This window comes from Phocoena phocoena, chromosome 15 (assembly GCF_963924675.1).
Source record: "Phocoena phocoena chromosome 15, mPhoPho1.1, whole genome shotgun sequence".
Lineage (NCBI taxonomy): Eukaryota > Metazoa > Chordata > Mammalia > Artiodactyla > Phocoenidae > Phocoena > Phocoena phocoena.
Genome location: NC_089233.1, coordinates 60,482,558 through 60,626,184, shown reverse-complemented (window position 1 = coordinate 60,626,184; position 143,627 = coordinate 60,482,558). Strand labels below are relative to the sequence as shown.

General features: G+C 44.7%; 4 protein-coding genes across 7 annotated transcripts in view; 2 read left to right on the top strand and 2 right to left on the bottom strand.

Annotated features, from left to right (window-relative positions):
* Positions 1-10,414, top strand: part of TRIB3 (tribbles pseudokinase 3) — an 11,140-nt gene extending 726 nt beyond the window's left edge. The window contains exons 2-4 of the mRNA XM_065892427.1: positions 2,588-2,878; positions 5,950-6,242; positions 9,080-10,414. Of these exons, the coding sequence (XP_065748499.1) occupies positions 2,588-2,878; positions 5,950-6,242; positions 9,080-9,569 (1,074 nt within the window). The 3' untranslated portion in view covers positions 9,570-10,414. The remainder of the gene's footprint in view (positions 1-2,587; positions 2,879-5,949; positions 6,243-9,079) is intronic.
* A 7,627-nt stretch (positions 10,415-18,041) lies between these two features.
* Positions 18,042-36,343, top strand: RBCK1 (RANBP2-type and C3HC4-type zinc finger containing 1). Of its 2 annotated transcripts, XM_065892200.1 has the most exons (12): positions 18,042-18,533; positions 19,613-19,757; positions 25,948-26,041; positions 26,153-26,351; positions 27,534-27,655; positions 27,734-27,907; positions 29,111-29,271; positions 30,342-30,453; positions 33,134-33,313; positions 34,023-34,121; positions 34,467-34,610; positions 35,636-36,343. In XM_065892200.1, exons 1-12 carry the CDS (start codon positions 18,512-18,514, stop codon positions 35,714-35,716), a joined length of 1,533 nt encoding a protein of 510 aa, XP_065748272.1. In that variant the 5' UTR covers positions 18,042-18,511; the 3' UTR covers positions 35,717-36,343. The 2 variants fall into 2 exon arrangements, with proteins under 2 accessions (XP_065748272.1, XP_065748273.1); XM_065892201.1 differs by lacking the exon at positions 19,613-19,757 and having other exon boundaries at positions 18,493-18,533; positions 35,636-35,716.
* Positions 36,344-40,629: 4,286 nt separating this feature from the next.
* TBC1D20 (TBC1 domain family member 20) lies at positions 40,630-57,665 on the bottom strand. The gene is made up of 8 exons (XM_065892421.1): positions 57,432-57,665; positions 50,648-50,833; positions 48,050-48,130; positions 45,556-45,742; positions 45,274-45,375; positions 44,192-44,333; positions 43,182-43,369; positions 40,630-42,922 (listed from the first exon to the last, which is right to left on the bottom strand). The coding sequence occupies exons 1-8, from the start codon at positions 57,499-57,501 to the stop codon at positions 42,667-42,669; spliced, it is 1,212 nt and encodes a 403-aa protein (XP_065748493.1). The 5' UTR covers positions 57,502-57,665; the 3' UTR covers positions 40,630-42,666.
* A 9,340-nt stretch (positions 57,666-67,005) lies between these two features.
* CSNK2A1 (casein kinase 2 alpha 1) lies at positions 67,006-122,470 on the bottom strand. Of its 3 annotated transcripts, none has more exons than XM_065893688.1 (14): positions 122,328-122,443; positions 119,946-120,143; positions 92,023-92,232; positions 89,888-89,999; positions 85,214-85,315; positions 84,649-84,699; positions 82,558-82,617; positions 81,042-81,125; positions 76,428-76,538; positions 75,414-75,515; positions 73,808-73,908; positions 72,823-72,971; positions 71,710-71,796; positions 69,233-69,524 (listed from the first exon to the last, which is right to left on the bottom strand). In XM_065893688.1, the coding sequence occupies exons 3-14, from the start codon at positions 92,121-92,123 to the stop codon at positions 69,409-69,411; spliced, it is 1,176 nt and encodes a 391-aa protein (XP_065749760.1). In that variant the 5' UTR covers positions 92,124-92,232; positions 119,946-120,143; positions 122,328-122,443; the 3' UTR covers positions 69,233-69,408. The 3 variants fall into 3 exon arrangements, with proteins under 3 accessions (XP_065749758.1, XP_065749760.1, XP_065749759.1); XM_065893687.1 differs by having other exon boundaries at positions 119,888-120,143; positions 122,328-122,384; XM_065893686.1 differs by lacking the exon at positions 119,946-120,143 and having other exon boundaries at positions 67,006-69,524; positions 122,328-122,470.
* Between the last annotated feature and the right edge of the window lie 21,157 nt (positions 122,471-143,627).

Genomic DNA, 143,627 nt, shown 5'->3' with positions numbered 1-143,627 from the left:
GCCGCTTCCTCTCCCACGGCTTCCGATCCCGGCTGCCGAGGACGGGGCGAGGCCGCCCACTGCCTTCGCTGTGGGGGCGTGGGGGCGGGGTGGGCGGGGGGGTCAGACTGAGCGTGTGGCCTTGTTGGTATCCGTCCTGCAGTCGTGAGTATGATAGTTGGGAGAGCTCTGTGTGCGTGTGCGTGCAAGCTTGCCGGTGGAGGGCGAGGTGTGTGTCTCTTAATAATGTGGGTGCCCCTCTCTGCCTTGTATGTGTGCCTTGGCTGGCTGGCTTGGACAGAGTGTGTTTTGGGGGGGGCGTGTGTACACCCGTCTGCCCTGGGTTGTGTGAATATGTGTGTTTGGTATGACCCGCCCTTATTCCCCTGGGAGTGTCAGGGAACAAGCAAGAGGTAGAAATTAGGGGCTGCCTCCATCCTACTGCAGAGATTTTAATCTTGCCCTGTGGCATGCAAATTCCCTTGTTCACCTATAGACTCAGTTACCCCATCTGTCCAATGGAGCTCATCCCAGGCCCTACCAGGCTCTGAGCCCTGGATAGGGCAAGAGCAGCCTGGGGTGCCGATGTGGCCATGGGAGAGCCACTCCAGGGAGTCTCAGGCTTTGCAGGGCACAAAGCATCTACACAGACAGGGATCATCTTGCTTTACTCTCTGAATAGCCAGTGCAGTAAGGAGTGTCATCCTAACCTCATCCCTGAAGAAGTTTCTGAGACTCCCAAGGGTAGCACGTCAGCATCTTCAGCTGTGAGTAATAATGATAATAATAATAACAAACCAACAGCAGTGACCATTTCCTGCACCTACCCTGCAACAGGGCCATGTTAATTTATTTGTATTTTCATTTCATCATTACAAAAATCTTACGGGGTTTACATCCACTTTGCAGATGAGGGAATGGAGGCTCAGAAATTTTGAAGAACTTGCCTAGGGCTCTCCAGCCAGGAAGGGTCTGAGCCAGGATGACATCCAGGGAATATCTGATTACAGTCACCCCCTAATGCATTCTTACCAAGATGGGATTATGGTCTTTCATTCGAGATGGGGGCTCCCTCCCTCCCAAGGCAGCCCATGCATTTGGGAGCCCATGCATTTGGCAGCCCATGCATTTGGCATGATTGGAGAGATGGGCTTCAGTCAGAGAACTGACTGAGTGATGTTTCCCCCAATCCTGCCTAGGACTGTTGGGAAGGTCTTCACATGGCTGAAGTCTGTCTCCCTCTCACACCTCATACCTGGGTCTCCTTGTTCCTCATCTGGAGCCTGGATGGGTGGGCAGACGGGTCCTGGAGAGAGCCTTTCCTCCCTGCCATGCCTTTGTCCTCTCCTCCACCCACCGCACACACAGTGACACAGCTGTACCCGGGGTGTGGGTGTGGGGTGCTTCCTCTGAAGTTGAATGAGTGAATCTTGGGGCTTTGAGAGACCTCCCCTCCCTGCCTCATTCTCACCTGATGGTGAAACTGAGCTGGCTGGTGGACTAACTCTGCATGTAGACAAAGTTCACCTTTTAAAAAAGAAATACACTCCATCTGATTTGAAATACTCAAGCACTAAATGAATGTGGAATCTTTATTTTAAATTATTGAAATTGAAAATTCCCTTGCCTCCCTACCAAATCCCTTCCTCTCCTGGAGTCTCTCAGGAGGCCAGAAGCTACTGTGGCCAATTTAGTCTGGGTCCTTCCAGACCTTTTCCTGTGCATTTACACACCTATATATACAAATACGCAGATACATCATATTACATGCTGGTGGGGTTTTTTACATAAATGAGATCATCTTGGGTACATTGTTCAGCAGCTAGCTTTGTTCACTTGACAATAAGTATATTCATTCCAGAACATCCATTCATATGTAAATTCAGTATACACTGATTCATCAGCCTTCATCATCCCTACTCCCCCTCCCCCTCCTTGCATCCCTCCCTACCTTTCAGAGGTAATAGCTGCCTATACTACAGCACTCAACAGATACAGTGCAAAGTCTCTCTTCCTCCCTCTCACCAACCATCAAGTCCACCTCTCCACTGTACTTTTTTTTCACTTAACATTTCACTCTGGAGATCTTTCCAATTAGCACATAAAGAATTTCCTCAGTCTTATATGGCTACAACTGTTCCACATATAGAGAAATATAATGTATTTAACCAGTCTCCTAATGATGGGCATTTAATTGTTTCTATCGTATGGGCTGTAGGGATAACCTTGTACTTGCATCATTGCATCAGTATGTAGAGAGTTCCTGGTCTTTTTCAGAGCTGTATAGTATTCCACTGTGTGGCTGTACCGTGATGTTTTAACCAGTCTTCTACTGCAGGACATCTGGGGGAATTTCCTGCTTTTTGCTGTTAGACACAAGGCTCTGATTAGCAGCCTTTCACATATTTAATTTTTTGGTAGGCATTTAAATTGGAGGATAAATTCCCAGAAGTGGGACACCCAGTCAAGGGTATACGCATTTGTCCATTTAATGCATACCGCCGAGTCACCCTTCATAAAGGCTGTGCCAGTGTATCCTCCCACCAGCAGACGAAAAGAGGGGACACCGAGCAGCCTTATTTTAGTGCTTTTCTCCCCTTCTTTCTAGATGCAAGCCACCGCTCTGGCTATTCCTGAGGGTGCCCCCTCCAGGAAGAAGCGGTTGGAGTTGGATGATGACCTAGACACAGAGTGTCCCACCCAGAAACGTGCTCGATGTGGGCCCCAGCCCAGGCTGCCCTCCTGCCAACTGCCCCTGAGCCCACCCCCTGCTCCAGTTCACACCCCTGCTGTGACCACTGCCTCCAGGCTTGGACCCTATGTTCTCCTGGAGCCTGAGGAGGGCAGCCGGACCTACCGCACCCTGCACTGCCCCACAGGCACAGAGTACATCTGCAAGGTACATGCCCCAGGGACCACTGTCCCCAAGCATCACAGGGGGCTGGGAAAGGATTGCCAGGGCTGAGGGACCCTTATATTAATTTAGTTCTGTTTTTGTTGGGGAAGCAACCAGTGAATCCCCAGCTCTCTGTCAAGCTCCAGGCTGGGCTGAAACCGAGAGGTAAAGCAGATGGTCCCAGCCCTGGGTGAATTCACAGCTTAGGCCCCATAGTAGGATAAATGTTGCTGGGGTGGAACTTAGGGGCCATGAGAGCACAGAGAAGCCTCCAGTATATTCAAAGGCAGAGTCAGAAAAGGCTGGGTAGGAGTCAACCAGGGAAAAGTGGGAGAAGGGAGTTCCAGGCAGGGGAAACAGAGGCCTACAGGATTGAGGGCATGGCACTTCAGAGAATTAAAAGGACTTCATTATGGCCGGAGTGGAGAGGGGGTGCAGACAGGGCCAGCAGATGAGAGCTCGCTGCCACTGGTTGTGAAAGCATTAGGAAGAAGCCCCCACTAGGCTCTGGGGAGCCATTTAAAGTATTTGCACAGGGTAAGATGAGATATGGTAGACATCAGAACTCCTGGGAGCCTGGAGGTCATTGGGCCTACCAGTGGCCATTTTACAGATGGAAAGACTGAGGTCGAGAGGAGAAGGGCCATGCATGAAGCCACATGGCATCAAGCCTGGATCCTAGGGCACAGTCCAGGGTTCCTGACAGAAATCAGAGTTCTTGGCAGAATTCAGGCAACAGGCAGGGCCAAGTGACCCATACAGGACGCTGCCAGGTCTCAGCTCACAAGGACAGAGATGAGAAAGCATAATCATAGGTATTTACTGTGCACCAGGTACTATGTTGATTGTCTAGTCTGCATCACTCCTCTAATCTTCACATAGTCTATGAGGTAGTTACTATTATTGGGCCCATTCTATAGATAGAGGACAGGCTCTGAGGTTCAGAAAGCTGTGGTTACTTGCCACCTCACAAAGCCAAGAGGTGTCAGAGCTGAGATTGGGCCCAAGCAGGTTAAGCCCAGAGCCGTGGGCCTCATGCTAGGACAGGTGGTTCAGATACAAGCAGGGCAGGTTTGCTCTGGTGGGCAGGGGTAAGGAGGATAGGGAGACCCAGGTACACAGGGAGGGGTAGAAGGGGGCTGGGTCCCCTTGGGAAGGCACAGAGAGGCAGAGGGACTGAAGCCTCCATCCACCTGGGAGGAGCAGCTCCTGTTGATGGGGGTGCAGCGGGCAGGGCCAGATCTGGACATCACACTGGGCTCTGGGCTGCCCGATGCCGGTCCCCAGGGCTACCCCAGGTACTCTAAGGAACCCCTGAACTCTGGGTCCCCTTCCTGCAGCACCACAGGTTTTTTTCTGTTCCCCTGGGGAGGGAGGTCCATGCTGAGAGGAACGACCGTGGCAAGCTGGAGCCAGAAGCACCATGCTTTCACATGGTCCCAGACATTCAGGAACATTTAAAGAAATCTTCTGGGATGTGCCTGTTCCTATGTCCAGCATGAACTGTGGGGGCCGACCTGCCGTTTCCACATTGCCTAGGCTTTTCTGGTCGGTGTGTAGAAAGATCTACATCCTGTCTTCCTAGATTATTGCCTTATTCATTAATTCAACAAACTCTCAGTGAGCACTTGTATGTGCCATGCACCATGCACCATGTAGCTGCTGTGGCTCAAAAGTAGACCAAGCTCTGCCTCCACAGTTCGCGCTGGGGGTGAATGAGTGAAATGTACATCAGGTGATCTTAACTGCTATGGAGAAAAACTGGGAGCTGGGAGAGAAGGGTGTGGGGAGGGGAGGGGGTGAAGGTGATCTTAGCTGGGAAGTCCAGAAAGACCTCTTTGAGGAGGTGACTTTGAGCAGTGACTTGCACTGGGGGAGCCAGCCCTGTGGGTATCTAGAGGAGAACATTCAGGTGGCAGGAAAAGCAAGTGCAAATGCTCAGAGGCAGGGATGCACTTGCCCTGACTTTTAAAAAAGTCTCCGTTTTTGGATTATTGCCTCCAAGCCACCCCAACTGTTTTGTTTTAATGCATCTACTTACATTTTTTCGTGGATTAAATATGTATATGCTTTATTTATTTATTTTTATTTTCTGTGTGTCACAGACAAAATAACAAGCAAGGGGTTTAAAGGCAGATAAACCAAAGTGAGTAGACTGCTCTACCACTGATTAGCTGTGTGGCTTCCAAGTCACCTTCCTCTGAACATCCTTTCAGGAATATGGCAAGGTTTCCATCTAATGTCCATAAAGCCCCTAGCATGTTTCCCCACAATCTCCCCACTCTCACCACAGGCCCCACCTTCCTCCCCCACCCCATTTTAGCCATACTGATCTTTGGCTGGGTTTCTAGAGCAGCTCAGGTTCTTTCCTGCCTCAGGGCCTTTGCACTTCCTGTGCCTCCCACCTAGAAAGCTTATCCCTTGGGCACCTCAATCATTCAGGTCACTTCCTCAGAGTCCCTTCCAGACTACACTTTCTAAAATAGGTGCCCCCTGCCAGAATACTCTTTATTCCAGCATTCCTTTGTAATTCTCATCAGAATTTGTAAGTATTTAGTTTTTTTGGCCTGTTTACTGTCTCATGTATTGGACTATGGGCACCAGGAGGGCAGGGACCATGGCTGTCAGTCAAGTTAGCGCCCCAGTGGCTGGTACAGGTAGGCATTCAATGCCTGCTTGTGGAATAAAGGAAAGGGTGGGTGGGCAGTGAATCCTAGAGAATGGTAGCCATATTGATGATGAGGGGAAGGATGAGTTACTTCTGCATGATCTCCTCTTTTGGACTCCCTCTGTTTGGGGGGGTTATTTTTGTTCAGGTTACCTGTTATTTTAAATTATCTGAGGTTTAAGGCCATATGAGCTCGCAGCTAAGAGCACAGATGATGGAGAACAGGAATTCAGTCGCAGCTCTGTCCCTTGCTGGCCATGTGGCCCTCCGCTTGGTCAGGATTGAGTGACCTGCTGCTGAAGCGCTGGGGCACAAGGCCCAGCACACAGTAGTTGGCTGTGACTGGCTGCAAGGCTGACCTGGGCCCCACGGGGTCCCCACCCGTGTTCACACCATGCTCCCACAGGTGTACCCGGCCTGCGAGGCCCTGGCGGTGCTGGAGCCCTACTTGCGGCTGCCCCACCACTGCCATGTGGCCCGGCCGGTGGAGGTCCTGACAGGCACGCGGCACCTCTACGCCTTCTTCCCACGGCCTCATGGGGACATGCACAGCCTGGTGCGCCGCCGGCGGCGCCTCCTGGAGCCCGAGGCCGCAGCGCTCTTCCGCCAGATGGCCACCATCCTGGCACACTGCCACCAGCATGGGCTGGTCCTGCGCGACCTCAAGCTGCAGCGCTTCGTCTTTACTGACCCGGAGAGGTGAGCGTGGCCACGGCTCAGGCCTTGACTGATGTTCTGGTCACAGTTATATTGAGGTCACGCATTTTTGGCAAGAATACCACAGAAGCCATAGGGCCTTCTCAGCCCATCCTATCAGGAGATACGGGCTGCTGATACGGATTGCTGTGATGTTAACCTCAATCTTTGGTTAAGGTGGCTTCTGCCAAGTTTCTCCACTGGAAGTTTCCTAATTTACCATTTATAATTAATAAACACCTTGAGGGCTTCCCTGGTGGCGCAGTGGTTGAGAGTCCGCCTGCCGATGCAGGGGACATGGGTTCATGCACCGGTCTGGGAAGATCCCACATGCCGCGGAGAGGCTGGGCCCGTGAGCCATGGCCACTGAGCCTGCGCATCCGGAGCCTGTGCTCCACAACGGGAGAGGCCACAACAGTGAGAGGCCCACAAAAAAAAAAAAAAAAATTAAATAAATAAATAAATACCTTGGGCAATACCTTGTAATTAATCAGTACTCTGAGGTTCTTTCAGGCTCTGCATGTAAATCTCCTGTTTCTCCTTAAACTTTCACCCACTAATTTCAGCCACCATCCATTCTGCCTGTAGCAGTTATTCCTAGGATGTTTGCCTAAGGGTGGTTTTCGAATTCCTTTTACATTCTATACTAAAATGAACATGCTTTTAGTAAGAAGTGGAATGTAAGTTTTATAATGATTTTTAAGCTAATACACAGCTTCAAATAATTTTGAGCTTAGGGTGAGTACAATACCCCCAGACCACCCAGAAGTGAGAAAAGTACTTTCTTCCCTTTTCAAGGCAATAGTTTGAGAAGCACCATCAGAAGAGGGATGGTGGAATCAGACAAACCTGGGTTCAAATTCTGGTTCTACTTTTTAACTTGCAGTTTGTCCTTGAGCAATGGCTTCACCTGCCTGAAGCTTGACTTCTTTTTTTTTTTTTGGCGGTACGCGGGCCTCTCACTGTTGTGGCCTCTCCCGTTGCGGAGCACAGGCTCCGGACGCGCAGGCTCAGCGGCCATGGCTCACGGGCCCAGCCGCTCCGCGGCATGTGGGATCTTCCCGGACCGGGGCACGAACCCGTGTCCCCTGCATCGGCAGGTGGACTCTCAACCACTGCGCCACCAGGGAAGCCCCGAACCTTGACTTCTTTATCTGAAAAATGGGCCAATAATGCTAACACCTCAGCCCACCCCCTGTGCAGTGATTCACAGGACCAGTCAGCATTTTCAGACAGGCACCCAGGAAGTGGTGCCATGGGAACAAGATTAATAGCAGTGGTAATAGTAAGCTTCCTATTAAAGTAGTCTAGAGTGCTCTGTGGGAGTTATTTATAATTAATTAATTTATTTATTTATGGCTGCGTTGGGTCTTCATTGCTGCACACGGGCTTCCTCTAGTTGTGGCGAGCGGGGGCTACTATTTGTTGCGGTGCACGGGCTCCTCATTGTGGTGGCTTCTCTTGTTGCCAAGCACAGGCTCTAGGCACGTGGACTTCAGTAGTTGTGGCACGCGGGCTCAGTAGTGGTGGCTCGTGGGCTCTAGAGCGCAGGCTCAGTAGTTGTGGCACACGGGCTTAGTTGCTCTTCAGCATATGGGATCGTCCCAGACCAGAGCTCGAACCCATGTCCCCTGCAGTGGCAGGCGGATTCTTAACCACGGTGCCACCAGGGAAGCCCCGTGGGAGTTATTTAAAGCAGAAGTTGCAAATGGTGGTCTACACACCCTTTTTTTTTTTTGCCCCACATTCCTGTTCGTTTGTGTTTTTAATTAAAATTGGTTGCGGGAATCCGCTGGTGGTCCAGTGGTTGGGACTTTAGGCTTCCACTGCGGGGGCCCCAAGTTTGATCCCTGGTCAGGGAACTGGGATCCCACAGGCCATGGGGCATGGCCAAAAAATTAAAAAAAGAAAAAAGGGACTTTCCTGGTGGTCCAGTGGTTATCCATGCTCCCAATGCAGGGGGCCCCCGTTCGATCCCTGGTCAGGGAACTAAGATCCCACATACCTCAACTAAGCCCGCGTGCCGCAACTACTGAGCCTGCGCCACAACTAGAGAGCCCGTGCACCACAATAAAGACCCAGTGCAGCCAAAATTAATTAATTAATTAAAAAAATAAATAAAATTGGTTGCTAACTTTTTAAAAGCTGGGATTTTTTTCATTAAAATATGATCTCTGACTTCTCTTGTGGAAAAGGGGACCATGGAGCCACCTGGGAACTACATAAGCAGCTCATAGCGCTGGCTCTGGGCTGGAGAGAGCCAGGATTCAATCCCAGCCCTGCTTCCCGTGGCTGCAAAATGGCCTCTTCCTCATCGGTTGTATGAGGGTGAAATGACATACACCAGGTAGAAGCTCAGCCCAGGGTCAGGTTCGCAGAGGACACTCCAAATACTGACTGTAATGTTGTTAGTGGTGCCCTTTTTAGGCAGGGTTTGTGCTGAGATAGTTGGCACAGTCCCCACTTCCTACTTCTAATTTTGTTACCTGCCTAGACCCTAAGTTTGCATCTGGCTTAATAGAGGCTTAATGCCCTCAGCCACCTGAGTACCCACCTCCCCACACCGGGCCCCTGCCCCACAGACAGTTGGGAAATGTGTTCCTCTCAGAGTCCTAGTTCAAATTTAATTGCTCTGTGACCTTAAGACATGACTTAATCTCTCTGAGCCTAGACTTCCTCATCTGTAATACGGGATTAATCAATGATCCAGCCTCACAGGACTGGCTCATGTCTGGCAAATGCCAGCAGGCACTTGGGAAACGGGTGCCATTAAGTGTGACAATGTAGGGTGGTGGCGTGGGGGTCCCACTATCTGACCCCCTGTCTCTCCCCCTGCACAGGACAAAGCTGGTGCTGGAGAACCTGGAGGATGCCTGTGTGCTGACCGGGCCTGACGACTCCTTGTGGGACAAGCACGCGTGCCCAGCCTATGTGGGCCCCGAGATCCTCAGTTCCCAGCCATCCTACTCGGGCAAGGCGGCAGACGTCTGGAGCCTGGGCGTGGCCCTCTTCACCATGCTGGCTGGCCACTACCCCTTCCAGGACTCAGAGCCTGCTCTGCTCTTTGGCAAGATCCACCGTGGAGCCTTCGCCCTGCCCGAGGGCCTCTCGGCCCCGGCCCGCTGCCTGGTCCGCTGCCTCCTCCGAAGGGAGCCAGCTGAGCGGCTCACGGCCTCAGCCATCCTGCTGCACCCTTGGCTGCGGGAGAATGTGATCCCTACACCCCCCTCGCGATCCAGCCTCTGCGAGGCTGACCAGGTGGTCCCAGAAGGGCTGGGGCTGGAGGAGGTGGAGGAGGAGGGAGAGAGAGATGTGTGTCTCTACGGCTAACGCGACCCTACTGGACTCTCAGCCCCAGACTGCCAGTTGAGGCTGGGGTATCTCTAAGCTCTCTCCTGCCTCTTTGAACTGAGCCGAACCTTAAGTGCCTTCTGGGAGGGAGAGGGGAGGAAGTGTGCATGGAGCGTGCTGGATGCACACACCTGTGCGCGTGAGCGCGTGCCTCACCGAGTCCTCGGGAGCTCACTGTGCCAAGCGCCGCTCCCAGTGCTGGGAACACAGCAGTGAACGACAGAGACGAAGCTCCTGCTGACAGAGTTGACGACATTTTCCATGCCCACCGGGCAGTGTCTACACTGAGCACCCACAGTGCAGGTATCGGCATCCACTCATGCCGATGCCCAGGCACCTCTGACATGGGACAGTCCCTTTCACAAACAACCCAGCTGCCTTTGTATCTTGCACCTTTTCAGAGAAAGGGAAGCATCCCTGTGCCAAAGGCTCCAGGCCCCTCCCCTGTAACTCAGGACTCTAGAGCCCAGACCATGCTGGGAATTGTGCTCCCAGCAGCTCTGTCCTCTTGGTCAAGGGCTTCTCCATCCAGGCCTGAGCCAAGGATTTGGGCTAGAAGATCAAGAGTGCAAATGGTGAGGCTGGTCTTCATCTAACTCAAAGAGTAGTTTGGAGTGAAGGGCCAGGCCTGTCCACCTCAGTGACCCCTGACCTGAGCACCGGAGTTGGGGGCCGGGATCAGGCAGGTTCTGTCCCCTGGCCTCCTGAAAAGTCCCAAGCTCTGTTCTGGGGACACTTGGGGTCCAGGACCCTATGTCAACACTGTGGGTTTTGGATGCCATGAGTATATGTTTTTATCTTGTGCCTAATAAAGGAATTATGAAGTACGGTCATTTTCTCCTGGTTATTTCATCCATCTTCTCCTCCCCATCTCCTATGAGTTTTCCCTGCCTCCAAACCAGCCCCAGGGTGAAAGGCCAGAGGCCTTGTGTGTCAATCTCAGCTTGAGTGGTTCATGAGAACAGAAGACCCAGTAGGTCTTCCCTCATTCCCTGTGTTCCTTCTGGATGTCTTGGTGTCTCAGGATACTTTTTGGCTGCATGTAACTGAAACCGTGAGTTAAAGTGGCTTTGAAAAGAAGAAAACGTATTTCACACAAAGCAAGAGGTCGACAGGCAGGGAATGGGCTTCACGCTGGTTGATTCGGCTCTCAGAGCTGTTAGCAAGGACCTGGCTCCCTAGGCTCATTCTGTCTCTTTGCTCTGTTGTCCCAGGTAACTGCTGGTACAATGGCTACAGCAGTCCCAGGTGTCACATAAGAGAGACCCATGACCAGAGGAAGAAGGAGGGTGGCGTGGTAGTACTTGAGAACTCAGTACTCCGGAGTCAGGTTACCTGGAATTAAATCCTTTCTCCAACACTCACTAGCTGTTTGACGCTCGGCAAGTTTCTGAATCACTCTATACCTCAGATTCTTAATCTGTAAAATGAGGGATAATAATACCTAACTCAAGAGAATCAAATGGGTTATTTTAGCTAAAGCACTTCGAATAAACTGTGGCTGGCGTAACAAGTCCTCAGTCAGAGTTAGTTGTTCTCTCTCTAGCTTTTCCATGGGATGGGGAAATCTTTCCCAGGAGCACTCCTAACAGACGTTTTGGCCAGAACTGGGCCACTGTGACCTCCTGGCCAATCACCAGCAAGGGAAATGCAGTTATGTTAATTAATCATGCCAGTTCTCCAGCTGTAGGTGGGAGCAGCCTCCCTGAGGCTCATGCTACGTGTGGGGGGTTGGGAGGGTGGGGTAGTGATAAATGAACAAAATCAAATTCTGAGAAGGAGGAGGTAGCGGGAGAAAGCACGAGGAAGAGAACTGCGGTAGCTCGGCCAATAGCCTGCTAACTGCAGACAGGTGAAGGAAGCTATCCTAGATCCTCCAGCCAGCAGTTGACCCCCCAGCTGACTACAAATGCAGAGTTCAGTCAGGCTGACCCAGACCAGAAGAATTCCCCAACTGACCCACAGGATCATGGGCTAAATAAAATGATCATTGTTTTAAGCCATTAAGTTTTAGGGTGTTTTGTTACACAGCAAATGCTAACTAATATAGACAGGGACAAGTCAGCCTCCTCTCTGTGCACCCAGCATCACCCAGAACAGGGCCTAGCTCTGTCTAGGGTCTCATGGAGCAGTCCCCAACTTTCACCCTTCCCCCAAACCCTCCCATAGATCCTGCCCCAGCTCCCTCACAAGCTGTGTTCTCCCTGGTGCCTGTGGAACAAGGGCAAGGGGGGACAGCTTATAGAAAACGGGGGCTGCCAAGTGGCAGGTCTTTATCTACATTACACGGAGAGACTCATCTACGCCTCACGACAACTCCATGAGGCAGATGCTCTTGTCATTTCACAGATAAGAAAAATGAGGTTTACTATTTATTTATTTTGACCACACCACGTGGCTTGTGGGGTCTTAGTTCCCCGACCAAGGATTGAATCCAGGCCCATGGCAGTGAAAGCGTGGAGGCCTGACCACTGGACAGCCAATGAATTCCTGAAAAATGAGGTTGAGAGAGAGCAAAAGATTCATCCAAAACCACACAACAGAGAGAACAACCCACCTGGTTTTGCCTTGAAGCAGGAACTTTTGCCAAGGCCACGCTGCGGCAGCCACAAGAAAACTGTCACATAAAAATGCAAATCCAAAAAAAAAAAAAATACACATCCACTCTCGCCAAGCAGTACAATGCACATAACCACACCCCTGACTGCAATTAGTGGGGACTTTCGTGTTCTATTTGTATTCATTGAATGATCACTGTATGAGAGTTTTACAATATCAAAGATAATACATATATATTACTTTATATATTACAGGGAGAGAGGGACTGTTAGAAATTTAATTGGGGATTTTACATGCAATTGGGAACTCAACACAAAATATCACACCGTGGCCTGCCCGATTATTCATTCACCTAGGAATTCAACAACTATTCCTAATGCCAACCAACGGTAGAGCCGGTCCTATGCAAGACGGATGCAACGTGGTCCCTGCCCTCATGGACTTCAGTCTAACAGAGGAGACAGATGTTAAACAGATAACCACACAAATGAAGAAATTAATTACACCTGGTATGTTCTTTGTGGCAAAGACAAGCGTCACCAATAAGTCCCATGCTCCCCTACGTGCCCTAGCCTCCCTTACAGTCACAGGACTAGTTCTGACCAATGGTGTGTGTGTAGAAGTGACATAGGAGTGGTCACTTCTGGGCTAAAGCAACTGAAAGCTGATGGGCCTCAATCCCTGTCTTTCCCTGCCACAACTACTTGAGGCCATGCGTTCCCTTAGCTACAAGATAGAGGAGGACCACCAGATCCACGCTGGATTTTACTGAGCAAGAAATGAAGCTTCCTATGTTAAGTCTTTGCAATTTGCAGTTTGTCTGTTGGGCAGTTAATGTTAATTACCATGACTAAGAAAAACTTGCCACAAGAGAAGGAAGGAAAATTCTCTTCCCCAGTAACTAGGCTGTATCGGTTTTTGCTGCATTACAAACCTCCAAACATAGTGGTTCGTGACTGTCTGTGTCAGCAGTTTGGGCTGGGCTTAGCTGGTCACTCACGCGGCTGCAGGCAAAGGGTGGCTCACCAGGACAGCTCAGCTTCACTCACTTGTCTGCCGATTGGCAGGCTCCAGGGAGCCTTGGCTAGGATGGCTCATCTCGGCTCTACGTGGTCTCAGCCTCCAACAGACTCAGCGCTGGCTCCTTCCTGGGGTGGTCTTGGGGTTTCAAAAAGCAACAAGAACAAATCCCAGTGCCCAAGCCGTGCTTCTGTCACATCGGCATGTCCCACGGACAGATCCAGGAGGTGGGGAAATTAATTCTCCCTCTCAGTGGGAGGACCTGAATATAATATGTGGCCTTTTTTTTTTCTTCAATAGACTACACGATGTATACTTGATCAAGTAAGTTGACTACAGTGTACCTAGAACCGAACCTGCAGGTAGTAGATCCCTGGGCCAACTGCTCGGTGTCTCTGGGCCTCAGACTGTTCCCTTCCTTTTGTGTGGTTAAGCCCTGCCCTTCCCTTGAGGCTGGACCCAGAGACTCTTCAGAGCGGGCATGCCCTCCCCTACACGCGGAAGCCCGAAGAACAGGGTTCTCAGAGGTGGTCAGTCAGTCCCCTAGGGTGCTTGTTTAAAAGGCAGATCCCTGGACACTGCCCAGACCTAGTGAGTTAGAACACTTGGGGTTCTGAATCTTAACAATCACCCTGGGTGGTGCTGCTGAGCATCCGAGTTGGAGAACCTCTGTGTTTGGAGAAATCCTGCCTCCCTGGGGACTCAGAGAGCTCATGTTAGCGCCTCTCTGGTTTGTTTGCAAATGGGTGTAAAGAGGGCATAAATTCTACCTGCCTATGATGCTAGGATGGGTTCACAGATGTGGGGGGCTTTATCAGGTCAAAATCTCAGCCACCACCTAAGTTGTACCAGCATCCTGGGGAGAGACATGTAGCCCTCTTTCCCTCCTTGTTCTCTCTCCCCTCACGTGGCTTTGTGGCTCTGCACAGCACTTAGCACCACCTGGCAGGACATTCTCTATCATTTGTTTGCGTGAGTTTCATAAGTCCAAGGATACGCTTTGTTTACAACTGTCTCCCTGGCTCCAAGAACAGTGCCTGGCACACACAGCTGCTCAATAAATGTTTGTAAATGCAAGTGGTTGCTGTGTAGATCCTACATGCCTAGAGCAGAGCCAGGACACTTATTAGGGATGGTTAATGTTTACGGGCACATACTACATGCCAGGCATGGTTCTAAGTGCTTTATATGCACTATCTCATTTGATACATGATAGCCAGATGGCCCTCGATGATCTGCAACACCTGGTATCCATGCCCTTGTATATAGTTCCCTCCTACCCTGAGCTGGGCTGACAGTGTAACTAATAGGAAACTGTGAAAATAAACGAGTATGACTTTAAGTACAGGCCGTAAAATATATTATGGCTTCTGCCTTATTCTTCTGGATCATCTGTTCTGGGAAAAGCCGGCTGCCATGTTGCTAGGACACTCAAGTACCCTATGGAGACATACATGTGGTAAGGAACTTACACATTCTGCAAATAACCAGCACCAACCAGGCCTATGAGTGGGCTTTCTTGAACATCAATCCTCCAGCCTCAGTCAGGCCTTCAGATAACTGAAGCCCCAGCCAACATCTTAACTACAACCTCTGAGAGATCTTGAGCCAAAAACTACCTAAGAAACTGTTCCTGAATTCCTAACCCATAGAAACTCTGTGAGATCTATATGTTTATATTGTTTTAAGATGCTAAGTTTTGGGGTAATTTGCTATGTATCAATAACCAATAACTGATACAGATCCTAAAAACAGCCCTATGAGGGAGGGACAATGATGATCACCATTGTACAGAGGGAGAAACTGAGGCCCAGAGAGGGGAAATCTTTTGTCCAGGGCCACACAGATAGTGTAACTATGGGACTGAACCCAGGTTTGAATGACTACAGAGTCTACCCACTGGGATGAAAAATGTCCAAAGTGAATGCCAGCTCTGCCCTTGAAGGATGAAGGCTAAGACCAGAACACTGAAAGAACGTATCTGCCTCCAGTACAAATCTGTGCTGGTGAATTCAGGGCTCAGGTGAACGTGACCATTATAAAACGGCAGGCTCAGAAGAAGAAAACAAGGCAATAGGAGTGAAAACCAGCAGAAACAGACACTCAGAGTTCAGACAGCAATACTATCAGATAGACATTATAAAACAGAAATGTTTAATGTGCTTAAATAAATATATAACAAGTTTGAAACTATGGCCAAAGTATAGGAAACTATATCAAGTAACAAAGTGGATTTGAAAACCTAAAAGAACTTCTAAAATGAAAAATACAATAACCAAAATAAAAAATTCAACAGATGGGTTAAACCACAGATTAGATGTGGCTAAAGAGGGAACTAGTGAGATAGAAAGCTGACATTAATCACAGAGGCAAGAGACTCCATAAATTTTTACAGACACATCATAGTGAAAATGTGAAAAGACAAAGAAAAAAATCTTAAAAGCAGTCAGAGGGAAAAAAACCAGAGAGATTACTTTCAAGAGAACAACAGTACAACATGGATGAACCTCAAAAACATTATGCAAATGGAAGAAATCAATCACAAAGAACCACATATTGTAAGACTAAATTTACATAAAGTGTCCAGAATAGGAAAATCTATAGAGACCAAAAGTAGACTAGTGCAGAGGGGGTTAGAGAGTAGGAGATAGTGTCTGCTATGGGTACAGGGTTTCTTTGGGGGGTGGTAAAAATGTTATAAAATTCGGGACTTCCCTGGTGGTCCCGTGGTTAAGAATCTGCTTTCCAATGCAAGGGAAGTGGGTTCAACCCCCTGTTCGGGGAATTAAGATCCCACATGCCGCAGGGCAACTAAGCTCACACGCTCTAGAGCCCGTGCGCCACAACTAGAAAGCCCATGTGCCGAAACTACTAAGCCTGCATGCCAAAACTAGAGAGCCCACGTGCCGCAACAAAGAGCCCGTGCGCCGCAACGAAAGATCCCGCATGCTGCAACAAAGATCCCGCATGCCGCAACTAAGACTCGACGCAGCCAAATAAATAAAAATAAATATTTTTTTAAAATGTTCTAAAATTAGATCATGGTGATAGTTGTACAACTCTGTACTAAAAACTATTAAATTGTACACTTTAAATGGGTGGATCTTATAGTATATAAATTATTTCTCAATAAAGCTATTTAAAGAAAGAACAGCAGTTAGATTGACAGGTGAAGATGTTTTAACAGCAACAATGGAAGCCAGAAGACAATGGAATGCTGTCTTTAAGGTGCTGAAATGCCAGCTAGAATTCTATACCCAGCAAAAACGTCTCTCAAGAGTGAGGTCTAAATAAAGATTTTTCAAACAAAAACCAAGAAAGTTTGTCACGAGAAGACTCACCCTACAGGGACTTCTAATACAACAGTTCTCACCAAAGAGAACTCACCAAAGAGCTTAAAAACTCCTGATACCTGGGGACCCACCCCAGATATTCTGAATCAATTGATCTGAGATGTGACCTGGGCATAGGATTTTTAAAAGTTCCCCAGGTGATTCAAACATACAGCTCAGGCTGAGAGCCTCTGCCTTATAGGATATATTTCAGGCAAAAAGAAATTGATCCCAGATGAAAGTCTGAGATTCCTTCATTCATTTAACGTAATCCATGGGCAACTATTACGTGTTCGAAACTGTTCTAGACACCAGGAACACAGCAATGAGCAAAACACACAAAAGTCCCCACCCTCTGGAAGAGGGAAACAGCCAAAAGATAACCAAGATAAAGAAGTAAAATATGCTGTTAGATAGTAATACATGCTTTGGGAAAAAATGAAGCCAGGAAGGAGAATATAAAATGCTAGATTTAGGTGCGTGTGTGTGAAATTTCAGATAGAGTGGACAGGGAAGACTTTTGGCTAAAGCCCAAATTAAAGGGCGAGAGCAATCTATGAAGACATTTGGGCTATGGCAAGTGCAAAGGCCCTGAGGTGGGAGTGTGTCTGCCTTGTTCCAGGATCTGGAGGCCAATGGGTCTTGAGTGGAGTGAGCCAAGAGGATAGTATTCAGAGAAGGAGCGGCGGCAGTTGCAGGCCTTGGGGGGAACTCAGCTTTTATTTTGAGTGAGATGGGAGCTATTGGGAGTGTTTTGAGGAGTGGCATGGCTTGATTCTAACCGGGCCCTCTGGCAGCTGGGTGGAAAATGGACTGTGGTGACCAAAAGGGGAAGCCAGGAGCCCAATGAGGAGGCTGGTGCAGTACGCCGGAGGAGAAAGGATGGAAGTGGATTGGGATGGGTTGTGGAGGAGGTGAGAGGTGACAGATTCTGGAACTATCGTGCAGGCCGAGCCCATAGGATCTGTTGATCTATGGGATGAGGGGTGGGAGAAAAGTTCAGGGGTGGGAAGACTGGAGGATGCAAAGGGCTTCCAGCCTGTGCCCGGAGAAAATAAACTTCATTAGTAGCCCAATCAAACGGTGGAGAGTGACCGCCGAGAGGCAGCGTCCGGCTGGCTAAGGGTGGGTTCCTGAGGCCGTCCGGCCTGGATTTAAATCCGGCTGCGTGGCCTCGGACAGATCAGAAACAAACAGAGCCTCTATTTCTTCTGCAAAAGGAGCAAGGACCGGCCTGCCCGCCGCAGTCCTGGCAGCTGGACTGAGCAGGGGCGGTCTCCACGTCGCTCCCCGCCCCTCCCGGCCCCGCCCACTCCCCCACCCCTCCCGCGGCGCTGCTGGCTAAGCTGCTCGGGTGAGTGAGGGTCTAGGAGTCCGGGTCCGGCCGGGGGAGGGGTGGGAACGCCTCGGACTGCGGGACAGAGCGCCCCGGACCGCCGAGATCCGGAGCAGGGGCCGCTGCCGGGTCGCCGGAACGGCCGGGAGACCCGGATCCCGCGAGACTCTTCCGCCCCACTTCCGGGGCCGCCACTTTCACTTTCTTTTCCATGGAGGCTGCTCCCCTCCGTCTCCTGACTGACAGGGGCCGCTCTGCCGGGGAGGAGTTGGGCTGAAATCCAGCGCCCCGGAGGACGCTTTTCCCCAGCAGGGAAAAGGGGAGGCCTTCCTCGGGGACTCCCAGCGCCGCGGCTGTGCGTCGTCCCTCCCCGCAGCCAGGCCTGTCCCGTTTCCTCTGTTGCCCTTTGCGGGCTTGCCTTGGTGCCCCCTTTCACCTCCCACGCGGGGTCCCGGCCCGTTCCCTACCCCAGGCCCCATCCCCGGTCCTCGGGTAGTGTGATGCTACCCGACTACCACCGGGGACACCGAGGCACAAAGAAGGCTTGGGCCGCGCCAGAGGTCACCGGCCTGGACTGAGTTGCTCGTGGTCGCCCGTCCTCTAGCAAGTGACCGGGAGGTGGCATTTCCCCGGAGCTGCAGCCCCTGCCTGGGGGATGGGCACAAGCACGCCAGATGGACGAGAAGATCAAGAAAGGTGGGCACAGCCTGGAGGCGACTGAGAAACTTCGGGGGTGGGGAGGGGGGAGAGGCATTAACCCTGTCGTCCCTCTACCCATCTGCCCCTCAGTTTCCTCCCTTGGGGCCTGGTTTCTTCCAGGGGTCTCTTGTCATTCATTTATTTGATGCCCCTGAGGCCTCAGTGGGCCAGCTCTCCTGGGAAGGGTGTAGGGAGCTCCCAGAGGACACAGGAGACCACCCAGGCTGGTGAGGGAGCCGACTTCAAGGGTCGTTGCCTTCCCCCTGGCCCCTTCCACCCAGCGTGGGAGAACTTAAGTAAGGTCATGTCACCAACCTGCTCACATACCCTCCTGTGCTCCTTGTTCTTAGAATAAAGCCCAGGGCAGTTGGGTAGCCCACAGGCCTGCTGGCTTCGCTGACCTCTGCCTTCCCCCATTGGGCCCCTTGGTCATTCTGCTTGGAGCCCCACAGGTTTCTGTTCTAATCCAGCCATTTCTTGCCCAAGGCCTTTCCCTTTCCCTTTCTCTGTACCTGGAACACTTTTGCCTAACCAGGTCTTGACATACCCAACTTCTCCTTCACTTCTCAGCTTCAATGTCACCTCCTCCTAGAGGCTTTCCTGATTTTCTTACCCTGTTCATTTCCTTGGCAGCGTGGATCACAATCTGAATCTTTTTCTTTTGTTAAATTTGTTAATTGTCTTCTTACTGGGCTGGGAGGTCCATGAGAAGAGGGACCCTGTTTATCTTATTCACTGTTGAAGACCAATTTCTGAGACAGTGATTGGCACACAGTAAGAATTCAGTAAATGTTTGTTGTATAAATGAGCGGAAGTATGGGGGGACCTGGGAGTATGAAGGGAAAACAGAACCAAATGAGCAGGGAGAGGGAGTGGGGAGTGGGAGTGGGGAGTGACAGAGAAGGCCTCCCAGAGAAAAGGGACTTTTAAGCTGGGTGCTGAAAGATATGTAGGAGTTCACCAGGAAGACAGAGAGGAAGCAGCAGGTACAAAGGATCACCTCCTTCCTCACCCCCTTAACCCCAGCTCCTGAAAAATAAACCGTGTGCTAACCTGCTTCCACCTGTGGATTTCAGCTGAGGAGGTGGCCCAGAGACTCACCCGAGCAGTGGCTGGCGGGGATGAACAGGTGGCTATGCAGTGTGCCATATGGCTGGCAGAGCAACGGGTGCCCCTGAACGTGCAACTGAAGCCTGAGGTCTCCCTGACACAGGATATCAGGTGAGGAGTACGTAGCTGACCAGGGACTTAGGGCTTCCTGAGCCCCAGTGGGCTGCGATATAGCCCGTTAAGTTATTCTTAATGGCAGGTTCTGGTGTCAGGAGACCTAGCTTCAAACCCCAGCTCTGTTACAAATCAACTCTGAGATCTAGGGCAGGTCACTTCACCTCTCAGAGTTTGTTTTTTTCATTTAAAAAATGGGGCAGGGCTTCCCTGGTGGCGCAGTGGTTGAGAGTCCGCCTGCCGATGCAGGGAACACGGGTTCGTGCCCTGGTCCGGGAAGATCCCACATGCCGTGGAGCAGCTGGGCCCGTGAGCCGTGGCCGCTGAGCCTGTGCATCCGGAGCCTGTGCTCCACAACGGGAGAGGCCACAAAACAACAGTGAGAGGCCCGCATACCGCAAAAAAAAATAAATAAAAATAAAAAATGGGGCAATATCAGTAGCTGTTCTTAGAATTGTTAGGAAGTGTATTAGGGTGTTAGGTCTCATATAACAGAAAGAGACATATTAACAGTGGTATCAACAAGTTTGATGGCACACAGTCCAGATGTGGAGGCTCTGCTCCCTGCAGTCCTCAGAGACTCATGCTTTTGTCTTGTTATGCCAATTCATGGCCTCCATTCTGAGGTTCACCTTATGGTCCAAAATGGCTGTTCCAGTTCCAGCCATTGCATCAGCATTCTTGTCAGCAGGAAGGAAGAAGGGAAGAAGGGCACCCCCTCCCACTCTCCTCTTAAGAACAGAGCTCAGAAAGTTGCACACACTTCTTGCATTTAACTCCCAAGGCCAGAACTTATTCTCACAGCCACACTCAGCTTGAAGGGAGGCTGTGAAATACAGCCAGGTATTGCACTAGAATTCAAGGCAAGGGTTAATGCATACTGTTAGTCTGCCCCAGGAGGCTTAAACTTGAAGCTGAAATGCTTATTAGCACAGTGCCTGGCACATGGTAATCACTCAATAAACATTGTTTTTTCCTGCTTTTTTCCTGCTGTGTAGTAAGACAATAGTTTTACAGTTTCTAATTTTCAATGGTGGATCCCATTTGATTTTGTTTTACTGAGATATAATTGACAGACCATATTCAACAATTTAAACAGTTCACCAATTTAAAGTTTATAGTTCAAGGCTTTTAGTATATTCACAGTTGTGCAACCATCACTGTAACCAATTCTAGGACATTTTTTAAGAAACCCTGTATCCGTACTCTTTTTTTTTTTTAATTGTTTTGGCTGCTCTGTGCCCCTTGAACCCATGCCCCTTGCAGTGGAAGCTTGGAGTCTCAACCACTGGCCACCAGGGAAGTCCCAAAACCCCATACCTGCTAATAGTCACTCCTTATCTCCCTACCTTTTTTTCCCCAATCCCCCCAACCTTAGGCAAACACTAATTTCTATCTCTAGCAATTTGCCTATTCTGGAAATTTCATATAAGTGGAGTCATACACTATATAACCTTTTGTGTCTGGCTTCTTTCACTTAGCATCATGTTTTCTAGATTCATCCATGTTGTAGCACGTATCAAAACTTCATTCCTCTTTATGACTGAATAATAATCCATTGTATGGATATACCATATTTTCTTTATTAATCAGTTGATGGACATCTGGGTGGTTTCTACTTTTTCGGCTAACGTGTACAACGCTGCTATGAACATTTGTGTCCAAGTTTTTATATGGACATATTTTTTCCCCAGTTTTTTATGGCTGTGTTGGGTCTTCGTTGCTGTACCTGGTCTTCTCATTGCGGTGGCTTCTTGTGTTGCGGAGCATGGGCTCTAGGCACGCAGACTTCAGTAGTTGTGGCTCGAAGGCTGTAGAGCTCAGGCTCAGTAGTTGTGGCGCACAGGCTTAGTTGCTCTGTGGCATGTGGGATTTTTCTGGACCAGGGCTCGAACCCGTGTCCCTTGCGTTGGCAGGCGGATTCTTAACCACTGCATCACCAGGGAAGCCCTCTCCAGTTTTATTGAGATATAATTGACATATATAGTTAAAGGTATTGTGACTTTTATAATAAGAAATATATATTTGTCTTCTTCCTGTTCTTGGTACAGAACTCCTAAAACACTTGGAATTTCTTAAGTGATGAGGATGATAAAGGTGCCTTTTGTTATGTTAGTGAGGTGACTCTTGGACTGCCCCTAGATCACCTAAGGATGGGGGCTGGTCATCAGAGGAACCAATCCTGTGATTAGAGGATTGGAACCTTCAGTCCCATCACCCTGATCTCGGGGGAGAGGAAAAGGGCTGGAGGTTGAATCGATCATCAGTGGCCAATGGATTAATCAATCATGCCCATGTATTGAAGCCTCCATAAACACTCAAAAAGGGTTCGAAGAGCTTCCAGGTTGGAGATTTGGAGAGAATTGCACCCCTTCTCACATACCTTGCCTATGCATCTCTTCTATCTGGCTGTTATAGGCTTTTATAATAAACCAGTAATATAGAAAGTAAATATTTCTCTGAGTTCTGTGAGCTGCTCTAGCAAAATAATCAAACCCAAGGAGGAGGTCGTTGGAATCCCTAACCTATAACCAGTCAGTCAGAGAACAGGTGACAGCTTGGGCTTTCAGTTGGTGTGTGAAGTGGTGGGGCAGTCTTGTAGGACTTAGCCCTCAACCTGTGGAAGCTGACGCTGTCTCTGGGTAGAGTGCCAGAATCGAGCCCTGCTGGTATCTGAAAATTGCTTAGTGGTGTGTGGGAAGCCTTCCCCCTCCTCCCCCTTCCACAGGTTGGAAATTGAGCCTCAGAACCATTTTAGGTGTATGACATGATGATTTAATATATGTATGTATTGTGGAATGATTACCACAGTAAGTTTAGTTAACATCCATTGCCTCACATAGTGATAAATTATTTTTTCTTGTGATGACAACACTTAAGATTTACTCTCTTAGCAATTTTCAAATGTATGATACAGTATTGTTAACTATGGTCACCATGCTGTACATCACTTCCCCAGAACTTATTTATCTTAAAACAGGAAGTTGTACCTTTTGACCACCTTCACCCCCCTCCCTGCCAACCAGTCTATTCTTTTTCTCTGACATTGTTTTTTTTTAATTCCACATATAAGTGAGATCATACAGTATTTGTCTTTCTTTGTCTGACTTATTTCACTTAGCATAATGACCTCAAGGTCCATGTTGTTGCAAAGGGAAGGATTTCCTTCTTTTTATGGCTGAATAATATTCCATTGTGTATCTATACTGTACATGGAAACAACCTAAGTAACCATGAATGAATAAAGAAAATGTGGTGTATATGTATACAATGGACACATATTTTCATTTCCCATTCTGTGGGTTGTCTTTTCACTGTATTGATAGTGTCCTTTGAAGCACAAGTTTTTAATTTTGACGAAGGACTGTTTATCTGTTTTCTTTTGTTGTTTGCGCTTTTGACGTCATCTAAGAAACCAGTGCCTCATACGTGGTCATAAAGGTGTATCCCTATTTATTTTTTTAAGAGGTTTATAGTTATAGCTCTTACATTTAAGTCTTTGATCCCTTTTGAGTTAATTTTAGTATATGGTGTGAGGTCCAACTTCATTTTTTTTGCTTGTGAATATCTAGTTATCACAGCATTATTTTTTTTTAATTAATTAATTTATTTTTAGTTGCATTGGGTCTTCGTTGCTGCACACAGGCTTTCTCTAGTTGCGGTGAGCGGGGGCTGCTCTTCGTTGCGGTGCGTGGGCTTAATTGCGGTGCGCGGGTTTCTCTTTGTGGTACGCAGGCTTCTCATTGCGGTGGCTTCTCTTGTTGCGGAGCACGGGCTCTAGGCACTTGGGCTTCAGTAGTTGCGGCACAAGGGCTCAGTAGTCGTGGCTTGTGGGCTCTAGAGCACAGGCTTAGTAGCTGTGGCGCACAGGCGTGTGCTCCGCAACGGGAGAGGCCACAACAGTGAAAGGGGCCCGCGTACCACACACACAAAACAACAACAACGAAAAACCATACCACTACACACAGCTTGTTTATATCAGTTATACTTGTTACTGCCACAGCATAATTTAATTAGCTGTTACATCAATCTATAAAACATGAGTGCTAAAAGAGAATTGTGTCTATGAAAACTAAGTTGATTGCTTTAGAAAGACAAGATAGAGGTGAGGCACCAAAAATACCTGTTATCATTTTAGGGTGGGACAGTTGTAAAAAATATGGTAAAAATCCAGAAGGGCTCTGTACTCAGATGCTTTGAGAGTGTAAGTTTTTGCTCCACTTTAAAGAAGCTGATACTGGAAGTCATAGACCATGTATAATGCGTGTGGTTCATACAAAAAGAAAAAATCATGGGGAACTCCAGTAGCAGATTTGTACTCAAGAAAAGCCATTGGCCTTTTACTTAGAGATTGGCCATTGAATGTGCATTTGTATCCTGTAAGGTAAAATTGTTAAAGTCTGCAGCTGTTTTTGCAGTTCTCTGCTTTAACGATTTTTCTGACTAACTGATCACCACTGATCCTGATGGCATTAGATATAAGGGTTCCAACTGTATTTTTCTGTTATTGGTGTTAAGGTTATAGCTTTTAGATTTTGTTTCCTAAGTAAAATTCAGGCTTCTATGCTTTGCCTCTAGGTTGATTCTAAAAATGTAAACCCACTAAAATAGCATTTATAGTATTTTGATTATGGAAATATTACTCAGTGTAGAATAAGTAGTGCAGTTGAAACTTTATGCACTTTCATGTTTCAAAACCCCTGTTGCTTGAAGAAGAATGTCTTGAAGGTTAAGATCTCGTCCTTCTTTAAATTTCCTTTTACTTTTCTTCCATTCTCCTGCATCAGACTCAGCTATTCTTTTTTTTTTTCTTGTATTTCAAAAACTTTTCATGTGGAGAGGTGGATGGTAAACTTTTGGCGTCTATACATGTCTAAAAGTTTCTTATTTCCCTGATAGTTGGCTGGGTGTTGAAAATCATTATCCTGAGGAATTTTGAGGTATTTTCTGGAGTATTTTTAAAGCAAGTCTCAGATTTTAGTTCATTCATAAGTAATTTGATATGTCTTTAAAAAATGACTTAAAAAAACCCTCAATACCATTATTACACCTAAAAAATTAACAATAATTACTTAAAATTCCCTAATACTGTATTTATATTCAACTTTCCTTGATTATCTTGTTAGTGTTTTTTTTTTTTGGCCATACCACATGGCTTGCAGGATCTTAGTTCCCCAACCAGGGATTAAACCTGGGTCCCCAGAGTCCTGACCACTTGTAACTCCCTCCTTAGTGTTTGTTATAGTTGGTTTGTTCCAGTCAGGAGCCAAACGAGATCAAATAGCATTTCTTAATGTTGTCTGGGTCTCTTTTATTCACTTTCTCTATTTTTAGTGCCATTAATTTTTTTTTAAGAAACCTGGTCTTTGACCTCCAGAATTCTCCCACATTCTGAGTTTATGAATTGCCTCCTCATGGTGTAATTTAATATCTCTCATTCTCCTTGTGAACTTGTAGTTTGACCTGAAGGTTAGGATAGTAAGGAGTCACTGTTACATTCACAGGAATTCTTCCTCATTTTCTGATTGTTTCTTGCTGTTCTTGCTTTAAGGATGTGGCGTTTTCCCAAATCACTCTGGAGGTTCTAAGTGGGCTTTCCTGTTAACTGTTCTACACCCTAATTTTTCTGTGTCCTGGGATCAGTTCTGTTTTTTTTGTCTTAGCCCTCCCTTTTCATGCTTTTGGTCTTCCAAAAAAGTTTGAGCATCTTTGAGAAGGTTGGTGTTTAAAACTGCTTTCTGTGGAATAATACTGTTTGGGTTGAAATCCTGCCTCTAACAGTTATTAAGTTTTTACTTGGCAGAGCCACTGTAACCTATCTGTGCCTCCTGTTTTTATCTCTAAAATAGGGGTGACAACAGTACCTGCCTCATGTGTTCACTGAGAGGATTACATGAGTTAATACATGTTAAGTGCTTTGAAGAGTCTTGGCATACAGTTAATAACTGTTGTGGTTTGGCTAAGGAGCCAATAATAGCCAATAATAGAAGAGGTTGGAGAGCTTGGGAGGGGCCAGAGCATGGAGGCCCTTGCCATGCCACAGTGAGTTTGGATTTTATTCTGAGAGCCATGTGGAGCCATTGCAGGGGCCTAAGCAGCGAGTTCTGACACAGGAATCACAGGGGAGTGGGAATCCAGGAGCTGGCTGGTGCTGGGGTTGGTCCTGAGGCCCCTTGCCCTCCCGCAGGCTGTGGGTGAGCGTGGAGGATGCGCAGTTGCACACGGCCACTATCTGGCTCACGGTGCGGCCTGACATGACGGTGGCCTCCCTCAAGGACATGGTGAGTGAGGGGGCAAAAGCAAGACGCGTCAGGGCGGAGGTCCCCCTTTTGCCCTGTCTCTCTCTACTCTGCGCCTCCCCCCCCACACTCCCTCTGCATCCTCCCTGCCAGGTGTTCCTGGACTATGGCTTTCCGCCAACCCTGCAGCAGTGGGTGATTGGGCAGCGCTTGGCCCGGGACCAGGAGACCCTGCACTCCCACGGGGTGCGGCGGAACGGGGCCAGTGCCTACCTCTATCTGCTGTCAGCCTGCAACACCTCACTCAACCCTCAGGAGCTGCAGCGGGAGCGGCAGCTGCGGATGCTGGAGGGTGAGGCTCTGCTCCAGGGCGGCATGCACTCTCCTGAGGTTGTAGGGGAGAGGGAGCAGGGAGCAGAGCCCAGGGGCTTTCGTCAGGAACAGGCCTGGAAGACCTTATCCGTAGTGGGCAAGAGAGGACAAAGGACACCGCAGGAAGGAGCCATTTGGGGAACCATTTAGAGAACAGCTGGTCTAGGGGAGAGGGGCTGAGTTCAGTCCCCACCCTGGCATTTATCAGCTGTGTGACCTCAGGCAAGTCTCTTCTCATCTCTGCTCTTCAGTTTTCTAAATCTGTAAATTGGATATGATAATAGCTAGTTTTTATTCTAAATTTTTTACTTCTTCTTCTGAAATATTTCAGACCTACAGAAAAGTTGCAAAATTGTATAAAGAATCGTATAACGAATTCCCATGTGCTTTTCATGTGGATTCCCCAGATATTAACATTTGACTATATTTGTTTTGTTTATCATTCTCTCAGTATTTATTTATGCATAAGTAACTTTTTGGAACTGTTATGAGAGTAAGTTGCAGACACGTTGTCCCTTTCCCCCAAATACTTGTGTGTATTTCCTTTAAAGAAAAAAAAGGCTCATTTTCTCACTACATACACCTATCAAACTTAGGAAATTAACATTGATACGGTCCATTGATCTAATGGACAGATCTTGCTCAAATTTTACCAGTTGTCTCCCTAATGTCCTTTATAGTGAAAGACCTGGCCCTTGGCCTCTGTGTCTCACAGTCTTTTCCAATCTTTGGTCTCCTGTCTTCCCTTGGCTCTCCTGTTGTTTGAAGAGTCCAGGCCAGTTTTGTTTTTTGTTTTTCTGTCCCATGTGCCCTCATGAATGGATTCAGATTCAGTATTTTGGCAGGACTACCTCAGAAGTGTTGTTCGACCCTCTAGGTGCTTCACTTAGGAGCACAGGAGATCAGTTTTCAAACAGGGTTTTTAAGCTGGGAGGCCCCAGGAGCAGTCGTGGGTGGAGGAGGGGCTCTGACACCTGGGAGCCAGGACACTCGGCCAGGTCTGGACCCACCCGGCAGGACCACCGAGCTGGAGACTCCTCCGGAAGGAGAGAGATAGAAGGGGGCAGGGTAGGGGGGTGGTCAGTGCAGAGCCCAGGGTTCCTGGCTGGCCCAGGGTGTGGACGAAATGGGCTGCAGGGATCCCCTGAACCCTCCTCCCCAGATCTGGGCTTCAAGGACCTCACGCTGCAGCCACGGGGCCCCCTGGAGCCAGTCCCTCCAAAGCCTGGGGGCCCCCAGGAGCCGGGGCGGGGGCAGAACGACGCCGCGCCAGAGCCCCCGCCGGTAAGCTGCCCAGTGCGCGCCCCTGCGCCCCTGACCTGCCGTCTCGTCTCCCCGCGCTCACCGCCCCTCTGCCCCCAGGTGGGCTGGCAGTGCCCTGGCTGCACGTTCATCAACAAGCCCACGCGGCCCGGCTGCGAGATGTGCTGCCGGGCGCGGCCCGAGGCCTACCAGGTCCCCGCCTCGTACCAGCCGGACGAGGAGGAGCGAGCGCGTCTGGCCGGTGAGGAGGAGGCGCTGCGCCAGTACCAGCAGGTGGGCGCGGACCGCGGACAGACACCTGCAGACTGGACGGGGGAGGCATAGGCCAGGAAGGGAGGCACCTCCACATTGCCGCTCCTCCCCCTGTTGCTGCCCCTCCTGATCACACCACTGGTGGTGACCCCGCACTTGACTGTGACCGGCCTCTCCCTGAGCTCATCCTGTCGCTAAGACCCTGCTCCCCGGCTGTGATGCACATCCAAGCTTATCTGCCCCGCCCCCCCCCCCCCACAGTGGGCTGTGGCGCTGCCCCTGGCTTTGACTTAACACTCAGTGTGCACACGAGAGTACCGGGCTCTGACCCCAACATCCTAGCTGAGACCCCGACCACTCCCCCATCCGCCGCCCCTCTGTCCGCCTGTGACCTCGCTCTTGCTCCACTCAGCCCTGACCTCATTCTGAATCCTACTATTCCTGACCTCGCCTTCCTCCCTGGCTGTGGCCCACCCAGACTTCCTAGGATCTTGGACCTAGCCCTTCACCGCTCCCTGGGAGGTTGACCCAGCCCTCCGTCCTGCTCCTCCCAGAGTCCCACCCCCATCATGTTACACACGCATTGATTACACAGATACCTAACCCTGAGCGTTCGCCCATTCTGATCGGATGCTCCCATCCCCCACTTGGACCCAGTCTGCCCTTGTCCCACCCCGGCCATGACCTCACTGCTGGTCCCATCTACAGCCTTGGCCCGGACCCTGTTCTCTCTCCCGCCTTGCTCAGCTCCCTCGCTTTATCACCACCTCCCATACCCCTGACCTGTTCTGTGGCCTCGACCCGGCTCTGCCTTTGCCTCCCTGGCCCTAGCCCTGCCCCGCTTCTTGGCAGAGATGGGAGCCCTGCTACTCCTGACTCCCCGCTCAGACCCTGGCCCCTTCCTTTACAAACGCCATCGCTCCCTGGCTTGACACCAGGTTGCAGCCTTAACCTGCCAGTGCCTGGCCCGCCTCCTGCCCCACCCCCACCCCACCCCCTGTTTCCTCGCCTCCCGCCCCGCCCTGCTCCCGGCCCCTCCCTTCCCAGCATCGCCTGCGCCTAACCTCAGCCTGCCCAGTCCCACCCCCACTGCAGGATTCTGCTTCGCACTACCCCCCCGCCCCCACCACGGCCGTCAGGTTTGACCCATCCCCTGGTCCTGCGCCTTTCTGGCCCGCCCCTGAGACCCTGACCCGCCCCGCGGCCCCACCCCCGTGTGCCCAGCGGAAGCAGCAGCAGCAGGAGGGGAACTACCTACAGCACGTGCAACTGGATCAGCGGAGCCTGGTGCTGAACACCGAGCCTACCGAGTGTCCCGTATGCTACTCGGTGCTGGCGCCCGGCGAGGCCGTGGTGCTGCGTGAGTGTCTGCACACCTTCTGCAGGTGCGGCCCTGACCCCACCCCCAGCGATGTAGTTCCTCACGACTGCGCAGTACCCATGGCTGAAAGGGGGTGGGGCGCAGTGCTCTTACATCTCCTTGGACGCCCACAGAAACCTGCGAGGTAGGCACTCTCTCCCCTTTTTGCAGAGGAGGAATGTGAGGTACAGAGAGTCCAGCAACTTGCTCGAGGCCACACAGCTCAGGCATTCTGTCGCCAGAGCATGCGACCTTCCACACAACCGCCAGGCCCATGTAAGGCCTGGGTTCTGGCCTGGCAGCCCGTGCCAACCCCGCCCTGACCCTCGCTGGTGGACAGTCTGCCCTCTGAGGCTCCACACCTGGCCCTGGGCTGTGGAGAACGTGTCCTTCTTCACAGCACACATTTGATGAGCTTCCCTGGGTGCCAGGGACTGGGCTAGGCCTGGGGATCCAGGAGTGAACAAAAAAGCTCATTTTCTGCCTCCTGAAGCTTACATTCCTGTGGGCAGGCCGATGTTAATCAAATAATCACTGATATAATTGTAAATTGTGCCAAATGCTAAGGACCAGTGGATTATGATAAAAGTAACAGAGGCTCAGCCCTATAAGAGGTCTGGGAAGCTCCTAGGGAGGCTGCACTTGAGCAGACCAGGGCGTCCAAAGTGGGTATGTGCCTGGCCTGCCTGTGGCAGCAAGGGGTCAGTGTAGCTGGAGCAGAGGGATGGAGGGGGTTAGGGGATGGGGACAGAGAGGTATTAGGGAGGGTGAGTCACCGGGGCTCTCAGGTTTGCTCTGGGTGGGATGGGATGGGAGGCTGTGGGGAGGGACATGGTAGACCCAGGGAGCCCAGTGAGGAGGCTCCTGCAGTCATGCAGGTGAGGTGATGGGACCTGGGCCAGAGTGATAAGGGTGGCAGTGGGGGGGACAGAAGTGATGGGTTGGTGGGAGGGATCGGAAGGAAGGGAGGTATTGAGGAGAAGCCCACCTGGGGTCAGGCCTCACCATGTGAGGGCTGGAGTTCTGGGGGCTGGAGTCCTGGGGGATGGGGTTCAGATGAGCCCTAACCTCCCCACCCTTTCATACCTCTCCCAGGGAGTGTCTACAGGGCACCATCCGCAACAGCCAGGAGGCCGAGGTTGCCTGCCCCTTCATTGACAACACCTACTCATGCTCGGGCAAGCTGCTGGAGAGGGAGATCCGGGCGGTAAGGCCTGGGGGAGGAAGGGGCACACCCCCTGTCCCAGGGAACTGGGCTCTGAGCTGGCAGGTGGGAACTGGTTTGAGAGTCCCAGTCTCAGGCGCCAGTCATTTATCAAGAGCCTTTTCTGTGTGGGATGCTGGAAGCCCAAGGGGTGGGCAGGACAGGAACTAGGGGAAATAGTAAAGAAAACACCCTTATGAAGAAAAGACAGCAGAGCAGTTAGCAGGGGGGAATTCTGGGGCCAGATGGCCTGGTGACCTCAGGTCAGATACACAGCCTCTCTGTGCCTCGGTTTTCTCATCTTGGTTGGGGTCAGAGACTTAGTTTCTATTTCAAGGGTTGTGAAGATTATAGTGGAAGACACATGTAAAGAATTTGGAGTAGTGCTTGATACGTGGTATCAGTTAGCCCTTGTATCAGTTAGTTTCTGCTGTGTAACAGATTACTCCAGACTCAAAACAGCCACCATTTATTTAGCTTATGAATCTGTAAGTTAGTGATTTGGGTTGGACTTAGCTGGATGATTCATCTGGTCCAGGTTGGGCCTGGCAGAGCTCAACTGGGCTTAGCTGGACTGGTGTGATGGTCTTATCTGTGATGGCTGGGATGACAGGGCCTCTTTCCACTTTGGTCTCATCCACCCCAGGCTGGCCAGGGCCTGCTCATGTGCTGGTGTCTCAAGGATCCAAGAGCAGCCAGTGCAGGAGCGCTTTCCAAGGCTGCTCACTTGCTCCTGTCCCTTTGGCCAAAGCAGGTCACATGCTTAAGCCCAGAGTTTGTGTGGGAGGAAACCACCCAAGGGTGTGGAGTTGGGGAGACATGAACAAATAGGGGCCACTCCTCCAACAACCTTTCACAGGGCTGTATGTGTCTGCATGTGTGTGTTTTCTATTATTATTAATGTTATTATTATCGAGTTATGCCCCTGACTGCTGGTCATCTTGAACAAGTGCTCTCCCTTCTCTGTGCCTCCATTTACCCATCTGTTAAGTGGACTGTTGGACTTGATCATTGGTTTTTAAACTGCTGGGGAATGGCCTTCCCAGAATTGGGCATCTTGGAATTCCCAGGCCAACATGGAGGCAGGGCTAAAGGTGGCTGAGGTCCAAATGAGAGACCCCCATCACTGCATATACAAGACCCTGTTTCTCCACATCACTTCTGCCTATTTCCTACGATGCTGCTTCTCAGAACCCCCTAAACTTTACCGAGTATTTCCTGGCACCTAAGGGGTTCTGCCTCAGGGGAAAGAGGGCAGACAGAAGGGGTGGGCCTTTGGGAACTCCCAGCCTTTACACTAAGAGAAGCCCCATTTTTAACTGTTGTTTGTGGGGCAGCTGAGAAGGGCAGCTCTGGCTTCCTTACTCTTGCCTGGAGAGGCCCCAAGACATAGATCATTCCATATGTCCTGGCACCCACAGTCGCTGCCCAGAGGCTTTCCCTATAAAACCCACCTCTTCCAAGGGGCATTGTGATGGGGCCAGAGTTCATGCCAAGGAGCTGCAGGGCTCATGCTTCCCTGGAGCCCCTGGACGTTGACCGAAGCCTCAGAGAATAGTCAAGTGTGGCAGAGAAAGAGGAAGGGGCAGGGATCAGCAGAGTAATGCAGTGGAGGTTGTTTTACAAAAAACATGCCTAAACCACAAGAACCAGAACAGAAATCAAAGAGGAAAATCACGCACCGACTCTGCCATCCCGGAAAATCTCTGATGGCATTTTCTCCTGTTTCCTTTGGTGTCTCTGGATAGACATGGTTTTTTTTCTTTTTAAATTAACTATTAAGGTATACCTTGCACACAATAAAATTTGTCCGTTGTAAGCATGCAGTTAGATGAGTTTTGACAAATGTAACTCTTACGACTACCACTCAGTGAAGATATAGAACATAGGCATGATTTTTACCTCATTGTAACCAGTGTAGGGACAACAGCTTTTGCTACAAAACCTTTCTAAAGATTATTATAAATCTCTATGGCATACATCCTGTTTAGTTCTCCTCTCTCAATAATTCCAGTTTCTGGAATTATTAATAATTAATATCAATAATTATTAATATTAATTATTATTAATAGTTCCTTCCAGTTTGTAAGGAATGCTTCAGGGAACATTTTGCATGGTGTCTCTTCCTTCTTATGTATTATTTTCTTAGGATAAACTTGTAGAAGTAGAATAAGTCTCAAAGGGTCAGAAAAGTTTGGGATGGTTGAAACATTATTGCCACGTGGCTTTCTCAGAGTGCTATGTACCAGGATGCTAGTTTAACCACATCTTCCTGGAATTGCTTGTTATTGTTTCTGTCCACTTTTTCCCCTTTTTAAAAGATTGTGGTAAAATATATATAACATTTACCATTTAACCATTTTTTAAGTATACAGTTCTGTGGCATTAGGTGTAGCCACATTGCTGTGCAATCATCCATCTCCAGAACTTTTAGCCTACTTTTTTTTTTTTGGCTGAGCCATTCGGCTTGCAGGATCTAACCCACACCCCATGCAGTGGAAGCACAGAGTCCTAACCACTGGACTGCCAGGGAATTCCCTTAACCCACTTTTTGAATGGAGTTTTTAACACTGCTATGTTGGACTTTATGGGTTGGGGGCTTCCTGAGGGATATTTGGTGGCCAGGAGGGCACATTGTCAGGTGTTCTGAACCCAGAGCACCAAGGTTGTGGTCTGCTGGCAGCTCCTGAGCCCTGAGGATTACCAGCGATTTCTGGACCTGGGCATCTCCATTGCGGAAAACCGCAGTGCCTTCAGCTACCACTGCAAGACCCCGGACTGCAAAGGATGGTGCTTCTTTGAGGATGACGTCAACGAGTTCACCTGCCCTGTGTGTTTCCACATCAACTGCCTGCTTTGCAAGGTGGGGACAGGGACCCACACTGCCCAGTCACTCTGGTCCTTGACAGGAGCTCACTGCCATTCTGAGTTTGTTCTCCTGGGAAGGGAGCTGGGATACTGACCTGGTTGCAATGACTTAGAGCTGTGTGTCAGTGGCCAGGCTTGGCTTGGGCCCTGATCTGAGCCTAAGCCTTAGACTGAGCCCTGAATCCGGACTGAGCCTCTGAATAATCCTGGCCCCAGACCGAGCCCCGATCCTGGCCTCTGATGAACCCCGATCCGTCACAGACCAACCCCAGCCCTAGCCCCAGACCGAGTGTCAACTCCTGTCCTGAACTGAGCCCTGCCTGACCCTCATCCTCTCAACAGGTGACCACAGTAGAGACTGGTCTTGGGCGAGTAGGCAGGGCTGAGCCTGCTCGCAGCCCTGCAAGCTCACTCTCGGAGCATTAGGCCTACAGCCAGGGCAGAACACAGCCGGTGATGAGGGGCTGCGGTTTAGGGATTTCTGTGCCTGTCAGGACTTAAAATGAATAGGTATATATGATTACTATCATATGTGCTGACCCTGGCTTCACCTCCCTGGCCTCAGGGTGTGTGGTTTACAAAGGATGCCTCTGTCACTGACACCACGTAGAAGCATTAAGTGCTTATGTGGATGCCTGCTCCGGCCCTCACCTCTCTAACTCCCTGGGGAACTTTCTCACCTCGAGCCCCTCATCCTGCTGCAGGCCATCCACGAGCAGATGAACTGCAAGGAGTACCAAGACGACCTGGCCCTGCGGGCTCAGAACGACGTGGCTGCCTGGCAGACGACGGAGATGCTGAGGGTGAGGCTGGGTCAAGGCTGAGGGCTGGGGATTTGAGTTTTGGGGAGGGATGGGGACTTCTCTGAAAGGACTGTGGTTCATCCAGCCCTGGAGGCTTGAGCTCCTGCTGGCATCACTCCCATCCAGAGATGGGGCTCAGGACGAGTGGCGAGCAGCAGGGAGTGTCCGGGTGGAGAGAGGAGACTGCAGACGCATGGGAGAGGAGGCCGCATGCAGCCGGGCCTGGGTGGAGCATCATGGGAGAGTGATTCTGCGACTCGGGGGGTGGGTGGCCGGTTTCTCTCTGCGGTGGGGCGGGGGCCGGGAGCGGGGCTGGGCCTAAGGTCAGCACCTGCTCTGCTGCAGGCCATGCTGCAGCAGGGCGAGGCCATGCACTGCCCACAGTGCCAGATCGTGGTGCAGAAGAAGGACGGCTGTGACTGGATCCGCTGCACTGTCTGCCACGCCGAGATCTGCTGGGTCACCAAGGGTCCTCGCTGGGGCCCCGGGGTGAGTCCCCAGGGAGCCGAGGTCTCAGGGGTGCTGTGGGAGAGTGCCTGAGAGTAGAGATTGGACAGGTCAGCCCATGGGCCAGTTCTAACCCCACTGCCTGCATTTGTGTAGCTCATGATCTAAGAATGTTTTTTACATCTTTTAAAGTGGTCGAACATATCAAAAGAAGAATATTTCATGACATGTAAAAAGTATACGAAAGCCGAATTTTAGTGTCCATAAGTAAGGTTTTGTGGGAGCCCCGCTCGTTCGTTTGCATACTGTCTGTGGCTGCTTTGGCACTACAAAGGCAGAGACCGACTGGCCGGCAGAAACTCAGGGAACTGTCTTGCCCTTTACAGAAATGTTGGTCCAGCCCAGCCCTAGAGGACAGCGACCAAGGGTGCGGGTGGGAGTCAGAGGCAGAGGGGTGGGTCCCTGGCTCTGGCACACATTGACCATGTGGTTAGGCTGTTACTCCCTTCTCTGAGTCACAGTTTCTTCGTCTGTGAAGTGCAGATGATAGCTGGGCCTCAGGTTTATTGTCAGAATCAAATGAAAAAATGCAAGAGCAGTGCTTAGCGCGGTGCCTCTGTCACATGGTGAGCCCGCGCATGGTGGCTCATGGTGGCTGGCGTTGGGAGGAGCGTTCCTGGAATTGGGGCTCGGCGTTATCCATACAGGCAGACAGTGAGACAGGTGGAGGCTGAAGGAACACACTCTCATGCTGCCAGTGTGCTGACCCACCCCGAATATGCAAAAATCCATCAAGTCCTGTCTGGCTCCAGGTCTAAGGGTGGGTAGCCAGACCACAGAATTGAGGCTGCTACGGGAGCCCAGAAAGGCCGCCCAGAAAGGCCTTAATGGCTGCCTCCATCCGGTAGCTGGGGCTGAGAGGGTCATCTTAGCAGGGGGGTGTGCCTGACCCAAGGCCCAGGGTGGGAGTCTGTGCTTTGGGGGTGTGATGGAGTGCATGGCGGAGGGGGAGGGGCCCGCTGTCTTCACTGTCCTGACCTTTTCTCCTCTCCCCGCTCATCCTCTAGGGCCCGGGAGACACCAGCGGGGGCTGCCGCTGCCGGGTGAATGGGTCTCCTTGCCACCCCAGCTGTCAGAACTGCCACTGAGCTGAGGATGGCCTGGTCCCCATGCTGACCCAGCCCCACATCTGCAAGCTGCTGTGGGACAGGGCTGGTGCTTTGGCTCTGATTTCTGGCCTGGGAGATGCCTTTGCGCTTGGCTGAGACAGGGGCCCTGAAGAGGCCAAGGCCCCTGAGCTGTGTGGATGGACTTGTTTGCTGTGGGCATTGCAGAGGCCCTGCCTGAGCTGGCCATTGTCCGCGGCTGTATCTGCCCCAGTGCCTTTGCCCTTCCCCTGGGGCTTGCCAACCAGACCTTTCATCTCCTCTCTGTGGCTCCCATCTCTGCCTAACCCAGCTTTAAACACAGCCCTGGCCGGAGGCCTTGCTGGATGGAGCCTCTGAGAGCCCCGTGTGAGTCCACACTTCCCTCATCCACCTCCCTCGTCTGCAGGACGCTGAGCACTCACAGCTTCCCACCTCCCCTGTTGGCTTTCTGGGGGTGACTTTTCTCTGGCTTTGCTGTTGGAGGCCTGGGGCTTCTTAGAATTGCTGCTAATTCTGCTCAGAGCCAAGACGGAGACCTGGCAGTTTCTAAAGACAGCCCAGCTGGCCCAGCTTCCATATCTCCCTCTTTGCCGCCTGTGTAAACTAATTAAAATGGTTTCCCAGGAAGGGATGAGTGTGATGTCGTGAGAGGGAGCAAAAGGGTCATGGGCTGTGACTCTACACGGAGACAGGCAGGATCCCAAGCTCTCTGGGAATTGCAGCCAAAAGTTGATGTGTTGGTCCCTGTCGGTGTAGAACGAAGGTGCGGCTGAGCACTGGGATACTTGCACTGGACTGAGCACCCCTGCGCCCACTCGAGGGGCAGGATGCTCTGGGTCAACGTTGGCCTGGACAGGCAGCTTGCAGTGTTGAGAGTCCACAAGGCGGGGTCTGCAGGTCAGCGTGGGCTTCAGGGGGAGGGAGGGAGGGGCCGAGGCAGCAGCTACAGGCTGGCAGGAAGTTCTTGCTGCAAACTTCTGACCTCTCAGTGGGCATCCGGTGTTGGAGAAGAGAGAGATTTCAGGAAGAGGTGAACCTGCAGTTGCGGGTGAGCTTGTGATCCTGATTTTCAACATCTCAGACAAGATGGCACAGTATTGGTCCAGTGCTGTTTACTATGCCCACTCTGCTGGTCAGAGATTAATAAAACACGGTTCTGGGCATGCATTCTGTTTTTACCTCGTTCTCTGACCCCTCCAACACCCCTCCCACCCCCCACTTTGAAGGCCAGCACACTGTCTGAGCCGGGATGTGGATCATCATTACAGCAGGCGGAGGGCGTCTTTGCGACTCAAGGTGTGGACTCCAGGTTCCAGGAGTTGGGGCATGTCATTGGGGCGGGGCGGAAAGGGCTTATTCTAGACCCTGGAAAGGCATTGCCACCCTGTCGTTGGGTGCCAAGGCTCAAAAGAGTTGACCCCAGGCTCTGTGAGCAGAGAGGTGAGAGAACGTGAGTGCCTTCCTGCTCTGCATTGGCTGATGAGGGGCACCCCCGCCCCGGGAGCAAGAAAGTCAGGCAGAGCCACTGACTGGAGGAAACGGCAGGCTGAGCAGAGCTGCCAGGGCTGTGCTGCAGGAGAGCGCAGGAGAGCGCAGGGCCCAGGTCAGGGCTAACCACTTGCTCTCACCGGCTCCTCCCTCCTCCCTCTCCTGCCAGGGCCTGTCTTGGCGAACCTTAGGGGCCTATAGGGAAGAAAGCAGACCATTCTTTTGGTGCATGGGTATAAACCAGCAAGCCACAGTATTGTTCTAGAAATTTGAATTGGTTGCCGGTATTTTTAAATTGGAGATGCTACATTAAAATCTAGATGACCGAGTTCTCCTGCAAAAGTCGAAGCTTGGTAATCCTGGCTTCTCATTTCCACATGGCAGGTCCAGAGTCACGTGATCCAGTTCACCACAGTCCTCGTCACCCACAGCTCTCCTCACACGGCCTTTCCTGTGCCCTTGCACCATTCTTTCTCCAATGAGTACTAAGAAGTGTTAATGAAACATTTCTTTACCCATGGCTGTATCAACTGAGGCTGGCAGAGGGGGGACCACATGGGCTGCGTGTGTCTTTCACTTGACCCACTCCATCTACACCAAGGCGGGCATCGAGTTTATGTCTGCTGCAGCCAAATGGGTCAGGAGGGCAAATGGAGGGGCGCAGGGCTGTCCCGGGGTTCTAACCTTCAGCGCCATACTTCACATGCCAGTGGGTGAAGGATCTAAGACGGGCAGGCTCACAAGTGCTCCCTACTGCAGGGTCAAGTGGAGGTGCCTCCCCCTCCCAAGGGGTCACTCCAAACTGGGCCCCAGCACCAACTCTCCAGGGCAGACTTGAAACCAAACCCCACAGGCTCTGGACTCAGACCATCTACCTGAGGAAGCAGCCGGAAGTCCCAAGTGTGCTTGTGTGACACAATCTTTTTCTCCAGGGATGGGGAAGGCAAGGGGAAGCACATTGCTCAGATAAAGAGCAGCTGCTAATGTGGGCAGGAAGTGGTGGATGGGCCCCACAGTCCGTGCCAGAGTAACATGTGTCTTCTAGTGTCCGGGGCTGCCGTGAAAGCCACTCACTTAAAAAGCAGGAAGCTGGAGGCAAGCCCACAGCCTTGCCAGCTCACAAAAGCTGCTTGGCAGGGCTTCCCTGGTGGCGCAGTGGTTGGGAGTCCGCCTGCTGATGCAGGGGACACGGGTCTGTGCCCCGGTCCTGGGGGATCCCACATGCCGCGGAGCGGCTGGGCCCGTGAGCCATGGCCGCTGAGCTTGCGCGTCCGGGGCCTGTGCTCCGCAACGGGAGAGGCCACAGCAGTGAGAGGCCCGCGTACCGCCAAAAAAAAAAGAAAAATAGCTGCTTGGCAAATTCCAACCAAATGTAAATCTGCAGAAAAGACAACTAGCAAGTAAAGGGCCTTTGTGAGGAAAAGGCAGCAGGGAGTCACCAGCAGCAAAAGGAAGAAAGCAAGCCAGGCTGAGCCTCAGGCCCCATCATCTTTTAGTTGGATTTGGCAAAAGCCTCTGGCCTATTCTTCCTTTCAGTCACCACTTAATCCAGGGATGAGCTCCCCGGGCCCAAGTGCAGGGCTGGCTTAAGGCATTTATTGATCCATTAATGTTCACTGAAATGGAATCAAAACACTTGCACAACTTCAGTTTGTGAAGCATTTTCACAAACATCAGTTCATTAAAGCGTCCATGTGGGATGGGACCATCCCTATTTTACTGTCATTGACAGTGAGCTCTAGAGATGTAGTGACTGGAAGAAGCTCACATAACCAGGAAGGAACACACTTGCCATCATGTCACCAGGAACTCTCTCCAAACCCAGTTTTGGTCATGGCCCATCCTCATCCCCCAAATTGCCTACAGAGTCCCAACTCCCTTCCACAGAGCTCAAAGCTCTCCCTGGCCTGAGCCCCACGTACCCTTCCATTGCCATTGCCCACTCCATCTTTCTACAAAACACCCACACTTATTATTCAGCTTTTTTTTTTTTTTTTTTTTTTGCGGTACGTGGGCCTCTCACTGTTGTGGCCTCTCCCGTTGCGGAGCACAGGCTCCGGACGCGCAGGCTCAGCGGCCATGGCTCACGGGCCCAGCCACTCCACAGTACACGGGATCCTCCCAGACCGGGGCACGAACCCATGTCCCCTGCATCGGCAGGCGGACCCCCAACCACTGCGCCACCAGGGAAGCCCTTCAGCTATTATTTTTACACTAATTTCCCCTCAGCCTTGCGTGTTGTGCAGTATTTTCTGACGCCACTTCTCTGATTTCCAACACCAACTGAGTGTCCAACAATTCAATTCAGTTCTGACACTAACTACCTGGAATTAGCATCTGATGCCACAAGTTAAAGGGCTCAGTCCCACAAGACTGTCCCACTTCAGATCCAGCTGCAAATGGGGTGCCCAGACTACTCACACTTCTGCCTGGCCAACTACAAGTTCAGTGGTTTCTACAAAACCCTCTCAGTTTCAATAATTTGCTAGAAGTACTCACAGAACTCAAGAAAACACTCTACTTACATGTACTGATTTATTATAAAGGACACAACTCAGGAACAGCCAAATAAAAGAGATGAATAGGGCAAGGAACGGGGAGGAAGAGGGTGCAATGTTCCCAAGCCATGCCACCCTCCCAGCACCTTGATGTGTGCGCCAACCCAGCAGCTCTCCCGATCTCTGAATCAAGAGTTTTTGCAGTGCTCAATGTCCAGCCTCCCCTCCCCTCCCAGGAGGTCAGTGGTGGGGCTCAAAGTTCTCACGCTCTAATCACTTGGTCTTTCCGGTGACCTGTGCCATCCAGGGGTCCCACCTTAACTCACTTCATTAGCATAAACTCAGGTGGGATCAAAAGGAAATCATTATGAACAACAAAAGACACTCCTATCACTCAGAAAATTCTAAGGGTTTCAAGGGAAGTGGGGACAAAACCCAAATATTTATTTCACCACACATACCCTTCCTTCAGTTTTCTATTTATCAAAATTCTCTTTACATTCAATCAACTATGAAACTTCCACTGAAAACAAATTGCTCCTTCAATGCAGTTCTCTGGTGAGGTCCCAGAGGCGGGGCGGTGTCCTGGCCAGCCCTGTGTCCTCCACAAGTCAAATCAAACGACAGCATGGGCAGCTGGCCTACGGTGGTGGGACACAGTCGGGGAGCCGAGTGATGCCTGCTCAGCCTTCAGCCCCCTCACGTCTCCCCTCTGGGCCAAGGAAACAGTGGACCCAGGCAACGTGGGTTCTTGCCTCGGGAAAAACAGGACTGCAGGTACTGTCCAAGCTCTCCGGGCAAATCAAGGCCAACCAGGAGTCCACAGATACAGCACATCTCCAGGTCAGGGGTGGAAGGGAGGGAGCATCAAGGCCAGATGTCTAAAGCTAAAGCCACTCCAACAAGGAAAGAATGACAGAAGCGATTAGTAGCCACATATGGCTGTTTATTTCATACAGGGCTCTGTACAAAATATTTACACATATTCCTTACAGAATAGTAAACCACTTGAAGGTAAAAAGATAATGCTTTCTTCTCATTGGCAGGGGTAATCCTGACATCAGAAAAGCTATAAAACAAATGAACTTCCTCCTTCCTAGGCCACAACAAAAGTCAATGCCACCTGCTTCCTGGGATCCAAAAAGCCATGGCCTTGGGACCCTGATCACATGCACCTCCCTTCCTCTTCCCCATCAATTCCTTCAGTATTTACAGACAGGCCCAAGGGCCTGTGGCAGGAGGGGCCGATGCTGCCCATTTGGAAAGATGACAAGAGGACAAATTTGTTGCGGGAGAAGACTGGGAACTTCTGTCACGTCATCTGGATCCTGGAAGAATTTCCTTTGTCTTGATAAATCTACCACTTTCTAGACTAATCCATCCACATCATGCTAACCCCAGGTGGGACTCCTGCTATGGAGAATGACCTGCCACTTCGAGCTTTTTTTGGTTGTAAAGTGCTTAGTGTAACTCAGTGTGGACAGATGCCTCTCCTAACCACTCTGCACACCGTGGGCATATGGGGAGGACGTGGAGGTCTGGGTGTGGTGGGGTGGAGTGCTTCTGGCATGTTTACTTTAAGAAAACACCTGCCAAGAGAGAACAGTGCCTGCAACAGACCAGGAAAATAAAAATACGTGGCTGCTTCATACTATACACCCCAGTTCTTCAGAGCAGCAAAAGGCACTTTTTTTCAAGCCACAGTTAATCTAAAACAAACCTGGCTTCACTTATAGGAAAAGCTGTACCAGAGGAAGTGAATATCCATCTTCTTCTTAAGACCTGGAGAGTCCTTAGGAAGCCTCGAGCTGGCTGTCCCAGGCTCCCACCACACGCTTCAGGATGCAGTTTGTCCCCTTCTGGGTGCGGACGAGTTCCCAGTGACATTTCCTACCAGGAAGGAGAGACCAGCAGTTGAGGAGATAAGTTAAACCCAAAACAAAGCCAAGGTTGTGAGTGGATGCCTATTTGGGAGTAGAAGGGTGACTGGAGGAAAACAGGAGGGAAGGAAGGGAAGCTGGAGAAGAAGAGGGCACTATGAAAGTGTGGGGCTGTTTACAAATAGCAACTCTGACTAAAGTGAAATGTTAAATAATTGAGTAGAAAGGAAACTTCAGAGTTTTAGAAGCTCATCCTTCTGACGAGAACGATTTTTTTTTCCATGAAGGAACTATTACTTTAAAAGTGCAGGTACTTTACATGTTGGGTGTATGTAATTCTAAAAATAGTAGTAAAAGTGTCTTTTATATGCATTGTCATGTGGCTTGTGGAAGAGAATAAGGAGAAAAAAAAAAAAGGCAGGCAAAAACCAGCCTATGTCTGCGCCCTAAAACGTAACATTCCTTCCTGTTTGACTGGAAATGCCCAAGTGATTTCTAGCCTGAAAATAGGTAGGATTTACCTAGTAACCTAGTTCACATGTGTCTCTTAGATTTCCGACCAGCTAATGGAGCTGTTCTTAAAAGGGGGCCAATCTTGCCCCCAGGCGGGCCTTCTCTGCCCCTTCGCCTTCATTCCAAGGTCTGACTTCTTTAGCAGCAGCCCCGTCCTTCTTTGTCCGGATGAAGCAGTCAGAACGGGAGGAGCTGCCAGGAGGGCATTCAGTGGTCCAGCTTACTACGAGCAGCCAAGATGCTCCCCAGTGACCAGGCCCGGCGGGTTCCAAAGGCAGCCGGGAGCTGCAGAAACCCACTTCCCTCAACACAAGAGGAGGCAGCAGAGAGCCCACTCAGAAGCCCACTGTGAGGCAGAAAGAGTTCTGTGCTCAGGACCCGAGTGCCCAGCGTCACGCAGGCTCTGCTACTGGCCTCTGAGGCAAAGGCATCCACGGACGGGGGAAAGGGTGCAGAAATAGAAAACCCTTGACAGAAACCCTTTTAATAAAGGAAATTCCACCCCCTCCCAATCTGTCCATGGAAGGGTGAGACCTTGATGTCATGTAAGAGGAAGTGTCTTCTCAGGCATTTAGGGAAACAGCTGCAGCTGAAACTTTGGGGCCCACTCCAGGGCACTTTTCACCACAGCCAGAGCGGCTGCTCCAAGTGCCACCGTCAGTCCCATCACTGCCAGCTTCACAAAGCGGTTGGTCCTTGGTTTGGTCAGGACATCTTTTGTTCGCTCCTCAGGCCGCAGAAGTCCCCGAAACCGCTGCCGCAGTACCATGTCAGGCCTCTGCTGGGCTGATGCCAGCTCAAAGTCTTTGAAGGTAGAGGCTGCCGTTCTGCAGAGAAGGAGACAGAAGGGAATGGGATGAGAGAAGGAGGGAAAAAACTAGATTAAATAGGCTGAGGGCAGAGACACCCACTGCTCAGAAAACTCTTCTTATAAAGACACATGAAGTCTCAAGTGGGGATTCCACTAGCATAGGCATAGGTCTCTGGAAACACCACTCCCAGCCCCGTCCCCACCAGACACCGTCTTCCATCATTTCTGCTCACTAACGAACACCCCTGTTCAGCCGGTGCCGTGGCCCCACTCACTTCTCAGCTTGCTGTTGGGCAGCTGCCTCCCGAGCAAGTTCGGACGGGGGGAACTGGACAAAGAGGTCTCCTGCTCTACTGATCAGCGTCTCATAGGGCAGGTCCTGAGGGATCTGGGACAGCAGGTGGTGGACTGAGGCCATGTCGCAGTCACAATCCAGGACTTCCTGCTCTCGATACAACACGATCTGTGGGGAACAAGGCCTTGCATCAGAGACCAGAACATACAGGGCCTTGGCCACTTCATTTCATTCTCCTTAGAGGTGAATTTCAACTGGTACCGAACAGGGCTCACCCCAAAGGTTGAGCAAATTCTTGTATTCATCTAGGAAATAATGATGTACACATCTGAGCACTTTCCCCACTGGGCAAACCCTTCCTGCTGAGGCAAACTTCCGCCCCATGACGTGAAAGGCTGACCAATTAAATGAAGGAGGTTCTTTTAGGAGGAAGGAAAGAAGAAGGATTACTGGAGATTCCTAGCTCCAGCACAGAAGAAATGGTTCAAAACAGCAGAAAGAATGGTCTTGCTCTCTTTAAAGGACAATGAAGAGTGCTGTGAGTGCCCACCCTCACGTCGATGGTTCAGGCCCCTCTGATAACTGGGGCCCCTCAACCCCGACTAAAAGCCATCTCAACTTTCTATCATAACGCCACACTTCTGCTTTTCTTAAACCCGGAGTTGGGGTTGTACGAGCTCCAGGAGTTGTCAACAGAAACCCTGATAATTCACAATGCTCACGAGCATTTTAAAGGTTCAGAAGAATCGAGCAGTAAACAAATCTAACAATTTTGTTGAACTGGCAGTTCCCAAACTTACTGTCACACAGAACATTTTTTTCTCCCATGACTCTCCCATTAACATTCCACAGAACAGTGTCCAGAGACGCCAGCCTGGGGAAGTGCTGTCTTTGGCATCTTTCCATAATCACCAGGTTTCCCTTTAGGCAACATGATCAAGCTGGGTTTGAGGATGCACACCAAGCTGCTGGCTCATGGTCTATACCTACCACAGCTGCAAAGTAAATGGGCATCAGCGGGTGGCAGGCCAGGAAGAAGTCGTACAACCGCACGACGTGCCTGAAGTCAGACAGGACGTGCCCAAACCAGGTGATGAGCCAGCTGAGCGCAAAGATGGTCCCCACCTCGGCACTAGGAGCAAGGAAGTCCAGATGTTAGGTTCCCTGCAGAGTCATCCCTTCCCCCTCCCTGGGCCTTCTTTGTCCTCAGTGCTGTGTGAAGAAAGCATTTGAGAATCATGCTTTTTGGAAAATTCAGCCACCTACAAATTCAGCATCTTCTCCTCACAACACAGAAAGTCCTTACAATATACCCAATATCATGACACTAATACCACAATAGGGTCCTGGTGGCCTTATCTCCCTGGGTGCTCTCCTAATGGCCAACAAACGTCAACTAAAGCAACAAGAATTAGCTGTTTTCAGAGAACTACACCACCATTTTCCTTCTGAGAAAGTCCATCCTTTGGGGGGGCACAGGCACATATTCTCAGGCTTGAAAACACAACTGTATTGATTTTACAGTTAACATGAGGTGACTGAAACACCTTAAAACACAGCCTTTTTTTTTTTTCTTTTTTAAAGAGAGGCAGGCATTGGCCAAGGACACATTTCCAACTAAACAGAAGAGAAAAATCATGAGAACTGCAAAGAAGCATTTCTTCTCCTTGGTATGTGGTGAGTAAAACAACCCACAGATGGCCTTGTCCTTCTCGCCTCTGGATCCTATAGAACTCTGTACTTCTGTTGCAGCAGTAACCTCAAAGTCTATCTTGGCGTACTTACCTTGTCCACCTCCCTCCACTAGAGGTAAGCTCCTCAAGGGCATGGGCTGTGACCTCTCTTCTATCCCCCAAGAAGCACAGCACCCAAACAGTGTTCCAAGACTGTGCACAGAACTGAATTATCCAGACTGCTGGTAACTGGAAAGGACAACTCGGAAGAACGTAACACTAATCGAGGTGAGGTGATGATGCAACTGAGCTACACTTGTGAAGAATAAACAGAGGCTAGGAGAAAGCTGAAGGGGGGTGTGTGTGTACGTACACACGTAAATGTAGACACATATATACCTCTGCATGAAGTCATGGAGGTCTGGATTCACCTGGTCAATGATGGGCATCAGATAGTTTAATATATGCTTGGTGTTGTCCATTGTTGGATCCATGAAATCCCTAGAAGGAGACAATTCAATGAGCTTGGTCAGACCAAATACTGGGATCAGAGTTTGGGGGCAGTAGGGTAGAGTGGGGTTCAAACCACTGAAAACACTGACTAGGAAATGGGCTGACGAGTTATCCCCAGGGGGACTTGAGGAGTGACACCCATCCTCTTATGCTGCTTTGTGCTGGTACCTGAGGTGATGGGTAGACAGTTTTTCTACCAGGGATGCTGCCAGCTTCTTGCCTACCACCAGCAAGAATGTGACCACGATGTCGTGGTAGCCCTGGTAGTAGTGGAGCTGAGGGTTGCGCTCCAAGATGAGGAGGATGATGTCGATCAGTTCTTCCTGGAGCCCTTCTCTCTGTTCTTCTGGCATGCCTGGGGAGGGGAGGGCAGGGGAGATGCACTTGAACATGGCAAGCAGCCTAGTAACACAGAGGTTGGGAAGACGGTCAGCAGTGGATTAGCAGAGAAAGTGTTTAATAAAAGAAAATTAATTACAACAATTTGGCAACACATTCAAGATACACACACTGTTGATACTGCCTGACATGTTGGAAAGAGCCACAGACTGGCTACCTTACAGTGGGGGAACCCAACCAACACCATCTTAAAACCCGGGTCACCACAGGTCATGCTGCCAACAGTGTGACTAGTGGACAGCACGTGCCTCCCGATGTGCTGCAGGGAAAACTCAGCACCACTTTGGTGGAATTCCTATCAAGAGTTCATCACCTGAATCTTAAAAGGAGGAAACACCAGATAAACCGAAACTGAGGGAGATTTTATAAAATAACTGGCCTGTCATAAAATACAAAGGAACTATTCCAGAATAAAGGAAGCTAAAGAGATACGAAGACTGAATGGAAAATGCATGAATTTGTATCTCCTTTTCCTATAAAGAACATTATTGGAATAAATGGTGAAATCTGAATAAAATCTGTATTAGCAGTAAACACTGTCAATGTGATACTGATTTTAAGTGTGATTATGTAATAAGAGCCGTGTTTTAAAAAAATATACCCTGAAATATTTAGGGATAAAGGGGCACCATGTGTGTAATTTATTCTTAATAGTTCAGAAAAAAATTTGCATGTGTGTACCACAAAGGAGAGAGAGAAAGCAATACTAAGGTAAATATAGTAAAAGCTTGACATATAAGAAAATCTGTGTAAAAGCCACCTGGGGAATTCCTTGTCCTACTTTTGCAACTTTTCTGTAGGTATGAAATTATATAAAAACAAAAAATGTAAGAGATGCATGTTGCCCTCAGAAACAAACTAAATATCACAGGAAGTACTGATTTCCTTGATCCAAAGACGCAGCTGGAAACAGAAAAGGCCGTCTCGGGAGACCTTTTGGCGCGCGCACCTAGTTCTGGCAGCGGTCAGTGTGGCTCCTCGGCTCATCTGGCTTTTAGTACAAAAATGGCCTCATGACCTGTTTTAGAAGAACGGCACACAGCACAGCTTTCCTACACCATTAGGTTTTCCAGTCAAAAACAGATCTTATGAGAGAAAACAGCTAATACAAGAGCCCAGACTAAACTGAACAAATGTTTTTAGGTGAGAGTGAAGCTCATCTCTTGCCCGTTTCTACCTACCCCTTCTCAAAAAGGCACACTCTAAAAGATAAAGAAGAACATGGAGTAAACCAACTACTATGGATAGGTAAAGTAATGAAAGTAGTGAGAGAAAAAAAGTAAACCTTATTTGAATTTTCAGTATAAAAGAGGTCAGCTAAGCTCAGAAGAACGTGAATGTAAAAAAATATGAAACCACATGGAAAGTTCAGCCTACAAGAATAATATCATAGACTGATGTCACATAAGTGGAAGAGGAATAAAGGGCTCAGAGGAAAAACAGGTTACCTAGGGAAAAATATGGAATGCATCTGTCCTGCGTGATCTCCTCAAGACCAGCAGGATAGGAAAACAGCCTTTCCAGGAACCAAGGGTGCAAGCAGGAAAGAGGCCCTTTAACAGACAAAATCCAATGCCAGAGCATGGGTTCAGAAGAGTGAGAAAATGGGTTTAGAGGCTCTTGTTCCCTCTAGCAATTCTCCTCTCTTCATGGACCTAAGGTGGAGTTGCCAAAGGAAGAGAAATAGATGAGGTTTGCTGGCCAGTTTCCTTCATTGTGAAACTGGAGACAATGGTTATTCTTCTCATTATTCCTGGGAATGCGGAGACAATTTTAGGAACAGACTCTTTAAACATGTAGTGATTGGCCTTCCTTCCAGTCCAAGGGCCCCAATATACGTATATGCAAGATACCGCTATGTATAAATGAAGATATTAATAGTTCTTGTTATAGTGACCACTTCCAAACCAATCGGCTCTTTAAAGCCAGACTGATGGCTCTAGCAATCCCTATAAAGTCTCCTCTAAGGCTCTGAAGGGGGAAAAACCCTCTTCTCTCATCCACCACCTCTAGACCAAAACACATTATTTTAGGCTCCGGCCTTCACAGTGCGGTTCTGAACTGACTGAGACAATGAAAGAATGACGCGGCAGATGGGGAGCACAATGGGTCCCTGAGGAGGTAGGGTCCTGCGTGTGGTCATGCTCTGTGCTGGGATGGAAGCTTCCTGGGACAAGCAAGCACCAACACAAGAAAGTAAGTGCAACTGGGACAGAAGCCACCCCGCCACCCCCCACCCAGGAAGACCGAGAGCATGTCTCACCAGGAGGGAACCTCCGTAAAGACCGCCTGACATCCAGGAGCACTTGTTGGTAGTCCTTGCTCATCTGTCGTAGGTTTTTCCCTGTTGAAGGAAAAAGAACATGTTATTGCAAGAACATCTGGGAAGCCACATCAGGAGCAAAACATCCTGGCATGACATAAAAGGCCTGAAAGACATACTCGGGCTTTTCTTGAAGCGGACATGACTCAAGATACAACATTTGGAGAGGAATCCCTGGTTTAGTTCCAAACACGCTGTTTCACGCAAGTCATGATGACCATAAGAGGAGGGAACACAGATTATCCAGGAGGCTACAGGGTGCAAAGAGCAGCAGAGGAGAAGTCAGCAGGCCAGAAGCTGCATGCAGGCTGCTACTGTGTGTCACTGGGAGTTGCTCTGAATTTCAAAGCCCACATCTGTACAATGGGGATTACTCCCTTCCGTGTGTACCTCTCAGATTACTGTAAGGATCAAATAAGATCATGAATGTGGAAACCACAGACCACTGGAAAAACTCTAACATCTGTAAAGTCTAGGGAACACTGAGGTGTTCAGAAAGGAGTATTAAGATAAACTCACATAAAAAAGAACCTAACCTCTCTTGACCCTGCAATTCTAAAACTAAGACACTGCAAACAGGAGACAGTACTTGTGTTCAGTTGTTAAGCCCAGCTGAAAGTAAGGAGGCAGTCTCTAGCTGTTATATATATAAAAGTGTACATTTCCTTCATAACCGAAATCAAAACTTACTAGAGGAGCCTGTACAATACTTCTGCATACACAGACTTCATCTTATAAAGATATGGGAAATCTGGAATCTGACGGAATACCATCTCAGGATTTAGAGTGTGAATACAGCAATGCCTTTTCCTTCCAACAAAAAGATGACTGCTCTGAGGCAGCCCGGTTCCAAAGATAATAACAAGGGGCAACTTAAAACATCTACTCAGGAGGCTTCCCTGGTGGCGCAGTGGTTGAGAGTCCGCCTGCCGATACAGGGGACACGGGTTCGTGCCCTGGTCCGGGAGGATCCCACATGCTGCGGAGCAGCTGGGCCTGTGAGCCATGGCCACTGAGCCTGCGTGTCTGGAGCCTGTGCTCCACAACGGGAGAGACCACAACAGTGAGAGGCCCGCATACCGTAAAAACAAAACAAAACAAAAAAACATCTACTCAGGGACTTCCCTGATGGTCCAGTGTTAAAGAATCCGCCTTCCAGTGCAGGGGATGTGGGTTTGATCCCTGGTCGGGGAACTAAGATCCCACATGCTGTGGGGCAACTAAGCCCACACGCTACAACTACCGAGCCCGCGTGCCTCAACTAGGGAGCCTGAGTGCCACAAACTACAGAGCCCTCACCCTCTGGAGCCCACGTACCACAACTAGAATGAGAAAACCTGTACGCCACAACTAGAGAGAAGGCTGCATGCTGAAACAGAGGCTGTGTGATGCAATGAAGAAGAAACCAGCGTTGCAACAAAAGATCCTGCGTGCCGCAACTAAGACTCGACGCAGCCATAAATAAATAAATTAATTTAAAAAACCCATAAAATAAATAGGTATACTAAAAAATAAAACAAAAAAACCATCTACTCGGCTGTACCACAACACTGTGAACTTTTTATCAGCAGAGGCTGTTTTAATCATCTCTAGTACCTGGCACACATTAGGAGCACAAATAGTACTTGCCAAATGAATGAAAGAATCCCCAGCACCTGGACTTTTGCCAAACATAGCAGGAAAGCAATAAATTTTTGTGGAGTGAATAAATGACAAAGTGGATTCACTGTTTTGCTGTACTTTCTTTTGTATTCTGCACTGTATTCTAAGGAAGTTTTTTTGTTTTTATAAGGACTGTAGAGGTATTACCTCTTCCTATAGCCCCACGTTTCTCAAAACGCAGTCCATGTGTGTCAGAATTAGGTGGGATTCTTGTTAAAATACATATTCCTACAGCCCACTTCTAAGCGAATGTAAACTGGAATATACATTTTTGTTTGTTTCTTGGCCATGCCATGCGGCTTGTGGGATCTTAGTTCTCTGACCAGGGATCTAACCCGGGCCCTCGGCAGTGAAAGCATGGAGTCCTAACCACTGGACCACCAGGGAATTCCCAGAATATACTTTTTTTTTTTTTTGCTGTATGCAGGCCTCTCACTGTTGTGGCCTCTCCCGTTGCAGAGCACAGGCTCCGGACGCGCAGGCTCAGCGGCCATGGCTCACGGGCCCAGCTGCTCCGCCGCATGTGGGATCTTCCCCGACCGGGGCACGAACCCCCGTCCCCTGCATCGGCAGGCGGACTCTCAACCACTGTGCCACCAGGGAAGCCCCAGAATATACATTTTTAATAAACTCCCCTAACTAGCCAGTAATAGCTAGCTACCTACCTACCTAATAAAAACTCATTCCATTTTTTATTAAAATTCTACTTACCAGTTTGGTCTTATTTTCAGAGTAGGCTCAAGCATATCCTAAAATGCTTTAGGTGTTTACTCATCTACTCTTGGTTTGAAATGAGCATAAAAATCAAAGACCCTGGCATTCTTTTTCCCTGCCTCCTAGACAAGCTCCCCTTCACAGCACCTCACCCCTAATTACCTGATATAGGAGGTGGATCATTGGTGTTGACATTGAGGAGCTTGGGCCACACTTTCCGCCTGATCTCATCAGTCAGGAGCCCTCCTTCACTGATAGCCATACGTCTAAGGGCAGCCACATCAGTGGGATCACTGTTCAGAGCCTGGTAGATCTCTGCCACTTTCTTTTTTCTTTTGGCATTAAAGTCTGCAAAACAGAAGGGAAAAGGGCATTAGGCACATATTCAGCATTTGTATATTTTCTCTTCAGGGCTCAATCTCCTTGCTTGGTTTGAGGTAAGGTAGGTATATTTGAAGTCAATCTACTGATATTTCACTAGCACATAGTGTGCAAAACACTAAGGAGATATGCCATATAAGTAACAAAAAAGGACATACAATTATAATAAATGCTCAGTACATTCAGATATATCTAACAGTTTTTCCTAATAGAATGACGGTGCTTTCTTAATGCTAAACTTTACAGAGCATACATCTCTCTCTCTCTCTCTCTCTTTTTTTTTTTTTTTTTTTGGGGGGTGGGTACGTGGACCTCTCACTCTTGTGGCCTCTCCCATTGCAGAGCACAGGCTCCGGACATGCAGGCTCAGCGGCCATGGCTCATGGGGCCCAGCCGCTCCCCGGCATGTGGGATCTTCCCGGACCAGGGCACGAACCCGTGTCCCCTGCATCAGCAGGCAGACTCTCAACCACTGCGCCACCAGGGAAGCCCTCTCTCTCTTTTTAAAATAAATTTATTTATTTATTTTTGGCTGCGTTGGATCTTCGTTGCTGCCCACAGGTTTTCTCTAGTTGTGGAGAACGGGGGCTACTCTTCGTTGCGGTGTGTGGGCTTCTCATTGCAGTGGCTTCTCTTGTTGCAGAGAATGGGCTCTGGCGCGTGGGCTTCAGTAGTTGTGGCACATGGGCTCAGTAGTTGTGGCATACGGGCTTAGTTGCTCCACAGCATGCGGGATCTTCCCAGACCAGGGCTCGAACCCATGTCCCCTGCATTGGCAGGGGAATTCTTAACCACTGTGCTACCAGGGAAGTCCTCAATATTACTTTTTTAAACAAAACCACACGTGGAAAAAGTCTCCAGTTACACACTAATACAACTGGTAAAACATCAGAATCACATGGAGATATTTTCAAAAGTAGAATGTCAAAGGGTGTACTTGGGCCTCCAGTGTGGCTAGTGGTAAGAGAGGCATGACACTGCATACAAAGCAACGGTTTCTCAAGAACCATATTAATTACTGATGATCAGGAAGTACTGTTTTAAGGATCTTATATCCTTATGTGGTAGTCTCTTATGTATACACAGGCATTTTGCTGTGTTTAAATTAGTTTTTTAGGAGACTGGTTGAGAGTTTGTGGTTAATGTACATCATATTATAATTTTTCTATCTAAAATAATGGGGTAATAATAGGCTGTCAGAGTTTTCACCAGAATGGCTGATTTTAGGAACAGCAAACACAAGAAAAGTTAAACTAGACAACACCAAAGAGATGTCACAAAGCAGTACACTATAATTGCCCAAAAAAGGTATGTGCAGACACCAAGAGTTCAGACAGCTATGGGTCAGGCTAATGTGAGAATGCATTACTGAAGAGTGCAATTGAAAAAGAAAGGGGAGGATTCTGAGAGGCTGGGAGGAGAGCAGAAGAAAGGCGTGGAGACAGAAACACAGGCCCTTTCATTTAACAGTAAATGAACTCATTAAAAAATATTTATGGGGACTTCCCTGGTGGTCCAGTGGGTAAGGCTCCATGCTCCATGCTCCCAATGCAGGGGGATGGGGTTCAATCCCTGGTCGGGGAACTAGATGCTGCACGCATGCTGCAACTAAGAGTCCTCATGCCACAACTAAGAAGCCCGCATGATACAACTAAAAGAGCCCGCATGCCTCAACTAAAGATCCCGCATGCAGCAATGAAGATCCCGTGTGCTATAACTAAGACCCAGAGCAGCCAAAATAAATAAATAAATAATTTTAAAAATAAAAAGAATAAGTATTTATGTAGCATATACTAGGTGCAGGGCACTGGAGTTAATGTAAAGTGGAAGATAACACTGGAAGGTAGGTTAGGCTGTAGAGAGGAATAACAGTGGAAGTAGGTTAGGCTTTAGAAGGGACTAACATCAGAAGGTAGATGTCTGTTTTAGAACAGACACTAAGCAGCTCTCCTCAGTACTGTTCTATTCTGAGGCAACAGTCTACAAATTGTTTTTCCATGATAACGCTGCACATTATTAACGCAAATGGAAGTTGGTACTGATGGCCCTGGTTACCTATCTATGAGAACTGTGACATAAACCATATAAACAGAGGCACCAACTGGTTTGGAGTTAACATGCAACTGGAGGTGCAGACAGGACCAGGTGCTTTTTCACCCCGGCAAACCTGTTCTCCTGGCTAGACTGTTATTTTCCTTGGTGACCTAGTAGGGGACCATCTGTTCCAGTTTGTCTGAGAGATTTCTGGTTTACACCTATAGTCCTGGCATAACTGTTCATAGCAAACTCTTCTTCCCATCCACACTCTCAAAAATGTCCCAGGTTGGATGCTAAATTAAATGGTTACTCTACCTAGAAATCATGAAAAATCAAGTCTCAATTTCCTGTCAGCACAGCACCTAACTAGTCAAATGTTTATTTACAAAGTGCTTCAAGTTCTTGGCTTGGGCGTGTCTTACCATCCATCTGATCTATCCATTCATTTATCAGTCGATCATTTAATGAGCAACTACTTGTAGTAAGCACCATACTGGGATAAAAACATGAATATGACTCTCTCCCAGCCCTTGAGAGGCTCACAGTAGGGAGCAACATAATTATTACACATGATATAACAGAACCATGAGGAATCATGAAAACCCAGAGGAAAGAATAACTACTTCTGAGGCAATCAGGAAAGGCTTCACCAAGAATATGTTGTGGTACCTCCTTAAAGAAAAGTTTGCACATGGAAGAGTGTGCTGAAGGGAGAGCATTCCAGAGAGTATGTGCAAAGACCTTATCACATGAAAGAAACATCATGCCCTGAAAACAGAAAAATTCCAAGAGGCTGAAGTGTTAGGTAAAGGAAGAGAGGCTGGAAGGACTGCAGTAAATGCAGCTAATAGGAGAGTCTGGACTGGATTTATCCTCCACTGAAGGGGAAGACAGGGAGGGATTTTACTTTGGGTCAAAGGGCCATCCTTTGGAAGAGAAGCCTCTATGTTCCCAAAGAGGGATCACTGAGACACAGAAAACAGAAAAGACTTTATATAACAACATAGGCTGAGACAAAATATGTGCAGGAATTGAATTAATTTCCAACAAAGAAAAAAATCAGATATTAAAAAATTTTTTTAACTTAGAGTGCTCTTGTACTTCCTACACATCATAAATTAAGAACACTTAAATGGTAATACTAAATACTTACCGAGGCAGCTGACATTTAGAAACCTTGTTAACCTATTTTCTAAGAGTATGGAAAATTTTCCTCAATTTTTCAAGACATATATCCACCCTACCCCTCTTTCCACTTAAGCTATTCAGCAATCTGGGGGAAAAGGAAAATCACTGTTTATATCTTGGAGGAAATAAAACTGTTTGCAATCAGCTGGATTTCCAGTAGGTTTTGGTAAATAATATGCCAAAATTTTAACTAATTCTGAACCCAAACCACAGCTCCAATACTTATTTCTCTAAAAACTCTGTTTGGATTCTACTTAAATCCTGCATTTCAAAATTTACTGCTATCACCTTGATTCTGATGCTCTGTGGGAACTCAACACATACGAGCGGAACAGAACAAATAATTTAGCTTAGCTATTGTTCCTCTGGAAAAATTGGTCTATAGTAAATGGCATTATTTTCCCCATATTACTGTTAAGAATATCCACACCAGAAAACTCTACATAGATTTGTAGGCACTTTGACCTTTTTCTAAAGCTATTGGTGATTCCCAGAGTAGAATGCTGCTCAATTGTGGGTTTTAGTGGCTGTCTGTTCAGACCCCAATATTGCCTTTCTCAATCCCATATTCCAGCAATTAAATGTTAGTGGCAGATGAAGAAGGCACTCCTACGTGTGCCACACCCACAGACAAATATTTCATTGCACCTAACGTACATACAGGCTTTGACTGTGACATAAAAAGGGAGGAGAAAACAGCAAACTCAAGTGAGCTAGAGATGTATAAATTACATAGTGATGAATTCAACTGCTAGACTACACAATGAGGGAGAAGAGGTTCTGCAGAGTCTCAAATGCACAACTAATGTACACGTCATATCCTCTTCACCTCAGAAAGAGGAAAGTCAGAGCTATTCTTGGGATGCTTGGAAAAAGGTTAAAATTAATGTCTAACTATTTTAAGATAAATTTTACATATGGATTTTGGGGTAGGACACATTGCTGGACTTGAGAATGCGATATTTGGGCTTGCGATAAAAGCCCACATTTTCAAATCCCCTTGAATCCTTTCTTCTCCAATTTTTTAATTGCTCCACTTATAAGGGAGATGTATTATATATTCCAAAGCTGATATCTTCCAAGTTTCTTTATAATAAAGGTCTTGGCTTTCGTAACCACGACAGAATGAAATGACTATTCTAGAGCCGGCTGCAAAATATAAGACGCTGCTATAAATAAATCCCTGCTGCCTGAAAAGTAATTCATTCAACAAAGGAAAAAGGAATGACATTGGTACTACTTGGCCTCCTCTCTATTAAAACGATCATTTAAATAAGGAGCACTGAAACAGTAGTCCTTAACAACTCAGATAAAGATGGCTGAGTCTGTTATTGTCTCAAACCTCTCCCTACTCTGGCTACGGAACTCAGGTAGAGATTTCTGCTTCCTTAGAGCAACAGGTATCTTCAAAAGCATCTGGCTTGGGGAACTTAATACACAGGAAAGGGCAATGGCTAAAAATGAGCACTAGCTATGCTTCCTCTAAAAGTTTTTCCATATCAGCAAAATACACATCAGTGACTTAGATCAGGTAAATGATCTACATGCTTAATAAATGAATCTTACGTGCAAGAATAAAATTCCATAATGATTATTTGGTTTAAGTTTGCATGTCAAGAAAGCTTTACAGACTTTAAACAGAAGTTAAACATAAATAGGCAGAGCTAGCCTTAATCAAAACCATGAAAGAGCAAGTCAGAAAGAGATCCTCCCAGACAGACACCCCCTACTCCACCCCTTGAACTCCTGGTGTTGACATTGGAAATTAACTTAAAAATTTATGCTTGAAAAAAAAATTTATGCCTGAACTTCATATCTGTACCAGAGAAATACAGTGGGAGAGGAAAACCTTACCTTATTCTGAGTAAGGATCCTATTAAAAACAAAATAAAAGAAACTCTGTTTTTGGAAGTACTAATTAGTTTCAACAAACAGTACCCAAATTATCAGAGATTCATTAACTACCTGAAAAATAAAGACATGCACATATGAAGAAAGACTACCCCCAAAATGGAGAAAAATATTCTAGACAGTAAACCAATCTAATTGTAACCTCGACAAAAGAGAGTTAATAGTATTAGTAACTTTGTCAATTCTCCTATGATTCAAAACAAAACAAAAACAAACAAGAAAAACAGAAAAACAAACTCCTCTCATCTCTAAATTCCTCCCACTTATCCAAAGAAGCAAAATCAAGGAAACAAGGGTAAAGTCTCGCAACCTAGGCGCAGCTGCACTACATCATGTCACAAGACTCATACCACTTGAGGCAATGACTATTATGCCATGAGGACAGATGTTATCTAAACATCAGCAAAGGGTTACAAGGCCAAAGGGCCTAGAGGAGTAATACGAGGAATGAGCTCCATTTCCATGCAGCATTAGACTAGGAGAAAAGGGCAATAACAAAATGAACCCAGAGAAACAAAATGTGAATAACCAGGTGCTTCATCAGAACGTGGGTTGAATATGTGGTTGGTTCTATTATGGGCACCACCCACCAGAAGATGGAAAAGTGGGAAAGTTACCTTAGTCTTCTCCATTTATTAACTGTATGTAAAAGGTATTTGAAAACAGCGCACGACGAAACCATGATTTCATGGAAATTAGTATAAGACAGTATAAAAAAATAGAGAGACTCGTTTTTTACACAATTAAACATTAAAATAGGTGGCACAGGATGAGATAGAGTAGATTGGTAGTTGCCAGGAGCTGTGGAGAATGGGGCCTGGGGAATGATGGCCTTTCTTTTTGGCATTAGAAATGCTCTGGAATTAAGACAGTGTGATGGTTGCCCCACCTTGTAAAAATGTACTAAGAACCACTGAACTGTACACTTTAAAGGGTGAATTTCGAGGTAATTAAAAGAAATATGTGGTCCACGGACACCGCGTCACTCCAGACTGCGACCGATGAATGAAGTTTGGGAAACCGGCCTGACCACTACTAGGGAGGCGGCCCCCGGAGCCTGCGGACGTGGCCGGACAGTCTCGGTCGGGGGCGAGGCTTGGCCTCCGTTCTCAGGGAGACCCAATTCTCCTCTCCAGATGCGACAAGGTGGGACGCGGGGCCCCCGCCCGCCCCGTCCTTCCCACTGGGGGCGCGGGTATGCAGCCGGGGTTCCTCCGGTCCCCTCAGCATCCGCTGACCCCCAATTCCAGGATCTCTTCCACTTCAGAAGTGACCCGGGTCTTCAGCCTTTTCCTCTCTCGCACCCCGCGCGGTCGTCCCGGGTCCCCCGGCCCCCTCCTCCGGCAGCTGTCCCCTGACCCTAAGGCCGCCCCTGTCCCTCAGGCCGTCCTCGCAGGCCGCTTCCCGGCGCCCCGGCCGGCTTCCGTACCTGCCTTCCCCGCGCCGCCGTCCCAGCGGCTGGAGGTGGGACCATCATCCTGCGCACTCCGGACGGCCATGTCCCGGGGGCCCGGGCCCGGGCCCGAGCCCCGGCTGGCGGCGGAGCCGACAGAAGACGAGGCAGCGGCCGCGGGATCCAGCGCCGGCTCCGCGGGGTAAGCTCGGCTTGGTCAGCCCGCGGCGCGCAGGCGTCCCCGCGCGGGCTCCGCCCCGTGCCAGCACGTGACCCCGCTACGCCGGGCGGGCGGCGGCGGCGGCTGCGGCGGGAGCAGCCGGCGGTCACCCGTACCCGCGCGCAGGCGCCCTAAGCGGTGAGAGGAAGAGCGCGGGGAGCGCGCCCCGGAGAGTTAGTTGCAACTGAATTTGCAGAGCGTGGCACTCTTGAAGAAATGTGTTCAGGAGCAGATTTTATCATTTCTTTTGTTTCTCCTATCTGTAAAATGATACTGATGATAATAAAACTACTGAACTCACAAGAGTTCTTGGGTAAGTGCTCAGAACACTACCAAGCATATTAGTAACTACTCCATAATTGTTCACTCTGTTTTTGTTTACCAAGAATTTTACCTGCTGTCTCACTCCCCACAGGTACTCCTGTCATCGTATTTGGTGACGTCAGGTTTTAGCAGAACCATCGCATACGGTTATGCAGATTGTGCACCGCACAATGCCAAAGACGCTGTTCACATAGACGGTTATGTAAGCAGTGTTCCCTTTGAGTTATACAAAACTGGCCATTCATCCAAAAGGAGCATCTGTCTTATCAGGTCGTTGACTGCCTCGTCTCCGATGACAGTCCTTTCTCTTCAATAGGCCACTCATTCCCTTGGTCACACCCCTATCGTTGTGGCCAGGAACTGCCCCACCTCTTAAATCTCCAATGCTAGGCCTCCCTCACTGAAACTCCCATGATTCTGGTTGCTGGATGACCCCTACCATGACAATTCTTTATTCTGAGGCGTCTAGCACATGGAACCCATTACTACTGGCCCGTCTTGGTTTCATTCAGGCTGCATGGTCCACCATCACATTTTAAGTCCTCTTTTATGTCCTCTGGGTAGCATTCATGAGCAGAAATTACTCTGAAGTTCACTAATACTCAATGTATTAAATTTAGAAATCCCCAAACCTTGTTTTTCCTTCAACTGACAAATTTTACAATTCCATTCATAAATCTAGTAAATTTTAACAATCACTTTGGTACTGTAACTGAGCAGGACCCTATGGGGCCTTCCCAGGACAGACTCCCCCACCATCCCCAACCTGCCAACCATGTCCTCTGCCTGCCCCTTGTCTGTAGAAAAACTTTAGCCTCCTAGGCCTTCCTCAAGTTCCAAAAAACAAATTTAATCTGAGAAGTGAGAAAAATACAGAAAGAAAGGAAAACAGTCAAACGAGACAAAATAATAATAGTTTAGCCATTGAACAAAGTCAAGGCCCTTTAGTTCCTCCTCAAGGGCTGTAGATAATATTCTGAGCCATATCCTTTGAGTTGTTTTGCAGATACTGAAACCCCCACCAGGTGGAAGAAGTTAACTGTATGCTGTCCATAGACCAGTTGGAACTAAAAGGTTGATGTTGACTCGCGATCATCTCACCACCAACCAATCAGAAGAATGTCCATGAGCTGATCAAGCACTGCACAACCCCCCTCCCTCACCCTGTCTTTAAAAACCTTTCCCTGAAACCCATCAGGGAATTTGTCTTTTAAGCACCAGCTGCCTGGATTCCTTGCTTGGCGCCCTGCAATAAATGCTGCACTTTCTTTCACCACAACTTGGTGTCAGTAGATTGGCTTTGCTGTGCACGGGCAAGCAGACCCAAGTTTGAGTTGGTAACGGTACCATTAATAAACTTAGTCAATCAAGTTCCTTTGAACATTTGTAGTCAATTGATGTAGGTCAGTTGATGTAGGGAAGAGCATTCTAGTCTGAGAAAATAGCACAGGCACCATCTTGAAGCTAACAGAAAGCAAATCATAGTCTAGAAACTACAAGTGGTTTAGTGTCCTTATAGCACAGCATGAAAGACAAAGTGAACTTTGACACTAGTGAGGGCAGAGAAGTGTGCAGGGACAAGTTAGACAGAACCTCTCAAACCATATTCAAAGAGTTTGGACTGGATGGAGTCTGCAGGGTTAATTAACGAATTTTTTAGCACTGAATGTGGTCTTTGATGGCATCTAGATTAATCCTTATCTCCAATAAGAATCACCTCCACTTATCCATACAAATGTTTATGGCCCAAACCAGTGCTAGGCTATGAGGTGGGCCGTAGAGTGACAAATGTTGAGTTGCTCAACTTCTAAAGGGGAAGAGACAAGTAACCAGGCAATTGCAAAGCCAAGTGAAAAGAGGTCAGACAGAGGGCAACCTAGAAATCTGGGAGAACATGGAAAATCCCAGAAACCAAGAGATTCATGATTGAGTACAGGGCACAGGGGCATCTTAGGTCACTCTGGCAGGCAGGATTCTAAGATGGTCCCTAAGATTCCCACCCATGGTATACATGCCTAATTAATTCCCTCCCCTTGAGTGTGGGCAGGTCTTGTGACTATCACGGGATCTCAGTCTCATGATTCCAGTGATGTTATACGGCAAAGATGAAAGGATTCTGCAGAGGTAATGAAGGTCTCAAATCAGTTGACCCTGTAGTCAAAAGAAAGATTGGCCTGGGTGGACCTAATCGATCAAGTCCTTTGAAACGGGGGTCCCCAACCCTCGGGCCACAGACGGGTACCGGTCCATGGCCTGTTAGGAAACGGGCCGCACAGCAGGAGGTGAGCAGTGGGTGAGCGAGCGAAGCTTCATCTGTACTTACAGCTGCTCCCCATCGCTCACATTACCGCCTGAGCTCTGCCTCCTGTCAGCATTACGGTGAGTTGTATAATTATTTTATTATTTCTATTATTACACTGTAATATATAAAGGGCACAATAAATTTAACGTGCTTGAATCATCCCCAAACCATCCCTCCCCACTGGTCTGTGGAAAAATTGTCTTCCATGAAACCGGTCCCTGGTGCCAAAATGGTTGGGGACCGCTGCTTTAAAAGAAGCTGCAGGCCTTACCTGGAGAAATTCAAAGCAGCAGATATTCTCCTGCAGGCCTTTAATCAATTTGTGGTATTTTGTTAAACAGCAAGTGACGGGAAATTTTACCCCCCCCCCAAAAAAAAAAGCACAGGCAAAAAGATTTACTGGCTCACGTAACTGAAAAGTTCTTGCCCTTCTGCGTCCCCTCTCTCCCTCTCTCTCTCAGCTGCCCATTTCTTCATGTTGACTGCATTCTCCCACAGGCCCTGGGTTCATAATATGACTCTGGCAGCCCTAGCTCTCACATACTTTCTGCATCTGACCCTGTGAAATATAGCTGAATCGTCTTTGTCTCAGAATTTCCAAGAAAAGTCCCCAGACCCTGGGACTGAGAGTAGGCAAGAGGTGGAGATTAATTTGTGATTGCCCTAGGGTTTACAATACACATTTTAAATTAACCAATTTGCCTTCAAATATCCTACTTTCATGGATAGTATAAAGACCTTACAACTGTAGATTCCCATTTCCTCCCTTCTGTTCTCCATGCTGTTGTCACATGCTTTGCTTCACTTCTGAAATCCTTCCTTCTCTTCCCCTTCTACCCGGAACCCCGCCTCACCTCACACTTGCAGACAACCGCTTAACTACATTCTGTCACTAGTTAGTTTGCATTTTCTAGAATATTATATGGATGGAATGTATGTAGTCTTTTTTGTCTGGTATTCACTCAGCATAATTATTTTAAGATTGACCCATGTTGTTGCACGTATCAAGTTTATTACTTTTTATTGTTTAGTATTTCATCATATGGATCTATCAATTCATTTATTCACATTTAAAAAATTTAACGTACACTATAAATACACAATTCATTGCTAGTATTTTTGCTTTAGACCTGGGGCCAGCAAAGGATGACCCATATGCATGCCAAAACCAGCTCACTGACTGCTTTTGTATGGCCCATGAGCTAAGAATGGCTTTTACAATTTTAAATTACTGGCAAAAAAATCAAAGTAGAATAATTTGCGGCACATAAAAATTACAAGAAATCCAAATCTGAGTCCATAAATAGTTTTACTGAAACACAACCATGCTCACTTACCTATTGTCTAAGACTGCTTTCATGCCACAATGAGTACATTGCTTGCAAGAGATCATATAACCTGCAAAACCTAAACTATTTATCTGTTCCTTTACAGAAAGTTTGATGACCTCCTACTTTACACTTCAATTATTTTTTTAAGGCAATTAAATTTTTTTAAAAATTTACTTTCATTTATTCCATTTCCAGTACTCTTAATTTCACTGTGTAGATCCAAGTTTCTGTCTGGCATCATATTCCATCTGTCTGAAGAACTTCCTCTAATATTCCTTTAATATTTCTTCTAGCAATATATTCCCTCAGTTTTTCTGAGAAAAAGCTTTATTTCTTCTTCATTTTGAAAGATATTTTCAGTGGGTATAGGATTCTAAATTGACTGTTTTGTTTTTCTTTCAGCACTAAAGTCAATCCATTGTCTTCTAGCTTGCATGGTCTCTGATAATTCTTAGCTTTCTCTGTAGGCAATGTCATTTTTTTCTCTGAGCTGCCTTTAAGATTTTTGTCTTCTGTTTTAGCATTTTGAATATGATATGCCTAGTTGTGTATAAGTTTGCTTGGTGTTCTTAGAGCTTCTTGGATTTCTCTCTGGCTTGGTGTCTGTCCTTTGGCCTCTTGTGCCCCAGCAATCCACCAGAACATGCCCTGGGTAGCTGCCGCAGCTTCGGCATGGGACCCAGAAGGAACTACATGGAGCAAACCTGAAACCAATCAACACAGGAGCCCAGTCCAGCCCAGTCAATCCTCAACCTGAAGCAGAGTCACTTGGCTGAACCAGTTTAGGTCAGTTGAACTATAGCTGACCTAGAGATCTGTGTGAGGATAAATGTGTTTTTTGTTGAAAGGACCAGAGAGCAAAAAGCAAGAGAAAGAAAGTTTCTCTATAATGATTCGTTAGAAACCTGGACAGGGATTCCTGGAAGCACAGCTATGAAAAGGCAGTCCAGGAAGCCGAACTAAGCAAGAGACGTGGGTTCTGATGGCAAGTGCGGGCTCTGGCAGCTCGAACCTGCTAAGGCTGGACCTCTCTCAAGCCAGCTCCAGCAGTCCCTCCTCTGGGAAGGCTTTCCTGACCATTCTTCCTCCCCCAAGAGTTCAGGACTTCTTTCTTCCTAAGGAGTTTTTGTACAACATCACAAACTCCCTTCCCAGAAGCAACTACAGCTAATATTTAGTTTTCCTCTAATCTTTTTACCCGGGAGCAGCCTTCTCTTTCAAGTGCCAGGGGATTCTTTGTTTTTACCTTCAAAGGCACTGAGGCTGTCTCCTATCTCCCTGGGGGCATTCAAACCTTAGCCCCTATGCTCTGAGGCCCATCTGTATCCAAGCCTTGTGTGGGGGCTCACTGTGACTTCAATACCCACTTACCTTCAGGATGAATGCTGTCTTCCTTTCTGCCACCTGGGAATTTCCACTTTTTTCTTTGAAATTGGCTATTTATTTGAAAGTAAATTATGTCAGTCAGCATCCTCACATATTTGGAGCAGGAGGTGGGTACTTACGAGTTAGCTCAATCCACCATGCTGACAAGCAATATGATTTTTTCCTGGGGAACAATTTGTTTCCTGCCTTTCTGCTTGCGTCTCATCTCTCCCAATCTCCAGTGTTTAGCGTAGGACCAGGCTCGCAGACATCAACACGTTTGTTGAGCGGCATATTTTATAAACGAATTCTGGAAAGACCAGTCAAGAAGATGAGTCCATAAGAAACTCCGATCCTGGGCTGAGGGGACAGAGCTGAGTGGGTGAGCAGGGAACAGAATGAGGTGTGGAGAGCTGTGGGTATTTAGGTTTCTTCATAGGAAGTTCACCGTGGAGTTCCCAGAACTGTTCAACACAGAGAAGCAAAGTCCTCCCTCTCTAGGTAAGTCTACAAATGTTTAGCTGTAGCCGAGACTCTGACTCACAGCTGCCAGATGCTGCTGCTTTTCCTTTTCATCATTAGAGGAGCCAAGAAAATTCTGTCCAAGCAGATGATGCAAGAGTAAAGCTGACTCAGAAATACCCAATCCCCTCGGGAACTTCTCTAAGAAAGGGACTGTCCATCCTATAAACTCCCATCTGGAGGTGCTTGGGGAAGAGCTTCTAACATTGAGACCACTAAGAATCTCTGGTGATTATGACCACAGGGAGGCAAGTCCAGACTGTAATTTGCTATAGTGCAAAAATATTTGGCTTTCAGTAGAGAAATTAAAAATTCAGAGGAGATAAGAGTGATAGAATCTTAGAGAAGAAGAGTGAGAGGGGGCGAGAACAGGGCAATGCTGGCCTTCATGGAAATTAGAAACAACTTGCATCTGTTGAAAACCTGTCATATTTAATGCATGGATTTTTTTTCTTCTAGAACCAGGTATTTTACTGCCATCTACTGTAAAACTGTAGAAATAAATGCACAAGTCTATGGCATTCCTATAGACATGGAATCTTTTTCTGCACGTAACCTGCACAACTATACAATTCAGAGTGGAAGTGAATATTTAGCCCAACTCTACTGTGTGCCAGGCACTTTCCAAACATTTATCATCTAATCTTATAACCACCTTGTAAGATAGGTATTAACACCCCAATTTTACATATGAAGAAGATATCAGAACCTCTGGGGCAGGGAGGAAGAGAAGAGGGGCAAAAGGGGCTTCATCTGTATTGGTAATATAGACTTAACTTGGGCAGTGGGTTCATGGGTGTGTTACAGCCTCTTTACAACTTGGTACATCTAAAATGTTTTACAATAATAATTTAAGTCAGTTTTGAAGATTCAGAGAGGTTAAATTACTGAGCCAAAACTACACAGCCAGCCATAACTCTTATCAGAACCAGGGCATTTATAGTTCTACTAGGTTGCTTCTCTGAAGTGGTTAAATTTAGCACAGAATCATAGTAGAGTTATGAAATCTAGAAAGCACTTGTCCACATTGACTCCAGAACCAGACTACCTTGTGACACCCTCTATGTATCTGTTCTACTTGGAGAACAGCCTGAATTTCACATTGTTATATACCAATGGTGGAAAGCAGGGGATATTGTAGCACCTAATTCTACTAAATTGGTCAGGATCGTTGCTCAGCCTTCAGCCACTCAAGGTTGCACCAAGGGCTCATTAAATTATTAAGTAATTAAAATAAATAAGTAAACATTAAATAAATATTTTGTCATGTTAATCCAGTCTGGCCTGTGGCTTATAATTATAGCTGCACATCTATGAACAAGGCTCTTCTCATCTTGAGATGTTCTTTATTCAACAACACTCCCACTAATTTATTGTGTGTGGAGGAGGGGAAAGGTGGAACTGGGAGTGGAGGATGGAATTACTATTTATTGAGCATCTATTATGAGCCTGGTATGGTGCTAAGCATTTTCCTCGTGCTACTCCATTTGATCCTCTTCAATTCTGAAGGATATTAACACACTTAAAAAAAAAGTTTTTTATGAGGATGCACAGATTAGTAAGACATACAAGGTCATCAGGGACTTTACATGCAGGTGGGGAAAGAGACAAAAATAACATAAGGTCAGGTGTTATAAGGAAAAAGGGTGCAGGGGTAGTGACGGCAGTGGGGGAAGCAGAGAGAGGTGACTTTTACATAGGATGGAGCATCAATCAGCACAAGGGAGGAGGAAATTACCAGCAGGGAAGTACAGGCAAGGACTGTTACGATTAAACAACTACTCAAACCCAATTCTAATCTCAGGAGAGAAATCTGCTAGTGGGAGTGGTGACAAAACTAGATTTTTTCAAGAGATACTCAAAAGGTCAGTTCTAATTGTAACCACACTTGACAACAGGTGAAACAAGAAGAAATTTAAAGATTGAGAGGAAATAAAAATTTCAAAATCTGTCAACCAATCCACAATTTTCTCTACTACTTCAGGACTACAGTAATTAGCCATACCCTGAAGATCTAATTTTACCAAATATATTCCTCTGTCTCTAACAGGCCCACTCTAACAACTTACTCTTCCTATCTGTCTCATGGATAAAATAAGAGTAAATGTGAGAAATTAATGTTCATATAAGTTAGGCATTTCAGATATAAGATATTACACAATGGTTCCTTTTATCTAAACCACACTTCTCAACTCCCAATATTATTAACATACGGATGCACTGAACATTTAAAGGAAACTAAGAATTTGGGATAACGGCATTTCCTGATTTCAACTTTTCAACTGTTGTTAAATGAGAGAGAATAAATGAAATTTCAAGTATATACTGTTGTAGAATTTACTCATTTGACATTAATAAGCAAGTAAACTCGTTTCACCTCTTTTACCAGCCCTTTTGGTAGTTTCTATTAAAGCTGCCAAGTATGTTCCCATTTGCTCACCAGCAATACCTTCATTCCAGGCACCAAAGGCTGCACGTCGCCTCCTGCACTGGAGGTCTCTCCAAGGCTGACCTTCCACAGGGCTTACTGCCATTCACTGAGCACTGGTCTTTTCTGCTAACAAACCAACTGTCTCCATGGACCTCTGTATTTACGCACTAACTCAAACTTTCTAAAATCAGTGTCAGAGCTGAAAGGGAACTCAGAAGACATCTCATCCAGACTCCCCTGACTGAACACACGCTGGTCCCAAGAGAGCCGGAGGAGAGATCATACTGTGAATTACTTGCAAAGTCAGGGCCAAGGACTAATCCCCCATACCAGGGGCCAGGGGTATTAGGTTGAACAAGGGCATAACAGGTGCCAGACACTTGACATTTACTCTCATTTAATCCCAAAGAAGCAGTGGCTCCATTTTATAGATGATGAAACAGATTCAGAAGTAACTTGCCAAGTAGCCAAGTATGCGACGAGGGCAGGAATGAAACCAGTCCTGTTTAGCAAAAACATCATGCTCTCTTCACTGTATCGCAATGTCAAAAACTCCTACACTTCAGTGCTCCTCAACCAACCTTAATTCATCCCATTTCACATCTCCATCAGCCCAGTATTAAATTCAAAGCACTTGAGAACTAAGCCATCTGTCACACACACGGTGTCGGTTGGAGAAGCATATTGCTCAGGCTGCAGGGACATTTCATTTGTTTAAATGTTTTTATTAAAAAAAAATTAAAGACCTTCATGGCACAACTTCTTCCCAGCACAGTTATGTTTTAGTTATACCAAATACAATACAATTACAACCAATAAATCATCAAGGTGGGGAGGGGGAACTTATGACTTCAAACTTAAAAGGGGGGAGGGAGCACTTCAAACAAAGTTTAAAAAATACTTAAAGAACCTTTCAGAGTAATTGCCAACACAAGTGTCCTAGATTGGCTTTCCATTTCCTGCCATCTAATCAATGCAGACACAGGTAGTGCTGAGAAATGAAGTGTCCCAATACAAGGTATACAGATGAGGTAATTTACAACAACACAGAAGTTGTTACTCTGTAAACCCTTGCCCCCCACCCACCCACCCAATTGGGTCTTTTTTTTTTTTTCTTCATGCTTCTGCAGTGACTCCTTAAGTAGCATTTTAAATACTTCTATTTCTTTTAAAAGGCTCTTGGGTGGCATTTCAGAGTCCTCTGCATTCACCTTACGTTTCTTGCAAGGTCTGATGCATGTTAGGAGGTCCAGCTGTTTGCAGCTCCCCACATCAGCCTCAGCTACACCTAGGTTCTCTGAGCTACAAGGGTGGGATGTGAAGTCTTGATTTACAGCCCTCCTCCCCACCTCAAAAGAAATAATTCATCAGTCATAAGTGTCCTGTTCAAATCACAATCCAGTGCAAACGTAATCTCAAACTGCATCTCTGGCACATCTGGTGCTTTGAGGTTCTGCACAAATTCAACATGGTAACCCCCACAGCATTCTAGGGCATAAAAGGGTCGAGAACAATAAATATCCACTGTAAGTGGCCACGAAGAAGAAGATCACCCTGCCACATAGAATGTTTTCCCTATGGTTGAGAAGCACTATAAAAGGAGGCTTTAGCTTCCTCTAAAGTTTACCATTATATTCACTAAAGCCACCACCTTTGATAAAGTTACTAGAGCTAAGATGGGTTACAAAGTTAGATAAGTTCATTAAATTCAACTCCTCAAACAATTGTTTATCTATGATGCCCAGGTGAGAAAGACTTGTGAATCTATAAAGGTAGGAGAATGGGGAACTAAGACTTCAGGCCTTAAAATATGTTGGAAGAATTTTTCCTAGTCCCCACAAGCAGCTACGGTAATGAAGCAACAGGAGAAAATACAGAGCTGATGGTTTTGCTATTGTGCTTAAAAAACTAGGCTTCCTCAGTGAAGCACCTGATAAACTTAGGTGGCTGGATTACAGTGGAAAATCCACTTTACACACACAAACACACAAAAACTGGCGACTTTTCCCATCCCCAATCCCTGCACTGCTGAGACACAAAATGAATTTATGGCAAAGGATCCTTAATCCCCAGAGACGCTTTGGCTTGTGGAGCTTTTTTAAGGCCTCTCTACCTGCCCGGTACCATGGGTTGAACGAGGGTTGTATAAAAATGGGGGCCTTGGGAAGCCTCCACGGTACAGGGCTGCAGGCCCCTCAGATGTGAACGTGAGCCACCCACCCAGCGAGACCTTTACACAGGGAACTTAAATCTAACCTTGATAAATAAAACCAAACGTTTATTTACACCAAAGAATTCCAACACTGGATCTTTCACATATGAAGGACAAAGTATTATATATATACACACAGCAAGGGGTGGCAGGGCTGTAACAAGAGAGTTTAGTTTTCCCACAATTACAGGTCTACCATTTCAGTTTCACTGGAGATAGTGGCTCTGCTCCTACCTCTCAGGTACATTTACAAGACTGAGGGGCAGGTCTTCTCAATGGATGGCATGTGAGGGAAGGGGAAGGTAGGAGGAAAAGGTAGAAAGCTTAAAATAAAATGCAGTGGCCACATCTCTCACTAGCTCTTCAAGAGTTACTAGCATGAAACCAACATAGACAATGTTTTTTTCTTTTGTAAAAAGCAATAATTATACCCAGTAACTAACTGAATTCAAAAGGGCCAAGTCAAAGAAAACTGAAAAAGACTTTGCCTTCCCCCTCCTACCAGCTATAGAGCATGTTGGGAGATGAAAGGGGAAGAGGACCAAGGTTAAGGAGCCTGGGAGGGACTGTATTAAAGTTTTAAACTGAACTGAAACTAAATTATAAGTGAGTTGGATTTAGGTTAGGTCAATAAGACATGATTCATACTGAACAGACGTTTTCAGGACCTGTCTGCACTTTGGGTAGATTTTCAGCATCTCAGTGTAACTAAGACATATTTCCACTAGATTCACCAGTATAACCCCACTGAAGCACTTCTGGAGTAAAGTGATATAAGTGACTAGCAGTACACTGCTCTTATAGGTTGGGTCCTTCCTTCCTCCTTCCTTCCCACCTCCCTTCAAGAAGCTACATTTTTGTAATCTCTGGAGGAGAGCATGAAATACAAACCCCTCAAAGTGTGGGATGGTAGGGGAGCAATGGTGGGCATGGGAAGAAATCTCCACCCAAACGCAGCAGCCAGAATTGAGGCTGGTTTATCTTTGTTCTTTAGTGATGAGGAACTGAATTTGGAAGGGGAGAAAAAAATTTGTCCGTGAAATATTCCACCTGCAGATAATTTTTCAGGGAATCCCCTGAGTTATGAAAAGTTCGAGTAAAAAAAAAAAAAAGAAAGAAAAAAAAGAAAATCAGCCTATTATAATTTTTTTTTTTTTTTATGACTGAACTACTATAAATCCACAAGCAACGGTTCAGACACGGTGCTTCTGAAGTATTTCACCCCTCCCCGCCAGGCGCAAGCTGCATCAAGGGAGTAAGTGGACTCCCCAACCTCTGCTCAGGCATCAGGAGACAGAAGGGGCCATTACTGCTGAGCGCCAGCGGCAGCTGGAACAGGCATCCCGAGGGGGTTGGCAGCAGCAATCACTGGTGAGCCTGCCAGAGGTCCAAGGGGTGAAGGGGTTGGCACTGAAGAAATCCCTGAAAGACAACAGCTGACAGTGAGCTAGAGACACCATGGAAATCTTAGTCACCAGTTTTTCAGAGCACCTATCGCAAAAGTGACACAAATTCTCATTTTATTAAAGGCCTCTCCTTAGACTTTTACAAAGTAAATCTAATTTCAAATTAAATCTTCACAAATTAAAATGACAAGCTCCAATAAATTTAGTAGACAGGTAAAGAAATCTAAGTTTGGAGAGTTTAAGCGGTTTGTCCAAGGTGCATGGCTAGCAAGTGGCATCTATGCTTGGATTCCAACCCAAGCCTGTCTAGGGCAGCATGTCCAACCAAACTTTATGCCCTGTAATCTGTACTAACGTGATGGCCACTAGCCATATGTGACTACTGAGCACTTGCAATGTGGCTAGTGTAGCTAAGCAACTGATTTTAAAATTTTATTTGATTTCAGTTAATATAAATAGCCACATGTGGCTAGTCACTGTGAACTGAACAGTAGAAGGCTGGAGTCAAAGTTCATGCTCATGACCACATTCCCTTGTTAGCCAGCATTTTCAGTGCAGAAAGGATCATTTCTCATCTGTAAGCTGAAATAGTGTTTTAGGATTTACTTCCATTTAGTTTCTTCCACCCATGATCAGATTACCTGTTAGACTGCCCTCAATCAGCTAGTTCTTCACATTTTCAAAATGTTGTATATTTTCTGAATAGCTAATACAGTTACATGCCTTAAAAATAGCTGAAAAGAGTACACAGTGAGAACTCTCCCTTGCCCTGTCACTTGGCCAACTTACGGCACCACTTTTGGGGTGTATCCTTCCAGAAATATTTTATGCATATACTTAAATATAATTTTATAAAAATATGCATATAAGAATCACATATAAGAATGTGATTATATATTCTTGCCCATTCCTGGTCTTGGACATGGTCCTGATCTTGCTTTCTTCATTTCACATTACTACTTTGGAGTTGAAACTAGACAAGAACACGAAACACTCATTCTTTTCTCTAGCCATATAGCATTCCACTGAATGGATGCCCTGTAATTCATTTTATCAGTTCCCTACTCTACACGGAGCTGTTTTTAATGTTCTTTGATTACAGATAAGGCTAGAATGAGTAACCTTGGACATATATCATTTTGCACGTTGGCATGATACACCCAGAGGATAAACTCTAGAAGGCAGCTAGTTCTTTAAAAAAAGAATTCAGGTAACAGCAATTCTTTGAGGGTGTCTAAGTACCCTCACGATCACGAGTATATCCATGTGGACGCTGCCTACATATATAATTCTTAGGGGACAGGCCTATGGCTTCTTTTCGGTAACTGTCGTTTCTTCTGGGTAAAAACTCACTCTAAATCATAATGACTCAACAACATTAAAGATAATTTCATATAAACCATTATAATTTACTAGGTACACTGTAGTTGCTCTGGAAAAACTCAGAGAACCATTCTTTTTTAAATTAATTTATTTTATTTTTGGCTGTGTTGGGTCTTTGTTGCTGCGCGCGGCCTTTTCTCTAGTTGCAGCAAGTGGAGGCTACTCTTCGTTGCGGTGTGCGGGCTTCTCGTTGCAATGGCTTCTCTTGTTGCGAAGCACGGACTCTAGGCGCACAGGCTTCAGTAGTTGTGGCTCGCGGGCTCTAGAGTGCAGGCTCAGTAGTTGTGGCACACGGGCTTAGTTGCTCTACAGCATGTGGGATCTTCCTGGACCAGGGCTCGAACCCATGTCCTCTGCATTGGCAGGCAGATTCTTAGCCACTGCGCCACCAGGGAAGCCCGAGAACCATTCTTATACGCATATATACCCATGTACAAACCCCATCTCTACTCTCCCTCATTTTCTTAATCTTGTTCCTGAGGACAGCATCACCTACTGTCACTCTAACCTGTGAGATGAAAGGATCTCTTTACTCCTCATGGCTTGTTGAGACTTTCAAGTCCCAAATAATTTTTGTGATTCTGGCCTAGAAGAGACTGTTGATACTCTTACTCAAGGCAGGGCCATTAAGGTATACCAGGTTTCAAAAGCATCCTGAAACCTGGTGGGGAGAGCCATACAGGTCAGTATGTCAATAAGGTAATCATTATAGAGAAGAGGGAGGGCCACAGAAATCAGGTCACAAAGAGGGAGCAAAATTAAGAATGATAACTGACTTCTATCTTTTCTTAAAAAAATAAATTTACCAATGAACTGACCTGACATCATATTGGCGCTGCTGACAGGCGTACTGCCCCCTGGCATGCTAGATGAGCCCATTCGAGCCTGGTCCTTCACAACAGTGTCTAGAAAAGAGACAAAAAGGTTAGATTCTATTATGCTTGAAGGATTAAACTAATGGGCTGGGGCCTTAAAGCTGTCATCCTCATTCTTTACATTTTATTTGTATTCCATATTATTCCCTTAGTAATAGAATTAAGGTGTCAACTGCCTTCACTATGAATTGAACAAGTAATACAAAATAAAACTATCTTTCCTGTCAAACTGTGGTAAAGGCCAACTACTAAACTAAATAGTAGGAAAAGGAGGTAATTATCCATAGTAGAGCTAATTTAAAACAAAACCAATCCTGTTAGAATTTGATGACATAATACAATTTACCCTTACCCAAACAGAAATATATTATCAGAGTGAATTGGTTTTACTGCGGTTTACAGCTTGGTGCCAAACAGGCCAAAACTACAGCCTTGTGCAAATTAGTGCTATGACCACAGACTTCACTCTACATCTCCATCAGCCTTTCAGTCTGCTTTAGGTACAGGAGACTGAGCAAGAGTGTAATTGATTCACTAAAATACCACCCAACCACTCCCCAGGGAACAACCCAACACAGCGAGGATGGGGTGCAGCTAAGTGGCATTTTCACTCATGACAACAGTTAGCTATACTCACAAACCTAGGTCAAGGTGTTCATACAATAAGGTTTTCAAGCCTTTTTGGCTCTCTCCAACAAATGATTAACAAGAGACGGGACAGATATAGGGCTGTATGTTCTAATCCAACCATTCCAGACTAGCCACTGAGAAGTGTCACCCACACAGTAAGAAAAGCAATTTATTTAGGAGTGATCAGAAGTCAGGTACTCTGTTAGATAAGAATCCTCTCAACAATCATGGTCCCCACTGAAGAAACCAAGGCTCACTGTGGGTGAAGTAACCTTGCAGCAAGCTAAGTACAGGAGGTTGGAATTCCAATTCTGTTCTGTAGGGCTCTGGGCCCAGGGCTTTCTTCACAGCATATATTCTCCCCGGCCTGGTACAATCTACTGGGCAGGCCTGCACAGGCTCTGTGGACTGAACAGCTGGACTCACAGAAATAGGGGTGCTCCATGGCCTCTCTTGCGGTGAGCCGTGACTGGTGGTCGTACCGCAGCAGCTTGTCCAGGAAATCCAAGGCCTCAGGGCTGACAAGGTGCTGGTTTTCACTGTGGACAAAGCGTTCCCATCGCTTACGGGAATGTCTGCAGAGCCAAAAGGGGGAATGAGAAATGGACCAAGGGGCAGAGAAGCCCAACATTTCACTCCTACATTTTCCTTAGTGGCTAGGATTCCAGCCAATCACAAGAGAAATAAAAACTCAAGAGACTAGTCTTATACTGCTCTGCCACTGCAGAGACAACAAAGCTAATTGGAGAGACTGGAAATAGCAGTGTTGCAGAAAAGAGAAATCTGGGTCCCCACAATTTTATGAAACATAATTCAGGTTACTTTACAGGACTGAATGCTCCTGCACAGCAAGGAGGGCCAGGTGGCTGGGCTAACCAGGCCTCCCTCCCCATCCCCCACACTCCCTTTCCTGGCATCTCTGCCACTTGGCCAGGAAAAGCCTTTGTATCAAGAAAGTCCACCTCTTCCTGTTAAGTGGTGAATGAGTTAGTGTTGTGTCTAGTCACTATTTTTAGTGTTGTGTCTAGTTGTCTGCACATCAGTCTTGAAGCATGTACTTATTCTATGACTATTTCTTTCTCTTAGAGACAATTCTGTCATTTAGAGAAGCAAGTTGAACCAGGAGATTTTGATTTCTGACTCAACTGTAACCCTTCTACTAGACTCTACATAGTCAGGAATCTTCTGACTACAACCTCCACACTCAGAATCCTGTAAGTGAATCTGGGGAAATGGCCATTCAATCCAATGCTTTTATCACAGGCCTGCCTATGCAGCATTCTGTAGCAGTGGACCAGAGATACCTCAGCAGTGTTGGCAAAGAGAACATAACTATTCTGGGGATCCAAAGGACCAGTTTACACCCAAACTGCTTAAGGCACAGATGCACAGATTTTATTTTGTGACTTACCTGCCCAAGATATCGTTAAAACGTGGATCTAATTCAATGTTGTATTTGTCAATATAGTCATATAAATCTTCTGTCCCCAGAACCTTGGCTATCCTCACCAACTAGGATTGAAGAAGACAAAACCCACACCAAAAGCATATTACATGATTAAATCAACAATTAAGCATGACTGAATTAACAGAACGGATCATCATGGCTACAGGTATGAATGTTACAACCAATTTACTTCAAATTTTTTTGCACAACATGAATGGATTTCCACATAACGTTCCCTAAATTATTACTGATGTGAATGTATCAAACAGAAAAAGCAAACCACTTTATAACCTGCTTCCTTCCTTCTGGTGAAGTCTTATTTTTTTCCCCCTTACAACCCAGCTGAAGATGTTACTTCCTTTGGGAAGCTCCCCCCCAACCCCATATACTCAGACCACTCATTCCCATTACAACTGTCTTTTGTATCTTGTCTACACTTCTACTCTGACATTTACTACTGTAACTTACTTTCTTATATGTTTGGTTCCCTTGCTAGACAGACTATGAAGGACTTTTGAGATGAGGGGCTATTCTTTCTTTTTGTCTATATTCCTCAATTCTGCATGGCACCTGATAAAGAGTTGCTGATTTTAACCGAATTCACATGGTATTCTTCGACTCATATGAAAAATGGTCATCATATGTATATAACATTCTCGAAATGATAAAATTGCAGAAATGGAGATTACAACAGAGAAGCATGAAAGAGAGGGAGGGGAACTTGGTGCGACTATAAAAGGGCAAATGAAGGATCCTTGAGGTGACAGAGATGTTCTGTACCTTGGTTATATTGATATCAACATCCTGGTTGTGATACTGTACATAGTTTTGCAAAAAGTTATGTTAGGGGGAAACTGGATAAAAGGCACACCATATTTCTCTGTATTAATTCTTACAACTTCACATGAATTTACATTACCTCAAAATAAAGTTTAATTTAAAAAAAAAGTCACTGTGCTCAAACAAGGCAACAGTACCTTCCACAAGGCCCTAGAATCATTCCAGGTTCCCTTGAATGAAATGGCCCCTTGATCTACAAGGGGAAGTGCAGCTAGTATAAAAAATACCATCTATATTTCTACTGACATACATCGACTCAATCTGTATGACGAGACAAAAGGATCACAGAAATACCACATATAAACCAACATGTTGGAGAAAACATTCCTAACCCTAATAAAAGCTCACATTAGGAGATTCTAAGGTAATATCCTATATTTTAAACTATTATTCTTTGAATTGTAAAATATTTCCTAAAACATGTATATACAAGTATATCTCACAATTAAACAAGCAATGCAAAGGAAAAACTCTAATTTCAAAAGCTAAACCAATAGTTCCCAAGACACCAATCTGAGGATCAATGTCAGGTTGGCTGACAAGCAAATATTTGAAAATTATTCTAGGGTTCCACTCTCAGATTCTAACTTATTAATTTAATAGCTCTCAGGTGGGGGGGGGCCAGGCATCTGTATTTTAGCAAGATCCACTGCAGTTTCTAATGGGTAAGCAGATCTGGCCGTCACTTGGTAAGACCAGTAAATTTCCTAATAGGAACAACATATATCACCTGATCATAATTGTCATGTCCATGGAAAAATGGCTCCTTCCGGAAGATCATACTTGCCAGCATACAACCCAAGCTCCACATATCCAAACTATAATCATACATCTGCATTAAAGAAAATGTCGTCATCACACACGAAATGACAAGAGTGAATCCTGTCACTTCAAATTTTTTTAGAAAAGCTTTTTATTAAAAACAAACCACTCCACTGACTTAAAGTCCAAATACCAAAAACATGTTTTTCTTCTATGCATTCCCACCCTTGCTCCCCCACCCTCTCATTTTAAATCTGTACATACTATTTTGAATTACTTTCTTCACTTACGTAAGAACAACCCAATTGTCAGCCTATGGAAACCTTCTAACGTGTATCATTTTTTTATTGCATGAATGCTTCAGAATTTAATCTTTAACTTCTCCTACAACAGGATAGTGTTCTGTTTTTCACCATTATAAATAATGTTGTAAAGAATATTTTTATGTATAAAATGTTTTTTGAACTCAGGGTTATATCCTCAAGACCCCAGAAAAGGAATTTCTAGGACAGAGTCTGAATTTTTTAAGGTATCTGATAACACCTGGGAGGACTGGGGCAGGAAAGGTATTCCCAAGGATTTTGTTTCCGTGAGAAGAGTGCTTTCTTTTCTTTTTTGGTAGAGGGAAGGTCTTTATATCTAGATATAATTTAAGAAGGGAACATTTTTTTCAGTTTACTTTTAAGGTTGGTTAAATCTAGCTTACAATTCTCAAACTAGCTGTGTAATTTCTGATTAGAAAAAGTGTCTTTCTCTTCCGTTAGGATCAAATGCAGATCTATTCATATTCTACTGACATTATGACAATACAAACATAAGTTGTGGCAGATGAACTGAAGTGATTCATATTTTACATTCATATAAAAGGGATAGCCATGGATGTGCATAAATGGCCTACTCAAAAGTGCAAAATGACATTTTTTGCAAATTATGTGCAAAATAAACACAAGGACCAAAATTTTATCTGCCCTCCTCTTCTCACCTGATAGTCTACAAGTAGCTCAGGACCTTTGAAATATCGGGAAGCAACTCGGACGTTATATTCTTGGCCAGGATGGTAAAACTCAGCCAAACCCCAGTCTATTAGCCGTAGCTGAAATAAAAAGATAATGAATAATGAGTGACTTTATCTTTTAGGTTACCCCTCCCACTGCCACTAGAAGTACTCTTTTTATTTGGCTGCGCTGTGCAGCTTGTGGGATTTTAGTTCCCTGACCAGGGATTAAACCCGGGCCCTTGGCAGCAAGAGCGCAGAGTCCTAACCACTGGACCACCAGGGAATTCCCTAGAGTAATCTTTTTAAAAATAACAGCCATGTCACTCTCTATTGAAACCCCTTCAGTGACCACCTATTGCATTTAGGATGAAAATAAAACTTCTTAGCTTGACATACAGGGTTCTCTCCAGGATCTAATTCCTTTGCTCTAGTGAGACTTACAGTTCCTGAAAAATACAATCTCATTCTGTGCTTTTGCAAATTTTTTTTTTAGTGATTTTTAAAAAAGCATCTTTATTGGAGTATAATTGCTTTACAATGGTGTGTTAGTTTCTGCTTTATAACAAAGTGAATCAGTTATACATATACATATGTCCCCATATCTCTTCCCTCTTGTGTCTCCCTCTCTCCCATCCCTCTAGGTGGTCACAAAGCACTGAGCTGATCTCCCTGTGCTATGTGGCTGCTTGCAAATTTCTTAAACTGCTCATCTGACTAGAATGTCTCCACTATTCAATATAGACTCCTACTGTGGTGAACATCTCATCTTTTGAGTTACTTAAGTTAGCTCCTTTAATGAAGTCTTTTCTAATTATGCAAATAGAAGCAACTATTGTCTTTGATATGCCCCCCTACCCAACCAACCTTAAAATTTCTTTAATAGAAGCTACAGCTCTTTACTGAATATTTGTTTGCTACCTTTTAAAAAAAGATGGACTGGGGACTTCCCTGGTGGCACAGTGGTTAAGAATCTGCCTGCCAATGCAGGGGACATGGGTTTGATCCCTGGCCTGGGAAGATCCCACATGCCGCGGAGCAACTAAGCCCGTGTGCCACAAGTACTGAGCCTGCACTCTAGAGCCCTCAAGCCACAACTACTGAGCCCGCATGCCACAACTACTGAAGCCCACGTGCCTAGAGCCCGTGCTCTGCAACAAGAGAGGTCACCGCAATGTGAAGCCCACACACCACAATGAAGAGTAGCCCCCGCTTGCCACAATTAGAGGAAGGCTGCGCGTAACAACAAAGACCCAACGCAGAGAAAAATAAATAAATATATTTATTAAAAAAAAAATTGAGTAAAGAAGAAAACATTTAAAAAAAAAATATGGACGGTAAGATCCTTGAGGGTAGGGACTGTTTTATTCACCTTTGCTAATGTTTAGAATTCAGTGTAATGCCCAGTACACAGGAGAAAACCTAAAAACATTTACTGAGTGAATGCAGTAAGAGAAAAGCCACACAAAACAGCTCTTACCAAAATGTATCCTGAAGGTGGAAACAGTAGTAGCAAGGACAAGAGGCAACCTTAGCAACTATACTCCAATTAAAAAAAAAAAAAAAAAGGCAACCTTATTTGCCCTTTGTGTGCCAACCATGACCATGATTTGAAGTGTGAGCAGTAGGGTCTGAGTAATGCCTGACTGCTCCAGTACTGTCTCCAAAAGTTCACTGTTAATTAGGTTCAGTGTCTTCTTTTAGTAAACAAAGGGAAATATAACAAAAGGTATGAAAGAAAATATAACTTTTTTATCACTTTCTCTTCAACCTCTTAATATCAGTGCTCCAGAGCTGTCCCTGAGCTTCCTGTCTTATCAATAAGTATTCCCAGATGACCATTTCTGGTCTTGTGGCTTCACACACAGTATCTCTGCTTTTCCCACCTATACTCTCTAGCCCACACATATCACCAGCCATCTCTCTGTGATCACCTAACAGACATCTCAAAACTAAACCTCTGATAATTCCCTGCAAAACCTGTTTCTCCCAGATTCCTCCTCCTCTGTTACCTTCCATTTATCCTGTCATTCAGGTCAAAAACTTTTCACCCTGGACTCTTGTCTCCCTTTCACCCCAAGTCTAATCTGTCAACAAATCCTGTTGGCTCTACCATATTCTGACCATATCATCACATCCACTGCCATTGCTCCGGTCCATGCCATCACCAATCTCTGATTTATTGCAAGAGCTGCTTTTCTTAACTGGTCTACCTTTCACTTTTACCCTCAATTCTCCACACAGGAACCAGAATGATCCTTTTAAAAAGTATTTTTATTTAAAAATGATTATAAATTCATAGGAATTTGGAGATGTTCTGTGTACCCTTCACCAGTTCCCCTGATGGCAATATCTTACATAACTATAGTACAATATCAAAACCAGGAAACTGACAATTCAGAGACCTTTCTTTTTCAGCAGTTTTACATGCATAAGTGTGTATAGTACTACACAATTTTATCACATGTGCAGCTTCATATAGCTTACACCACAAGATAAAGGACATCACCACAGATGTCCTTTGTGTTATACCTTCCTCTCACTTTCTAACCCCTGGTAACCTCTCTGTTTTTTAACTATCGTTTTGAGAGTATTATAGAAATGGAACCATCAGTTTAACTTTTTGAGGCTGCTTTTTTTCACTCAGCATGAGACCCATCCAAGCTGTTACATTATCAATAGTTCTTACTAATCAGTAACAATACTACATAGTATAGATATACCAGAGTTTGATGAATCATTTATGCACTGAAGGTTTTTGTGTGGACCTAAGTCTTTGTTTCTCTGGGATAAATGTCACTGCTGGATTGTTTATAGCTTTTAAAGAAACTGATAAACTATAAAACAATAGTTTGACATTTTCCAAAATGAGTATGCCACTTGACATTCCCATCAGCAATGTATGAGAGATTGAGTTACCCTGCATCCTTGTCCGTATTTGGAACTGTCACTATTTTTTATTTTAGCTGTTCTAATAGATGTGTAGTGAACTTTTAAATACTCAAGTGAGAACTTACCAACCCTCTGCTCAAATCCTGCAAAACCCCTGTGTCTTCGGAGAAAAGGCCTGACAGTGATCTTCCAGGTTTTGCATGATCTGGTTCTATTTATCTCTCTGATCTCCTTTCCTTCCCCTCTTCCCCGTGTTCATTCTATCCCAGCTCTATCCCTGTGCTGTTCCAACATGCCAGGCACATTCTTGTCTCAGGGGTTTGCATCTGCTATATCCTCTTCCCGAGACTGCATGGTTGATTCCCTTCAAGCGTTCTCCAAAACGTCACCTTCCTAATGAAACCTTCTCCTTACCACCTTGTTTAAAACTGCAACACCCTCTGCCACTCCCTATTCCTGTTTTATTTTTTCTTCCACATCACTTTTTTTTTTTTTTTGCGGTACACGGGACTCTCACTGTTGTGGCCTCTCCCGTCGCGGAGCACAGGCTACGGACGCGCAGGCTCAGCGGCCACGGCTCACGGGCCCAGCTGTTCCACGGCATGTGGGATCTTCCCGGACCAGGGCACGAACCCGTGTCCCCTGCATCGGCAGGCGGACTCTCAACCACTGTGCCACCAGGAAGCCCTTTCCACATCACTTTTAACTTTCTATCCTACCAGTCTCCCCCACATGTGAACTCCTATGGACAAGAATTTTTAATCTATTTTTGTCTCACACATATATCCCCAGCCTCCAGAACAATACCTATTACATAGTGTGTGCTTAAAAGAATACTAACTGAATGAACAAATCACCTATATCCCCAAAGCCTACAACAGAGAGCCATCACTGCATAAAAGGTGGGCTTGGGTCACCTTGAAAAACAGAAATGTCACACTGCAGCTTTCATTAAAAGTACTTGCAGAGCTCAGGGGCCTCATGATACTTGCTAATAAGCAGCAGCATCTTCTGAATATTTCATCCATTTCACAACTGTACACACTTAATTCTCACAATAAGCTAGTGGCATGCAAGACAAATATTACTTGTATACCCACTGTATAGGTTAAAAAAAAAAAAGAGGCAGATGAGGAGAAAGGCATTTCCCAAGAGAGTAGTTTTTAAGACTAGAAACCAGGTTCCCTGCCAAAACTAATGTTTTACCCACTACACTAATCTGTTTTCTTTTTGATAGGAATATGAATGAATGAATAAAGTTTTAATCATTGTGATTTTTAAAAAGAATTTATTTTATTCTAGTTGATTGACAATGTTGTGTTGACTTCTGCTGTAAAGAAAAGGGATTCAGATATACATACATTCTTTTCCATTAGGGTTTATCACAGGATACTGAATGTAGTTCCCTGTGTTATAGAGTAGGACCCTGTTGTTTATCTATTCTAGAAACTCCCAGTCCATCCTTCCCCCACCCCCCTCCCCCTTGGCATCCACAGTTTGTTCTCTGTGTCTGTGAGTCTGTTTCATAGATAAGTTCATTAATGTCATATTGTAGATTCCACACTGATTTGTTCATTCATTCATTCATCAAATATTTATTAAGTGCCTAACAGGTACCACGGACTATGACAGATGCTAGGAATAAAATGTTGAAGACGGTTGTTAACTCCATCATGTTGATAAATAAGACTTGTCCATCTACCACTTTACCTTTCTGTGCTCATGATCAATCATGACATTATGGGGCTTTACATCTCTGTGCATAATCCCCATGCTGTGACAATAATCCAGGGCCTGTGGGAGGAACAGGTAAGAAAGGAAAGCGTTAGCTTGTATAAGAGTGATTTTTTAGTTAAAGTCCCTTACCTTTTCCTCCACAGTTTTCCTTCTAGCCTCACAACACTCCTGAGAGTCAAAGTAAGGACAATCACTTCCGCAGGTACTTTTTAGAGACTTGTGCAAACCCATGCATGGCCTCTAAACTTCAAATCCTGTTCTTGCACAGTTGTTTCAACATCCTTTTTGTTAAAAAGACTCAAAGCGTATACCAATTACATGACTTCCAATTTCTCCCCCTTACCCAAAGCCTGGATTATTTTCACAAACACGAGCCCCTCAAAAGAAGAAAACTGATCTATACTACAAACCTTGTATTCAAAGAACAGTAATTCTTTAGCAGCTAAGAGTATGCAGTAGAGGTCGGCAAACCACGGCCCATGGGCCAAATACGGCCTGCTGCTCGTTTCTGTGAATGCTTAATTGGAACATGCTACAACATCAGAGGTGAGTAGTGTGAGAAAGACCCTATGGCCCACAAAGCCAAAAATTTTACCATTTGTACTTGTAAAGGAGTTTGCCAACTCCTGATTTATGACATCAAACCCAATTTGAAAACCATGTCCAATCTCAAACTAGTGAGTGGCATAACCTCTGGGGCTTGCTAATCCAGGCCCTCAAGTCAGCTGATGTCATTGGCCAAGTTCTTGTCCTTTCTGAAGGGCAACTTGGGTTCCTATGGTTCCCAGGATTAGGCAAACATATCCTTAACTTTCGGAAGTCCTGCTTGCCACAAGAACGCATGAGCCAATGGAAAGATCAAATATTTCTGCTGGCATAGTCTCTTCAGGGTACTTCTAAGGTTCAAATGCAGACTTTATGTCAATCCTCATTTAGTAAGACACTAGCCAACTCTTAGCAATCTTCTTATCTATAAAGCTGATCTTCTGACTACTGGAAGCAATATATTTGGTGATCCCACTTCAGGAATCAAAGTTCATTCTAAATCACCAATCTCTAAGCACAGATTTACATAATCTTTAGGACAATGGCCCTTTGAGGGCAGAGTTAAAGTTTACTGTTTTACTTGTTCAATTTTAAGTGAAATAAAGTACACCAGAAGCCATTACACCAGGAGTTATTTTTTTTTACAAGTTTTGACAATTTAACTGTAACTTTCGTAAGAGCAAGATAGAGGTATTTGTTAAGGAGTCCCACCTCTTCTAAATACCGCTTTCAAAGCATTATAAATTATATTCTTACTAGACCCTTATTCCATAACCTTTACATCAGCATAAGAATTCTGATGCTACTAATTTATTAAAAATTTATATAAACAGACCCCCAAACCCCATATTTTACAAAGTTAACCCACTGGCTTTTCTAGGGTCATTTCGATTATTTAACAAAGGAGAGATCTAATGATATTTAGTATTCAAGGTTCTCTTACCTTCAGAATCTCATACATGTAAAATCGAATATCATAGTCTGTTAACGTCTGGTACAATTGCTGTTAAAGACAAATGCAACATTTGAGCCATGAAATAGTACTGAAAGGAAGGAAATTTCTCATCCTCATTTGTAGTAATTCAAATCAAGACTGGGCTCATTTACCACTGTCCTAAGATCTGTCTGTTCACCACTCTCTACTTCTCCAATATAAAACGAAAGAGACACTTTGGGTCTTAAACTCTATATATAAAAGTGAAGAATTACTTAAGTTCATATTGCTGAAGCTATAATCTACTTTTGGGAACATACCAATTACATATGGAACACGCACTGATATACATTTGTAGTTTTTCATTTACCTCCAGATCTTCTCATAAAACACGTGGGCAAACACATAGCCTCCTTAGTAGGGAATTAATTCCCCTTTGGCCTACAGTTACAGGCAATGCAGATCACCAGTGGGTATGCAGATGGATTGCTGTCAATCTGCTGAGCCAATTTAATAGAACTGTCCCAATTTGAAAGTAAACTCTGAACATGTCATGAAAGTAAACTCTGAACATGTCATGTATCTTTTCCAGTTTCTAAAGAGTTTCGGACTTTAAAAAAATGTACATATCATTAAATGGTCAGTGGTGTCCTCTGACGACATTTTCCTTGAAATTATCATTCTGATTCTAAAACAATTCTTCTTCCTTTTTTCCTCCACTCAGCAAAAGAATTCACTCATTTATTGGTACCTAACATTTCTTTTTTAAAAATTTATGTATTTATTTATTTTTGGCTGTATTGGGTCTTCATTGCTGTGCATGGGCTTTCTCTAGCTGCAGCAAGCAGGGGCTGCTCGTTGCTGCAGTGCACGGGCTTCTCACTGCAGTGGCTTCTCTCATTGCAGAGCACAGGCTCTAAGCACGCGGGCTTCAGTAGTTGTGGCACACGGGCTCAGTAGTTGTGGCTTGCCGGCTCTAGAGCACAAGCTCAGTACTTGTGGCGTACAGGCTTAATTGCTCTGTGGCATGTGGGATCTTCCTGGACCAGGGCTCAAACCCGTGTCCCCTGCATTGGCAGGCGGATTCTTAACCACTGCACCACCAGGGAAGACCCATATACCTAATGATACTGGCCTGGTGCAAAGGCAAGTCAAATACCTTTACAAATTAAAACCCAAGAGAGTGCCTACATTCTTCTGTTGTGCTGGAGTTGAGAATTGTTGAAATTGGCCAGAAGTCAGAGTATCTGTTGCAGAGGTTTGCGCTTTACCAGAATTTACACTACCCTTCCCCACCCATCTCTTTTTAAGATCTAGAACCCAAAGATTCTGAGGAATCCTAAGGTATAAGCAAGCAGTCCTTGCTTTTATATACAGACAATACATTTCTTCTTGAACTTTGTCATTTTAAAGAGAAATGTCCTAAGGCCGGATCCTGACTAAACATGAGCTGTTGCTTTCATTAAGTATGACATCACCGGAAACTGTCAAACGAATGGTAAACTGTCAAATGGTGAGAAATAAAAGTACTGGTCATTAGAAAGAGCACTAAACAAATAAAAAGGCAAAATACCAAGATATAGAAGGTGAGCACTGTTTGTACAAGAGTATGTCTATATTTAAATTTAGCACTGTAAGGGGACTTCCCTGGCAGTCCAGTGGTAAAGAATCCGCCTTCCAATGCAGGGGACGTGGGTTCGATCCCTGTCGGGGAACTAAGATCCCACACGCCTCAGGGCAACTAAGCCCACATGCCGCAACTACTGAGCTTGCGTGCCTCAACGAGAGAGCCCACACGCCCTGGAACCCGTGCACCACAACTAAAGAGAAAACACGCACGCCACCAACTAGAGAAGTCCGTGTGCCTCAACGAAGATCCCGCATGCCACAGCTAAGACACAATGCAGCCGAAAGGAAGGGAGGAAGGGAGGAGGGGAGGGAGGGAGGGAGGGAGGAAAGGAAAAAAAAATTAGCACTATAAGGATGAAAAGCTCTTTTTAAATAAGTTAGAAGGAAGCTCTTCTAACAGTAACATCCCTGAAAGACTTTCTATGTGGTCTAAAAACCCAACAGCTTGAAATGGTTGGTTATACATTATACCTTGAAGTCTGTGTTGTTTACGTGTTCAAAAACCAAGGCGGGAGTTCGTGACTAGGGGAAAGAAAAAGAAAACACACATTAGTAATAGCCCTGGCAGCTTTAGTGGGCACAATGTTTGCGGACACTACGTGGTGAATTTGGCAGTCCTTGCCTCAGTAGTAGGAAAACCTCTATTGCTATAAGCCCTCCCCACTCTGATCATCACCACACTTAGGTCATATTGGGGATGGATTTCAAACAGAAGACATGGAGCTGAAGTCTCACCAGGCTCTAGGCAGCCCAACAATGCGCCCATCGCCCATCGGCATCGGACCTGAGTTTGCAAAATGGATTAACACATTTCAGTTTCCAGTGCTATCAGTCTCTTAGCCTAGAAGAATAAGAAATAGTCTGTGGGTGGAGATCTCTTTGAAAGAAAGACCCAAGCTAGTTAAGTGGTATAACTGATAAAGCACTTTTAAAGCAGGACTTAATGGTAGAGGGAGGAACAAACAGAGGCCAGTTGTGCTCAGGGTCAAATACCACCTCAGCTCTGGTCGGCCTTACTAGCACCTATTATACTCACCACAGGGTCTTTTACAATGTCTGCCAGTGTGATGATGTTGGGACCGCCTCGCAAATTCTCCAAAATCTTTATTTCACGCTTGATTTTCTTCTTCTTTACTGGCTGAAAGGGTAAAAGTACATCATTAAAAAAAATTATTTCAGGATATTTCAACAGGTAATGTAATACATGAATGGCTTACTTACGAGCTCCTTGAAGGAAGGAAATGTGTCAGAGTTATCTCTGAATCCCCCTTCTCCTAGCCCTGTGCCAGGTATTTTGCAGGTACTTAGCAAATACTGAATTGAAAGAAAAAAAGATTTCCACTCCAAAGACCAATATTCTGCAGAATTACCATTTAATTCCAATCATCAGTCCTAATGTGTTAACTTTTAAAAACTATACAAACTAGGAATGTAAATGTAATACTAAGATATATCTAGAAAAATCTTTTTATTAATTAGCATGAAGCATGGGGCTCTTTCCATTCCTTCCTCTAAGTCTTATAAACAAACACCCTACAGAAATGAAGGAGATCAGGACCAACAGCAAAGATGGCCACACCATCTTTTTTTTTTTTTTTTTTTTTTCTTCGCTGTATGCGGGCCTCTTACTGCTGTGACCTCTCCCGTTGCGGAGCACAGGCTCCGGACGCGCAGGCTCAGCAGCCATGGCTCACGGGCCCAGCTGCTCTGCGGCATGTGGGATCTTCCCGGACCAGGGCACGAACCCGGATCCCCTGCCTCGGCAGGCGGACTCTCAACCACTGCGCCACCAGAGAAGCCCGGCCACACCATCTTTGTGCAGTATAACCTTTTGGGTTAAATGTGTGCCTAATGTGAATCCTTCTTTCATTGCCTGCTAGCTGTGTGTCTATGGGCAAGTTATATAACCTCTCTAAACCTTTCATTACGGGTAAAACGATCAACAAGAGTACTTATCTCATAATATTATTCCAAGAATCAAATGAGGTACCTGAAAAGACCTCAGAATATGGCTGAGACATAACACATAATATCTGTCTAGCCTTATAACCAATATATCCTCCACATTCCTTTATCTTACCCATCATTTCCACATCACATCTGCTCTGGTACAGAAATCTTTCTTTTTTTTTTTGAGAAGGGCTTTGGTCCAAATGCACCTCCTCTACAAAACCTTCTTTCCAAACAGTCTAAAACAGTGCTGGTCCAAAAGAAATACAATGCAAGCCACATGTGTATTTTATTTTTTATTTTTTTGGCCACGCCTCACGGCTTGTGGGATCTTAGTTCCCACACCAGGGACTGAACCTAGGCTGTGGCAGTGAAAGTGCCGAGTCCTAACCACTGGACCGCCAGGGAATTCCCCACAGGTTTATTTAAAATGTTCTAGTACCCTCGTTTAAAAAATATAAAGAAACAGACAAAATTAATTTTAATAATACATTTTAGTTAACAAAAATATAACCAAAATGTTATCATTTCAACATGTAAATCAATATAAAAAATTACTAATGAGCAATTTTATATATATATTTTTTGTACTAGGCCTTTGAAATCTGCTGTACTTTATGCTTACAGCATATCTCAGTTTGGACCAGCCATATTTCAAATGCTCAATAACCACGTGTGACCTGTGTCTGCCACACTGGACCAGGCAATCTTTCCTATTGGTGTTGGTCACCTCAGACTACTGACACACTGCATACGCTTCTTAGAAACTGTTGTAAGTATATATCATCTCTTCATTAACAAGACTACTGGTTACTAAACTTTGATTATCAACCTGGGTTTTTTAATATACAAACTGTATAGATCTGCTGAATCAGAATCTTGAGAACAGAGCTGGAGATCTATTTTTAGACGCTTCTCGGGTTGATAATCCAGATCTAGGAACTACCAAACAATACTGTAGACTCTTTTAACCTTTTCTTGAGTCCTAAGCACATGGTACAGCAGGAAGCAAGCACATTTTGGAAAGACTGTCCTCAAACCCTGGCTTTGTAGCTGTGGAACTTTGGGAAAAGCACTTAAGTGTTTCTGAACTTCACACTTGCCTTGCAGAATTGTGACGTAAATACTACAGCTACAAAAGGGCCCAATGCAAAGTAGACAGTCAATAAATGGAAGCTGGGAATTCCCTGGCGGTCCAGTGGTTAGGACTCCGAGCTTTCACTGCCGAGGGCCTGGGTTCGATCCCTGGTCGGGGAATTAAGATCCCGCAAGCCATGAGGTGTGGCCAAAAAAAAAATAAAAAAACATATTAAAAGTAAATAAATAAATGGAAGCTGTTTTACTAATAGTGAATTCCACATTTAATTCAATCCATGGTCTCAGCCTTGCTTCTATTAGAACTCACTACACTGGCTAGGAAACAAGCTGATCACAAGTTTTCTATTTGCTTCGACTACCAGATCTTTCTGATCTGCTGGAGTATCTAGGAGATGTTTCTACTCTCCAGGAACTAATCTATCAATCTCTCTCCTGTTTTCTACTGAATCACTATATCCCAACTGCTGGTTGATGGCAAAAAGCTACTGGTTTACAAAACTTTTATTCTACAGAATCCTTAAAATCTATAAACTTACAAAAGCTAGACAGACCAGGCAGGTCACTTAAATTCTAATTTAATGTGATCAATGCAAATTTTGTCTAATAAATGGGGGGAAATTAAAAAATTTAAATATAGTTATGAGTGAACTTTATCTATAATTATACCATCTAGCTACACAGTTACAGTAACATATACAGTACAGTTAGGAAAAGACTGAGCTAGGAAAAAAAATCTTTCCAAATCACCCATCACTCAAGACCATCAATGGCTCCCAACAACCTAGATGAGATAAAAATCACAGTTTGCAAGGCTGGAAGGAAATGGAGATGTTATCTTTTCCCAGGCCATCATTAATTTAATCTCCTTTTCCAAGTTTACTTCCCATGTATGATCACATGACAGCTTCCACATGAAACATTTCTCTCACTTATTTCTTCTTTTCTTAATCTTGTGCATTCTAGAGTATGCTTCCCTTCCATGCTCCCATGCACACCAATCCAAATCCTTCTCCCACTCAGGGCCTGAAAACAGTTCCAGGGAGCTTTGCCTAACCATCACTACTCTCTTCCGAACTGTAAGACTCACTATTTATGACTTTCAGATGACTCTAAATAATATATCACTTCAGTCTATCATATACTTTTCCATAGGAATATCATCTTACAATTACACAGAACTTCCATTTCCAAAGTATATATCTATATACAATTTTTTTTTATATACAACTTTGTATTTGATCCTGGTAACTCTCATTTTCACAGATGAACCAATATGTCTTAAATAATTAAAAGGACTACCATGGCTAATTACTTTTAGAGTTTGGATTAGAATCCAAATGTCCCGATTTCCAGCCTAGTTCTCTTTCTACACAAGATAAGATATAAATACTTAAACTCTGGTTCTCGAAAGGTATGCCAAAACAGGTGTTCTGTGGGATTTTTACTTTTTGAAGGAAGATGCCAATTAATACTTGCTGTCTGTCAGTCAATGAGTGCACTACCAGCCTGAGGTAGTTCAGTTTCAATATTAGATTGCACTATATTCTCTTTAATGGCATATTTTTGTGAAACTGGGTTTTCAGCAATTGCTGTGACAAAAAGCAAGTATTGTGCAAAAATCAATGTGGAACAGGAAATGAGGCTGCTGGTGTCCAATCTGATTCCAACATTTGAGAAGTTGTGCAGTGACTAATAGGTATACATATCCCAATAGTAATTAATTATGGTTATATAAGAATAAAATAAAATTACTTTTTCAACTTATGTGTATAAGTTTTTAAATGGCTACCAGTTGAAACACAAATACTTTTTTTAGTTATCTGGACTTAACTACTTAATAAACAAAACCGTATTTCTTTTGGCTTAGGGGTACCATGAGAGTCACTGAAGCAATATGGGTGTTATAAATTGAGAAAGTCTGAGTCCCTCTGCTTCTCGTGTCAAATATGGAAAAGTTCCTGTGGCAAGGAACTGTATGCTAGGTTCCTGGTATATGGCAGTGTACAGTACAGTTATAACTAAATCACAATTTGCATACAGGTAGCCCATTGGCCAAATCTGGCCTGTACGGTGTTTTAAAAAACTCAAGCCAACATTTAAAAACCAGGGGAATTAGTATACAAATATAAATGTCTAGCTTCTTTTTGCGAAACAGTACCAAAAAACATTAGACTTGCACTCCTGCTGGGCAATCATCAGCTGGAGCTGGAGCACGTGCCATAGTACCCATCACTCACATCTTCTAATCATGGGCACTTAAATCAGACTAGCTGCATTAATGTGATCCACCTGTCCTCTAAAAGTCTGCATTTGTGGCTCCTCATCTTTACACAGTAGAGCTAACAACTCATTGAAAACAAAAGCATGGATTAGAACTAAAAATGTAAGAAATAGGAAATCAGTGTTAGGCAAGATCTAGGACAGAGAAGACTGAATCTTTACTCCCTCCCTCTGCCACAATCTAGCTGTAGGATTTGAGTCAAACACTTCTCTTGCTTCAGTTTCCTGATCTGTCAAATGAAGATAATCTCTTCTATCGACTTCAAAGGAGCAATAAAATCAAGGTGTTAAAGCACTCCAAAAACCTTTTCAAGCGCTACTTTAAAAAAAATTTCTGAACTCCAAAAACCTGTGAAGTTATAATCTCTCTTCTTGTACTTACCTTGAGAATTTTAACAACAACTTTTTCATTATTTGTGATGTTGATGGCTTCAAATACTTCACTGTATTTACCCCGGCCTAATTTTCTAACCAGCTGGTAGTCATCTTGATTTCTGGGAACAAAAAGAGTCAGTCACAATGATTTTAAAAGTTCAAATTATCAAGCACTAATTCAACTTACAAAACTATAGCCAGTAGAGTAAAAGAAATAAAACGTATTTCAAATAATTCCCAATTGGCTTCTTTGTATTTTTTAAAAATTTGGCCAATTTAAAATGTGTGTTCCAAATCCTAGTGTTAAAAAATTTAAGACTTTCAGTTATTCTTTCAAATCCCAAGTTGTTCACATCTCTATTGACATACCACACGCAGATAGCTTGTATTGGGGTTTGTTATGTATGTTTGTCTCCAACAACAGACAGCTTTCCCTTGGAAAATAATTTATATATATTCCTGTCCCTCAGTGCCTGGCTCAGTGTTGGCATCTTACAGGAAGTCAATACAAGAATATTTCAATTCAGCCACACTTTGGGAGCAGCCGATTTCTAATGGGTCTCTTTGCAGGTAAGTGGCTTTCAAACATATAGGTTTGACCTCCAACTTGCCCTCCAAAGCTCTGAGGACAGTCCACGTAATGAAGTTTGCAAACCACACTACAGATCATGAACCACAGTTAGGTGTCCCTTCCCCTACTTTTACCCATATTCCAAGACTACTAAGCAACCTCAGAGGTGGAAAAGAATAAGGGAAATGCTAACATTTTTCTCCCTGCCTCTGCTTACAACTTAGAGGAATTTGCTCTAAAGAATGAGAGTCTTTTCAATAAGGCCTAAATGCTATTTACTCCTGCTGGAGGCACTGAAAATTCAGTGTAAAAAATGTAAAAAATCAGCCATTCATTTTCCTCAAGCAAAAGAAAAAAAAAAGGAAAGTGAATGAACAGAGAAGGTAAAAGGTACTAAGGACAATGGACAATGTAATAATCATGGCAGGTCTAGGGAAGGAAGCTCTTAGTTCTGGTTGAGCTCTTTTCCTGTGGGAGGGCACAGAAAACAAATGCAAGCAAGCAAATAGCACCACGCCAAAAACTCAAAGGGTTGTTTAGTGCCAAAATTTAAGCAGAACTAAGCTCAAAGCACTTAATTTGAAGAGAGCTGAAATTTCTGCAGTAAAACTCAGGCATTCCTAGAGTCCAAAGCATGTAAGAGGAAAATTGTTAGATTATCAATAATGGTAACATTTACTGGCACTGTACCATGGTTCTTGATGGTATCTTTGAAGCACACTGTGCCTCCTTGTGCAGAGATAATGTACTTACCGTTAAGAATCATGGCCCAATCAGCATTAAAACACACCCTATGACAAATTTTGAAGGCCATTTACATGCTATGAAAATCACATGTGGACAGATATAAAATACAGTGTATGGGAGCTGCAGCTTTACCAAGTTTTCAAATTGCTATCTTTTGCATTTGAATATCAAAATAATTTTATCACAAAAGGTACGACCTGATCAATTAAATACATACTATGTTGGGACAAGAAATGCAAACATCCAAATGAGACTGCACAGAAAATTAGGAGGGCAAACACAGCTCTTCAGGCAGACTGCAACTGTTCAGGATGGAATTTGGGCTGAATGCCACATTACACATGGCTAGCCTCATGATAAGGGCAAATGTTTTAAGGGTTTAATTTTGCTTCTCATCAGAAAGAGGACACCTTTCTGGAGAACTGTTTTATCCTTCAGTATCATCATGGGACAACATTCTCTGACCTCAAAAATACTTTATGTAAGAGCCTGGTGTTTTCAAAGTCTCTCAAGTATTAATTCTCACCTAACTGCAAAGCCCTTAGCTGAGCAAGCTAATAGATAACTCTTTGTTACCATACAGAATATATACATTGGAGAAAAAAATAAGAGACCGAAATGTTTTTAAAATGGTAAACCCATCAGAACTGTTAATTGACCAAAGCCAATACCCTGTTTCTTTACTGTAGAAGAAAACAAAAATTGTGTTCAATCTTGAGGTTTATAACTGTACAGTCAGGGAAGTTTCCTGTTGTAAATTACTCAACAAATGCACAAGAGTCAGCCCTTTGGGCGAGTACAGTGAAGTAAACGGAAATTATTACCCCCATTCCACCACATGTGACTCGTAATCCCAGTACTCTCGGGGTCTGTGCGTATTAACATCTGTGTAAACTCTGGCCCTGCTTGGCACGGGTCCCGACATGTCAGACAGGTTGGCGGACAAAGCTGGACTTGACGTTTGGAGAGATGGCAATCACTGTATTGAGAGGCAGCTGGGGGTAAGACCTCGTTTCAGAACTGTTTTCTTCAAACTGCAGAAACAAAACATACAAACGCCAAGGAACCATTTTTAAAAAGCATACAGGAAGAAAAAAAATCATCCTGAGTAATGGCCTCAAACATACCTCTGGCTCTCCTACCTGTTAACCAATGAACATATCCCAACTGTGCCAATCACAGTGTTTCCTGAAACATGGGGAAAAATTAAAACAAAACACCCAAATCCCAAGAAATATACTTAAACGTATACTGGCCCTAATCCTATTCTACAAAGTAGCCTGTTACCTCTTCATCTAAAGTTTGGATGCTCTTTAAAAGATAGCCTGAAAGGGAAGAATGGCATTGTGGATAAACCCATCAGCATTACTACTATTTATACATTCTACAAAAAGTATTAGCAAGGGATTCCTTAGTGGCACAGTGGTTAAGAATACGCCTGCCAATGCAGGGGACATGGGTTTGAGGCCTGGTCCGGGAAGATCCCATGTGCCTCAGAGCAACTAAACCCGTGCGCCACAACTACTGAGCCTGCGCTCTAGAGCCCGCGAGCCACAACTTTTGAAGTCCGCGCACCTAGAGCCCATGTTCCGCAACAAGAGAAGCCACCACAATGAGAAATCCGTGCACCACAATGAAGAGTAGCCCTGGCTCGCCGCAAGTAGAAAAGGCCTGCGTGCAGCAACGAAGACCCAATGCAGCCAAAAAAAAACCAAAACAGTATTAGCAAGAACAGCTCTTCCCTTTCAACAGCTTTCTACAGCTCAAGTAAGGGTGCTAAAACACTCTAGAATGGTGGCAAAGTCCACAGTACAAACCTTAGCCTGACTAATATTTGATGAAACCAGGAAGAGAACAGACTTGTTCTCATACATCAAAGTTCAACGTCATTTTATTATTTGGGTAACTTTACATAATAATACGTAGGCCAGTGATCACCATTTGAAAGATACACTTGATTTCATTAAAAAGAAAAAGAAAGAAACCAGTAGTTTCCTCCTGATTTATTTAATATAGGAGCAAGCTTAATAAAAACTGGTGGAGGTCTTCCCTGGTGGCGTAGTTGTTAAGAATCCGCCTGCCAATGCAGGGGACACGGGTTTGAGTCCTGGTCCGGGAAGATCCCACATGCTGCAGAGCAATTAAGCCCGAGCACCACAACTACTGAGCCTGCACTCTAGAGCCCCCGAGCCACAACTACTGAAGCCCGCACGCCTAGAGCCCATACTCTGCAACAAGAGAAGCCACCACAATGAGAAGCCTGTGGACCGCAACAAAGAGTAGCCCCTGCTCGCCGCAACTAGAGAAAGCCCGAGCGCAGCAACGAAGGCCCAACGCAGCCAAAAATAAAAATTAATTAATTAATTAAAAAGTAAGTAAATAAAAAAACTGGTGGAAGACAGTAATATACATTGGCTGAACTAATGCAGAATTTGACACTGAGGAAAAGCTGGTAAAATTTTAGAAACGTGCTTTCTACCAAATCAGTAAACTAAGTCTCCTTCATCATGCCCCCCCCACCCCCGCTCCAATCTCGTTATCTCCATTCTCTGAGATTTCTATAGCATTTGTAGATTCCCTTTACTCTGCATTTAGTTACAAATATATTGAGGGAACACCCTTCTGTTTGCTTGATAGGATGCTGTCTGATGCATAAATCACAGAATAAAGCCAATCATATTTAAAAAAAATATATTGAGTCTCCAGATGTTATAACCTGAGGAAGACACATCACCCATGCATTTTCTGGCCAAGATTGTGTAACCTCAATCTAATTACAAGGCAAAGACAAACAGAAAATGAGGAAGCTTCTATTAAAAAATTCAGGGGTGGGGAGTAATACACTGTGCTCTTCAAACATGTCAATATTATAAAAGATAAAGGAAGGCTAAAGAGACATGACAACTAAATACAATGTCCTACTCTAGACTGTATCCTGTACTAGATGGGGGAAAATGCTATTAAAAATACTATCAGATCAAACGACAAAACTGGATTTAGATTAGGTGTATACAAGAATGCACTCACACATGATAAAGCAAATGGGGTAAAATATAACAGTAAGTAAATCTGGGTCAATGGGGATACAGATGTTTCTTTGTACTATTTTAATTTTGTTCAAACATATTTTTTAAAATTGTGGTAAAATACAAATATAAAATTTACCAAAATTAACAATGTTTAGGCATACAGTTCAGAGGCATTAAGTACATTCACATTCTAGTACAACCATCACCACATCCTCCATCTCTAGAAAATTTTCATCATCCCAAACTGAAACTCTGTACCCATTAAACACCAACTCCCTCCTCCCCCAGCTCCTTATATAACCATCATTTTATTTTTCGTCTCTGAGTTTGACTACTCTAGGTACCTCATGTAAGTGTAATTGTAGAATATTTGTCCTTTTACACTTGGCTCATTTCATTTAGCATGTCTTCAAGGTTCATCCATGTTTGTAGTATATGCCAGAATTTCCTCCCTCTTTAAGGCTGAATAGCTCCATTGCATGTATATACCACATTTTGTCTATCCATTCATTCATCAATAGACACCTGGGTTGTTTCCACCTTTAGGCTATTGTGAATAACGCTGCTATGAACACTGCCGTACAAATATCTTCTGGAGTTCCTCCTTTCAATTCTTTTGGGTGGAATTGTAGATCATATGGTAATTCTATCTTTAATTTTTTGAGGAACCAGCACACTCTTTTCCACAGTGGCTGCATCATTTTATATTCCCATCAGCAATGCACAAAGGTTCCAATTTCTCCACATCCTCTCCAGCATTTATGTAATTTTTTTTAATAGCAGCCATCTTAATGGATATAAAGTGGTATCTCACTGTGGTTTTGACTGGTGCTTCTCTAATGATTAGTGATGCTAAGCACTTTTTCAGGTGTTTACTGGCCATTTATTTATCTTCTTTGGAGAGATGACTATTCAAGTCCTTTATTTTTTAATTTTCTTTTCTTTTGCTTGTTGAGTTGCAGAAGTTCCTTATATATTCTGGATACTAATCCCTTATCAGATATGTTATTTGCAAATACTTTCTGCCATTCTGTGGGTTGCCTTTTTATTCTGTTGGTGGTGTCCGCTGATGCACTAAACTTTTAAATTTTGATGAACTCTAATTTGTCTATTTTGTCTTGTCTGTGCTTTTGGTGTCATATCTGTACTATTTTTATTTCTGTCTCTTATAAATTTGAAGTTACTTTCAAGTAAAAAGTTTTTAAAAAATGGGTATAAGAAAACTGAGGCCCAGAAAGAGGAAAATTTACCTATAATCACATAGCTACTTAACAGGAGAGTTAAGGACTGGAAACCAAACTTCTGATTCTTGTGACAATAATCTTTTTTGCCATGTAATCATAAACTAGTTAGACAACAACAGCTAACATCTACAAGCATTCACCATGTGCTTTATGTGAATTATTTCATAACCCTTACCACACAAGGAACTGATAAGGACAGTTACCATTACCCCATTCTACAGATGAGGAAAATGAAGTAAAGAAAGGTTAAGTAACTTGCCAAAGGATACACAGCTAGAAGGAGCTGACGACATTTAACCAGACTACAAAATAGAGATAACTGTATTCACCTCTCAGGTTTGTGGTGAGGATTCAATGAACTAATAAGTGTAAAGTGTTCAGAACTGTGCCTATTTGAGACCTCTATGAGACTCACAACCATCTACATGTTCTTTCTAATGTTGTATTTAAGCTGGAGCTTAGCTACTACACCAAAAAGTAAGCCAGAAGAGATGTCTCCTTATGCCCACAATTTCAGCAGCTTAAAGCTTTTAGAGGAAGAGCAAGAAAGACTAGGATGGGGGTTAATGCTATCCTCCAAAAGTGTGACAAACAATGATACTCCCACCTCCCTCCCCAGCAATATATGAGATCAAAAGATCCATTTGTCTACCTACGAATTCTCCAATTCATAAAAGCCCCTATAACTTGCCTCTGTTCAACTCTGGGGTCCCATATGTATACAACTTAAATGGCCAGAACACAAAAAATAATTCAGATTCTTACTAAAAAGTGGACCAAAACTGTCTTTAAAATTATTTCCAAATATTTATTTCTTTGGTTTTATAAAACCACCTGGGTGATAATAACCTAATGTATCTTTACCTAATATCGATTAATTATAAACACACACACACACCCAAACAAGCAAAAAACCAGAAAGCAGACACTTTTATTGTAACTTTTCTTCTTCCCAAAGAAACAAGGTCATTTGTGCTTTAGGACTGCTGGCTTTTTTGGTGACTATTATCACTGCACTAACAACAGCAAAAGACGCTAGGGAGACGGGTAAAGGTGTGTGTATGTGTGCAAACAGCCAAAATGGTATAGACAACAGCATTAAACCAGTAGAAATACTGTCCCAGGAATTTATGAATTTTAATGATACTAAACTCTTAAATTCTTACCTTCTTCTCTGAGACAGTATCTTTCTCTTCAGTCTCTATATTCCTTTATAGGTATTTTATTCTTTCTGTTGATATTCTGTAAGACACCCTGGGTCTCAAAGCTCTTCCCCAATGAACTTAAGAAGTTTGTAAAATCAGCACAAATTGAATAAATGGGATTAGATGCAATATGCAGTGTGATGAAGCAAGCAGTGGAGTCCTGGGTTCAAATCCCTATTTGGCTACAGGACCTCTACTGGGGTTCTTCCAGCTTTGATTCATCACTTATAAAACCTGCCTAACTGCACTTGCAGACTGAAGGGAAGCTCAAGCGAGATGATCTTCCAGAAAGGGCTCAAAAACACCGAACACATGTAAATTATTATTAAATGATTACCATGCCATTGCTCCTTAGTGAAAACTAATAAGCAGAAGCCTAACCTTAAAAGGCTGTGGTCTTCACTCCTAGTTTTCTTCAAAGTACAGAAATTATAGGAGCTGTGGTTAACTCCCAGCCTCTGAGGGCCAACTCATGGGTGGACATGCCATTACAAAATGAGACCTCATTTCTCCGTGGAAATCATCTGACTCACATGAAAAATATTCCCCAACTCCCATTTATTAGCCCACGTATCAATCACACTCTTATCACCCAGTCTTCTGCTCTCGTAAGGCCTTGGCATTCTCTGAGAAGCGTAGAGCAAGGCTATTCACTAATGAAACTCCTGAGATTCTCAAGTACTTGTTTGGCCCTTGCAGCTTTGTGCCTCATCAACTGGGACCTAATTTATGAACTGGTGAATTTGATTCTCCACTGGGAGGACAACGAGCTATTTTTGCAGTAACCCAAAGAGGTGCTTCACTTTACTGTCATGCATACCAAATAATCTGCTTAGAGTAAGAGAGTCATTCACATGAATTCCAAATAGTTGGCTTTCGTTAATTATGCGGGGAGAAGAAAACAGGGGTGGGGGACGGTGGGGTGTGTGTTCTTAAACTATAGCTTAGCAACTTCAGATAAATAAAATGGTGCAGGGAGGGATGAGGGAGGGTGATGGAATGGGGTAAAGAGGGGATGTGAAAAGATAGAAAAAAGAGGGCTTCCCTGGTGGCGCAGTGGATGCGAGTCCGCCTGCCGATGCAGGGGACACGGGTTCGTGTCCCGGTCCGGGAAGATCCCACATGCCGCGGAGCGGCTGGGCCCGTGAGCCATGGCCACTGAGCCTGCACGTCAGGAGCCTGTGCTCTGCAACGGGAGAGGCCACAACAGTGAGAGGCCCGCGTACCGCAAAAAAAAAAAAAGATAGAAAAAAGAAGATAAACATTATTCTATTCAGAAATACTACTTCACTTGTACTGCTGTAAATGTGTATGTATATTCACATGCAGCCTAAAAGGAAGGAAATACAGGGACAAGCCTAAATCTCTCAACCACAGATTTGGTTCTTTCAGACATTCCTTCCTTTGTTCATCCCTTAAATATATGAGCAACTACTATGAAAAAGTATTATGCTAGGCTTTGGGAATACAATAATGAGCGAGGCATAACAGTGAGACCAATGTGCCTTTAAGATTTTATCTGCAGATTAAGGATAATGGAAATTCATTGAAGAATTTTAAGCAGAAAAGTGACCCATATGTACATTTTGAACAAGCTTACTCTGGCTGGGTGTGAGACAGGCAAGAGAGAATACTTTCAGCGAAACAGAAAGCTATCAACAGTAGCCTATGTAAGACAGATGATAACGGCCTGACCTATGGTGGTAGCAATGGAGATAAGTGAACTAATATGACGAACAAAATTTATGGTGTAAAATCAATAGCTCTGGGTGGACTGGATAATGGGGTAAGGAGTGGAAGTGACTTTTAGATTTCTGGCTAGAGAGACTGTTGATGCCATTCATGGAGACAGAAAACATTCTGGAAGAGCTCACAAGTCAGGTTTTAAACATAAGGTTAAAATGGCTCTTTGACATATTAAAAAGGGTACTGAACACGCAATCAGGTATTACAAGTCTGGAGCTAAAAGAGTTTTTCAGCTTTAAATACCTGCCCCCCACACCTCTCCTCCAGAATTCTATGTGGCAGGCATTTCTTTTCCTAATCTACAGATAAGAAAACAGCCAAAGTAAATTCAGTAGCTTTAGCAAGAATATCCAGTAGAGATGGAGCTGGGATTCAAAGCCAAAATGGCTGGCCCTTAAGGTTCATGTCTTTTCATTCCTATCGAACTGAACTTATCACTTTCCACATCATACCTTAATTTCCTTATTAGACCCTTAGCTCCTTGAAGTCAAGATCCATTATCTAATTAATCTTTTGATTTTACAGTACCCAGCTGAAGTCTCTGCATTTTGTATGATGTCCAGTAAATATTATTTATCAATCAAATCAATGTTGGTTTATTTTCAAAAAAATGAAATAAAAATGAAGTTGCCTCCAAAAGGCAGAGTACCCCTAAACACTTCAGGTCATCTGGTACATAGCTAGGAAAACTAAAAGACTAACTCAAGAGTTCTTGAGTAATTTTCTCTTCACTCCCCGCCCCACCAATATAGCTTCTTCTATTAAATAAGAGGGCCACAGTTAAGATTGGTATTTTTCTCCCACAACAATTAGAATTAAAAGAATACTGAAGAAACTCTAGTTTAGCAATTTTTATAATGGCTTATCTGAAAGTTGGGAAAAGTGCTTGAGTCCTGAGTATCCTGAAGGTCAATTCTCCTATCTACCATTCACAATAGAAGCATACCTTAAAAAAATATAACTTACAGAAAAAGTATTACCATTTATTTATTTATTTGCGGCACGCGGGCCTCTCCTGTTGCGGAGCACAGGCTCCGGACGCACAGGCTCAGCAGCCATGGCTCACGGGCCCAGCTGCTCCACGGCATGTGGGATCTTCCCGGACCGGGGCACGAACCCGTGTCCCCTGCATCGGCAGGCGGACTCTCAACCACTGCGCCACCAGAGAAGCCCTAATTTCCATTTTAAATGACCTTACTTAGTTCTTACTGTCCTCGTGTATTGCATAAAAGGAGATGTAACTTTCATGGCTAATAATTTCAGATCACTAATTCTATTTTAAAAGCTCTCAGACTGACTCTGAAGTCATGGCTAAGTTTTGTTTGCTCGATGCTTAGCCTAATAAAAGCCAATTAATCAACTATGAAAAATTATCTTGTCAACAAAATTTTCCCTACTAAAGTCAGACCACACCTGCAACCAAAGCTAATTATTAATACATGGCTCTGCTTGACCTATACTTTAATAAAATGCAAGGAAAAGAAAACTTCACTAAATCATCAGGCTAAAATATGTACTGTGAAAGTAATGTTTATTGACATAAATGTAACAGAACTAATTAATTTCAATAAAAACTCCTTTTGTCCTCTTCAGTCAGTCTCTCCCTCTAATCTCTTCTACTCCATGTGATTTCTGTTTTTCAATCTGGCAACTAAAAAAGAAAATCAGAGGCTTAGTGAATGGACCAATATCAGAAAATGCACAATCAGTCATTTGTACTAATGTAGTTTTATAGATCAATTTTCTAGTATTAGAACTAGAAAAGATTATTCTGGAACTCTAAATTTAAAATATTTTCAAATCGTGCAACAGTTTTATTATGTCTTTTAACCCTAATATTTATTAGGGTCTCCATCTTAAGAAAAAAAAAAAGATCCCCCTCCCATCCCTAGATCAACCATAGTTAATGAACAAGAGCTCATACTCGTCCAGGCAGGACAAAGAGTTCTACAGTAAAGAATGCGAATGTGCTTATATTGCACTGACTGCGTGATTTAGACCACTTGTTTAGAGGAAAAGTAGTTGTATGAGGCAAAACACCTCTGAAGCACTGCAGCAGAGAATGAACTCTTCTTAGCAATAAGGCAGCAAAAACTGGTAAGAGGATTTGTGGAACAAACTATGTATATGTTTTTGCCTCGTGGTAGAAGCAAAGACAAACATTTAGTCATACAAACTTGTCCTTTCCCCTTTCAAAGTGGCACTGTTTAGAAGGTCAAATGAACACAAAAAAAGCATAAGTAGTTAATACTATCTGAATCACTTGTTTCAAATGTCCATAGTTGCCCTTAATTTCCAATTATCTCCTCCTTTCAAAATCACGAGCAGAATGTTCATTCATTAAGCATTTATCTAATACTTATTATGTACCAGGAAACATGCTTGATTGCCAGGAAGGGATCCTTTCTCTAGGCCCTGGAGAATAAAGAGAAAGTAATTCTGCCCTCCAACAAAGAAAACAGACTATTAAAATCTCTGATCAGTGCTTGAAAGAATTAAGTCAGGGTGCTCTGCAGGAACTGAAGGGAACTTAAGTCACCCACCAACCCATTATCATCCATTCAATAAATATTTATGGAGTACTTCAATGTTTGGGGAAAGGCAGTTAGGGAAGAAATAACATCTAAGCTCAGTTTTGAAGGGTGCACAGGAATTATTCAGATGAGAAACACCAATACAACAAATTGGCTCACGGGCCCAGCCGCTGCACAGCATGTGGGATCCTCCCGGACCGGGGCATGAACCCGCGTCCGCTGAATCAGACGCGTCCCCTGAACAAATTGTAAAGCACAATTCTTTAAGTTAGGAATTTTAAAGACCTATAACTTTGTATCCCCAAATGATCAAAAGCTGGCACACCCTGTTATCCTCTATAAGAAGCACATCAGATCAACAACCTTTTAATATCTACGGTGGAAAACACTAGTGCATTCTACTCAACTGTTACTATATGTGGCCCTCTCCCCCGAAACAATGATTAATTCACAACCACTGCACTTTAGATCTCATTCTCTTCCTTTCTCCACTCCTCTAACAAATCAGTTCTACTGCAGAGGTCACAAAGCAAAATGCCTAGAAAGGACAAGTAGCTAGAGTTTGTAGACAATCCCTGAAAGTGTGACTGCTTCTCAGTTTTCAAAGTGAAGATTTCTGCAGGTAACTTTCCTGTCTTCAGTAATGGTGGGCTAGGTTACTTAGGTCAACTCTCCTAGTGAGAACCAAAGAGAATGGATTAAACACACACACACACACCCATCTCTCTCTCTCTCACATTCTTAAATAAGACCGACAAGCATATAGCCAAAAGTGAAGAGAAAATGAGAGCCCAGAGAAGTAAGCAAGCAAGGAAGCCCAAAGCGTCTTTGTTGATCCCTGAAAATTAGAATTTTGTTCTGACAGAAACCAAAGCCCAGGGCTCTCACAAGGTGAGGAGTCCCTCCTCATAATAAATAAATTGAAGGTAAGAAAGAAGGGAGGGAGGGAGGATAAAGACGAGGCCCTCATCATAATAAGCTGAGACTTGAGAGTTACAATCTTAGGGTGGGAGTGAAAAGGGAGTAGAAGATCCAGGGAAGAATTATAGCCCTATAGAGGGAATGTCTGATCTGAAGCTTGTTTTAAGGTGGTCCCTGGACCAGTAATGTCCACAGATACCCGACATGAACAAGCTTGCTGTGGGCTTCAAATGAATCCTACAAATAATTTTTCATATACAATATCCAACTTGTAATCAAAGACAACTAGGTGTTGAAGACTCCAATAGTTAGACTGGCAGAAAAAGAACAGACAACAGAAAAAAACCCACAGAGACTTAACAACTATGTTGACTATGCTTACAGAAATAAGTTTCAGAATATCTGCAGGGAACAGGATACTTAAAAAGTAACAGCAGATTTCAAAACATGGAAGAACAAAACAGAACTTTCAGAAATAAGTAACTGAAATGGACTGATTTAACAGTAGATTCAGGGAACTCTCTGGTGGTCCAGCGGTTAGGACTCCATGCTCTTGATGTGGAGGGCGCTGGTTCAATCCCTGGTCAGGGAACTAAGATCCCACAAGCTGCGTGGTAGGGCCAAAAAAAAAGTAGATTCAAAAGGATGAAGAGAAAACTAAGGAACTGGAAAACAGGCTAGAAATTATCCACAGTGTAGCAGAAAGGTCCAAACTATAAAAAAATAAGAGAAGAATAATACTGTGAAGTGGTTTCATATACTTTTAATTGGAACTAGAAGAAAAGGAGAAAATGGGACAGGGCAGAGGCAATAGCTGAAGAGGTTAAGTTGAGAAAGTCCCAGAAGCAATCAGACACAATCACATTCCAGAAGCCAACAAATACCAAACAAGAGCAATAAAAAGAAATCACAACTAATCATGCAATAAAACAGAAGAAAAACTGAAGATAAAGAGAAATTTGAAAAGCAAGCAGAGAAGACAGACTGCATTCAAAGAAGCAACATTAGAACAGTTTTCTCCAAAAGTAACAATGAAGCCAAGACAGTTTAATACCTATAGTGTGCTGAGAGAAAAACCCGCCATATTAAAATTCTACATCCACGGGCTTCCCTGGTGGCGCAGTGGTTGAGAGTCCGCCTGCCGATTCAGGGGACGCGGGTTCGTGCCCCGGTCCGGGAGGATCCCACATGCTGTGCAGCGGCTGGGCCCGTGAGCCATGCTGCTGAGCCTGCGCGTCCGGAGCCTGTACTTCGCAATGGGAGAGGCCACAACAGCGAGAGGCCTGCATACCGCAAAAAAAAAAAAAAAAAATTCTACATCCAGTAAATATCTCTGAAGAAAGAAAATAAGGAACAATATCCCATTTGGAAGGTTTGAATTGAAAGAGAAAATGAAGAGCAAAATTTATGGAAAAGTTCAAAAAAACATCTTTGATAAGTTATGGCTCCAAGTTACAATATTTACGATGGTATCTTACTGATAGAACAAAAATACCATGTATTTCCAAACTAGAAAGATTGGCGGTGGGGGGGAATGGAATAAGAAGAATCCAAAAAAACGTAAGAAAAAAGAAGAAAAAAACCCAGAACATAAGAAACAGAGAAAAAAGTTACATAAATATGACTAATTATATTAAATATAAATGAAATAAATCATTCTGGTAAAAGACTGTCAGACTGGATTAAAAAAGAAATCCAAATGAACCAGAATAACCAAACCAGTCTTGAAAAAGAAAAATAAAGCTAAAGGAATCATATGATCTAACTTTATTTATTGCAAAGCTTAGTTTTTAAAACTGTGTCATTAGCAAAGGGATAAAAAACATAAATCAATAGAACAGAATGAGGTATAGAAACAGACCCACACAAATATGGCCAAATGATTTTTGACAAAGGTGGAAAAGCAGTTCAAAGAAGAAAGGATAATCTTTTCTGTAAATAGTCTTGGGAAACTTGGACATCCATATACAAAATCACGACCTTCAATCTAAACCTCACACCTTATTAAAAAAACAACTCATAATGGATTGTGGATCTAAATGTAAAATGATCAAACCTTTATAAGAAAATCTTGTGATTTGAGATTAGGCAGAGTTCTTTACATGACACCAAAAGCACAATCCATAAAAGTAAACCTGAAAAATTGGACCTCATCAACACTAAGACATTTCTGCTCTGTAAAAGACACTGTGAACAGAATGAAAAAAATGCCACAGATAGAATATATTTGCAAATCACATACCTGATAAAGGAACTGCATGTATGAAATACAAAGAACTCAACAATAAGAAAACACTCCAATTAAAAAACAAGCAAAAGGGGGCTTCCCTGGTGGCGCAGTGGTTGAGAGTCCGCCTGCCGATGCAGGGGACACGGGTTCGTGCGCTGGTCCGAGGAGATCCCACATGCCGCGGAGCGGCTACGCCCGTGAGCCATGGCCGCTGAGCCTGTGCTCCGCAACGGGAGAAGCCACAACAGTGAGAGGCCCGCGTACTGCCAAACAAACAAACAAACAAAAAACCAGCAAAAGATCTGAACAGACACTTCACAAAAGATCAAATTAAAATGAGATCCACTACAGAGTTATTAAAGTGGCTTAAAAAAAAATTGACGACACCAAAAGCTGGTGAGGATGTAACAGAAACTAATTTGGAGCAACAGAAACTAATTCATTCTTGATGAAAACGCAACATGGTATAGCAATCTTGGAAAAATTTGTCCACTGATTATAAAGCTAAATAAACACCATGTAACTCAGCATTCCCACTCCTAGGGATTTACTCAAGTGAACTTAAAATCTATGTTCACACAAAAACCTGTATGCAAATGTTGACAGCAGCTTTATTCATAATCGCAAAAAAACAGAAACAACCAAGATGTCCAACAGGTGAATGGATAAATAAATGGTGGTATAATCATACAATGGGAAACAAACTATTGATTCGTACAACAACATGGATGAATCTTAAATATATTTTGTTAAGGAGTCAGATCCAAAAAGCTAGATATTGTATGTTTCCATTTATATGACATACTGAAAAAGGCAGAACTATGAAGACAGAACATGAGTGATTGACACATGGAAATGCAACTGTTCTGTTTAATACTGCAGAGGTGGATTTATTACTCTAAGTAGTGTTAGAACCCATAGAACTGTGCACCACAAACAGCGGACATTTCTGGATGCAAATTCCTAGCTCTGTCCACTAAGAGCACCTAGAAGTAGTGTCAATGAGTAGCAACAAGAATAACTAGTGTCCAAACATTGGTTTCTCAATATCTTTATCCAATAAAAGGAAGGAGGGCTCTTTAGAGAAATGGCTGATTCTAGGATCGAGGCAGGGAAAATATAAGATAGCCTGGCAAATCTTGTAGTCAAAGGGACATGGGAGCCAACCTGAAAGAGTTCCAAGTGCAAAAGCTTGAACAATTTGAATAAAATATAATGACAGTATTAGATAGTAACCCCAAAGAATAAAATAAACATCCATGAGTCCACACTATATAAATAAATGATTTAATAAATTAAAAAAATCTTCCTTACACAAGAATTCAACTTACACATGTAGAAAGAAAAAAAGAAATAGAAAATTACCATTAGATCAGCACAGTAATTGCCACAGGCAAGATCCACTGACTGATGCTAAAACTGGTTAGTAAAATTTTTAAGAGAACAGGATATTTGCATAGCCTCTAAGTATCTCCTCCAGGATACTCACTAACTACTATGATGGTTTTAACATATGTCCACAAATTATTTGATATGCCTCCCTCAAGGAGGTGGAGCTTAACGTTCCTTCTCTTGAAGGTGAGTTGAGTTGGACTTAGAAAAGCCCTTCTAATGAATAAGTATGGAAAGGGAGAAATAGCAACTCTACAGTGCAGAAACCTGGTAGACACTATCTAAACATCACTAAAGATAGGTTATGTTAATATCATATACCCTAAATATGTAATGAGAAGAGCACATCACCTCTGTGGCATTCTCAAAAAGCCATAACCATAATCTAATCATGATTAGAGATTAGAAAAAGATTAGAACCTAAATTGAAGGACATTCTACAAATCTCACCAGTCTTCTCCAAAACTGTGAAAGTTTTGAAAATCAAGGAAAGACTGAGAAACTGTCACAGACTAGAGGAGACAAAACAACTAAATGTAATTTGGTTTCTTGGACTGGATCCTGGAACAGAAAAAGGACATAACTGGTAAAATCCAAATAAAGTCCACAGTTTAGTTAATAGTACTGTATCAGTGTTAATTTCTAAGTTTTAATAAAGTGTCATGGTTATGTGATACGTTAACATTAGGGGAAGCTGGGTGAAGGGTATATGAGGATTCTATCTTTGCAGCTCTTCTGTAAATCTGAAATTATTTCAAATTAGAAGTTAAATGTGAACAATACTAGGTGCTAGAGAGATCTTACATTGCTAGTAGGAATGCAAAATAGTATAACAAAGCCCTTCTGGAAACAGTTTGGCAATTTCTTAGGAAGTTAAAAATTTTCACGTAACCCAGAAGCCCCACTCACTATGTTCATAAAAGCCTATACATGTAGATTTACAGCAGCTCTGTTCATAATCACCAAAGAATCTTAAATGGATAAGCAAACTGTGGTCCATCCATACAATGGAATTCTACTCAACAATAAAAAGGAACTAACCACTGATACACACAGCTCTGATGAATCTCAAAAGCAATACTGAGTGAAAGAACCCAGTTCCAAAATATTATATATTGCTTGGTTCCATTTATATAACATTTGTGAAAAGATAAAACTATAGTAACTGAGAACAGAACAGAACAAAATTTGCCAGAGAATTGGGGTGGGAGGCTGGGTAATATGAGGGAGGTGATATAATTGTTCTTTCCCCTTGTTGTGATGGTGGTTACTTGACTCTTTGTGTGTCAAAATTTATAGAACTGTACACACAAAAAGGAATCAATTTTACTGTATACCAATTTAAAAAATAAAATTAAAAAAAGGGGAAAATCCTATCATATGCTGTATCCTAAAACATAGGATAACATGAAGAACACATCTGAAATACTTAGAGGAAAAAGACTTAGGAAAACTGATACAAGAGGAAATGAAAATCCTGAATATTTAGCCATTTCCATTTCAATCAGTATTGTAACTGGCTATCAGTTTTCAACCTCCATTCTATCCTAATGTCTTCCTACTGCACAGCTTAGTATTTCCATAACACTTTGTAAAAAGTTTAAAACTTTTAAAAATGTTAAGCAAATGAGTACTGAACATGCTCCCCCGCCTCTTCTGTGCCATCATACTTTATGCCCTCCACAATACAGCTTGCTAGGGGAAATCCTACTCACCCTTCAAGAATCAGCAACTTTTACGTCCACAATGAAGCCTTCCACAACTCTCCAAAATGAACCAAAATACTTCCTCTATGGTGCCAAAGCACCCCTATATACTCATTACATTATCACATGTGTTTTGTTTATATACTTCTCACTCATTAAACTATCAATTCAAGGACCTGAACCATGGTTTATTTCTCTTGGTATATAACCTGTGTTTATTACGGTGCCTAAGCATGTTGATATGTTCCATAAATGTTTGATGAACTTATATTAAGACAGTAATAGACAATATTTTGGCAAAAATCAAATTTCCTTGCATATGGACCTGCTCCTGTTCAGAACCGAGAAAAGCAGTTTGGCTGTACAGGTATAATGGATATTTGATGTGCAGCCAATTTTACAGATGCTCTTTGGTCTTGCATGTAAATTTTATCACATAACGGTCATACTATCACTTCCCAATGAGATGTGAAGCCAGTCAGTATGTGTGAGAGATGTTTCTTTGGAACCACAAGTTTTATGAGGCCATGCATTTTACCCAGGTGATGAACACAGTGCCATACAATCCTTGATAGAGCTACAGAAACAGTTCAGTACTCTATAACTGAAAAATGTGAACCTTGGATTTAAAAGAACAGGAACACTGGAGCCACTAGGACCAAATATGACCTTGGATCTGTCGTTTAACCTATCTGATTACAGTGAGGAAACTGCAGAATATAAGGCGTAATATCCTCTCCCTCTCCCTCCTTTACTATCATGGAGATAGGTTACCCAGGAGATACTCCCTGCAGGTGATCAATAAGCAATAATTAATAGGGTGGGTTGTCCTAGACTTGCCAACAACAAATAGGCTGGAACAGAGGGCAGCAAACATTTTCCAGCTTCCAATTCTAAAGAAATGTGAATGCCTATGCCTATACTACTCCTTGGGATTTATATTTATCACTTTTAAACCTAACAAGTCTAAGACCTAGGTAATACCTTTCCCATTTTACAGAAGGTGAATCTGACCAATTTTTACAGTGTCACAATGAGGTGGTGATTTTAAAATATTCTGTCTAGATTCACAGCCTATTCGTTCTGCTTTAGCAAACATATATGTCCTATTTGGCTCACACAGTATTTTTTCTTCCAATTTTTAAAACAGATAAAATCCACACAACATCACATCCATCATTTTGAAGTGTACAATTCAGTGGTTTTTAGTATGTTTGTAGCATGCAACCATCACTACCATATGATTCCAGAACATTACCTTCACCTCCAAAGAAAATGAATATCCCATAGCAGTCACTCCTAATACCCCCTCACCTCTTAAGAACCACTAATCTGCTTTCTGTCTCTATAGATCTACCTATCCTGGACACTTCATAAAAACAGAATCACACAATATGTATCCTTGTGTATCTGGCTTCTTTCATTTAGCATGTTTTCAAGGTTCATCCATGACGTAGCTTTACAGTAGTTCATTCCTTTTAATGGCTGAATCCACTGTAAGGATATACCACATTTTGTTCATCCATTCATCAGTTGATGGACATTTGTTTCCACTTTATGGCCATTATGAATAATGCTGCTATGAACATTCTTGTGCAAGTTTTCCACAGTGTTTTTAAAAAGTGAATCAGATATTAAGTTCAATTATTTGTTAAAGATTTTCATAATAAATATTTCTAAGTGTGACTTGGTTGCCAACACTAAAAAATCAACCTTCAGTTTCTCTTAAGAAGGAAGGAGAAAGATCTGTCTTTCTGGTAACAATGATTCTGCATTCCTGCACTGACAAAATCACTTGGATCTGCTAACGGTGATTATCCAACAATGGGCTCTAAAACCAACCTACTGGAAGATGCCACAGGTAAACCTGGACAACTCTATACATTTATCTTACTGGCTCGACTCCTGCAGGTATTTCAGTTAGCAATCCCTGCTCTATACTACATATATAAATTTATAAATACATAAGTAAATTAAAAGTGATATATTTTAAAAAGGTAACTGGGGAAAAATATGGGCAAAGAAGACATTCAGCATTATCAGATGCAAGAGCAAAAGCCGGTTTAAGCTCTCAACTTAACACCATTTGCTCCTTGATTTAGTTTCCATTACTAGTCCAGTTAGAACTTAACAGAAAACACCTTGGAGTACTTTGCAGTATGCTTTTTGCCAATTAAGAAATACAGACCTAACCACAGATTTACAGAAAATTTCTAATGACCGAGACCCCTCCTCTGTACTCCAACAGCACACTTTGCTTACCTTTTCCATCTAGCAGTGTCACTGTACTGTTTACACATCTGTTGCCCTAGCTAAACAAAGCTCCAAAAGTAGAGAATAGTGCCTTTGTATCCTGAGGAATCTACCACAGAAGCTGACATAGAATACCGTTCAGAAATATTTGTTGAAAGAATACTGTGACACCTGAGGAACAAAAACAAAGCAGGAGGTATAACTCTCCCAGACCTCAGACAATACTACAAAGCTACAGTAATCAAAACAGTGTCCTATCGGTATAAAAACAGACACACAGATCAGTGGAAGAGAACAGAGAGCCCAGAAATAAATCCACACACCTACAGTCAATTAATCTTTGACAAAGGAGGCAAGAATATAAAATGGGAGAAAAAGACAGTCTCTTCATTAAGTGGTGCTGGGAAAGTTGGACAGCTGCAATGTAAACCACTGAAGTTAGAACACACCCTCATACCATACACAAAAATAAACTCAAAATGGCTTAAAGACTAAGACATGACACCATAAAACTCCTAAAAGAGAGCATAGGCAAAACCCTCTGACCTAAGTCGTACCAATGTTTTCTTAGGTCAGTCTCCTAAGGCAACAGAAATAAAAACAAAAATAAACAAATGGGATCTAATCAAACTTACAAGCTTTTACACAGCAAAGGAAACCATAAACAAACAAACAAACAAAAAACATCAATGAAAAGACACCTTACAGTCTAGGAGAAAATATTTGCAAATGATGCAACCGACAAGGGCTTAATTTCTAAAATATACAAACAGCTCATATAACTCAATAACAAAAAACAACCGAAAAATGGGCAGAAGACCTTAACAGACATTTCTCCAAAGACGACATACAGATGGCCAGGAGGCACAAGAAAAGATGCTCAAAATCACTAATTATTAGAGAAATGTAAATCAAAACTACAATGAGGTACCATCTCACATCAGTCAGAATGGCCATCGTTAAAAAGTCTACAAATAACAAATGCTAGAGAGGGTGTGGAGAAAAGGGAACCCTCCTACACTGTTGGTAGGAATGTAAGGTGGTACACCCACTATGGAGAACTGTATGGAGGTTCCTCGGAAAACTAAAAATAGAATGATCTAGCAGTCCCACTCCTGGGCATATACCGAGACAAAATTATAATTCAAAAAGATACATGCACCCCTATGTTCACAGCAGCACGATTCACAATAGCCAAAACATGGAAACAACCTAAATGTCCATTGACAGATAAATGAATAAAGAAGATGTGGTACATATATACAATGAAATACTACTCAGCCATAAAAAAATGACAAAATAATGCCATTTGCAGCAACATGGATGCAACTAGAGTACAGTTATCATAGTAAGTGCAGTAAGTCAGAGAGAGGAAAGACAAATACCATATGATATCACTTATATGTGGCATCTAAAATATGGTGCAAATGAACCTACCTACAAAACAGAAACAGACTCACAGACATAGAGAACAGACTTGTAGTTGCCAGTGGGGAGAGGGAGAGGAATGGTTTGGGAATTTGGGGTTGGTAGACACAACCTATTCACTTAGAATGGATAAACAACAAGATCCTACTGTATAGCACAGGCAACTATATCCAATCTCCTGGGATAAACCATAATGGAAAAGAATATTTGAAAAAGAATGTATGTATGTGTATAACTGAGTCACTTTGCTGTACAGCAGAGATTGGCACAGCATTGTAAATCAACTACACTTCAATTAAAAAAAAAGAATACTGTGACAAATAAGTCATGCAAGTGTTACTGTATTAAAAATAATAAAAAGGGGAAACTGTTATTTGGACCATACAAATTATTTCAAAATGGAGTTTATCAATGGGATCAGAGGTCCATTAACTCCCTAAAGTATATACAAAGTATCGTTGTGCAGGTACATTTTTTTGAAGAAAAGATCAGGAGCTTTCATTACAGGCTCAGAGAAATCTGTAAACTCCAGGAAAATTAAGAATCGCTGAATTAGACAAAAGGAAAGGTATATTTTTCACACTGCAAAATATCAATTTTAAAAGGTTAACTTGATGGAAATTCCCTGGCGGTCCAGTGGTTAGGACTCCATGCTTCCACCGCAGGGGGCACGGGTTCGATCCCTGGTCAGGGAACTAAGATCACTCAAGGCAAGCAGCAAAAAAAAAAAAAAAAAAAAAAAAAGGTTAACTCGATAATTTACATAAATACTAAACAATTAAATTTCTCAAGTTACGCATATCCCATTTTTTCCTGAAGGAAGAGAGGAAGGCAATGTATCCTAGGCTTCAATTTATATTCCAGCATGAGACCCATGCTCGATGAATGATTAACAAAATGTCAGCTTCAGAAAAGATACAGTGGCATTCAGAGTCAGGTGAGGACACCAGCTTTACACAAGGGAACTTCAGTTCTGCCTTCCATTACTGCTTAAAAAAATAAGAAATTGAATTTCTTTACAAGTGTCCAAACTTTAATCGTTTAATCTTACACTTTAAAGTATATCCCGAGGGCTTCTCTGGTGGCGCAGTGGTTAAGAGTCCACCTGCCAATGCAGGGAACACAGGTTCGAGCCCTGGTCCGGGAAGATCCCACATGCCGCGGAGCAACCAAGCCCGTGAGCCACAACTACTAAGCCTGCGCTCTAGAGCCTGCAAGCCACAACAACTGAAGCCCACGTGCTGCAACTGCTGAAGCCCGTGTGCCTAGAGCCCGTGCTTCACAAGAGAAGCCACCACAGTGAGAAGCCTGTGCACCGCAACGAAGAGTAGCCCCCGTTCGCCACAACTAGGGAAAGCCCGCGCACAGCAGTGAAGACCCAACACAGTCAAAAATAAATAAACTTATTAAAATAAATAAATAAATAAAGTATATCCCTGAAATATACATGGAAAGAGAACTGCTTGAGGGTCAGAGACTTGAAAATGGTTTTTTCTAAACTTAAAGCCAAGACTACTTTAAGATTGGAATCCCCTAGAGTCTTAAAACTGTTAAGATACTCAATTACTGAACTTTCTGAATTAGGGCTTACAGCTTTTAAAAAGTCAAAACACAAAGAGAAAATATTTATATGGCAGACTTGGATAAAGGATCAAGACCTTTGGACCTAAGATCATTGGCTAGGAGGCCCTGTACCCTGCACAAATGGCCAGAAGGCTGAGGGGACCAGAATCTCAGCACTTCTGTAACTCTCCCTGATATAGTCCATTGGCTGAAAAATTCTGATTTAATTAACCTAAAGAGATCGTAAGCTCAGTAGTCAAAATCCATGCAAGTAGGCTGAGAAAACTATTATTATTTCATAGCTCCCCTTTATTTCAAGAGATAAGCAATCACCTTTTGCAGTTTTCAAGTATAGTTCACTAATATACTACCATTCCTTCTGGGAGATCATCTATTTGGAGGTCATTGGCACAAGAAAACAAAAAACAACCTAAACCTCCTAACCCTATAGCTTGAAATAAATCAAAAGAAAATAGATTAGTGGGGAAAATGAATGTAAGATTAAATGAAGCTATCTTTTTTTCCTCTACTTTATCAAACTAACACCATATAAATAATGTTTTTTTTTTAATTGGGGAAAAATACACAGGCCAAAAAGGTTAACAATTAGCTCCTTGACAGTTCCCCATTCCCAATCCAACCCCCAAATCCCAAGACTCCAAGTGCACATTGAATAAGCAAGAAAACTACCTGTTCAAAGCCAACAGTATAAGTTTTTTCGGGCCCTGTTAAGGGTCTGAATTCAGAATATAAATATTCACAATAACACCCGATAACTTCATGAAGTTATCAAGTTAGTGCTTGCATAACCCTGCAGGATTTTCAAGATGTTATAATCTTAATATATCACTGGGCCTTATTTTTATTCCCATCTGCAAAACTTACAGGATTCTTGCTCTAAGGACAATACACTCAAGCATTTCCATAAAACAAACCAGCAAGTACGGAATCACAAAAAAACATTAGCATTTGGGCCTTCTGTGTGAATTTCATTTCTCCACCTTTAAGCCAGAAAAGGAATCAAAGTGTCAGTGTTACATAAATAACATAGCAACAGTGGGAGGTCTTCCAGTGAAGGGAAGAATTATAAGAAAACCTAAGCATGGTAAAGAATATGAAAAAAATTATATATAAATAAATATTTTATATATATATATACATATCTGAATCACTGTAAATCAACTACACTTCAATAAACAAAAAAACCCAAGCAGTTTGATTTGAATTAACAGTTATATCTCAAACACTTGACATTAGTTTGAAGTACAGTAGTCTCCAATAATACAAAATATAATAAACGACGGGCAAAGAAGCTATCATCTGTGTATCTTTTTACCAGGCAACACGAGCAATATAAAGTCACAATCTGAAGCTTTATTCCACTGGCCACAACCCTCTGGAAAAAAAGAAGATTCATTTGCGACCTAGAGTAATCTAAAGTAGAATCCATCTATGTATGTAATAACTATCATTTGAATGCCTCTTATAAACCAGATATGGTATGAGATGTAGATTCTCTTTCTAGAAATAAACATAGATTCAGAGGTTAAATAACCTGCTAAAAGTCACAAGGATACTAAGTGGCAGAGGCCAGATTTGAACTCAAGTCAAATGTTAGGTTTCAAAGCCTAAATAGGTTATTTTCACTAATTCAACACTATTTCCCCAATTCTGCACACTGATTCAACAACAGCTTACCTTTGTTATATGACAATGAAATGGATTGCTTTAAATCTGGAGGCAAGGTGAGGCGTGAGGGATATGAGTTTCAACAATCTGGAGTCTTCATTATTCTCCTATCTGAATAGGCTGGCCACCAGGTCACAGTGGCATACAAAATCACGTTTGAAAAGATGGAAGAACAACTCCCAAGGCAGATGGCTATTTGTATTCATTCTATAGTCATAAATACAGAGTACTGTAAAGTACTGATAAAGACAGGTTCCTGCTCTGCCTAAGCAGTATATGTATGATTTAAGAATACAGAGCAAAGAAAGCAAGTTAGTGGTTTACCTGAGAGAGCAAGACACAGAGAACATGTTAATGCAGGAAAAAGTTCTCCTCCAAACACACAATACAAAAGTTAATTCCCAAACTGATCAAAGAACCACTGGGAATAAGGCCTCTGATCCCAGGTTCACAAGTCTATAGGTGAGCAAAGCTTGAACTTCCCCCAAGTCTGCGATGGGAAGATTCACTTCTCTATCTAGAAGCAAGAGAACCCTAGATTCACCAAGACCAGATAACCACTTTGGCAATGCACACTGAAGGTAACTGAGGCAATCTACACTGGGCATGAGTTACATACTGACCCACCCCTAAGCTGCAGCAATTCAGTACCTCACCCACCCAGCAGGCCACACCAGAAACAAGTACAGGTCAAAAGGCCTCACTGAAAAATAAGAACTCATGGCAGCAAAAAATGAAAATAGAGTAAAGCGTAGCAGCATTGGCAATGAACACACCATCTTCACTGACAGGGAAAGGAAAGGCACCTGGCATTTTATAAATTATCTCCTTTAATCCTCAGAGTTACCCTGAGGTAACATTAGCTGGCCCTTTAGCTATTAATCCTCACAAGAATATTCTGAGGTAAGTACTGACCCCCATTTTACAGATGAAGAAACAGAAGGCTAATAAATAAGTTGTGCCGGGCTTCCCTGGTGGCGCAGTGGTTGAGAGTCTGCCTGCCGATGCAGGGGACACGGGTTCGTGCCCCGGTCCGGGAAGATCCTGCATGCCACGGCTGGGCCCGTGAGCCATGGCTGCTGAGCCTGCGCGTCCAGAGCCTGTGCTCCACAACAGGAGAGGCCACAACAGGGAGGGGCCAGCGTACCGCAAAAAAAAAAAAAAAAAAAAAAGTTGTGCCCAAGGTAGTTGTTATCCTAACTGCAGAGATGACAAAATCCAGGCTTAAGAGTAAGTTAAATAACCTTGGTTACTCAACCCAAACTTGGTCTATCTCACTCCAAAGCTGGAGCTCTTTCCAACTATCCTGCTGCCTCCTTCCCCCAGTCCTCCCAGTAATCTGTTAAAGAATTCCATTCAGAATGAGGAATTCTCAATCCACTGCCCACCAAATTTCTGCAGCTGTTTCAGAAACTATACCTAAGATACAAAGCCAAAGGAGTTTTCATAAGAAAACACTCCAGAAAGCTACTAAGTTATATGGAATGATGTGTTATTACAAAATGTCACTGGACAAATTTACAATGTCTGGGATAATTTAGCCTCAGCACAGCACCTACCTGAAATGTAGCAAGAACTCAGGGCTTGTTGAAAGAGTAACATTGTTTAAAACTGGTTATAAGTTCAATAAAGCCAAATGGCTAGTTTGTACTTTCTGATATGACATGATTAAATTTTTAGGAATATAATTTACACATTCATTTTTAACAAGGTTGCTTTCTTAAAAATTATATAATATTAATGAGCTAGCTAAATTGAGAAATGCCCATTAGTGCATTAGTCATAACTTCAGAAAAATTTCAAGTGTTCACTTTCCCAAGCAGATTAAAATGTTTCAGCTAATAAAAACCTGTCAGAAAATCTACAAGACCAGAAAGTATGAAAAGAAAAGTGGCCAATATAAAGGCATTTAAGATGTGACACATAAAATTATAAAACATTATTCTAAGTGTACCCTGGTATTTAACCCTAAAACCCTCACTTCAGATGACACATATTTTCTATGCAAGAAAACACTATCATCATTAATGTAAAAAAAGCTTGCCCACCACAGTAACCATTGCTAAGTACACTTCTTATGTCTAAGGCTGAAAGACACAGAATTTGTAGAAACCAGTGAAATCTCACTCCTAGTATAATACTGTTAATTCTTTCACCTTAAACTTTTAAAAAGACTCAGTCTTTGGGCTTCCCTGGTGGCGCAGTGGTCGAGAGTCCACCTGCCGATGCAGGGGACACGGGTTTGTGCCCTGGTCCGGGAAGATCCCACATGCCGTGGAGTGGCTGGGCCTGTGAGCCATGGCCACTGAGCCTGTGCGTCAGGAGCCTGTGCTCCGCAACGGGAGAGGCCACAACAGTGAGAGGCCCGTGTACCGCAAAAAAAAAAAAGACTCAGTCTTTGATTTCTATAATGTAAAGGAAAAAAAGTTTGGTCAACAAATTGGTCAGCTGCAATCTACCCTGGATCATACCAAATATTTAAGAAAAACTACCAGTTGTCTATAACCCAATGTAAATATTTGTTACAATGACAAATGACAGCAGTTCCTTTTCTTAATAATCCTAGAGGAATTTCTTCATTTGAAAAGCTAGCTGGCCTAGATTTCTCTCTAATAAGAAACAACTAAATGATATAGTACTCTTTTGAAATTATCCATCTTAGGAGTTCAAAGAAATTTAGTGTATGAACACACTAACACCCTTGTGAAACAAACTTGGCCCAAGTCACCCAATGAATTGTGATAGACCAAGGATCAAATCCAGTTTCTCATTTTAAACCAAGTATCACAAGCATTACCTTAAAACACTAAGTCCTTACCTAATCCAATGCCAAATCATATCATTCTCAGTTTCTGAACTTGTTATAAATTGTACTGTAATATTTATGTAAAAGCTGTCATACAGTTGTCAAAACAATTATCATAAATGTTATAACAGTGAACATCTTTTGGGCATTTAACTGTGTTAGGTACTCTGCTAAATGTGTTACGTGCATTATCTCAACTAATCTTCACAATGACCCTCATGAGGAAACTGAGGCACAGAGAGATAAGCTACGGTAAAATCTAAAAAAAGGACAAGGCAGGGGTACACAGGGAATATAGTTTAAAAGCCATGAATCCCCATTGCGTGGACCAGGATTCTAGGCCAGCTGTAGGGCTGAGATACTTGGTTTAGTCACTTAACCTTCATGTGGCCCAATTTCTTTTACTCTAAACCTAAAAGTCAAACAGATAATCACAAAAGTCCTTCGTACCCTGAAATGCTCTAATTCTGTAATCATCCTTCTATTCAGGTAACTAACTCAAAGAGAAACTGCCTTATTTCCTCCATCCTCTGAAGTTCTCTTCACTAAAGTTGAGAGTCCACATTTTATGAATCTAATCAATAACATACAGATAAACAACAAAAAAGCCTTTCTTAAAAGCTAGAACTCTAATCTGCAATTATGATCCCCAAACTTTATTCTTTTTTTTAAACTGTATTGGCTTTTTTAGAAATTGAAGTATAGTTGATTTACAATATTGTAATAGTTTCAGGTGTACAGCAAAGTGATTTAGTTATACACCCAAATTTTATTAACCTCAAATGACAATGACAGGGAGAAAAGACCTTACAACAACTTTGGGTTGGGGTGGGAGGTATGAAAGACCAGACAGACTACTGTATATAGTAGTGGCTATCCATTCATAAAAAATAATCACTCATTTCCATCTCTTCTAAAAAACAGGAATTAAGTCTATAAAGGGTTGTCAAATAAACTCAATGCCTTATTCAGCCGATAAAAATGAATGAAGGAATTATCCAAGACATTTATTATAGGCATGGAAGAATTATCAATTTATAGAAATTCTACCAGAATGGCCTAGAGCTCTAGAATCTACGTTTTACTGAGCTGGTCATTTAGCCCCTACAAATTGCATCTAATGACAGTAACAGGATGCTTAAACATCTAGGGAAGAGGCCTAGGTTCCACTCAACACCATTATTCTGTGAAGTCTTCCAGAACCAAATCACTACAGAATAATCTTTGCTGCCTTTGTTCTCTAGAAAATAATCCCCCAAAGATTCTTAAATAAAATCAGCAAAACCCCTCTAATTAGTTTTCTTTTTCTTAAAATTTTCTAATTGGTTTTCTATTGTTGCTGTAACAAACTACCGCAAACATAAAACAACACAATTTATTATCTTACAGTTTCTATAGGATAGAAGTGAGGTAGGCTTGGCTGGATCCTCTACTTATGGTCCTGCAAGGCCAAAAATCAAGGTGTCCATAGGGCTGTGTTCCTTTGTGGAAATTCTGGGGTGGGGAATCTGCTTTCAAGCTCATTCAGATTGTTGGCTGAATGTGGTTCCTTGCGGATGTAGGGCTGAGGTCCCCATTTCCTTGCTGGCTGTCAGCTGGGGCTGCCAGCACTCCTTCTTGTGCTTTCCACATGGTCCCCTCCAGTAACGGCAGGGTGAGACCCTCTCCTGCTTCAAATCTAACTCCAGCTGGATAAAGTTCTCTGCTTTCATGTGCATAGACTGGACCTACCCAGAATATCCAGGATAATATTCCTATCTTAGGATCCTTAAACCACAGTTACATCTGCAAAGTCCCTTTTGCCACAAAACAGTAACAAATTCAGATTCCAGAGGTTAGGGCACATATATCTTTGGGGGATCATTCTACCTAACACAGTCCACCCTATGGGCTCCAAAGACTCATATCTCTCCCAAATGCAAATATATCCATTCTATCCTAAGGTCTCATTCCATTAAAGTCCAACTCAAAGTCCAAAAATCTCATCTAAAGCTCATCAATTCAAAACTCCCAAATCTCACCATCTAAATCAAATGTGGATGAAGCTCTGGTTGTAATACACTAAGTGCAACCCCTGGAGCACAATTCCTAGGGAAAAAAAAAAGTTATCTGTTCCCAACATACGACAGTGAGACTGGCATAAGGCAACTTATAGACATTCTAGTTCAAACAGGGAAAATATAAAAGAAAGTAGGGAAAATATAAGAAAAAGCAGATCCATCGGTCCAAAGCAGTTTCAAAATGTGGGCAAACTCCATTCCATTTCAAAGCCAGGGTAAACTCTTATGCAGCCTTCGACTCCACCTCTTTGGGCTCTTGGTTCCACCCTCTGAGTCATTCTTCTTTTTTAATGAAAAGGAGCACATTCACATCTAAGTAGTTTTTTTTACTAGCCTGCTTCCTACCAGTAAAACTGGGGGTGGGGGTTGGGGGGGGTTGAGAGCTCTCTTTAATTTACTACTTTGTGTTTTTCAATCCAAGCTGGCACTGTTTTTGCTAGTATAAACGCTCAAGAACCTAGTGGGCTTCACATGAGCTCACTGAGACTCACACCCCACAAATAAACCAGGCTGTACCTTCAATACTTTGCTTGGAAATCTCAGCTAAATATCCAAGTTCATCACTTTTAAGTATTATTTTCCACCTGACCACAGGTCACAGTTCTAAGCTTATTTGCCACTATGTAACAAAGATCCTCTTTCCTCCAGTTTCCAACGCACACCTCACTTCCACCTCAGCCCTCACTACTTCTACTAATGATCTGTTCTAGGTCTTTTCTATTATGCTCCTCAAAAAATTTGCTGGCCTCTTCTACTGCTGCTTTCACATTTTTAGGTAACAGTACCCCACTCTTGGTACCAAAATCTACACTAGTGTTCTATTGCTGCCATAACAAAACCACAAACGTAGTGGCTTTAAAACAATAGAAATTTATTGTCTCACAGTTTCTGTAGTTCAGAAGTTGGGTGGGCTTGGCTAGGTCTTCTGCTTAGGGTCTCACAAGGCCAAAATCAAGGTGTTATCCTTGCTGGAAACTGGGGAAGAATCCACTTTCAAGCTCATTCAGGTTGTTGGCCAAATTCAGTTCCTCGTGGTTGTAGGACTGAGGTCTCCATTTCCTTGCTGGCTGTCAGCCGGGGCTGGTCTTTGCTACTAGAGGCTCCCCGCATTCCTTCTCATGCTTTCCATGTGGCCCCCTCTAGCAACAGCAAATGGAGTCCCTCTCATGATTCGATTCTGATTTCCCCTTCTGCCCCATCTCTCTCGACTCCCAGCTGGAGAAAGTTCTCTGCTTTTAACAGCTCATGTGATTAGATTGGGCCTACCCACTAAATCCAGGATGATCTTCCTATTTTAAGATATTTAACTACATCTGCAAAGTCCCTTTTACCAAGTAACATATTTACAGATTCTGGGAATTAGAGTTTGGACATCTTGGGGGTGGTGGTGGTGGTCATTCTGCCTACTACAAACCCAAATCCTATGTCAAGTTTTAAACTTAGTTACCAAAGAAAACTTCTTTCTCCAAAAGAGTATGTGAAGTAAAGCTCTATGTTCAGAGACAGAGACAATGGTAAAATCAAGGACTCTCACCCTGGAAGAGTGTGGCTAAGCAATAGAACCAAAAATACACTGTAAAAAAGAAGCTACTTGTTTCATCCCCAAACAGCGAGGCAATTAAACCATTAGGAAGAAAATAACCTATTGCTCCCCCTTAAATGTGTGCTCCTCTTCTCTACTGTATTCCATATAACAGGATATAACTAGGCATGTTTGGTTTTTGCATTTAAACAAAAGTTACCCCAGGGTGACCTAATTTTGTAATCAGCTGATAAACCAATCTAAGCAAACTTCAAATATTTTCATTCTTTCTTCAAGTCATACACCCTCCCCCAATAGCAAATGAAAGGCAAGTATTTCAAAGTCACAGAAGGATACAACTACCCAGGTAAAACTGCTGGTGAACTTTTAAAAATGACACAAGGCAGAACTAGTATTGGTCCTGGTCTTTCAGCTCAAGGTCCACCAAGCCAGTTAAGCCAACTGACTTAACAACAAAAGAAAAACACCTCAACAACTACAAATATAATTTTCTGAAGCCTTGCTTATTGTCAGATTATTGACCATAAACTTTACCTAGACTGAAGGAACCCCATATATACCAGCTAGTCCCTTTAATAAAAGTGACAGGTGAGGTCTATGGAGCACTTACTACCTACCAGGCACTGTGGTAAGCACTTGACACAAATTATCTTATTTACTCCTTACCATCTAGGAAATATTATCACCCCCATTTTACAGATAGGAAAACAGGTTTACAGAAGTTAGGTCACACAGCTAAATAACCGTGGCACTTATATTTGATAATCCAGATATTTACTGCCACTTCTTAGATGGAATGGGGTCTTCCAACTCTTAGAAAAATCTTCCCTTTCTAGCTTTCTTTTCATTTCCTCTCCTCACACCCACTTCTCAATAGAATTTAGCAGATGAAAGGTAATCAGGTCTTCCTCAATTAATTTGCTACCTCCTTTCCAGAACTCTTTCCTTCCCACAATAGCAACAGCCAAGAAGCAACTTCTCCTGACCCTTCCTTCCCAAAAACAAACTACATAAGCTCCACCCATCACCTGCCAAGGTTAGAAATGTTCCAACGCTGCAAAAATATAAACAACAACCGAAAAACAAAAACAAAAGTCCTACTCTTCAAAGGTCACAAACTAACATGCACACTCTTAGCTAACCTTTCATTCTACATACCTCTCCTCTTCCATCCAGGCTCCCAACTAACCCTTAACTCCAACTCCACCCGTTCTGCCCCACTTCATGGTCCCTTCCCCTTTATCCTCAGCGACCTCGCCCCGGGTCCCCTTCACCTTGCACCCCAGGGTGCAGGTGGGAAGCCCAATTTCGCCTAGAGGGGCCTTAGAAGGCCCCCACTACAGCTGCTCTGCTCCGCGGGAGGGTCCAGCCCAGTCTACACTGCGGGCACCACTCCCCTAGGCACCCTCCCCCAGCATCCCCCCTCGCCGGCCCCACCCCTCCAGCTCGCTTCCCCCTCTGCCGACCTCCTCCACCAACTTGTCCCCTAGTCCCCGCCCCAGCCCAGCCCTCTCCCCCGCAACAAGCTGGACTCTAGAGAGCCAGTTCCCACCCTATCAGCCTCTGCCACCAAGCCTCACTCCCCGCCCTGGGGGTTAGCCCAGGGCCTCCCCGATGGGCTGCAACAGCCTCGGCTAATGTGTGTGTGGTGGGGGGGGCAGGGGAAGGCGAAGGGCCGCTCGGGAGTCTGCTGGAAGCGTTAGAGGCGGCCGCGCCCCGCTGCCCCATCCTGGGCCCACCCGCACCTCCCAACGACCTCGCCTGATGGCTCCCACGGTACCTGTGGTGGAAGCTGCAGCGGCGGCGGCCGCTCTCCCCACTCTTCACACAGACAATATGGCGGCGGCGGAGCAGGAGACACACGGCTCGGCCGCCAGCCGCAGGGACCAGAGCGAGGCTGCAGCCGCCGCTGCCGGAAGCGGAAACCCCCCTCCGACCGGGAGGCGGGGCGGGACCGCTTCCGACTCCTCCCTCAGCGGAATCTCAGAGAGTGCGGTGCCATGCTGGGATGTGTCATTGTATCCCTAGGAGTTCAGTTCCGGACTGGGGCGCAAAATGGAACAAGTTCTCAACGTAAAGCATAATAAGGAGACTTGCAGTAATTAAGCGCATTTTATTTCAGTACCTGTACGAACTTAGGAGAGAGAGAACACGAACCTCCCACTAAGTGTATAATTGGTTTGACCCAAGGTAAGATGGCGGTTCCTAGGTTTCCCGCACTTCACCCAGCTGGCGAGTTCTACCAGTCGGCAAGCCGGCCCGCCTTATTTGGAAAGAAGCATGCGCGACCTTCAGAGCTAGAGAGAGCGAAGCGTTTTGGGAGTTGAAGTCTGCTGCTCAGGCCCCTCGTCTAGGGTTGGGGTTCCAGCAGCACGTTTTTTTCTGCTCAAACTTCGAGTTCCGGAACAAGTGAACGAAAGTTGGACCCCGGGAGTGATGTGGCGCAGCAGTCGAGGAAGTGACGGTACTAGCCCTCTAGAGACTGAGACCCAATTCATGCCTCTTACAGGAGCCCTTTGCAGAGCTGCCCATCTAGAATAAACTGTTTTCTCCCTTCGATCTGCCTCCATCCACCCCGCTTGCCTGGGCAACGGCTCCAGGGCAGCTATAGGGAAGTTTCTGTCGTGCAAAACTGATCATGACGTCCTCTTGGTTAAAACCTCCCAAGTCTTTCCTTTGTGCACCAAAGATAGCCCAAGCTCTTCTCTTGACATCCAAGTTCCTGCATAATTTGGACACTTCCTTCGCCCCTAAGCCGCCTTTTCTGCCCCTCTCATTTCAGTTTCATGATGCTCCCACCCAATAAAACTGCAGACTATTATTGGAACTTGTCAGCCTCCCTCTCTTTGCACTGGCAGTTACATCTGTTACTGTCACCGCCTAGACTGGCTAACTTCTGTATGTCCATCGGGCTAATCCTTTCCTCTCGGGATCTTCCCTACCTTTAGTTCCCTCAGACCTAGGCACCATCCCTCAGCAACCTGACTGGTCCCTAGCCTGCCTGTTCCATCAGACTATGAGACCCCAGTGGACAGGGCTGAGTCTGATGATCACCCTGTTTCCTGCAGGCCCTGCTAAAAGCTTGTGTGTGTGTTACTGAGAGGAATTAAAGTGTTAGCCTCACCTCTGGTAGGGCAGAGGTGTGAGGTCTGGGACAAGTGTTAGAAGGTTGGGTTATTTTGGTACCTGCTTTTATCCCTGAGCTGCCTCAGAATAGCAGCTACCCAGGATGGGCCTCCCCACCCTCTCTAGCCCTCCTTTCACAGTTCATCGGCTGACTGGCACCTCTGCTCCCAAAGAGACAATCTCCTCCCCTGTGGGATGAGGTGGTGGCAGCTGCAGACATATAGTGATGGTCTCAGGGAGGTGGCCATGACCTTTTCTGGGCCTCATCTGTCAGGCATGTCTGTGGCATTTGACCCCAATGGGCTGAGAGTCCACAGAAATGGCTCTCTGGGTGCCCACAGGCTGGTTATTTCTCCATTATGGGTCTTGGTTTCCCCACTTGTGGACTGAGAAGGTTAGACAAGATGATTCCAAGGTTTCTGTGAGGCCGTCTTTCAGGAAATGAGGCCTTCGCTTAGCTTTTGGATAATGTCTTTTCAGCTCTTATGGCTCCTTTCCCCCTGTCTTTATTCACATTTATTCAATTCACAGCTGTTGATCACTTGCCATGAGCCAGACAGTGTGCTAGACGCTGGGGATGTGGCATGAGCAAGACAGATAACAGTTTCTCGTGAAATTCACCTAAAGTGATAAACAGCTAATGCACAGATAAAAAAATGAATAAGTACTGTGAAGGAAAAATATAAGTAGCTGTGAAAAGAATGAAAGAGGGGAGAACTTTAGCTTGAGTGGTTCAGAAGTTCCCTCTGAGAAAAAACAGTAAGAACAAAGGTCCTGAGGCAGGAAAGAGCTTGATAAGTTTGAGGAAGGAGGCCATGGGGGGCGGGGGCGCTGAAGCACTGTGAGTGAAGGGAAAAAGGGTAGGAAATATGGTGGGAGAGGTGGCCAAGGCATTCAGGCCATGATTAGGGGTCCGGAATTTCATCTGAAAAGAGTGAATGTTCTTTCCTATGATCTTGGCCCCTCCTACAGCCTCAGTTCTTCATTCTTCTACCCAATTCCATCCTCCATCCCTGACATCATTCAGAGGGCTCACCGAGGCACAGACATACAACCCTTTGCACTTTGTAGGACACAGTTGAGACCCAGCCCCTGCCATTTCTCAGGCTAGCCTGGTATAGGTCTCTGGTTCCAAAAAGCTATCAGTTTCCAGGGTTCATTAGTTATGGAGCCTCCAAAGACCAGCTCAGTTATCTTTAATACTAACTTCCTGACCCCCATAGCACAACTCTCAGGCTAGACTTCCTTCAAAGAACAATAATAACAGCCACAACCACAGTTAAGATGTTCACAGTACTTGTCCTGTGCCACACATTGAATGTTCATCATCTCATTTAATCCTCACGTCAGCCGGATGAGGTAGGAACTAAAAGTATCCCACTGTACAGACCAGGAAACTGAGGTTCAGTCAGATTACAGGACATGCCCCAGGTCACATACAAGAGATGGAGCTTGCATTCCAACCAGGGCCATAGGCACTGCGTAAGAAGAGCCTCAGCATATCAGTTTTCTATTGTTGCTCAACAAATCACCCCAAAACAGAGTGGTTTAAAACGACAATAAATTTTTGGTTATGTTTGTGTGGATTGGAAACTTGGACATGTCTCAGCTGAGACAGCTCTTTTCTTCTGTACATGGTCTTGCCCAGGCTTACTTCTATATTTGCAGTCAATTAGCAAGTCGGCAAGCTCACTGGTCCTATATGGCCTCATTCACAGGTCTGGCAGGTGGCTGGGCCTGCTGGCTTGAGTGCCTAGGTTCTTCTCCATGTGGCTTCTTCAGCAAGCTAGCTCAGGCTTCCTCATGATGGCGTCTGAAAGGAAAAGAACGAAGGCAGCAAGGCCTCTTGAGGCCTAGGCTCGGAAGAGCTGTAGCATCACTTTCACTGCATTTTATTGATCAAAGCCTGTCAGATGGCCAGCTCAGATTCAAGGAGACTAGAAATAGACTCCATCTCTTGATGGAAAAAACATCAAAGTCATATTGCAAAGAGTCGTGTGGGGGTGGGGGGATCATTGTGGCCATCTTTGTAAACAACATAGCACACTAAGTGACCATGGGTACAGAACTGGTTAAGTAAGTTATGGTACAGCTAAACATGGTGCTATTAACAGGGAGAGCACTTAGTATGTGTCAGACACTATACAAGATGCTTTATGTGTGTTAACTCATTTAATCCTCACAATAGCCCTATGTGACAGTTACATGTTTATCCCCATCTACAGATTAAGCACACCAAGTCTCAGAGAGGTTAAACCATGTGTGCAAAGTCACACAGCTAGTAAGTGGCAAAGCTGTTAAAAGTGATGAGGATCATTTAATTTCTGGACATGGAAAGCTGGCCTTGCCATACTATTATGTGAGAAAAAGCAAGAGACAAAACAAAAGTTTGGTGAGAACACATTTTAAAAACACTTAAAATTGGGTATATGTAAATGTATTATATAGTTTTAGACAAAGTTCAGGAAGGATTTACTGCAAACTTTTTTTTTAATATTTATTTATTTGGCTGCATCAGATCTTAGTTGCGGTGCGCAGGATCTTTAGTTGCGACACGTGAACTCTTAGTTGTGGCATGTGGGAATCTAGTTCCCTGACCAGGGATCGAACCCAGGAGTATGGAGTCTTAGCCACTGGACCACCAGTGAAGGCCCCACAAACTTAATGGAGCTTATCTCAGGAGACAGGAAGAGAAGAGAACTTTAAACACTTCTGTCTGCCCTGTGTGAATTTTTTGTTTGATTTTTTTCTTTTTGCAACACACATGAATTTTTATTTCAACACTGAACAAAGAAAAAAGCATTTTTAAAATGTTCTTCAACTTGTCTCTCACTTCTGTCTATTTGGTTTTTACATTTACTGTTTTTTTTTTGTTTTTTTCTTTTTGACACTACCCCAGCCCAGCCCCTTTTCAATTCTGGCCTGAAGTTTTGTGACTACTGTAGGGGCCCCCTCCTTTCTCCCCCTCCCATGTCCTCTGCACACTGCTACTGGAGGAAAGTTTATTAACCACCATGTACCTTTCTTGCTCAAGAGTTTTCAGTGGCATTGCATCACCTTCAGAGAAAGTCCAAACCTCTTGGCCTTGTGTATATGGCATGTGTAAAGTTGACTCCAGCTTGGTTGGATTTCAGCTCTGTCATTTACTAGCAGTATAAGCTTGGAGAAGTTATTGTATTTGACCTCTCTGAGCCTTAGTTTCCTTACCTGTTAAGAAAAACAGAGAGGGAGAGAGAGAAAAGAAAGAGAAAGAAGAAAGAAAGGGGAGAGGATATGATACTGAATATAGTTCCCTGTGCTATACAGTAAATCCCTGTTGTTTATTTTATGTATGGTAGTTTGCATCTGTTAATCCCATACTCCTAATTTATCCCTCCCCACTTCTCCTTTGATAACCATAAGTTTATTTTCTATGTCTGTGGATCTGTTTCTGTTTTGTAAATAAGTTCATGTTTTATTTTTTAGTTTCCACATATAAGTGATATCATATAATTTTATCTTTCTCTAACTTACTTCAGTTAGCATGATAATCTCTAGATCCATTCATGTTGCTTCAGATGGCAATATTTCATTCTTTTATGGCGGAGTAATAATATTCCACTATTCACAACAGCCAAGACATGGAAGCAGCCTGAGTGTTAGGCTGCCTAAGTGTTAGGCTGCTTCCATGTCTTGGCTGTTGTAAATAGTGCCACTGTGAACATTGGGGTGCAGCATGACCTATCTTGCAGCAAATTAGATTACTATTCAATGACTCAGTCTCTCCCGCAGTCAGGACTGATTGATACTCCCTGCTCCGTTGATATTAGATACAGCCATGCGATTTGCTTTGGCCAGTGGAATGTGGATGAAAGTGACAGTGTGCAGGTTCAGCCGAGGCCTTAAGAGGTCTCTCATGTTTTCAATGGCCCCCTTGGAATTTCCACCTCTGCCTTAAGGATGGGGCTGTCATTAGTGCATTCCATCTTTTTTTTTTTTTTTTTTTTTTGCAGTATGCAGGCCTCTTACTGCTGTGGCCTCTCCCGTTGCGGAACACAGGCTCCGGACGCGCAGGCTCAGCGGCCATGGCTCACGGGCCTAGCCGCTCCGCGACATGTGGGATCCTCCCGGACCGGGGCACGAACCCGTGTCCCCTGCATCGGCAGGCGGACTCTCAACCACTGCGCCACCAGGGAAGCCCCTGCATTCCATCTTTTGAAACAGAGTTCCCATCAAGGTTGCCATAGCAAAGTCTGGGATAAAAATAGTTTTGTAGTTTAGTGTTTAGTTTGTATTATTATTATTTTGGCCAGCTGCACCACGTGGTTTGCAGGATCTTAGTTCCCCAACCAGGGATCGAACCTGGGCCCCTGGCAGTGAGAGCGCAGAGTCCAAACCACTGGACTGCCAGGGAATTCCCTGTATTAAATTTTAAATTGTATTTTTTTTCATGAACTCTATCTCTTTTGAATGTCAGGAAGCTAAAGAGGTAGGAATAGAGTGCTCTGTGTCAATTTAGGGAAGCAATAGCTTCCATCCAAATCCCCAACATCAAACAGGCTGGTCCAGAAGAATGAGAGACACATGGAGTAGCCAAACCCAGCAGAATCCAGGCAAGATCAGCCAAACCCCAAATGGTTTGGGGGAGGGACAGGGAGAAATCAATATTTGCTGCTGTAAGGCACAGACATCTGGGGTGGTTTGTTATGTAACATTATTACTATGATACACCCATCTCATAGGGTCCTTGTTGGGATTAAATAAGTGATACGGTAAAGCCCTTAAAAATATGCTGGGGGCTTCCCTGGTGGCGCAGTGGTTGGGATTCCGCCTGCCAGTGTGGGGGACGCGGGTTCGTGCGCCGGGCCGGGGTGATCCCACATGCCGTGGAGCAGCTGGGCCCGTGAGCCATGGCCGCTGAGCCTGTGTGTCCGGAGCCTGTGCTCTGCAGCGGGGGAGGCCGCAGCAGTGGGAGACCCGCGTACCGCAAAAAAAAAAAAAAAATGCTGACATAGAGCAAGGGTACAATCAATGTGAGTGATTATTATTGGGGGTGCAACTGTGAACAAAACAGTCCCTGTTCTCACAGGTCTCATGTTTTGTGGAGAGATGTGTCAGATGGTATCACATCTGACATGTGGAGAGTTGTTATGCTCTGTCAGATGGTGATGAGCGCTATGGAGGAGGATGAAGCAGGGAAGGAAGAAGGGGATGCTGTGGTGTAAATTCAAATAGGTGGTCAATGAAAGCCTTGCTGGGAAGGTGATTCTTGAAGAAACACCTGGAAGAGGTGAGGCAGGGAGTCATGAGGGTATATGGGAGAAGATTGTTCCTAGTAGAGGGTGGGCAAAGACCATAAAGTAGACTCATGCCTGGTGGGTTTAAGGAACAGCTAGTAGATAGGGTAGCTGAGCTGAATATGACATCAGGGAGATTCCCCTGGGACTAGTTCACGTACAGTTTGTGGGTCATTGTAAGGACTTTGGCTTCTGCTATGAGTGAGGTGGGCCGTATTGGAGGGCTTTGACCAGAAAGAGGACAGGACCTGCTTTGCATTTTTACAGGATCTCTGTAACTGCTGGGTATAGAATAAATGGAATATAAATGAGGGCTGAAGCAGGGAGACCAGGTAAGAGGCTACCGCCACAATACAGACAAAAGATGGTGATGGTTTGAACCAAGGTTAGACTTTGGGGTTATTTTGAAAGTAAAGCCAAAGGGACAGATTGAGTATGGAGTGTTTGAGAAAGAAAGGAATTGAGGATGACTCCACGGTTGTTGCCCCGAAGAATGAAAGAAGGAATTTGCCATTCACTGAGATGAGGAAGGCTATAGGAGGAGAACTTTGTTTCAGGGGAAAGGAGGGGAGAATTACCGGTTCCATTTGGAACTTGTTAAATTTGAGGCACCTATCAGACTTCCAAGTGGAGATGCCTAGTTAGAAGTTGCGTGTATGAATCTGAGCCCAAGCTGGAGTTGTAATTTTGGGAGTTGTTATGGACTGAATTGTGTCTCCCCAAAATTTATATGTTGAAACTCTAACCCCCCAACATGACTGTGTTTGGAGATAGGGCCTATAAGGAGGTAATTAAGATTAAATGAGGTCACAAGGGTGGGGCCTTAATCCGATAATCCTTATAAGAAGAGGAAGAGACATCTGAGTGCCCCCCATCTCTTTCTTTCTCCCTGTGTGTATGTGTATGTGTGTGTGTGTGTGTGTGTGTGTGTGTTTGTACAGAAGAAAGGACATGTGAGGACACACGAAGAAGGTGGCAAACCAGGAAGAGAATTCTCACCGGAAACCAACCCTGCTGGCACCTTTATCTTGGACTTTGAACCTCCAGAACTGTGAGAAATGAAAAATACATTTCTGTTTTTAAGCCACCCAGTCTGTGGTATCTTGTTATAGCAGAGTAGATTAATACAGGAGTCATCACTGTGGAAATGGTTTCTAAAGCCATGAGTCGGGGTGAGATCTCCAACAGAGTGAGCATAGACAAAGAAGAGGGCAGGACAAAGGACTGAGACCCCGGCCCCCAACGTTAAGAGACAAGGCAGTGGCCTGGGAACCAAGTAAGGAAAACATTTCAAGGGGGGAGAATTGCTGATCTATGTCAAGTGCTGCTGAGAGGTAAGGGAAGATGAGATGAGGACCAAGAACTGACTCAGCCAAGTGGAGGGCATTGTTACTTTGACAGGAAAGAGTTTAGGTAGAATGGTGGGAGCAAAAGCCTGATTGGAGTGGGATTAAGAGAGAGTATATAAAGATTAAGCTATAAATACATACATACACACATAAGGAGAAAGGAAAGCTCTTAACAGTAAAAGGACAACTAATAAATACAGAAAAAGAGGAATTAGAAATTTACCATTTGGCAGCCACCCTAGTAATAATTGTTTCAGGAGAGAATCATTAATGGATGCTGCAACAGTGGATTAAAGTTTGACAAGAAACAGGATATCTGCATAGTCTTAGAGTATCTCCTCACAAGATACTTATTAATTACAAAGAGTAAAATAGTAACTTTACAGTGGAGAAACCCAGCAGACACCAACCACATCAACCAAGTGATGAAGTGAGCATGGCCAGTAATGGGGCAAATTGACCTCATGCCCCGCCTCATGTGATGCACTGAGGGGATCATAGCATCCTTTCAGTGGTGTTTCTGCCAAAAATGTATAACTGATTCATGAGGAAACATTAGACAAACCCAAATTGAGGGATGTTTCTGTGGAATGACTGGCTTGTACTCTTCAGAAATGTTGAGCTCATGAAAGAAAGACAAACTAAGGAGCAGTTCTAGATTAAGGAGACTAAAGAGACACAAGAACTAGAATGTGATGTGAGATCCCGGACCAGGAAAAAATTTTCACTTAACTGTAGAAGATATTAGTGGGACAACTGGTGAAATTTGATTAAGGTCTGTAGATTAGATAATTGTATCAATGTAAAAATTTCTGATCTTGATTATTGTAAGAGAATGTCCTTGCTTTTAGGAAATACACACTTGTTTTTATGGGTAAACGGAATCATGTCTGCAACTTACTGTAAAAGAGTTCAGGAAAAGGAGGAAGAGAGAGAGAGAATGATACAGCAAAGGTGGTAAAATCTGGGTGACTGGTATTTGGTTATTCTTTGTACTATTTATGTACCTTTTCTGTAATGGAAGGAGAGACATGGAGGCAGTGGTATGGACAATTTTTGAGGAGTTTTGCTGTGGGACTGAGGATGGGGTGGTAGGTGGAGAGCAAACTGGGGTCAAGAGAAGTTACTCAAATGCAGAAATACTAGCATGTTTTTATGTTGATGAGAATGATTCAGTAGATTGGAAATGATGGTGCAAGAGGGAGAAGAGAGTGTCTAGAAGGGAGGAAGATGGTGGGATCTGTACACAGTGGAGGGTTGACCATGGCTTGGAGCACAGGTAGTTGGTCCCTGGTCACAGAAGAGAAGGCAGAGTATTTATAAGTGGGTACCGATGAGGGTAGGCAGGTAGCTGTGTAGTGGAAGTTTGTGGAAGTATTTTCTAATTGCTACAGTTTTCCCTGTGGAATAGGAAGCAGGGTCCTCAGCTAAGAATGAGAACGGAGGAGAAGGTGATAGAGGTTTGAGGAGAAAAGAGGAAGGAATTGCCTGAGGAGAATTAATGGACAAGGGAACTCTAGCGTAATTGTCAGACAGAGCTAAAGACCTCATTGAGACTAGCCATCATGTAAGTAAAGTCAGACGAGCCCACGTGGTGGTGTGTTGATCCCTAGCCACATTCTACTGCAGGAGAACAAGCACAGAGGGACAGAGGGTGTCAACTGGTGGGTGTTTAGCCAGAGAGGGGCAGGGCCACCTCGGGTGTGCAGTGCATGGGAATGATGCTGCCCTGTGGCTTTACTCAGCAAGAAGACAAATGAGGACACAAGGGAAAAGGTGATGGGCTCAACGGATCAGAGCTCCCAGTAGGGCTGAAGGGTCGTTGGCATTGGGGTACTGGATCGAGTGAGCTAGAAAGATAGGAGGCAACTGTCATTGAGCTGGCTGCTAGAAATTGAGATAAAGGAAAGGGTGCAGGTAACGAATGTGACACATTGCCTTCCCTGGGCCACCATGGTAGAAAAGCCACCTGTTGGTGCTTCCAGCCGACAGCCAGACACTGAGCCTTCAGATAAGCATGGCCCCTGCCAACATCTGACTGCAACCAAGCAAGAGCTGTCCAGCTGATCCTTTCAAACTCCTGATTCACACGATAGTGAGGAAAAAATGGTTGTTTTAAGCCACTAAAGATTGGAGTGGTTGTGATTCAGCAATAGGAACCAAGTAGAACTGCTGGGTCCACTGGAGTGTCAAGGGCGTATTAAGTTCAATGCCCTAAGGCATGGGTTTTCTGTAATCAAGTAACTTCTCCTCTTTGGTAGTTGGGGACACCAAGGTTCAGAGAGGTTTAGTGACTTGCCCAAACTTGCACGGCTAGTGAGCAGTGAGTTGGGCTCTGAGCCCAGGCATTGCGGCTCAGAGCTTGTTCTCTCACTAACCCAGCATACATACTGTCCCCAGCGCACAGCATGGCATCTGGCACACGTAGGCTCATGCTGAACAGCAGACTGAGCTGTGCCTGGGATTTCCTCTGCCTTCCATCCTCAGATTCTCTCTCCTCCCCAACATTCTTCTTCAAGTTGTCCTGGGTGTCTTAGTCCACATGGCGGAGGACATGGGCAACCCTATCCTTTGGGTGGCCATTCATGCCTGCACTCTGCCATTCAGCAGGTTTTCCTGAGTGCCAACTCTGGGCAGACACTTCTAGGTTCTCAGTACACAAGGGAAACAAGTCAGTGTCCTTGGCCTGGTGGACCTAAGTCAAGCGGGGAGAAGATAACCAGATAAATCTACCATCACAAACTGGGCTTATTGCTAGGCTATGAGTGAGTGGTGTATGAACATGCATAGCAGGAAAAGCTGTCTTAGGTTAGGGAGGGAGGAAGAGTTTGCCCAGTGAAGGCAAGGAGGGATCCGTGACTGGGCTGACCAAGGAGGAGGAACAGCTTGGCCACAGATCCTAAGAGAGGATCATGCTGTTGCATTAAAGGCAGTGGAGGAGGCCAGTGGGACCTGAACATACATGAGGCAGGTGGGAGAGTGGAGGGAACATTGGGAGAAATGAGATGAGGGAGGTGGGCAGAGGCATGGCTTAAGAACAATAGGGAGCCATGGAAGGTTTAAGCAAGGGGGTGACTTTATATGATTTTTCACTCATAAAAGATCTCCTTGGCTTCTAGGTGGGGAGCAAGGAGGAGGGGAGCAGGGGGTGGGCTGTGTAAGAAGTGACGGTGTCATAGACTTGAGTAGAAGCAGTAGGGGAGACGGAGAGGAATGGATTGATTTGGGCTGTGTTTTGGAGCTGGAGTCCAGCACAGGGAAACTGAGGTCCGGTGCTTCCACAGACAGCCCCCCAGCTCTCCCAGCCCATTGGGGGCTTTCAGATACTTGTACCTTGTGGGAATCACATGTGGGTGGTTGGATTGGGGAATGGGTGCCTAGGACAGGTGACCCTGACCTTTGCCTGGTGACCTGTGAGTCTTGAATTGGGCTTTGAAGGAGCCATGGGGACCTTATGGAGCAATGGAGTGTGTCCTTAGAGGACAATCCCATCATCCCTCATTTCACACTGGGTAGGTCACTTCTCCTCTATGAGCCATAGTTTCCACATTGGTAACATGGAAAGGGACAGTACCTACCACACTTTGGTGACATTACCCCCATTTTACAGGTGAGACCACTAATCCTCGGAGAGGGGGAGCGACTGTCCAGGGTCACACATGAGTAAGTGACACAGAACCCAGGTCGTAACCTGGGTTGACCTCTCTGCTGCCCCATGTGCCTCCACCCTTTCCTGGGGCCTTAAGGCCTGAGGATGATTAGCTCGCACAACATGGTCTTTCCAGGAGGCCGGGGAAATCCACTGCTGAATGCTGGGGGGTTAGAAGCATGGGTTTGGATTCAGTTTCCAGTCCCACTCAGGGACCTTATTCTGCTTGAACCTCAGTTTCTCCCTCTGTAAAATGGGGTAAAACTACGCACTGTGTAGCACCTGGTAGGGGAACTGCAGATGTAATGATTCATACGTGCAAGTCGCTTTCCTAGCACAGTACCTTTTGAGGGGCCGGCACTCCTCAGTGCCTGCTGCTGCCATGATTGTCATGCAGTATAACAGTGGGTTGAATCTGGAACCCAGTGTTCCTTTTAACCATAATTATAACGCTTCTTTTCTTTTCTAAAATGAAATTCGCAAATAACATATCCTATTGACACACATATTTTTAAACATAAATAATACCTTAATTGTAATATAAAAGAAAGTAAAATGAAAGTAATTTAGAATAAATCAACACATAAATATTTCGGCACAATGTTGTCACAAAGTAGTCAGTCCTCCATATCCAAGGATTTAACCAACCTCAGACTGAAAATATTAGAAAAAAAAAATTTTTTTTCAGAAAGTCCTAAAAAGCAAAACATGAATTTGCCACATATTGGCAACTATTTACATGGCATTTACATTGTATTAGGTATTATAAGTAATCTAGAGATGATTTAAAGTATATGGGAGGATGTGCGTATGTTATATGCAAATACTACATTGTTTTATATAAGGGACTTGAGCATCCGCGGATTGTGGTATCTGCGGGAAGTCCCGGAACCAATCCCCCTCGGATACCAAGGGACGACTGTAGTCGGGAAGGCATGGATGACTGTAGTCGGGAAGGCAGCCCACTGTGAAACTGTGGGCTGAATCAGGAGTTCTGACAACTCAAACCCACAACTGCATGGCCATGGTGGTCCAAAATGTGAGTGGTTCTAGGAAAGTTTTGAACCAAGCACAGCCTGGTCTGTTCCCAACTAGTATGGTGGTTGCTTTCCTGGCAGACTCACTGTATATTAAAACCAAGCAAATACTATGCTGGAAAAGGCAAAATTATAGACAATAAAAAGATCAGTGGTTGCCAGGGATTTGGGGGGGAGGATGAATAGATGGCGCACAGGGCATTTTTAGGGCAATGAAACCCTTCTGTGTGATACTGGCATGGTGGATACAAGACATTGTGCATTTGTCAAAATCCACAGAACCTTGCAACACAAAGAGTGAATCTTTTTTGTTTGTTTGTTTGTTTTTTCGTGGCCCAGCCACTCCGCGGCATGTGGGATCTTCCCGGACCGGGGCACGAACCCGTGTCCCCTGCATCGGCAGGCGGACTCTCAACCACTGCGCCACCAGGGAAGCCCAAAGAGTGAATCTTAATGTAAGCTATGGACTTTGGTTAAAAAGGATGTATCAGCATCAGTTCATCAGTTGTAACAAATGTATCACTAATGCAAGGTGTTAATAATAGAAGAAACTGGGTGTGTTTGGGGAGAGGAAGTATAAAGGTACTTAGTATAATTTCTGCATAAATTTTCTGTAAACCTAAAACTAAAACAAAGCCCATTAAAAATTAACAAAACAAAACAAGCCCCCCCAAATTCCCTGGCAGTCCAGTGGTTAGGACTCCGCACGCTCTCTTTGCTGAGGGCCCAGGTTCAGTCCCTGGTTGGGGAACTAAGGTCCCACAAGCTGCGCATTGCAGCCAAAACCACCCCCCCAAAACAAAAACACAGTACACACACACAAGCCCCCGCACATTGTGTTTGCTGTGAAATAGAATTTGGTCCCAGGCTCAGATCATTAAAAACAAGGTTTTCACCTACGTTAATTAACAAAGGGACATTTGAATACCACATACAACTTGGGATCTGTTGCAGGATGTCTGCACTCCTGCTCCCCTCCTGCTCTATGCTCGGGGCACCCCCAATCACTGGGGGCTGCCCAGTGCTCCTGGAAGTGCTGCCCTACTTGGGATTTCGGCACTGGACCCATGCCCTCTGTCCCTTGACCTTGAAGAACATTCTTTAGAACTCACAACCCCCTGCTTGCCGAGTTTGGGTGATGGAGGCATCGTGGCCAGATTGAAAAGTCTCCCTAGCCTCAGGAATCCCAAGGTGTCACCATGAACACAGATCACACCTCAGCTTCCAGAACTCCTACTTCAAATATGGATCCCAGCCCCTTAAATCATTGTGTGAGCTTGAATGAGTCATATCACTTTACTGAGCCTCAGTCTCCCCATTGGTCGGAAAGAGGGTGATAACACCTGCCTCACAGAGTATATTCATTTGTTCAGTAAATTTCTACAGAGCACCTACTGTTTGTATTGGGGCTATAACAGTGAACAGAACAAACATCCCTTCCTTATTGGAACTCATGGTCTCATAAGGAGGATAGATAAAAATCAAATAAATGTATAAGATAATGTCGAGGAGGAAGAAAAAGAAGACAGGGTCATAGACAGAAAGAGAGAAGGGCCAGAGCTCCTTGGTGAGTATAGCCACAGAAGGCTTCCTGAAGGAGGTGGCATTTGAACAGAGATCTGACTGAAGTGAAGGAGTGAGCCTTGCTAATCTGAGGGGAGAGCTTTCCAGGCAGAGGGAACAGCAAATACCAAAGCCCTGAGGTGAGAATATGCTTGGTGTGTTGGAGAAGCAGCAAGGAAGCAAGCTGGCAGGGAATGCATGAGTGAGAGGGGAGAGGAAATGAGGACAGGAAGATAGGGAGAGAGCCGACTGCAAGGAATCTGGGTTTTATCCCAAGTGTAGCAGGGAGAAAACTTGAAGTTATTCACTGAGGAAGCCCTCCTACGTTATGTGTCCTTGCATATGAGAAAAGTGGGCAGGAACACAGTGAAGCCACCCTCCTGTCCATGACCCTGTCTGTGTCCCTTTGGTGGAAAGTGTCCTTCCTCTTCCCGTGCGCTGATGCTGGAAGTGGCGGCCAGGTTGTAGTTCCCATAAAATAACACAGGGTGGCGACCCTGGGTCATGTTTCTAAATGGTAGGTTATTGATTCCAGAGCGGTGGTTCCCAAACTTGGACATCATCAGAATCACCTGGAGGGCTTGTTGAAACCCAGATTGCTGGGTCCCACTCTCAGAGTGTTTGATCTGTAGGTTTGGGGTGGGTCCCAAGAGTCTGTGTTTCTAACAAGTTCCAGGTGGTGCTGATGCTGCTGGTTCAGGGACCTCACTGTCAAAGCCCCTGGTTGGAGGCCTGAGGTGGTAGCTAGGACTGCTACCCTCGTTTGAGGTGGGGTGGGAATTCCCTGGCGGTCCAGTTGTTAGGACTTCGCGCTTTAACCACGAGGGCGCAGGTTCAATCCCTGATTGGGGAACTAAGATCCTACAAGCCATGGGGCACGGCAAAAAAAAAAAAAAAAAAAGAAAAAGAAAAGAGGTGGGGTATCAGAGGTGTCTGACCAAAACACTCCAGTGCCTTCTCATCATATTTAGAATTAAATCTAGGTCTCTGACCAGGTCCCTCTCCACCCCCATCATGATTCAGGTCCTGGTTTCTTTCCTTACCTCATCTCCTGCCTCTCTCTCTCTCCCTTCCTTCCTTCCTTCCTCTTTCTTTCTTTCTCTTTCTTTCCTTCTTTCTTTCTTTCTCTCTCTCTTTCTTTCTTTCTCTCTCTCTCTCTCTCTCTCTCTCTCTCTCTCTCTCTCTCCCCCTCCCTCCCTCTCCTCCTTCCTTCCTTCCTTTCTTTCTTTCTTTCTTTCACAAGCTGTTTATTCTTCATATTATAAAACTGCTTTCAGGGCCACATTACAGTAACATGCACTTGGACAAGAGAAAGAAGCCATCACTTGGTACAGACAGAATAGGAGCTTTCAGACAACCAGGAGAGCAATGGAGAGCTGTCCCCTTTCGAGGTGGTAACAGAAAGTAGAAATTCTGTTTCAAAGGTCAGCACTGCAAATACAAAGCACAAAATTGGTCTGTCATCTGCTGCTGCTTCTTAAACAGTGGCCACACTGTTTCGCTCAGTTCCTTGACGCTAGTTCCTGCATCAGGGCCTTTGCACGTGCTGTACCTCCCACCTGGGATGCCTTTCCCACAGCCTGTTCTTTGGTTGGCATCCTTTCATTCCTCATGCCTCAATTTGAATGTCACCATTCTGAGAGCTTTTCTTCTGCTGGCGAGGAAGCTGTTGGCCCTGCTGCTGTTCATCCCTGTTCTTTTCCTTTTGAGTGCTTGCGGTGATTTGTAATTGTTTAGCCCAGTGGTCCCCAACCTTTTTGGCACCAGGGACCGGTTTTGTGGAAGGCAGTTTTTCCACGGACGGGGTGTGGAGGGATGGTTCAGGAGGTAATGCGAGCGATGGGGAGTGATGGGGAGCAGCAGATGAAGCTTCGCTGACCTCCTGCTGTGCAGCCCGGTCCTAACAGGCCACAGACCAGTAATGGTCTGAGGCCCGGGGGTTGGGGACCCCTGGTTTAGCCTCTATCTTGGTTAATTTTCTCCTGTCTGGATTCTAGGCCCTTGAAGGCAGGGACTGGATCTGTCTTGCTTTCTGCTTCATCCCAAGTACCCAGGACAGTAGGCCCCCAGGAAATAGTTGTTGAGTAGATAAAACCAAAGACTTTTCCAGACTCTACCAGAGAGCCAGTGGGTGAGTGTGGACTCCATGTAAAGGATACTTATGGATTGTGTGAAGTTCAGCATCGCCTCACCCTAGTCCCAGCCCTGACATTCAGAGTGTTCTGGAAGGAGATAAAGATGAGGAAGACGATGTTTGTAAATAGTTTACAGCCTTGTGAGTGTTCCTAGCTCACTGTCTACCTCATTTGGTTAGCGTAGGGGCTGCTGGGAGGGACTCCCTCAGAGTTCTGGGTTTGGTGGGCAGAGACATGGCACAAATGATAAATTTATAAATCCTTTCTACCTCTATTACTGCATTGCACCCTCAGGTTAAAAAAAAGTATCCCAAACTTGGCAATAATGCAAAAAGAGAGCTGCATGTCCTTTCAGAAATATGCTGGAGCATTGTCCAACAGGCCCACCCAAGGGTTATCTAACTCTCTAGGGAAATAGATCTTTATTTGACTTGTCATTTACTTACTTGTTAGGGCCCAAACGCAGGGAAGTTCTGTAATCACTTGTAGATTTATCTTGCAAATGATTTTTGTCCAGTAGAAAAGATCACCCCGAAGTTTACAGTCCTTTTGCCAGTTTCACTCTGCAGTCGTATTTCAGCATTTTGTCTTTCATTGATTATAAGCATTTCAGACCCTCTTATCCTCTTTGAGCCAGCTTCTCTGTCCTCTGACCAGTTAAGTGCTAATGAATTACATAAATTTTGGCACAGGCTTACTTTTTATTTCTACGAAAGCTATGTTTTAACTTTTAAAAAATTAAGCTTTGGGGACCAGCACCATCTTTATGAGAGGCACTGATCATCCCTGTTTTCCAGATGGGTCTAGTGAGGCTCAGAGAGTTAGAGTATTTGTCTCCACGAGCAAAAGTGATGAAGCTGGGACTTGACCTTAGGTCAGCCTGACCTCAGAGCTCCCGGTCCTTCAGCGATGCTACACTCATGTACCCAGTGCTGTTCTGGGCACTTTATAAACTCTTCAAATTTAATTCTCACAACTCAGCAAATGACATGTTACTATGTCCATTTACGAGATGAGGAAACTGAGGGCTAGGGTTGGGAAAGAAGTCACCCAATGTCACTGAACTCTTTGAAGGCCAACATCCAGCCTTTTGGAGTCAGAGAGACCTGAGTTTCAACTCTGGCTCATGCCCTCTCTAGAAATATGACCTCAGGCAAGTTACTCACTTAACTTCTCTCAGCCACAGTGCAAGATGGGGAGAAGAGCCCCTTCCATTTGGTGGCTGTTGGTAATGTTTGCAAACAAATCTAGGCCCAGGGCCCCCAGGCTCTCAGTGACACCAGCTTCTCTCGTTCTGGAATCAGGAGGGAAAGAGCAGTTGATCTGGTGTTGGCCGTTCCCAGGCTGACTGGCATCAGAAAGATCCTGGAAGGACAGGCCAGTGCCTGGGGAAAACTGGAGGGAGGAGTTGCTGAGCAGGAGTGTTGGGGGAGCTCAGAGGAGTCCTCAAGGAGCTCAGGTGGGCACAGGTGTGGACCACTGGGCAGGGACTCCAGTCAGTCTGCTGGGGACAGCGATGGAGCCTGGGCTTTAGAGTCAAGCAGCCTGAAGCTCTCTGGGCTCTAGCTTCCAGATCTGTAAAATGGAATAATAATGACTCTTCCCTGTTTTGGATTATTGTGAGGCCTCTGGGGACAGTGGGCTTAGCTGGAGGGGTGCTATTCTAGAATGTTCCCTAGAACCGTAACCCTGTATAAAGGAGACAGACCCTTGACTGTGGCCTTTCTGAAACCTGAGGAGGTTATTGATCATGTACTGATAAGGATAATGACAGTAGAGAACATCTGAGTTAGATTAGGGGCCACTGGAAGGTTCTTCCTTAGAATTTTGGGTCCGTTAGGTCAGAAACATGGCACAAATACACAGCCAAGGGTCGTTTAGGGCTTTGTAGTTCACAAAGCCCTTCCACGCTGTGGCATTGCACCCTTGTGTTAAGACAAACTCACTGTGTCAAGCCCTCCAAGTGCTTGACGTGCTTTATTTTACTCTTCCCGAACACTTGAAGTAGGTGGTGTCTTGACTCCCACTTTTCAGCTGAGGAAACTGAGGCACAGAGAGGTTAAATGACTTGCCTAAAACTACACAGCTAACAAGTGACAGAGTGGGGACTGGAGCACAGACAGCCTAGTTCCTGAGCTGGCCTTTGAGTGGAGAGACCACACAGGAAGTTGGAGGCTCAGAGGCATTTGGAGGGACCTGAGGCTCCTCTGGCCACTCCTGCCTGGCCTTGTTCCCTGCTATACCCCCTGGAAGTGGCTGGAGGTGAGGAGGGAGGCTGGGTGGGGCACTGAGCCTGAGGGGGAGGCTTTAGGGCCCAGGCCAGGGAGGCAGGGAAGGAAAGGATGGAGGGAGGGCCTCTGTCCCTCCAGAGCAGCTGAGGGGAAGATAAAGGCCTGAGGAGATGTAGCTAGGGCCTAGACGAGGAGGAAAGGAAGAGGCTGGGAGGCGGAAGGTACAGCTGCAAGGGAGGAAGCAGAGTCTGGAGTCTCAGGGGAGAGAGCTGGGGGTGAGCTGGGGATAGGCCAGGCCCTTGGCCCAGGGTTCTGGACCCCTGTCACTCCAAGTCTGGAGTCCCACAGGCGGTAGGACCCAGGACTGGGCAGAGGCCTTCCAACAGATGCCCCTTCACTCTTGTGCTAGGCTATGCTGGGGCTGCTGAGGTGAGCTCAGGGTCCCTGCCCTTGGTGGCTCACACCCTCTGAGCTCAGCTGGGTGACCAGATGGGCACTGTCTAGGGCATTCATTCATTCATTCATTCATTCAACAAATACCTATGGAGGGCTCACCATGTGCCAGGCTGGGCTCCTAGCAAGAAACAAAGTCCCTCTGAAGAGACACTGAGGTCCTCTTCAAGGAACCTCCAATCTCATGAGGAGATGAACTAAACACAGAAAACTAATCCATGTACAGTATCACGTCAGACTGTAAAGTCTGTGAAGGGAGCAGAGCTGTTTTATGAGGGTAGTCAGGGAGAGCCTCTCTGAGGAAGTGACGTTTGAACTGAAGGAGGTGAGGCAGCAGCTATGTGAATCTGGGGGAAGAGTAGTCCAGGCAGAGGGAATAGCCGGTGCAGAGCCCTGGGGCAGGAGCATGCCTGGCACGGCGAGGCGTGGTGAAAGACAAGGAGGCCAGCGTGGCTAGAGGCAGTGAATAAGGGGGTGATAGAAGATGAGGGCAGACAGGGGTGGCATCAGGGGCAGGTCATGTAGGGCCTCGAAGTCTCCTGTAGGTACTTTAGCTATTTCTCATGTGACATGGGGAGATTCTGGAGAGTTTTGAGCAGAGGAGTGCACAACCTGACTTGGCTTTTAACAGGATTCCCCCATCCCTCTGGCTGCTACTGGAGAAAAGACGGGGAGGTGGGGCAGCAAGGGCTGAAGTAGGGAGCCCAGGAGGAGGCTGGTGCAGCTGGCTGTTCAGCAAGGATGGCCGCCTGGCAACAATCGGGGCTCTAACTTTCAATGGAACTAAAGACGCATTGTAATGTGGGTCAGGTACTATCCTAGGTGCTTGATATTTACTGCTCTTTTAATCCGCACTACAACTTTTAGACAGGCAGGTTTTTTCTTACTGTGTATGTCCATTTATATCTGCACACATTATCTCTTTTTTCCCTTTTTTTTTATTGAGGTGAAATTCACATAACATAAAATTAATCATTTAAAGTGTACAATTCAGTGGCATTTAGTACATTCACAATGTTGCACGACCACCTCTATGTGGTTCCAAAGCATTTTCATCACCAAAAGAAAACTGTGACCATTAAGGAGAAATCGTATTTTGATTCTCATTTTACACATGAACACACAGAGGCCTGGCAGGTAGAGGCACTTGCCCCAGGTCACCAGCCAGGAAATGAAACAAGCTGGCTGCAGGTGTGGGAGAAACACATCCACAAGCTCCCTCGGATAGACTGGAGCCCCTTCGGTCCCCTTCATTCACCCCTAGGTGACAGCATCAAACTGCCTTCTAAGGAGGGTGCGCCTGTGCCCCTCCTAGGCTTTTGTGGAAGGGGTGGGGAACATCTGAGGCCAGAAAAGAGGGAACCACTGAATAGTGGCCCAAGCACCCTCTCCCACAGGGCGTAGGGTAGGGAATGCCGGCTCTGGAGCCAGGCTGAGTTCAAGTCCTGCTTCCCCTGCCCACCAGCTGTGTGATGTTGAGCAAGACCCCTCTCCCTCCACCTTTTTCCTTTTCTGTCAAGTGGGGACAATAAGAGCACTCACTTTATTGGGTATTGGGGGAAGTGAGTTACCGAGGACTAGAGCTCAGTGCTGCCCATAGTATGTGCTCAGTAAACAGCAGCCTGCCTTCCCGTCTCAGCACCCTGCATTCCTAGAAATAAGTTGAGCAAATCCCTAAATGAACCTCAGTGTTGGGCCCTGAGAGCCATCTAGGAGAAGGCACCCTCTATTACCAGAAAGAACGCAGTCCATCTTGTAAGCAATCATTAATTCTCAAGGTTGAGAGAATGGTGCAGACTTTTTATATCAACTGTATCAGGATATAATTAATATAAAATCAAGGGTACCCGTGTTATCCATTTAAAATGTATCTTTCCATGACTTTTGACAATGTGCACCCTGTGTAACCACTACCAAATCAGGATGCAGAACATTTCTATCACCCTAAAACTCCCCTGTGCCCCTCCCCTGTCACTCCCACCTCCTGGCCCCAGGCCGCCACTTGTCTGATTTGTCACTGTTGTTTGGTTTTTCCTTTTCTAGACTTTCATGGAAGTGAAATCAGCCAGCATGTACTCTTTTGTGCCTGGCTTCTTTCCTCATTTTATGTCTCTGAGATTCTTCCGTGTTGTTGCATGTATCAGCAGTCTGTTTCTTTTTATTGCTGAGTGGTATTCCACCAAATATTACTTAAACATTTCCAGCGGGTCATTTTTCATCCTGTGCAGAGTCTGCCCCCAGTGCACGTCCAGAAATCCCCT

What these genes read in the sequence shown, in the direction of transcription:
- RBCK1 (XM_065892200.1), top strand. Translation starts at nt 18,512, where the DNA reads ATGGACGAGAAGATCAAGAAAG. An exon ending in TGTCTGCACACCTTCTGCAG is followed by an intron (nt 29,272 to 30,341) that starts GTGCGGCCCTGA and finishes TACCTCTCCCAG; the next exon opens with GGAGTGTCTACAGGGCACCA. An exon ending in AGACGACGGAGATGCTGAGG is followed by an intron (nt 34,122 to 34,466) that starts GTGAGGCTGGGT and finishes GCTCTGCTGCAG; the next exon opens with GCCATGCTGCAGCAGGGCGA.
- TBC1D20 (XM_065892421.1), bottom strand. Translation starts at nt 57,501, where the DNA reads ATGGCCGTCCGGAGTGCGCAGGATGATGGTCCCACCTCCAGCCGCTGG. An exon ending in TTTACGGAGGTTCCCTCCTG is followed by an intron (nt 45,743 to 48,049) that starts GTGAGACATGCT and finishes TCCCCTCCCCAG; the next exon opens with GCATGCCAGAAGAACAGAGA. An exon ending in CCATTTACTTTGCAGCTGTG is followed by an intron (nt 43,370 to 44,191) that starts GTAGGTATAGAC and finishes TGTTCCCCACAG; the next exon opens with ATCGTGTTGTATCGAGAGCA.
- CSNK2A1 (XM_065893686.1), bottom strand. Translation starts at nt 92,123, where the DNA reads ATGTCGGGACCCGTGCCAAGCAGGGCCAGAGTTTACACAGATGTTAAT. An exon ending in ACATGTATGAGATTCTGAAG is followed by an intron (nt 81,126 to 82,557) that starts GTAAGAGAACCT and finishes TTCCTCCCACAG; the next exon opens with GCCCTGGATTATTGTCACAG. An exon ending in TTGATCATGAGCACAGAAAG is followed by an intron (nt 76,539 to 81,041) that starts GTAAAGTGGTAG and finishes TTTTTATTTCAG; the next exon opens with CTACGGCTAATAGACTGGGG.